General features: G+C 33.6%; 11 protein-coding genes and 1 long non-coding RNA gene across 21 annotated transcripts; 4 read left to right on the top strand and 8 right to left on the bottom strand.

Moving 5' to 3' along the window:
- Nucleotides 1–8,644: 8,644 nt before the first annotated feature.
- On the top strand, nucleotides 8,645–11,464 carry LOC145632526 (polyubiquitin 11-like). The gene is made up of 2 exons (XM_081684894.1): nucleotides 8,645–8,728; nucleotides 10,607–11,464. The coding sequence occupies exons 1-2, from the start codon at nucleotides 8,645–8,647 to the stop codon at nucleotides 11,462–11,464; spliced, it is 942 nt and encodes a 313-aa protein (XP_081541020.1).
- An 11,332-nt stretch (nucleotides 11,465–22,796) lies between these two features.
- On the bottom strand, nucleotides 22,797–24,436 carry LOC145630303 (albumin-2-like). The gene is made up of 2 exons (XM_081682554.1): nucleotides 24,331–24,436; nucleotides 22,797–24,057 (listed from the first exon to the last, which is right to left on the bottom strand). The coding sequence occupies exon 2, from the start codon at nucleotides 24,054–24,056 to the stop codon at nucleotides 23,043–23,045; it is 1,014 nt and encodes a 337-aa protein (XP_081538680.1). The 5' UTR covers nucleotide 24,057; nucleotides 24,331–24,436; the 3' UTR covers nucleotides 22,797–23,042.
- A 7,234-nt stretch (nucleotides 24,437–31,670) lies between these two features.
- LOC145632524 (CRIB domain-containing protein RIC6-like) lies at nucleotides 31,671–32,809 on the bottom strand. Its single transcript, XM_081684893.1, has 4 exons — nucleotides 32,752–32,809; nucleotides 32,537–32,637; nucleotides 32,386–32,440; nucleotides 31,671–32,279 (listed from the first exon to the last, which is right to left on the bottom strand). The coding sequence occupies exons 1-4, from the start codon at nucleotides 32,807–32,809 to the stop codon at nucleotides 31,723–31,725; spliced, it is 771 nt and encodes a 256-aa protein (XP_081541019.1). The 3' UTR covers nucleotides 31,671–31,722.
- Nucleotides 32,810–34,835: 2,026 nt separating this feature from the next.
- On the bottom strand, nucleotides 34,836–48,334 carry LOC145631767 (putative helicase MAGATAMA 3). Its single transcript, XM_081683941.1, has 20 exons — nucleotides 48,184–48,334; nucleotides 47,550–47,688; nucleotides 47,313–47,455; nucleotides 46,956–47,150; nucleotides 45,902–46,093; nucleotides 45,699–45,734; nucleotides 44,326–44,411; nucleotides 44,156–44,206; nucleotides 43,271–43,382; nucleotides 43,098–43,203; nucleotides 42,355–42,452; nucleotides 39,826–39,936; nucleotides 39,664–39,756; nucleotides 38,916–38,969; nucleotides 38,397–38,455; nucleotides 38,212–38,296; nucleotides 37,550–37,918; nucleotides 37,225–37,347; nucleotides 37,067–37,153; nucleotides 34,836–35,604 (listed from the first exon to the last, which is right to left on the bottom strand). The coding sequence occupies exons 1-20, from the start codon at nucleotides 48,283–48,285 to the stop codon at nucleotides 35,425–35,427; spliced, it is 2,421 nt and encodes an 806-aa protein (XP_081540067.1). The 5' UTR covers nucleotides 48,286–48,334; the 3' UTR covers nucleotides 34,836–35,424.
- Nucleotides 48,335–65,777: 17,443 nt separating this feature from the next.
- On the bottom strand, nucleotides 65,778–71,445 carry LOC145630302 (glycolipid transfer protein 1-like). Of its 3 annotated transcripts, none has more exons than XM_081682550.1 (7): nucleotides 71,296–71,445; nucleotides 69,812–69,949; nucleotides 69,015–69,070; nucleotides 68,482–68,612; nucleotides 67,971–68,106; nucleotides 67,473–67,601; nucleotides 65,778–66,062 (listed from the first exon to the last, which is right to left on the bottom strand). In XM_081682550.1, exons 2-7 carry the CDS (start codon nucleotides 69,936–69,938, stop codon nucleotides 66,027–66,029), a joined length of 615 nt encoding a protein of 204 aa, XP_081538676.1. In that variant the 5' UTR covers nucleotides 69,939–69,949; nucleotides 71,296–71,445; the 3' UTR covers nucleotides 65,778–66,026. The 3 variants fall into 3 exon arrangements, with proteins under 3 accessions (XP_081538676.1, XP_081538679.1, XP_081538677.1); XM_081682553.1 differs by lacking the exon at nucleotides 71,296–71,445 and adding an exon at nucleotides 71,036–71,173; XM_081682551.1 differs by lacking the exon at nucleotides 71,296–71,445 and adding an exon at nucleotides 70,921–71,045.
- A 522-nt stretch (nucleotides 71,446–71,967) lies between these two features.
- Nucleotides 71,968–73,990, bottom strand: LOC145630301 (uncharacterized). Its single transcript, XM_081682549.1, has 3 exons — nucleotides 73,789–73,990; nucleotides 73,514–73,626; nucleotides 71,968–72,472 (listed from the first exon to the last, which is right to left on the bottom strand). The coding sequence occupies exons 1-3, from the start codon at nucleotides 73,844–73,846 to the stop codon at nucleotides 72,248–72,250; spliced, it is 396 nt and encodes a 131-aa protein (XP_081538675.1). The 5' UTR covers nucleotides 73,847–73,990; the 3' UTR covers nucleotides 71,968–72,247.
- Nucleotides 73,991–81,951: 7,961 nt separating this feature from the next.
- LOC145631765 (large ribosomal subunit protein eL14y-like) lies at nucleotides 81,952–83,749 on the top strand. The gene is made up of 5 exons (XM_081683940.1): nucleotides 81,952–82,104; nucleotides 82,204–82,305; nucleotides 83,079–83,208; nucleotides 83,292–83,404; nucleotides 83,504–83,749. Exons 1-5 carry the CDS (start codon nucleotides 82,102–82,104, stop codon nucleotides 83,555–83,557), a joined length of 402 nt encoding a protein of 133 aa, XP_081540066.1. The 5' UTR covers nucleotides 81,952–82,101; the 3' UTR covers nucleotides 83,558–83,749.
- Nucleotides 83,750–83,830: 81 nt separating this feature from the next.
- LOC145632523 (putative protein phosphatase 2C-like protein 44) lies at nucleotides 83,831–87,955 on the top strand. The gene is made up of 6 exons (XM_081684892.1): nucleotides 83,831–83,919; nucleotides 84,008–84,092; nucleotides 86,570–86,872; nucleotides 87,089–87,338; nucleotides 87,469–87,623; nucleotides 87,732–87,955. Exons 1-6 carry the CDS (start codon nucleotides 83,831–83,833, stop codon nucleotides 87,867–87,869), a joined length of 1,020 nt encoding a protein of 339 aa, XP_081541018.1. The 3' UTR covers nucleotides 87,870–87,955.
- Nucleotides 87,956–88,210: 255 nt separating this feature from the next.
- Nucleotides 88,211–97,292, bottom strand: LOC145631764 (COP1-interacting protein 7-like). 3 transcript variants are annotated; one of them, XM_081683939.1, is made up of 14 exons: nucleotides 97,115–97,292; nucleotides 96,705–96,766; nucleotides 95,547–95,726; nucleotides 95,296–95,416; nucleotides 95,141–95,180; nucleotides 94,871–94,923; nucleotides 94,722–94,774; nucleotides 94,487–94,639; nucleotides 94,133–94,350; nucleotides 91,274–92,790; nucleotides 89,879–90,871; nucleotides 89,193–89,562; nucleotides 88,646–88,711; nucleotides 88,211–88,557 (listed from the first exon to the last, which is right to left on the bottom strand). In XM_081683939.1, the coding sequence occupies exons 2-14, from the start codon at nucleotides 96,761–96,763 to the stop codon at nucleotides 88,490–88,492; spliced, it is 3,891 nt and encodes a 1,296-aa protein (XP_081540065.1). In that variant the 5' UTR covers nucleotides 96,764–96,766; nucleotides 97,115–97,292; the 3' UTR covers nucleotides 88,211–88,489. The 3 variants fall into 3 exon arrangements, with proteins under 3 accessions (XP_081540065.1, XP_081540063.1, XP_081540064.1); XM_081683937.1 differs by having other exon boundaries at nucleotides 96,705–97,292; XM_081683938.1 differs by having other exon boundaries at nucleotides 91,274–92,787; nucleotides 96,705–97,292.
- Nucleotides 97,293–102,939: 5,647 nt separating this feature from the next.
- Nucleotides 102,940–105,568, bottom strand: LOC145632522 (epsin-3-like). Its single transcript, XM_081684891.1, has 4 exons — nucleotides 105,474–105,568; nucleotides 104,682–104,804; nucleotides 104,011–104,172; nucleotides 102,940–103,471 (listed from the first exon to the last, which is right to left on the bottom strand). Exons 1-4 carry the CDS (start codon nucleotides 105,566–105,568, stop codon nucleotides 102,940–102,942), a joined length of 912 nt encoding a protein of 303 aa, XP_081541017.1.
- Nucleotides 105,569–109,097: 3,529 nt separating this feature from the next.
- LOC145631763 (uncharacterized) lies at nucleotides 109,098–126,745 on the top strand. 5 transcript variants are annotated; one of them, XR_014112421.1, is made up of 8 exons: nucleotides 109,098–109,295; nucleotides 109,735–109,811; nucleotides 109,947–110,031; nucleotides 113,014–113,100; nucleotides 115,438–115,825; nucleotides 116,055–116,320; nucleotides 120,624–120,723; nucleotides 125,760–126,745. It is a non-coding gene; the product is annotated as an uncharacterized LOC145631763 (long non-coding RNA). The 5 variants fall into 5 exon arrangements; XR_014112418.1 differs by lacking the exon at nucleotides 115,438–115,825; XR_014112419.1 differs by lacking the exon at nucleotides 115,438–115,825 and having other exon boundaries at nucleotides 120,619–120,723.
- Nucleotides 126,746–131,529: 4,784 nt separating this feature from the next.
- Nucleotides 131,530–138,733, bottom strand: LOC145631762 (casein kinase 1-like protein 10). 2 transcript variants are annotated; one of them, XM_081683935.1, is made up of 14 exons: nucleotides 137,959–138,733; nucleotides 137,824–137,864; nucleotides 137,157–137,226; nucleotides 136,908–137,056; nucleotides 136,733–136,828; nucleotides 134,923–134,993; nucleotides 133,803–133,864; nucleotides 133,605–133,668; nucleotides 133,429–133,513; nucleotides 133,161–133,287; nucleotides 132,962–133,035; nucleotides 132,818–132,878; nucleotides 132,566–132,693; nucleotides 131,530–132,226 (listed from the first exon to the last, which is right to left on the bottom strand). In XM_081683935.1, the coding sequence occupies exons 1-14, from the start codon at nucleotides 138,032–138,034 to the stop codon at nucleotides 131,948–131,950; spliced, it is 1,383 nt and encodes a 460-aa protein (XP_081540061.1). In that variant the 5' UTR covers nucleotides 138,035–138,733; the 3' UTR covers nucleotides 131,530–131,947. The 2 variants fall into 2 exon arrangements, with proteins under 2 accessions (XP_081540061.1, XP_081540062.1); XM_081683936.1 differs by having other exon boundaries at nucleotides 132,566–132,690.
- Nucleotides 138,734–144,179: the final 5,446 nt, after the last annotated feature.

Here is a 144,179-nt window from a genome sequence, read left to right as displayed (position 1 = left end):
TAGAATACATGTATATACAAAACAGAAGCATGATATGTCCTAATTATAAGGAAACAACTAGCAATAGTAGTATGTATTTAGCCTAAATATAAGGGGTTGAATATTGGCTTTCCTAATTTATAAATACAAAAATATATTTACTATATTTAACAATTTGTCATTGTATTCTTTCCAAAAAAAAAAAAGGTTTGCCATGTAATTGCTCACCTCCACATTTTTTTTCATTTGGTTATTATATGGGATTCGTCCAATATTAGGATATGACATTACTTATATATTTAGAATTGGTCTCAATCTCCTTAATTATTGTAAAATTATAATAATAATCGAAGACGGTTCATTATTTAAATTAATATCAAACTAGTATCCAAGTAATCCAACCATTGGGTCACACGATAGATAAGAAGATAATCATCTAATTTGACAATTAGGTTGTCATTAGAATAGCTCTAAAGGTGGTTTGATTGAGAGTTAAAATTTTGAGGAATATGCATACAGAAATCAAACCACAATAGCTGATATATAAGTGATCATTGATACCAAACTTGGTATATGTAAATTGTGACTTGGCTAGTGAATGAGGATTGAGGACCACGATCCTATTTGCTATCAATTAAGAAAAATATTAGGATACTAATGCATGCACAGTATGAACTAATTATTAACAATGTCCAAAATAACGTATGGTCGTAGACCAAATAAACAATAATATTGCGTTTTATAGGTAATGTCCTATTAGCATTTGGGTTAATACCTTATATGCAAACAGAATCGAAAACTATATTTTTTTTTTCCGGATCAAACAAGTATTCCAAAACAAAAATCGTTGTCTTCTCCAATTAGCTCACAAACCCAGATTTCGAAAAATTGTTTATTTTTTATTTTTTATTTTCGCATACATATAATGACCGATTTTTCATCCCTTTTTTGCGATTATCCAATTAACACTTATTATTTTAGGATTAAATACATTCCCAGATTCATACATGAATCCAAAATTCGAATGAACTCTTCACATATAATATGTAAATCGGTGCATATTTTCAATTTTCATTGATGTGCGAGTGTATTTACGGGACAAATTAAAGATTACCATAATGGTAGTTAATCTCATCCATGGATAAACAAACTTGAAGAACAATGATGAATAATGAAGAACATTGATGAACAATTTTTTTATTTTGATTATTTTAATTTAATGTTTTTTTTATTTAATTAAAAACTGATTTTAATAAATAAATTTTGAAAATCATAAAATAATTTTCAGAAATTCAATAATTATATTTTGGAAAATAAAAATTGAATTAAAAAAGGAAAATACTAAAAATAGTGTTTGACCAAGATTAAATAAAAAATTAAAAATTCGACCAATGATAATTAAGTATAGTGATGGTCCAAATAAAGTGGACCATAGTAGAAACAATCTAAGTTGGACTAGTTTTGGCGGGTTTACCCTACGTTAATAATTTCACAAACTACTAATAGGTATGGTATTACAAATTTATACCAGTTTAGGGGGCGTTTGGTTTGAAAAGTGAAAACGGAGTGGAAAGGAAACAAATAAGAGGGGGAAAATGAATCATTTAGCTATTACCTTTTCATTTGTTTGGTTTAACCATAAAAAGGGTATTTGTTAAGAGGAGGGTAAGGGTATTTGTTACCACAAGTTTTTGAGAGGTAACAAATAAAGGGTAATCATTACCCTTAGGTAATGGTAATTGTTACCATGCCTTCAAACCAAACACATGGTAACAGTATTGGTTTAATCGAATCCGTTTCCAATTCAAAAAATACACCAACCAAACGCCCCCTTAATATAGTTGGTAATTGTTAGTTGACTCGAATGAACAATACAAGAGGGGGCGGGGGGGTGAATTGCATTGTAGAGGAACTAGGGTAATATTTGCGGAATTAATAAAGGAACTCAAACAAAAACTAAAAGTGCAAAAAGAGATTTTACGTGGAAAACATCTTGGCCCTAATCAAGAAGAAAAACCACGACAACAAGGGATTTTAAACTCAACTCTTAATAATAATAAGGCAAACGACCTATTACAAATTAAGACTCTAAACTCAAATTCCTCAACGAACTCAAGCGCCCTTCAACTAATCCCTCAATCAGTTGATCACTCTAACTATCTCTTTCTCCTTGATTCACTCAAAGGAATAAACACTCTTAGAGTTTCCCCAAACTCTATTCCAATACAACTCAAGATTAAACTCTAAATGCTAAGTACTAAGACACTCAAGGACTAAAGTGGATTATGACTCTTTTGAAAGCTAAAATATTGTAATGCTCAAATGTGTTTCACTACAAGAATCAGGTCAAATAACGACGGACCTGAAAATCCGTCGGAAAAATCGATATTTCCGACGGATTTATTTTCCGTTGGATAATTCCGACGAATTTAAAAATTCCGTCGGAAATTTCCGACGGAAAATAAATCCGTCTGAATAATTGGACGTCCGTCGCAAAAAGTCATTTCCGACGGAAAAATATTCCGTCGAAAATTTTCGACGGAAAAATATTCCGTCGAAAATTTTCGACGGAAAAATCCGTCGGAACATTTAATTAAAAAAAAAGGAAAAAAAATATATAAATTTACTGCCTAACTCTAATCCTTTCTATCCGCCCCTTTTCTTTTTCCCTCACTTCTCTTTCTCTCTCCTCATCCCCCCTCCTTCCCGTTCTTCTCTTTCTCTCTCCTCCGTCCGCCCCTTCTCTCCTCCTTTCCTCTCTTTCCTCTTCTTTCTCTCTCCTTAACCCTCCTCCTTTCCTTTCTTCTCTTTTAATTTCTCTCTCCTCATCCCCTCCGTGACTCCATCCGGGCTTCTCTTTCCTCCTTCTTTCCTCTCCTCTTTCACCCCTACCACTACCACCAACAACAACACCATAAACACCAAGCAACAACAACGAAGACTACAACAATACCGGCGACCACAACAACACCGGCGACCACAACAACAACGGCGACCAAAACAAGAACGACGACCACGTACATGCGCATAGATCTAGTTATTTTTTTATGAAATTGTAATGTTAATTTATAAATTTTATTAGATGATTTTATAATTATATATTTCCTTTAATTTTTGTGGTTTAATTATCGTTTTTTTTTTTTAATTTTCTTTATGAAATTCTTGCTAAATTTGTAGATCTATTAGTTTTGATTTATTTGTGTGGTGTTTTTCGATTTTATTGTCTCAATTTTCGTATTTTTGGGTTGATTTTCGATTATGGGTTATTTTCGGTTTTTTTTTTTTTGCTAAGTTTTGTGTTTTTGGGGGTTTATTTTTGGAGTGGTGGTGTTTAAAGGTGGGAAGGGGCTAGGGTGGGTGTCGGTGGCGGTGTTTGAAGGTGGATTAGTGGCTGGTGTGGGTGTCGGTGGTGTCGATGGTGGTGGGAAAGGGGCTGTTGTGGGTGTTGGTAGTGATGTTTGAAGGTCGGAAAGGGGCTGTTGTGGGTGTCAGTTGGTGTCGGTGTGCAGTGGGGTCTGGTGGTGCGGGGTGGTTGTTGGTGATGTGGGCTGGTGATGGGGTGGTGGGAGGATTTTTTTTTGTTTTTTTAAAATAGTTTTCCGACGTAATTTCCGTCGCAACATACCGACAGAACTCAGTCCGTCGGAAACTTGCAACGGACTTTCTCGGGCCTGAAAATATTTTCCGGCGGACTGAATTCCGTCGGAATAGTGTTTCCGAGGGAAATTTTGTCGGAAAAAGCCCATTTTCCTTCAAAATGTTTTTCGACAACTAGTTCCGACGGAATTCCGTCGGAAACACGATTTCCGACGGAAACCAGGGTGTTTCCGACAGAATTTTTCCTTCGTTATTTAGTTGTTTTCTAGTAGTGTTTTTTCCAACAGAAAACCAAGTCTTTTTATAGAGGAAGAAGGAGGTTAAAAATTGTCGTTTTCCTTAACCTCCACTAATCCATAACTTCCATAAAACTAGGAAGTGCAGTTCGTGGGAGCTTGGGCAGCAAGCTAAACGAAATACTAGGAAGTGGTTTTACTAGCTTCCTAATTTTTCTCAACCTCTTTTAACACACGTTGAAGAAGATAATTTTCCAAATCAGATTTTCCAAAGAATAAGATAAAATCAAAACAGAAAATCTTTTTAACAAGAAAAGATATTTTAACACAAAGATATTTTCGAGAATAATTGAGTTAAAATATGGAAAATAAAATCTTTACTAAATAAAATTAAATCCACTTAAATCCTATCAATTATCATAGTACTTAACATAAATACAAGAAGCCTAAAATAAAGATAAAATACATTAGACTCCTTTAAACTCTGAGAAGCTTCGACTCTGGAGCTTCAGTTCCTCACTCAAGGAACTCGTCGTCTTGAAGCTTCAAATCTGGAGCTTCAGTTCCTCCCTAAAGGAACATGTCTTCTGATTGTCTTCTTTTATCCTCCCATAGCTGACCCAGACCTTGTTCCATGCTCCATTCTTACTCCAGAATTTCGTTGCATAAACCTGTCATTAATCAAAGCTAAAAACGAAAGTTAAACTTATATGGGTTTGCTTAGGTTCCTTGAGTCATCATCATCAAATCTTAAGGTCAACAGTAGTGAATGTTAATAAAAGCGCACGTACGTATTGCGAATGTTGCTTACAGAAAATTCGGGTTTTACATGCAATAAGCGAAAAATAAGACTTGGCTAAGAAGATTTTTTTTGTTCTATTTACTTCCAATCAAAGAATACAACTATCAATCTGTTGCAACTTGCAAGGAATAGAGGAGATTCTAAACCAAAGTTTTCCATCTATATACTTTCATGATAGATGCAACGTTTTAATTACTTAGTTCATTATTAATTTTTTTAACTTTGACTACTAGTCTACACTTTTTACATATATTTAAAAAATAAATATTTATGTAAAAATTGTTGGATTATCTATGTTTATTTTCATAATATAATTTTTTTTTAACTAATGTATATAAAAATTAATTATTAATGTAATGTATTTGTGCTTGATGAGAATCGAGAGGCGGCCTCTAGCCTACTGATTCAAAAAGTCTTTATCCAAAATGTTACATCTATTGTGAAGCAAAGGTACGTATTAGTATAAAATGTTCTTAATTTTGGTTTGGGAGTTAGATATTTGACCATTAAAGGGCCCTTTGGTTGGGGTTAATCATCAAATTAAAGGGAATGAGAATCAACTACCCTCATTCCCTTGTTATTTGTTAGACCATTTTTCCCATTTCCTTTACGCTCTTCATTACCCCAAATCCCTCTAAGTTCATTCCCCAACCCCCTAGACTTTTCCATTCCCATTCCCTAGCCACCACCACATCACCACCTTCCTACCTACGGATACCACCGAGAAATCCAACCACCACACTACCCATGCTTCGCCGCCTCTCCGACGACCCTGCCGCGTCTCCGATGACCCTCGCCGCCTCTCCCCCTCCTCGTAAAACTCTATCCTCCTCCAGCAAAAACATCCCCAACTCCGTATAACCCTAGAAATCCCTCCTTATCCCCGCAAAACCGTCGTCCGTCCATCCCTTCACCGTCGAAACCCGCTAGGGTTTCGAGAGTGGGGGAGGGTCGGACGGCGGGTTTTTCGGGGAGTGAAGGATGTTTTTCGGGGGAGGGATGTTTCTTGGGTTTTCGGGGCGGATTTTCGGGGAAGGGAGAGATGCGTAGGGGCTGACGAAGGGAGGAGAAGGTGCGACGAAGGGGCGGCTGGTGGTTTGGTGGACGGATGGTGGCTAGAAAAGGTGGAAAGTGAATGAATTAGGTGGTTGTATGGTGGTTGTGGGGGGGTTGTGTGGTGGTGGGTTGATGAGATTGTTTCCCTTTGTTTTTAAAACAAATAACATAGAGAATATTAGGCATTTTCATTCCATTCTCTTCCATTCCCTTTGCTCATTCCATTTCGTTTACCCCGGATGAACCAAACGGCCCCTAAGTGTGATTTATCTTGGGTTTGACCCTTTTTTTGGCATCTTATTAGACAATATTTTATAGCTCTATGTGATTTGCATATCCATTTTTTCCTTGTTTTGTTGATATCTTACCATTTATAGTGAGAAACTTGATTGGATGAACTGTCATTAAAGTTGGACTTGATTTCTTACCTTAATGGTTAGGGAGAACAATAATTTATTTTATTTTTTTTTTAAATGAGAACTAAGGCCCCGTTCACTTCACCTTATTTTTGCTGAACTGAAATTATTTTTACTGAATCAAAATTATATTTTCTGAACTTAAATTATTTTTACTAAACTTAAATTAATTTTACTGAACTGAAATTATTTTTGCTGAACTGAAATTATTTTTACTGTTTTTCTATTATAATTATTCTTTAAGTAAACTGAATTTTACTGAATTGAAATTATTTTTACTGAACTGAAATGAATTTTACTGAACTGAACTTATTTTTACTCAACTGAAATAATTTTTACTTAAAGTTGTTTTTTTAAGGTGAAGTGAACAGGGCCTAAGACCGTACTTATTAGATTATATTAGATTAGAAAAATTACTTCACAACACAATTTATTAGTTTATGTGCAACTTTTTATTGCTAAATATCTTTAGTTTCATAATGAAAAAACTTATGAAATTTACACAACTAAATCAACACATTAATTCAAATCTTAAAAAAAAAAATCATTTGATATAATTTTTACTTATGTATTGGCATAAGGTTAAATTTTAGTTATCAAATCAGACAATTAGATCAGAAAAAAAAATTCAATAGTATTATGAAGTATATTTTTCTAGGCCAAATTCTCTTTGATATAATCGACATTCGTATAAGATTAGTAAATTAAAGACCATATATAAAATATGTATTTGGTTATATAAAATTAGACCAATATAACTTAGAATTAACTTGGGCATATGTGTAAAATTAGGGTTTCATGTATAATTTTTTTTTATTTATTAGCCTAGCTCCAAAGCATAATAAATAACAACAACAACGAATCACAACCGCCTTTTAGTTAAATTTAATAACAAGAATTCATAATTAGAAAAAAAAGTAATGAGTAAAATAAACGTATGGAAGATTTAGATCGAAGCCTTCAATTATCAGATGTTCTAAGGGTAGAATGGATGTGTAGTGTCATTTGATCTCACTTGACTCTCTAGAGATCCATTAAAAACTTCTCTATATACAGTCCGGCCTTTTGAACTGATACCGCTTTTATGTGCCTTAATGTATACTAATTTGAGTTTGAATTATTGACACGTAAATTGATAGAAGTTCTAGCTCCACGTACAACCTTTAGTACTGCCGTACCATTAATGGTTGTGCATGTAATATTGCAATGTTTGTTCTTGTGTCACGAATTAATTTTCCGCGGTTGTATTAGAGTATTAATAAGTGTATATATACAATTTAACAAGAGATTAGGGCTAAACACAAGGGCCCAATAGCTATACACTAAATAAGGCTTAACATCTTATAATATTGTTAATCAAAATATAATCTCAGCTCGTGTATAATTATGTTTAAGAGTTTGTGCTTTAACTTTGATCATGCATACGGTTCAATTCCTGATAATATATAATCTTTCTTTAATTAATTATATGATCAATTATACAGGTACATTTTATGATCTAACGTAGTAGGCCAGTAGCTACTAATTATATATGTCTATGTAAATAAATAAATTACTGTGTTCGCTTATTGCACTTGTTATTTCTATGCATACATGTATTTAATTAAATGATTTCTTGTTTAAAATAAATAAATAAATAAATGATTTCTTACTTACGTGTTTTCTTATTAATTAACTTATTTAAATTAGCTAAATAAAATAAGTACATTATTATTACATATTATTCCTCGAATTTCCTAAAGCTTGTAATAATAATTATTAAACAATGCAAGTTAAGCTAGTTTGTAATAAACATAATTGAGATTTCTTCTCACTAAACCTCATAATTGAGATTTCTTCTTATCGAATTGTCTCTATACCGCGCATAAGTTTGTAATAAACACAATTGAGATTTCTTCTCATCGATTTTTCTCTATATATATATTTACTATAATGTTTGCATTATACGGAGTAAATAATTTAAGCAAGTTGACACTAAAACTACTACGTACGTACGTAGTAGCTATAGTCCGTACTTTCACCCATACTATATATGTAAAAATAATTAAATTAACAAACGTAAATATATATAGAGTATTACTCCGTAATAAAATAAATTAATGGTTCATAATCCGACTAATATACACTCCATACAATCATACAAACAAGATTATATAATCATCGGAAAATCAGAAACAAGCAAATCGGAGATGATATCGGACCAAAATGGATCATTCGAGGAGTCCAGGCCCAAATATCATAGAAGATTGCATGAGATTATCCTACAATAATTGGTCTTAATTAATTAAATTAATTAAATTTGTGAAAAAAGGTAATTAATAAATTTCAAAAAACTGGATAGAATTAATACTAATGGCGCCTTGCCACTCAAAAAAAAACGTGGAGTCACACTAAACATCAGTCTTAGGCTGTTTTCATTTCACTATAAATACCCTAAACCCTACTCCTATAATTTCACACCACCTCTCTTGTCTTTTCTCTAATTAAAAATAGTTTTTTTTTTTAAATTGTGTTTGTTCTTACAGCCGCCACCGGCCACCACCACCACCACCGTCACCATGGCTGATCGTCGTGAAGCTCGTGCCTCGCGTCCCGGTTATGCTATCTCTGCCTCCTCTTCTAATGAGACTGATGGCGATGAGGTTTATTTCTTGTTTCATTTAAACACTCATCATGTTGTTTATGTGTTTATCTTTGTGTGTTTTATTTCTTTTTGTTTTGTCAAATGATGTTTTTTTTTACATGTTTTTGGATTGGTAAGTTGACTTTTATGCGAAAAAAATTGGAATTGATTTGACCGTTTGTTGATTGATGTCATTTTCTCTTGATTTTTTAAAAATTTTATTATTTATTTAATTTTGGGTGAAGAATTAAAAATTAAAAATTAAATAAATAATTAAATTAAAAAAAATTAAAAGAAAATGACTTAAAGATTTAATTTTTATAGTTGTGATGATGAAATGAAGGATGAAGAATTATTTTCCATGAATTTTTGTGCTATAACATTTGTTTTAATAGTCATTTTTATAGATCTATAATTGAATTGATCAAAAGTTAAGGTTTGTTGATTAATCAACAAATTAAAATTATATATCATCAACATAAAACTGATTTTCACACATGTTTTTTCCCTCTATATGAATCTTTGGATGTTTAATTTTAATTTTAGGGGTTTTTGGTTATTATAAGATTTTGGTCTTTTCTTATATAAATCAAATGTAAAAATCAAAATTTCATGGATTTTTGAGTTTTGAAATATATAATTGTCAATTTTTTCCATGGAAGGAGTTTGATCTTGTTTTGAAACACCAACTTGCAATTTGTGATTGATCTTTTAAAATCCAAAGGCTTAGATCGATCTAGGATATATTAGTAGAATGGATTGTTGATCACTAATTTGAGAATCAAGAAGTGCTTCAAATTGATTTCTATTGGCTTGACTACATACGAATTTGATGAGGGCTTGTTTGACATTTTAGGATGCATAGAGACTTAGATCTGACCCTCATTAGAGCGATCCAATAGATCTAGCCTTTCTCATGGAGATCAATAGTCGATCTTTGTTTGTGAATGCATCTAGCTTATTCCTTTGATTTCTCTCCTTCGATTGGGGGGGGGGGGGGGGGGGAGGGCGAGGGATTTTGGGAAGGGTGAGGGAGGGAACGAAGGGGATTTTTGAAACCATCTAGCTTATTCCTTTAATTTCTCTCCTTCAATTTGGTGTTGGGGGAGGGGGGGATGGTGAGGGATTTTGGGAAGGGTGAGGGAAGGAACGAAGAGGATAAAATATTTAAATTGTGTACATTAATCTAATTTACTTAAATATTTAAGTGTTTTTGAGAACCCAAATCATCTTTTTTTGAGGACCCAAATTGATCATCTAGTAATTAAGATTGATTTTAATTTGATTGCGAAACATTTCAAGCCTTCTTTTTAGTGTATTAGAGAGTTTAATTTCACATTTTATTCACCCTTTTCCTTTCATTGAGATTGTTAGAGAATTGTTCATTTGAAGGGGAGTGTAATAGATCAAAATATTTTGAGAGGTTTGGAACCCTACCTCCTACCATTATCCCATAAAATTAATTGAAAATATCAATTATATACTACATGCTTGCTTGCTTGTGTGTCAATTGTTAGCTTCGATCCCTAAAATTTTCAATTATTAACGACGCATAAAATTACATGATAAATCTAAGCTATGTAATTCACGAGATTTCTAGATGATTAAATGTTTGATGTAGGTTTTTCTACTACATACGTGCACAATTCTACTTATTTATGAATTCACTTTAATAAATAGCGAGATTATATTATGTTATTAACCGCCGTATTTCTTAGTTATTAAGATATGTTATCTTTTTCTCCCATCGGTAATTTTTATTAATAGATTATTAATTACATAATATTATTAAGATCCGTTAAATTTTCCTAATGTACTCCGTATATTGCATGATTTATGATTTGTCGCCGTGTATTATACATATTTATATTTTTATTCCGTTGGTATTTTTTTGAAGGTTAAAAGCACTGCTGCGTTCAAAGAGAAGAAATCTGACAAAACCAAGAAGCTGAAACAGGTTTGCAATGAGGAAGGTGTTGGTGAGAACCCCATTGAGTTGCCCCATCAAGATGAATCTCAGAGTGTAGATCAGCCACTCGCCGACGACAACGTATCCTATCTCATTAGGAAATTGTTCATCAAAGTCCCCACCAACCCTCAGCTAGACATGGTGGTTATTGCGAATGTCAATGACACCGCGACTTCTATCAAATACATGATAGCCAACAAGCTGGGATGCAACCCACACAGCTACGATCTCATGTACGAGGGAAGACTACTTCTTCCTCGAGCATCTCTTGGTATCCTCGACATCAATACTAATTCGACCCTGCTCTTGGTCGAGATCCCTCGGGATCTGGTGTGGATCTCAGTTTACACCCCGAATAATGGGAAGGTGTACTTTCAGATCAGGAAGCTGCACACAGTTGCATACACCAAGGTTGTGATTGGAAGTATGATAAACTCGAGGGTTGATGGAGCTGGACTTCTTTTGGATGGAAATGCTCTCGAGGATTCGAGGTCATTGGCTTCCTACTGCATTGAAAATCAGACTGTTCTGCAGCTGATCTATCCGTTTCAGGTGTCTCTGAAGATGTACCTGGGTAGTACTATCACTCTGAATGTCCTGGCTTCGGATGATGTGGGTGTTATCCGTCAAAGAGTGTTTGATCAGCACGGAATTATCCTTCCTTTTAATCAAATGTCCTTCCAAGGGAGACGGCTCGTTGCTGGATATAATCTCGAAAGCTATGGTGTCAAGAGGAATTCCATGCTCAGAATGGGGCGTCCTCCAAAGTCCACAGATATGTGTTGATTAGCTTGGTGAGGGTTTAAGTTTTATCGGCGTCTTTGTTTAAGTTTTATGGAGTCAGTGTTGTCGTCGTTGTTAGCAGTTCTTATTGCTATCGTTGTTGTTTTTCTTCTTATTGTGTCGTTGTTGTCTGTTTTAGAGAAACACTAGGCAGATTTTACATGTAACATACCAGAATCTCTTTGTTATTCTGGTAGGTAGTAAGCTGTCTATTGCTTTCTGTTTGTTGTGTCAGTCTATGTTATAAGTTTTTATGTTGAATCAAACTCATCAAGCTTTTTATGGTTTAAGAAATATTGGGGGCTGCCCCAGTTGATCTTCTTGATTGATTTACTATGTCAATCTTTTACTCCATGTCAGCAATTGAAGTAAGAGCATGTTGAGTCAGCTGCTGGAAGGTACACGTAGACAAACGAAATGTTAACGCTCCTTATAGTATGTTGAGGCAGCTGTTCCGTACTCCGTTAGTCAGTGTGTAGGTAGTTGGTGGATATTAATTACAAGTATATGAATTTATTGGTAGGTGGGTTGGAGACCATTCAAAGGTTAGTCATTAGTGGTTGTTAAAAACTAATTAGATACTGTCGTATTGATGCTATTCATTTTCAATATTAGCAGTACTATCAATTTTCAAGGCCAATTTTTCTTTTCAAAAATATAGCAAAATTTATTTTCACAAAATTTTCAGCAACTTAATTGTGTTTAAAAAAACACTATCAACCATTCCACACAAAAAAAAAAAAAAAAAAAAAAAAAAAAAAAAAAAAAAAAAAAAAACTCTATCAATTAAATTTATATTTATAAAGAATTTTTGTCAACTATACCATTGAATTTGAGAAATAGAAAATTAAGCGTAATTTTGTGTAAGAAATTAAGAAAAATAAAGAGATTGGTGTAACACCCTAGAAATTCCTTTCCTTTAAATACCCACTTTACTTTTTAAAATATGATTTAGGAATATCTAAGACATTACTACCACCGTGAAAACGGCTAAGACAACTATTAAAGATACACATCGGAAGACTTAAAATTAAAAACCGTTTAAACAAGTAAACTCAAAAGTCTACCAAACGAAAGTAAAGTTTAAAACCGAAACAAACAAAGTCAAATAAAATCAAACTACAACTTGGAAGTTGGAACCATTATAGGCCCTTATTCAAAACCGTTCCAAAACCAAACCCCTTTGCGTTAGTCCACACAAAATATGTCATAAATAAATAAAGCATAAAACACATCGTAAACTAATGGAAACTAGCATGATTCACTTTTCACTCATGCCCCGTCATGAATATGCTTCAATACCTGAAAAGTTTATCTCTACTTGTCCCCACTACTCTCCATTAAAAATGGGTCATCATAGGGCCAAGATAAAGACATGGCCAAACACACACAATCAGCAAAGCTGAGTACATAAGCGTAATTAAACACACTAACATACTTTCACCTATCAACACAGACTTACCTCAATGCACCTGTTTACAAGCACACCCAAAAATCAACAAGATGCTTTAACTAGACACTAAATAATTCATTTAGCGTTGATTAAGCATCGAAAGGGTTTCCAACTATACCTCCCCCAAATAAATTGAGGTTAATTGACACGGGAGCTAACCATGCCAGCGACAAAACCACTCAAAGGTGGCGGAATTCCTTTGCACAATAATAAATAAAAAGGAATGTACAACGTCCTGTACTCCATTAGAAGTTATGGTTAAATATAAAACTCCATAACTCCCCCAATTGTTCATACTCAAGGTATATACGTTCCAAAAGTTTTGGTGCGTAATCTCTTTCACTTTACGTTATTTACATGTTATTGGACTTGGTGATGACTCTCAAGCATAATAAATCAATCAACAATAATTATTCAATCAACCAAACATACCAATTTAATTCTTGAATAATTAGTGACCACATATTATTTAATGTTGAACCCTTTTTAATTCTACCTCAGTGTCAAAGACACCTTAAACGCATAAAGCGCCAAAAATCCTATCCCTTGGTGTTAAAAACACTTTAAGTGCACAAAGGCACCAACATACAATTTATCCCTTATGTACATAGACACTTATATAGCTTAATCTTCATGTTTAAAGCATCAATAAAAATTATTTGAACCATGATAAAATTCCTTTTCAATATTCCAAACATAATTAAACAAGTAGTTTAATTAATCATGCATTCTAACATGCCATAAATAAAAGTGTGGTTCAAACACAACATGCCCAAAATATAATTTTCAAATCCATAAACTATCACAAATAACTCATTCTTCACAATTCAATCACCAACACCATTAATTCACAATTCCATACATAAACCTTAGCATGATACTACTTGTAATTAACTGAAATCAAGCATAGCATGATTCTACATCATCAAAATATGCTAAGTACGCGAACGTACCTTGAGTACGATTTTAAAATTGCCATGACTAGTAGAAATTGCTTACTTCAAAGTCTCATACACATTAAAATCATAATAGAGTATTAAAATCCACTCTAAACAAATTACGTCAAAGATAGTGGGGTTAATAGTTTATTAATTAAAAAGTAATAAATGTGAGAGGAGAGATATAATAAAAAAAAAAGTAGTATTGGGTTTGGGTGGGGACCATGAGAGGGGAGAGATATAATATTTTAATGTAGCTTTTTACCAAAAAGGAAGTGTAACACTTATTAAAACACGGGCGAATTTGGTAAGTGTAACACTAAAAAAAAACACGGAGGGAGTAATTAATATGAATAAATAGGAAAACCCATGGATGAATTTTTCTCTTATTTATCCGTTAGTGTTTTTTTTTTTAATCAAATTATATAAAAATGTGTAATTTTTTTTAACAATGATAAAGATGTTTTTTGATGATACTAATACGAAGTACTCTCTCCGTTTTTAAATACTTGCTCCACATTCCATTTCCGGCCGTTTTTAAATACTTGCTCCATTTCCTTTTTTGGCAAGCTTTAACAATATTTAATTCATTTCTCACACCTAGTGGATCCAACATTATACTCTCTCTCCTCATATTCTTCAATTACTTTTACTGTTTACAATTTTTTATTCTTCCAATTACCCCACTACCTCTATATTTTATTATTTTCTTCAATTTCTCCTAAAACTCCGCACATGAAGAAATGGAGCAAGTATTTAAAAACGGAGGGAGTATTACATAAGACAGAAAATTGTTATTAATGTTTTTTTTAAAAAAAAAATTTAAAAAATAATGTTATTAATGTATTGTTATACACTTATACTCAAGTATTACCTCTGTTTCTTTTACTTGACATGTTTCTTTTATCACGCTTGCCAATATCAGAATTTAACGATCAATAACTTTAATGCTCAACTAGTTTTGTGCCAGTGCGATGCCCGGGTTGCTTATTGAATTTTAAGATGAATTGTTAATCTATATGTCAAATTTTAAAACATATCATTGATACAAAATTAATTTGGAATTGATATGTTTTTGTGACGATTTAAACTATGTAGTAAGCATGTAATGACTAATAATAATATTGGGGAAAAACATTTCTTAACCCGTAACCTGAAATAATAACTCTGCCCGAAAGGACTCGTGGCCCGACCCGATTGACAGGTCTACGTAGAGTAATAAAATTATATCAGATTGTGAAGTATATATTATTTAAATTGATTAGAATATATTAATGTATAAATAATGGATGTGGCACATTTTGAACTAAGTCCTTCACTTCTAAAAAATATTATGATACAAAAAATAAATTTATATGATAATTTATGAGAGTTATAATCTAATTATTTTTTGACTAAAATTATAAATTAATTTGTACATATGAAATATTAGTACTTGTCTTCAAAAAAAATGAAATATGAGTAATTTATCGAAAATAAAACTTTAAATTAACAATTTTATCCTAAAATTCTATCCAAATTTAATTAAAAATAGAATACTAAACTAACTTTTTTATCCTACAAATTGAGTTCTATATAACTTTATCCTATATGGCGCGACACTTGGCGAAAAGCTGACTCTTCTCCTGACTAAAAGTTTAGCTTTATATATTAGTTACTAGTTTTGTGCCCGTGCGATGTCCGGGTTGTTTATCGAAGTTTAATTTTTTTTATTTTTTTTTTATCTAAAATACATTTGCTAGTTGAATTTTTGTACTCATGGATTAATAATCACATGTCCGTTTATGGTTATTAATGATGTACAAACAAAAAGAATGGTGATCTAAACGCTAAAGTTGTGATCTCTTTTCATTTTCTCCGAATATCTAAGAAAAGGTTGGTTGCATGTTAAGACTTAAGAGAATGTTTATATGTAGAATATTGGTATTTTATTGAAAATAAAATTCTAAACCAAAAGTTTTATTAAAAACAAAACTCTAAAATAACTTTTTTTATCCTATTAATCTATTCAAATTTTATTGAAAATAAAACTCTAAAATAACATCACCATATCTTTAGTGGTATTATTTTATCATCCGATGAGACCACTCTCGTACATATATGTAATTTCATGAATGTCTCTCGTTATGCATTTCTACATGATTAACATTTCTCCATTACTACTTTTCCTACTTCCAACATGTTTTAATAAGTATTACAGTGGGCAATTTAATTGACTTAAACAAAAAAAAAAGGTGAGTGGGGTAACTGGAATATTAAACATTTGTAAAAGAAAGATAATGGGGCTAATAATTTATTGAAAAATAATTATGTGAGATAAAAGAAACAATAAAAAAAAAAAAAGTTGTGAATGGTTTAGGTGGGGAAAATAAGATAATGGGGCTAATAATTAAAATGTAACTTTTTGTCAAATATAAATAAGTATAACACTTATTAAAACACGGTTTTATTTAATAGGTGTAACAATTAATAAAACACAGAGCGAAACATTCCGTCAGAATTTTGGATTTATAATACCTTACTTTATATGACAGTAAATTCTTAATTCCTGATTATACCTTCTTGTATCATGATATGATATGTTGGCCAATCAAAGTACATACTCCCTCCGTGTTTTTTTAAGTGATACATTTTCCATTTCCGACCGTGTTTTTTTAAGTGATATATTTCCGTTTTTGGCAAAACAATACATTAAAATATTATATCTCTCTCCTCTCATGGTCCCCATCCAAATCCACTACTACTTTTTTTATTATATCTTTCCTCTCACATATATGACTAATATGCTTGAAAAATATCTATTTGTACTGGACACAACTGCACAAGATATGACACTTGTACTCAATGAGTTTGGGTATAGTATTAATGGGGGACTTTTAAGAGGAATTTTTGGACTCTAACTGTTAGAGTCAGCACACGTTGGTATTTCACATGATACCAACAACAAATTATATCGATATCAACAAAACAATTTTATGTTCGTTGGTATTATTGAATAAGGTGGTTGGTATCATGATGGTACTATCTAAAGTATAATGAAATACCAACATGTGTTATGACATTATTTTTTTCAAGTACGTTAAATTTGAATGGACGATTATACCCCTTGTTAGGGTCATAAATGACTCTAGCAGTAAGAGTCCTAGAATTTCTCAACTTTTAAAGGGAGGAATGTTATGAATGTATAAATACATAATAATGATTAAAATATTATACTACCTCCGTTACATATTATTTGCAACGATCTTGACATAAAGTAGAGAGGGAAAATGTCTAATCGTTGCAAATAATATCATAATATGTAACGGAAGTAGTATATATATATATATGGTAAAGAGTGAAAAAAGAAGAGAGAGATGCAAAGAAAGAGGTCTATAGGTGGATCCCACCTACTTTTTGGTCAAATGGTCTCATGTGATGGGAGGGTCACAGACTTGATTGTTCCGTCGTAAGCTTATAAAATATTATTGAATATTTAGTGGTATAATTTATAAATAATTTTAGTACAACTGAATGCATATATAATACCACTATATGCATATATAGTATCATCGTATGTTTAATGGTATTATTTGATTATCCGATGATACCACTCTCGTACATATATGTAATTACATGAGTACCCCTTGTTATACATTTCCATTACTACTTTCTCGTGTTAATACACGACTGCTCCTTTAATTTAATTTTTATTGGTTACATTTTGACTTTACATGTCTTTTTTTTTTTTTTTTCCTTAGAAAGATATTTAAGCATTTGCTCACTCTTTTATATGTTGTCAACTTATCAACCTATTTTTTTACCATATTTTTTTATTTTTTATTTTTTATTTTTTCTTACTTACACATATCTCTCTTTTATAAACAAGATTCTAGTTTGTTACCACTAGGCAACAATTGAAGGAGAAAGGATTTCTTTCGCTTTATCAGTTATCACTTCTTTTCTCTGTCAAAAAAAAAAGTTTACACTTCTTTCCTATTTTTCAATATTTTTTTTTCAACTATGTTTTAAAAATAAAAAAAAAATTAAAAAAAATTAAAAAAAAAAAATAAAAACATTATTAACAACCGTATTATTAATTAATACTTAAAATATCTTCAAGAAAAAATTATTAATAAATTTAAAGGCTTAACCATGTGCATAATTATAACTCAATATATGGTTGGTAGCATCATATCAGAACACACGTTGATGCCTCAATCATCTACAAATTTATTAATTTTTACCAAATTGTTTTCAAAAAACATAGCACTAGGAGCAGAATGATGATAATTATAAGCAATGAGCAAAGCTTGAAAAAAATAAATAAAAAACAAACCTTTAAGTCAAACTCTGATCTATTGAGCTTCAAGAGGTAAAGCAACGCGAACAAGTCGTCCGTATCAACATCTGTATCGACCAATATTCGACGTTCCGTAGCCGCCACCGGTTTCGGACTCACTCCGGCAGCTACAATGATCCATAGAAGTAACAATAATACCAATGAGTTATTACTTTGACACATTTTTAATTAATAGCTTGCTTGATAACTACTGTTTTACTTAAATTATCAAACTTTTTGAACAAAAAAATTAGTCATACGTGTAACAAACAAGTTACAAATGTTAGCTTGGAAATGGATGATGACAAATCTAGAAGCGTAAAGTTAGCTGTTGTATTAAGAAAATATGGTAATGGTCAAAGAATCATAAAAGCGAATAATAATAATGTAAGTTGAAATCATTATTTATTGAATAGAAAAAAAGAATATGGCCTTAACCTTAAACCTCTTTGACTGTTGACTTCCACAGCTTCAGTCGAAGGGATCTCCAAAATCCATGTAAGAAAAACAAGAGACTTGCCAACAGTACCAATGCTGCATGCAATGGCTGCTTTGCTTGAATCTCTCAAAATTGTAAATGGCTGCTTTGCTTGAATCTCTCAAAATTGTAAGTTTCTTTTTCTACCATATCTTAATTTGGCTGCTAATACCTAAACCATACGTCTTAATTTTTGTATAGTTGACTTTGGAAGCCAATGACTACATTTATGTATATTAGGTGTGATCACTTGATAAAATTGGGGTGAATATGCCATTAAGATGTTAATTTGTAGATAGAGGGAGTATAACTTGATTCTATTGGGTGGGTGACAGGTTTGAGAAGGTGGGTATATGGGTCAGGGTGGGTGTGTATAGGGTGAATGGCTCTTAATTTATGCTTGGTCCATGGCCAATGGCTGGGTATAGATTTCATGTCCTTTATTTACATCACTAACTTATGAACTCCTGCCCTTAGTGGTCTGCTGTCTCTCCTTCTGTTTCCCTGGTAATATGTGACATTGCAATCTTGCATGAAGTGTGATGGGAGTGTAGAATCAAAGTTTTTCTTTATTTGTGATTTTTGTCATTGAGACAGGGACAAACAAAAGAGTGTTCGAACTGTCAGAAGAGGTAACCTTGCACACAAATCGTAAGATGCACCTAATAAAACAGAAGTAGAGAGACCTCCGGCATTAAAATCAGATGAACCTAACATACTAGCAGTAGAATTTACTTGACTTACTTCTGTACCTGAATCTTCTATTGAGAGGCCTTAAAGTGCATCATATTATGGTATGGGTTCTATGAATCAAAAAATTCTCTCTTGTTTAACATTTATATTCACATTTACTGAAGTGCCTTGTTCTACCTTTGAATAATTATTTAGGTTGGACAGTTGAAGAGTTTTGTGTACAGAAGGATTTAGATCGAGCTAACTGCAATTGTGTGCTTGATAGGTTTTGGATGTTGAGCACGATATATTTAGGTGTCCTCATTTGGAGAATTTGCGGGTTGCACCCCTTGGATCCAAGCATAGTTTCTCAAATAGAACATAGGAAGTTGTATAAATCCTTTTTTGCTACAAACTTGAACTACTACTATTTCTGAGGCAATGTATATAATTAACTTCCTCCTTAAGCTCACTATTTAATTTTTTTTTTCTATTGATCCTAATTATAGATCTTCTCCCTTAAAATTAATGTAATGATCTATGTGTCATACTTAAATTATTGGGCTATTAGATGACCATTTTGCCCTTGAATTATCCATTCATCTCCAAAAGTAAATTTAATTCATTGCCTCTAATAAGAATACTGTCATATATGCAGAAATATATTAATGGAACCTGCTGTATAAATTAAGCGTGTATGCATATGATTGTTGTCATACTCTAATTAGAGCGATCGATACAAGAATTGATTCTCTATTTGCTAATAACATGGATTCACACACAAATAAATGACCCAAAACTTAAAGCGTTAAAGAATAGTACTAAAAAATTAAGATCATATAATTTATAATTGAAGATTGAAGAATTAATACTCATATTATATTATCATAATAGCCCTAATCAATATGGGCACAAATCAAGAGATCACTTCAGAATATTAGGGTGATTAGGGAAATTAGCTTAAGAAAAAAAATTAAGGCAATTATCTCAGGATGTCACAAAAAAAAAAAAAAAAAAAAAAAAAAAAAAAAGGATAGTGATAGAGAAACCACTTATACCAAGATGTTCAAGTACTAATTAAATGATTGCTTACTTAATATAGCTTGATCATGAACTCATTGATTAATTCTTAATTAACATAAACTCGCCTCCTGAACTTGCAATTAGATATGATTAGGATATAAAGAGAGAAAGATCTAAAAGAAACGAGAAAAAGAGTGAGCAAGAAGTGAAAAGTTCAATTTAACAATTATCTTTTGATAAGCTTAGCTTCTTTCACAATATTTATTGATTAATTAATCAGAATTGACAAGTATGAGAAAGTCAAACTAAGGATTGTGCTCGAGAGTGATCAATAAAGAAAAGAAAGATAAATTAGAAAATCAGGGCAATTAGCTTAGAAAAACACAATTAGCTTAGGAAAAAGCTTTCTAAAATGGTAGATAAATAGATAGATAGAGAGAGACAGAGACCACTAAGGAAAACCATTTAAGTAAATCAGGAAATAATAGCTTAGGAAGTGACCTATTAATAGACTTGAGAGATAAAAGCCACTTACAAAAGATCATTGAGATAGACCACTTTTAACATAAAAAAAAAAAAGGAGAGACAACTTAAGAAAGCCACTTTAAAAAGAAATTAATTTAGGAAAAAGAGTTACTAAATGCTAGAGCGACATTGAGAGAGATACCACTTTAGAAAATTTTCAATAAAGAAAAAAGAACACTCAAAAGAAATATCACTTAAGAAAAGAAAGATCAAATAAGAAAATCAAGATACCACTTAAGAAATCACTTTAGATAGTCGGGCAACTAGCTTAGGAGAGGGGCATGATAATCGGGAAAATAAATAGAACGCACTCCATTTTTTTTCCCTTACCAAAAACATTATTATCAATTTTTTTTTAAAACAATAACTATGCTCAATACTACTTTAGACACATATGTAACAAGCCCCCTAACATAAATTTCTTTTCAAACTCATTACATATTTGAAAAAAAGAAAAGAACAACCCCCACATTGCCGCACCTCAAGACAACAATTACACGCTAAAATTCCAACTGGCAACGCGCTCGAAGCGCGCGCAAAACACCCTAGTCACTTAAAAAAATACGGAGGGAGTAGTTAAGTAGGTGTACCATTGATAAACGCTCGAACCTTGGGTGTACCATTGATAAGTTCCCTATTATTTATATCATAATAATTTTGATGAAAATCTAAATTTTTTTTTTTTTTTTTGACAAGAAGAGAAAGGATTTCATTAATGAAAGATAGCCAAACGGCACTTACAAACAATTCCGAGGAAATCTTCATATTTGATCAACGATCGCCTTTATAAAAATCTTCATCTGAAGCAATACAATCTGTGAGTTAGCACTAATTCGGCTTGAGATCCACATATGAATAGTTGTTTGGGTGAAAAAACTCATATGGCCTTCTAGACACTTTTGGAGATTGTGAAACCCTAAATCTTCAAACTTTGACAGACGAACAAACAAATAAATTAAACCTAATAGTAGATCAAACTCCATCATAAAGATGTGATCTTTTATTGAAAGCAATTAAAAAGTTTTTTTGGGGCTTACCACCGGTAAAAATACCTATGGAAGCCCCCTACAAAAATTTACAATTGAGATCAGAAGAAAAGAGATGGAAGAGAAAGAGAGAGAAGGAGAAGATTGAAGGAAAACCTTCAAAAAAAAGAAGAAAAATCTAGCAATGGAGGCTAGAAAAACCCTCCCATTCCCAAGGGAGAAACCCTAGAGAGAACAAAAAAACCCTCCCAAGGAGAAAACCTAGAGGGAACTTGTGTAAGATTATAATCTTGAAATATAAGGAAAATCTAAATTGTAAAAGTACAAATATATTTTTACAAGGTGCATAATTTTTTTTTTTTTATTTTTTTTTTTTTTTTGAAAAAAGATAGCTCGAGCATATTATTAAGTTAATCAATTTCCGCCAAAAAACGTTATGCCTTGGGGAAAAAGACCCATTCAAAAGTACTCCACACACCCACCCTTGTCCTATCTAGCAACCAAATAAGCTACGGTGAAGCCCTCCTTACATGAGAAATCATAAATAGATCACACAAAGAGCTATCTAAGATAATGTCATCATACATTAGATAAGTAGATATATAGGAGAAAAACCCTGGGATCGATTTTTTATGGCGTTGACCACATTCATAGCATCACATTCAAGATTTACATTTGCATATCCAAACATGTTCGCAACATGAAAGCCAAACCTGACAAGTAATATTTGACGAGGTACATAATTATTATATATATTTATCAATTTTTTAATTGTACAAATTATAAAACTAGATTTTATATAAACCGTGTATCGTACGGGTTGTAACCTAGTGAACGAATAAGACAAGGATAATTATTATTTTAGACTAGGATGAGAAAAACCCTTAATTATGAAGGAATAACTAAACATGGATTTTAATGTTATTTAAATATAACACAATCAAAATTAAACTTAAATAATCCTCAAGGTTACATCAAAGATCACTAGTAGTAGCAGCTAACAACCCATTCATGAAGCACTATTGCTACAAGAAGAGAAGCACCTACACTAAATAGAAAGCTAAACAAAAGTATAAAGAACATAGCAAAAGGAACACACTGAAACATATCTGAGCAAAAGAACCCAGAATAGTAACCCTGTAATCACAACAAACCCTCCAAACTCCGATACAACTATACAAGCATTCAATCAACATTAATTGCAAAAGGACCATACTTTTCGAGTATTTCCTCAGAGACATCACCCCCAAGCGGGGCTTTGATGTAACCGTTTGACCACCAAAGTGGGGTCCACGTTCTGGGCTCTGCAGAGTTAAATCCTATATTTTTGTAAGGCACAAAGTCACTTAAAGAAGGCCAGTTGGTGGGAACAACTTCTTCAGGGCCGAAAATTATCTTACTGTCGTCAGCATTGGCAGGGTTGTACTGAATGAGCACATAAGAATTACCTTTGAAAAGGTAAACTTGATTACGCTCATGCGAGGCAAAGGCAGCTTCAATGTCACTTGTGAAGAAGATTTTATGCAAACAAGGAAACAGTTCTGTTATGAGACCAGTGGCAATGAGTTTCTTCTCGGAATAGTTGAATAGGACATACTTTGAGCCGTATAATATGTAAGCTTCATTGGTGACAGCGGATTCAAAAGCAGCAGTGTAAAGAGGATTCCCAAACTTTATCTCTTGTAGACAGGGAAACATCTCTTTGTAGCTTATACTTTCTATAATCACTTCACCAGTAAAGATTATTGGTGAATACTTTATCTTCGTGCACTGAAGACTTGAAAATAAAAATGCTTCATCAACATCATGACAACCAAAAGCAAAGTCTACACCACTTTCACTAAATTGAGTATTGTAAAGCTCCGGGAAGCCGTCGCAAATCATGAGAGGACCACAGACAAGCTGATCCTTTGAAGGTGATTCAGGATCATAACTGATTACAACGTACTCATTTTGAATGAACATAAAGACACGGTTGCTGCACGATGAGCGGAATGCTGAAAATCTATAACAATCCACATTAATTTCCTCATTGAACCGTTCCATAAACTTGTTTGCTGCCATTTGTTCTGTCGGTGAATCTGGATTTTTCATAAATGGAATAACTTCCAACAATTCATAATCATCAGCATGTCTAATATGTTTATTATCATCAACTGGTGCCTGACTCTTCCTCTTCAGCTTAACGTTGTACGGCATCCTACAAGATTAGATATATAAAATAAGAATATAGAGGAACATCAAATTACAAACACAAACAATACAGAGGTGATCCCTGGCATCTCTAGCCTCGGAACTGTTTGGGGTTTTGGCCTTCGTTAAGGTCTTCTGTCTAATTTGTAACCTTGTTTCTCTTTGTTAATAACAAGGACCCTAAATTGACTATGCTGAGAATTGAAATAACAATTACCGTAGAATATGTAGCTGATATCCGATAATTACAAAAAACAAAAAAAAAAAGGCAGCATCTTACCTAACAAGCTGCTTCAATGGAAGATAGAAATTTCAATGGAGATCGTGAAGTGCGCTTCCGCGGAATTGAGAGAGAGAGAGAGAAAAATAGGGCAAATCTATGTTTTTGGGAGGCGTAGCTTTATTATAAAGGTTAACAAAGATACATTATAGCCCACTACCTGATATAGGAGGCCCATGTCGAATAAAATAATATAATAACTAGTTAGTGATCCGGGCGATGTCCCGGTTTATAGATATGGTGATTATAAATATAGTGATATTTCAAACGTTTGGATTTTTTAAATTATTACTCCGTACTACAAAAATTAAGAGAATCAATTCTTGTATATAACTATAAAATTTCATTCCATGATGTTGTGTTGCTAGAATTTTCTACCTAGAACTTGAAATATTTTCTTAAAATTTTAAATAGCATATATATTGAATAGCAAAGAGCAACAATTAAATCTCGTAAATGTAAAAAGAGTCCTGTCTATATGTCTCATTTTTTTCATCTTGTGATGCATCTTTGTTATCTACTAGGAGTTGTTGTTCTTCATCTGCATCTTCTCCTTACATAAGCTTTTCAATTTCCCTGTACAAATTTATATTACGATATCAGTGCTTTTGGGGTTTTTTTGTTCATAATAAACAGACACCCAAATGGAAATATATTCATTATATTTTTAAAATTTGATTTGCGTAATATAAGAAGAGAAAATGAAGTGTCATATGTCAATCATAAAATTTTGTTCCCGTAAAAATCTCAAGATTCTATCAATTCCATATCAATCAAAATATGAGGCACACAGAAAACTTAAACTTATGTTGAAATTTACTATCATTGTATTATAAGCAATTAGGCATACAAATCTAATCACATGATGTAAGATGACAATATAACAATGTAAGATGACAATATAACAACGATCAACTTGTATCTTTTAAAAAAAGTGTAGGTAGGCAACAGCCAATACAGAAATTACCTTTCTTTATTCTGGTTTTCTGAATGTGATCAATGACGTTTAGGGTTTATGGACAATAGTTACGGCCACAAATCAATAAAATATGGATACTTTCATAGTAAAACACATTTGCTTTTTCACACCTTTGCTGCATAATTTGGCTAGTTTTATACTGAAAGGTTAAGTGTTAGTAGTTAGTACTAATGTAACGTATATTAATTCAGCCATCAATGCCACAAATTTAGCCCAATTTAACTGTTATAAGATGAGGCAATTCAATGGTTTTGACAATTTTTTTTTTATTTTTTTTTTTTTTTTTTGAAAGAATGGTTTTGACAATTCTAATTTCTCTTTTAATGATTTTAATACTTTATTGAGTCAAAAATAATATTATAGTCACAAACTTCATAACGATTACTTACTAAATTAATTTATAATCATCTCAATTTTTTCTATTAAATGGTTTAATTACACAATCAAGACAATGAAATGATTTTAATTATTACACAATAAAGACAATTAGAAACGGGGGCTGCCCAGTTAATCTTCATGATTAACAAACCTTGTCAATATTTGTGGCCACGTCAGAATTTGAAGGAAGCACATGTTGATTCAGCAGCCGAGTCAGAAAAACAGTGATACACGTTGGCATATTTGTTATAAACGGCGGTTAACGATGGAAAATGTAAGTTATGATCGCATTAAATGCTGATAGTTGGTGGTTAATATACCAGTCAAAGATAGTAGGTTGACTCATGCATATATCTTCCCTAACAATTCTCATACTTCATCATCTGCAATCAAAATTTCTTTCTTGGAATGCATCCAGTTCATAAATATCAAAGCACCAAAATTTCAAATTAATTGATATTCCACGAGAAGTAATTTTATTATTTTTCATATCCAACTTTATCAAATAGGTGGTATAATTAGATCGTACAAGTGTAGTGAAAATTGATGTGAATGAATCTCGTGGCTCCATTGAATGTTGAGATCATTGCTTATAACAGAGCAACCATTAGAGATTTTTAGGTAGATAGATTTTGTTAAATTTGTAAAATAAATTTTTTTAAAAAAAATAAGAGTTGTATTTAAAGTAATTGTATACAAGAAAAAAAAATCTAATCGAGTGTTTTAATTATGTAAATTCTATTTACTATTATTTTCCATTAATATAATTAACATAAAATTGAATCAATAAAAAAATAGTTAAAATAATATGGACCAATCAAATAGAGTGGTACATGGAATGGGACACAAAAGTGGAATAGAAGATTCAGATCCTTTATAAGTTTGCGCAGAGTTTTAGGAAATACTCAAAATATTAAAATGAAATGTTAGTAAAGGTAGAAAAGTTTAATATTTTATAGAGAATTTAAGAGACAATCCAATAATGTGTGTACCATTGGAAGAGTGACAAATGGTTAATTATGAATGAGTAGGGATCATGATTGGGTACAATATATTAATAAATTATAATACATTTTCAAAAATCGTAGTTTACCTATTTCTAATATATTTAGAGATGTCAATTTGGGTATTCAAGTCGAGTTTGGGTCGGGTCAAATCAGGTCTTGGGTCAAATCAGGATCAGGTTATGTCGGGTCAATCTAGCCTCAAATCAGGTTTAGGTTCATGTCGGGTCAATTTCACTTTAGATTATTTCAGGTCGTTCACCCTTTCGGGTGTAGGTCGAGTTAGATTCAAGTCAAATTCAAATTTGGTTAAATTTCAGGTTCAGGTTTGTTGAGTCGGGATTGGACAGGTTAATAGATAGTACATTCGGGTTTGGGTTAGATCAGATAACTTTTTGGTCGGATAATCTTAAAGTTGGATCATTCTTGGTTTTGGTTCAAGTTCAATTCCATTAAATATCGATGTGGTCAGGTTCTCGAGTCGAGTCCGAATAAGCCTTTAGTAGTTTTGTTTGTCAACCGTAATATCAAATATTCTTAATTGTAAAAAAGAACCCCTTATTTCTAATAATTTTACAATTAACAAAATTTTACCTACATCAAACAGGGTTATAACACAACAATTATGTGTTAAATAGGGGATGTGATGAACTAATTGATTCAATATTGTTTCCACCAAACACAAAAAATATTGTGCACTTGTTGGATAATTATATTTATGATAACTTGAAAAGGCAACTGGCTTTGTACTAAACATACTTATTTTATTAAAGAAGGTATTATGTCAGTCTGGACTTTCGTCGGTCCGAACTGACAGAATGCAGATTTTTAATATCCTCAATTGGCGGGATGATATCCTCTATTGGCTAGATGATATCATCTACTAAATGGATGATATCATTTATTAGTTATATGATATCCTTTATTGGCTGAATCATATTTTTCTACCTGCAAAATATCTTCTATTAGCTGGATGATATCGTCTATTGACTGGATGGTATTTCTACTACCTGGATGATATCCTCTGTTTGTTGGATGATATCCTCTACTAACAGGATGATATCCTTTATTAGTTATGTGATATCCTTTATTGGCTAGATGATATTTATACTACCTGGATGATATCCTCTATTGGTTGGATGATGTCCTCAATTTGCTGGATGATATGCTCAGAATTCAACATAAAATCATATGGGGCAATCAATTTCAACAATTATACATCACATAAAAAAGCCCCAATTTGATTTATGAGTATTTTTTTAAAAAAAAATCGAGAATTAAACTCTCTATCTCTCTCTTTCGCCATGAATGACCTTGCTTCTCTCCTTTGTCATTGATGTCGTCATTGTCATCGTCACCTACAGGGGGAGAAGGAGATCCACCATTGTTGTCATTGTCTTTTAATTTTTTTTTTAACTCTTAAATTAGAAGAAAAAAAATATTAAATAAGCAAAAAAAAAAAAAAAAAAAAAGAAACTACCTTGGGTACACCCGTACACCTACCTCTATGTGAACCTGGGTATATATAAAAACATGATCGATGATTGGGGCATTTGAAACTACACATTTGTTAATCTGCATTTTTTTATATACTCGATTTTTCTAACAAATTGTATTGGTATCATTTTCTTAAAAAATGTTGGACATTGCATCATGTATGTCTGAAATTATGGGAAGAATGTGACTTGTTTTTTTTGTTGCTTAAATTTATAGTGGTTATATTTTTAATTTTTTTTACTGAGCTTCTAATATGTAATTAAATAAAATTAATAAAAAAAAAAAGAATTCTTGTAATATATGACACAAATTCTATATATATATATATATATATATATATATATATATATATATATATATATATATATATATATATATATATATATATATATATATATATATATATATATATATATATATAAATAAATAAAAAATTACTGTATCTACTTATGTTTATATAGCTGACAATAGATTATAGAAATATACACCAAATATTTTATAATCTTTTATATATGTATAAATTTTCAAGAAAGACTTGCGTGGACCTGGTCCACAATAATATTACCCGAGGTCTATACACACGCAACTAACATTATATTGAACATAGTGACCTTTATTTTTAACATAGTAACCTTATTTTTAACATAGTAACCTTTATTAAAACTACTACAACGTTTAATAATATTGTGAATTTGAAATACGACGCTATAACATAGTGTTCTTTATTATTCATATTGATCAGTATATAAAATATTTCATTAAAAAAATAACCACTTAGGCCTATATATTACCAAAATGACTTTTATTTTAACATAGTGACCTTTTTTTAAAATTATAGTGACCCCTTTTTTTTATTAATAAAACAACCATACTTTCTCTAATGTTAGTGGTCCAGTGTGAACCAGGTCCATTTAAGAATTTGTATAAATTTTCTACTCCTATTTTTTTTTTTATGTAACGTATAAGATTATTTTCCATAATAAATTTTCTTTAAAAAAAAATAAAATAAAATAATGACACACCAGAACATGACATGTGTCATTGCTGGTGTGTCTTTTAGTACAACCTCCGTTAATTATTATGTGCAACAAAGGAATATTTTATGTCTCACAAATAATACCCATGTGTTGCACATAATAATTAACGGAGGTTGTATATATATATATATATATATATATTTTTTTTTTTTTTTTTTTTTGAGGAAAACGGCTGGTGCCTTATATTATTAATTTATCCATAAGGGTGTATGGAGCAACCTCACAAGGACTATGGTTCTCCCAAACCTGTTCAACACCAAAAGGTACAATGCGGGCTACATTATGAGCTACAGTATTACCCTCCCGCTTTATTACATGACACCAAGAGATAGAATAGAAATAAGAACGGAGATAGTATATAGTTATTGATGATTCATTTTTCTTTGACTTAATAATTTTCACATTGCCTAGATCGTGTCTAGGCTACCGACCTACGTTTTTATAATAAGTAGAATTTACAACACTATTGTCTCTATGGGCCTCTCACTCCAAGCCCAATACTTATTCTATGTCGGAAGATAAAAATGTTTTAGACTTATTCATTTAGGGCCTATTTTGATTGATTGAAATTAGAAATGAGCTGAACAAAACTGAACTGAATTTATTGGAGCTGAACTGAACTGAACTAATTGGAGCTGAACTACTGACCTTTGAATATTTTATGAGAGAAGAAAATTAAGAATTGAAATGAACTGAACTGAACTGAAAATTAGCTGAAGAGAACAAATCCTTAGTCCTATTGCAATGGGGCTCATTTTATTTAGGTAACTATGACATTCCCTTCCTCTTGATAGTTCCCCGGACCTCTTAAAACAGTAACTGATACTCACTCCATGTTTTTTTTTTAAGTGTTACACTTTGACCGGCACATAGTTTTAGGCGATTTAATTGACTTAAAAAAAATAAGAGGTAAGTGGGGTAGTTAGAGTATTAGAAAATTGTAAAAGAAATATAGTGGAGTTAATAATTTATTAAAAAGTAATGAATGTGAGATGAAATATATAATAAAAAAAGTAGTAGTGGGTTATGGTGGGCACCATCAGAGGAGAGAGATATAATATTTTAATGTAACTTTTTGCCAAAAAGGAAGTGTAACACTTAAAAAACACGGCTGGAAATGAGAAGTGTAACACTTATAAAAAACACGGAGGGAGTAAATAATCAGCTGCCAAAGTGCATATTTCATAATCATTTTTAAGCTAATTTAAAAACGTTGGCTAAAGTGTGTATTTTCTAAGCAACTACTCATGATAAATATATATGAGATTCTGAGGTGGTGGATGCTCTATGCAACTGTTTACCTCAAAAATTTGCTTAGAACGAAAGGTATAAATTGAAGTATCAAAAGACATAATTTATATAGTTATTGCTAACATTCATGTCAAACAAATTAACCCAGAACAATATAAAACATGAGTTAAGAATGTCAAACACTGTTGTTAAAACAATGTCAAAATAATTTAACCCAAAAAAATCATAATGACTTGATACATGGTGATTATCCCTTCGTTGTCGTTAACAAGTGTTAGATGTCAAATATGTAGCTAATACATAATACAAAGGAGAGAGAAAATACTAGGAGAGAGAGTTATGTGTTTTGACAATTTGACCTATGTCAGAAGAAGAGTGAAGAGCAATAAACACTACCTAGCTAACAGCCGTCATATGGCGTTAGATCCTACGGGGCAATTGGTAAACTAACATGGAAGCTTAGTCATTGTAGATTGCCAATTCATCACAAGGAAGTTACCATTACATCCTCAAAGTAAATGGTTGAAGTACCGTAAATGCCCCTAGATTGACAAAATTTGTTAATCATGAAGATCAACAGGGATTTTCCCGAAATATTGTGTTAAAAATGCTGGGTATTCTTATAATTTTAATGTTTGATTATTTTCTGTAGTTTTGTATTGATTGTTAAGTAGTTATGGTAATATGGGTTGTTTGGTTCATGCCATTTTGCTTTGGGAACGAGTTGGATTAGGTCTATTCAGATATATCGTAAATTAGAACATTCTGTTAAATTAAAAGATCAGATCAATTTCATCTTTCTGAACAAATCAAGTCATATTTGGTCTAGTAGTTCATATTCGAGTACAAACTACTTTGAGTTCGATAAATTTTGACAGGTTTGAATAATTTATTAATTTCACAAACTACGAAATAGATATGGTATTATAAATTTATACCAGTTTAACACATTTGGTGATGAGATGTGTTACCGTATCCATTAGGGTATTAAAAGCACACTGCGAATTAAGTAACACTATTGCTAGCTGAAAATTCGGGTTTTACATGCTATAAGCGAAGAATACAACTTGGCTAAGAAGATTTTTTCTTGTTCTATTTACTTCCAATCAAAGAATACAACTATCAATCTGTTGCAACTTGTAAGGAATAGAAGAGATTCTAAACCAAAGTTTGCCAAAAAAAGGGGAGGTAAAAAGATAAAATGTGTACAGAAAAATATACATTACACTTGATGATGAGACTATTTTTACATTGCATGAATTCCTCTAGAAATATCATCCAATGCCTTCTGATCTTCTTGCTCTGTTGCTTTCATAAGTGAACCTTGGCATGTATCTTTGCCTTTCGATCGACGTGGTGGTGTATGATCTGCACTGCCTCCGGCAGTAGCAGTGTTTCTGCTGCTGTTTCCTCCTCCTACACCAGGGTCCGAGAAGTGTGAAAACTCGACGACTGGTGGGGCTGTAGACTTGGACTTGGTTGATGTTCGAGATGAGCTAGTCTTGGTCTTTTTCCGGCGTGAGGAGGTTTTTTGGCTCACTGAGGTTGACTCACCTTCTGCTGTTCGGAGGACCTGCTGCTGCTGTTGTTGCTGTTGTTGTTGCTGCTGCTGAGGCGACTGCTGCTTTGTTAATGACCTTCTGGGGGATTCGACAGCAGCAGAGGGAGTTGAGTTAGCACGCCTCGATCCCCTAGGCTTGTCGGACTTCTTTCGAGAGGGAGACTCAATGGGTGAATCCGAACTTGTAGAGAATCGTTTTTCTTGGACTAGACCCCGTGTTCTAGGTCCATTTTGTTGATCAACTACACAAAAACGAAACATAACACGTGTTTCATATCCAGGTAATTATTATTTCCGGACGAAGAGAGTATTTAGACTTAAAATTACATTTGTCATCTAATTTCTTACCATTCAAAGCTCCTCCTCCACCTCCTCCTCCTTCTCCGTCTTTGAATTGATTAATCTACGGAACACACGAAAGATTCAAATTCAATCATAACTAATCCGATCATACTTTCAACTGATATATATATATATATGAAATAAATTGTTACAATACCCAGCTCGGCGAATTCGCAGTTGGACCATCCCAACCAATATGAGCAACATGCTTTACATCAGTTGGAAACCCAATTTGCATTTCTGTCTCTTGTTCTTCATCTACATTATTACCAATAAATTTGCAAATACTAAGAATTATATTCCACATTAAACCCAAAAAAAAAAAAAAAAAAAAAAAAAAAAAAAAAAAAAAAATCAACAAAAAAAACTTACCAAAAATTGTTGAAATGTATCTAAGACCTTTGAGAAGTCCCTTCATCTTCATTGACATCGTCGATGGATCAAACACGATAGAAAATTTTCGAAACAACGTACGTTCGTTAGCAAATTTCGATACAAGCTAACTGTTCATGTAATAATCTAGCTAATCTGCAAAAGGGGAGGAGAAATTCATGTTCATGTTTTTACATGTACATTTTTTTTTTCCCTCAATAATATTAAAATTAATAAATTAACATCTTATTCCTTCCAACTAACAAGATCTTGTAATAAAACAGAGTTTATCAAATACCGTTGTCAAAAATCTCCAATCATATATTTTGTCAAATATAAATTATTAATTGATTGATTCCTTTTTCTTGGAGTGGAAACCACGAAGACCTTCAACATATTAATTAATTTAAGCATAATACTAAAAAAAATTAGTCTTTTTTCATTAAAACATGGAAAGATTTGAACTTTTCCATTAGAGTTTTTTCCTCCTTGTTTTTATGAGTTGACCTTTTAATTTTTTCAACATATATGAATTCATTACTAACATGTTTCCATGTTTTCATGTTTAATTTCTTGAGCACTTAAAACAAATAAACAAGCATTTATCAATTTTATCTTACATAATGATGCAAAAACAACATGCATTTTTATTTTTTAGATGTTTGTGATTTTTTTTTATTGTATTAACGTATGATTATCCCAATGTATGAGGCCCGTGAATATGTTTTATACTCTATTAGATATTGATAATGTTGCGTAACATGTAAAATTAAGCAAAATACATCAAAATTTTAAAAATGCCAATGGAAAAAATGGCATTCTCACCTTATAATAGAAACAAATTTGCGATATTATTCATCAAATTAGTCATAAAAAGAATTATCCTGAATCCATCTATACATCATAGATTGATGAAATAGGAGATCTTCACAGAACAAATTAAACACTAAGAAGAAATTGGGCAACAATGCAACAAATTTTGCCGAGGTTTTTTCATAAAATTATTTTTTGAATAAATTAAAGGAGGAAGAAAAAAAATCAGAAAGGAAAATTTTAATTCAATCTATTGATGTAAGATGAATGAGAGAATTTTGCCATATGATCTAGAAGCCAAACGTGTTTAGTTGGTTTGGTCCAATTTGGCAATTGCCAGCTAAATTTCAATAATACAACCTGTTATATTTACCCCCTTTTATCTCCTCATTACTTTTCCTAAAGTAAAAGTGATGAAAATAATCTAGCAAAAATACAATCATATAGAGTAATGGACAATGATGGGTACTTGAAAATTAAATACTCGTAACACATTCTATAGTTGAAAATTAAATACTCGTAACACATTCTATAGTTTTCATGGGTACTTGAAAATTAAATACTCGTAACGCTTTATGCTTCAAATTATACTTATGCAACATTTTCATAGTTTTCATATCTTTATAAACCCTAATTAAATAAATTCTCGTATATTGTAAGTGGGGAGTTTCGTCTACATTTACATAGAATGTAAAAGTGAGATGTTTAGATATTCGAAGCATATATCTCAGTCTAATTGGATTTTTTTTTTTTTAATCTATATATTAGAAAAAGGAAATTGCTTTGGTAGGAAATTATAAATTATTAATGAAGTATTGACTTAGGTTAGTAATTTATGTTTTCATATACTACCTCCGTTAACATTTACTTGCAACTTTGGAATATTTTATGTCTCTCAAATAATACCCCAAAGTTGCAAGTAAATGTTAACGGAGGTAGTATACAAATAGTTTGAATGTTTGGTATGTTTAGTTAGCACTGAATTTCTTTTCAGTAAATTCAATAACTTTTACCAAAAAAGCATGTATATACCAAGTTACAATCACCTCATACTTGTTTTCAAATATATATATATATATATATATATATATATATATATATATATATATATACATACATACATATTTTAACAATACATGTTTCAAATTTAATTCTAAGATAAATAGTAATAGACCTATAAATAAAAAATCATTGTAGTAGCATACGACTAAACACTGAGTTGACTATATTCGACACAGAAACAGGTAGTTTGTAGGAATAACAAAAGTATATTTTATCAAATAGAAGCCAGCATGACATCATATTATATACTACTATAATTCAGCAAAATTAGTAACTTCAATTATTAGGAACCATCATGATGGATTTCCTAATTACTATATATTACAGTAAAATAAATAATTTGACTCTACATTTGTTTTTTAAATGATTAAAAAAAAAAAAAAAAAAAAAAAAAAAAAAAAAAAGCGCCATTTACAGCTTTAACAGTAAAGTTTTTATATTTCCCTGATATAAAGTCAGAAAAAAATATATAATTAAAGGATCAATCTTCAAAATTGTATAGAATTCACTATCCCATGAGGCCAACCCTTTAGTCCGGCAGGGGTATACTTTGCCGTCCAAAGCCCTTCTCTTCCGATCCCATGATCTTCAAATTTTCGGGATGATGACATTACCAGTTTTCTGATAAGCCATCTCCTGCAGCTAAGCTGGCAAAAATTATTAGCAGTCATTGTTATGTTATCTGTTTTCTACAGTCATCTTCAACCTGCAAAGTGCAGCCTTGGCAGTATGGTCAGTTTGCCCAATACGAAGCCCGTCTACAATACTTTGTCAGTTTGCCCAATGTGGAATCTGCAACTAATCATCACCGCCTGCATCACCATAACCTTCATCTTCGACATCCATTGCTTGTACAGAGTTGTCCACATCACCATATATAGGTGCATACGTTTCTTCGTCGAAATCATCAGGCTCAACCTCCACTTTCATGGATTTCATGTGTTCATCACTAACGAATGATGCATAAGGCTTGGTTACCTGCCATGATAATATTGATAAGAATGAGAGATGATAACTGGACTCATTATATATTGCGAAAATAAAATCACTCCGTATTATCTTGCACACAACAGAAACAAGGATCTTCACACATGAAAGACAAATTTTATCCTACTCAGAAACCCAGCACTTAATCTTCAATTTTCTATATTTTCACCTTTCAATGACAAGATTTTCAGGATATTAGCATAATGAGTTCTACTACCTTCTCTTATTAATTATAGTCAATTGAAGTAGTAGAATGGAGATGCTGTTTCCTTGTACAGCTTGATTCACGTCTTCCAGCAATATCTATCTTAGTCTTTGTTTAGCATCAAAACCTGATGTACAATTTTGGATACTCTAGTTGCAGGTAGATTAGGTTAAGAAAAGTACAGTATGCAACATTCACCCTAGCTAGTTGTACAAGGGAAAGTCGGAAGACAAGTTTGACTTGTTTATCAATATTATCAATATTAAAAGTGATCTCAACATTCAGCTTGAATAGCTTGTTTAGATACCACATAAATCAATACTTAAGTGACTCATTGAATCTAAAAAGACACGCATATCCCAGAACTTGTTTAACCCTACTCAGCATGTCAACCTCCAACACATACATATTCAATAATTTACAGAAACCCTGAAGCTGTTGAAGACAAAAAACATATACTCCATATTTAAGTCTCACATGTATCCTACACCCTGGTTAGTCCATTACACGGACTATTGAAGGATGCTAGACTAAAATACTACAATGTCCCACTTAGATCAGTGGAAACAGCTTCATCATCAATAAGTATTAGTATTACTTCAAATTATCAGAAACATGCCCGTAAGCTCAACACCAATGACCAGACAAGTGGCATTTACAGTTTGTTTGGGTAATGTTAAGGGAAGGAAAAGAAAGAGAGGGAGGTGAAGGGGAGGGAAGGGAAGGAAGGGGAAGGAAGAAGGATGAGTTTTCCTTCCAAATCTTTCCATTGTTGGAGGGATCATATTCTTAGAATTTAGTCCCTCCATTTCTCTCCCCTCCAATTCCCTTCATCCCTAATTTTTTATCCAAATGAAAGAAACTCCCTCCCTCCATTTCCCTTCCCTTCCCTTCCCTTCCTTACCCTCCATTTCCTTCAATCCAAACACACACTTACGCTTTGTTTGGATAGCAAAGAAGGAAGGAAAAGAAGGGGAGGGAAAATGGAGGAAGGGAAGGGAAAAGAAAGGGAGGGGGAGGTGAGCTCCATTTTCCCTCCAAATCTCTCCAATTTTGGAGAGATTATGGTTATTATAGAGGAAGGGAAAATGGATCCCTCCCTCTCCTTCCCCTTTCTTCCCCCAATCTTTTACCCAAACAAGAGATTTTGTCCCCCTCCATTTCTCTTCTCTTCTTTTCCTTCTATTTCTTCCTATCCAAACAAAGTGTTAAGCTTACAGGTGCATGTGCAGAATAAACCATGATTACCTCAAAAAGAGAATTATTCTTCACAGCAGCTTCTACGAGGTTGCTCCAGTGCTTGTCCCTCTTCAATGTTGATGCAGAACCCACAACCTAGAGACTCCGAAGTTCAGGTGAAAATCATCACAAATTTATGTAAAATATGATTTGTTGATCAGTCTTACCAGGATGGATGAACGAGCTCTGGTGATGCCGACATTCATACGCCTAAAATCAGAAACAAATCCAATACCCCCGTCTTTGCTTGCCCTAACACATGAGAATATTGCAACATCCTTTTCCCGTCCCTGCAATGAGTTCCAGCAATTTATATAGTTTGATTGTCAATACAATTTTCAGTCAGATAGTATGACTATATATCGCATAGTTGATTATTTGGTCACTCTTGCTTTGCATTTCAGGCATCCACGACATCTAAGTTGGCAAAGACATCAAACAATAAAAATTGCACATTTTGAAACCAAGAACAAAACTACGAAGATCACATACCTGAAAACCATCAACAGTGTTTATGTCTACTACTTTTTCTGAATCAGAACCAAATATTTCCCGGAATCGCTGACGGAAGAGCCTAACCTGAAGGCTATAAGGAGAAATAATAGCAAGTTTGGAGCTTGACTTGAGCTCTGGATATTTGGAAATCAATTTCTGATATAAGAGGAGTGCAAACTCAACCTCATCTACATTTACCCAAGATCCACTTCCTTCAGGTTGCGAATCTGACCCATCCTTTACATCAAAGAAGCAAAAGGGGCGAAAACAGCGATAATCATGCCAAACACGCTTTGTTTGTTCTTCAATATCAGCGCCATCTTCCAGTGCATTATCATAAAATTCTTGAGAAGGAAAACTCCGTATCTATTTAAACAACACACTTGTATCATTGACATAAGATGACGATAGTAAACACAAATAGATAAAAGATCAAGTATGAGTTCCCTTAACTTTCATTTCTAAAGCAGAATTGTAAGGGGAATATGGGATCAAAGTTTAGAATTATAATAGTTTGCGTAATACTGAACCAGATATCTTCTCAAGCTTATGAAATCTGTAAGAGTCTAAACCCAATTCAAATCTAGCTTAAGTACCACATATGACTACTTTAAAGACCTGTATGTGCAGAGAATCGAAAATTTGTTACATAAGAGTACCTCAGGATGCATTCGATATTGCGTCTTGAGCATCAATACTGGATATCCAGCTTTCTGGAATCTTTTGAACAAGCTCATTCCGTATCTATAGGGATACATAAGTTAGTAAGAAGCATTTAAATAAGTAATTTATGATGTAGGTTCTAACATGACAAATGACAAATATGTAAGATTAAAATTCTTACCCCAGATTTTGAGCCACAGTAGAAATCACAGTAGCTGGCAATTGAACAGGATCACCAACCTGATAAGACAATGAAATGACAGCTTGTAAACCTGCAGCTGCTGAAGCCCAATTCCAGGACATTTGCACATATGTTTAACTCCTATAACATCAGGTTCTATAGCTCACACTCCTTGTCATACAATATACATGTTATATATACATGGGTTACTGAGAAAAAGCATTTCTGAATTTTTAATTGTATATGCCATTTAAAGTTTAGATACTTGCATATGCTCAATTGATACGGCTTTCACATGTCAAACCTTAATATTTCTGTCAAGTCAATAAAAGCTTTACTTAGGACAAAAGAGGTACAGTTTCATAGACTTTGATTGTGACACAGAACTATAACTTAAATGTGAAGCAGATTATAAAAAAATATCCTCATTATACAACATAAATTATTATCTTCCAACCAGTTTAAGCATGTAATGTACAAGTCTGATCACTAGTAGAAAAAAGGGGATGTAGATATTACCAAAAACACTTGCTTGCATCCAGTTGACAAAGGCACGAGAGTTGCTGGTTCCACCTATTATCCAAAAAAAATTAAAAATTGAAGGCCAAGATCAGACACATAAAACAATCTCATAATGGAAAACTCAGTTAAAGCAGCTACCACATACAAACACTGGGGGAGTCATAAGTGCAAACATTTTTATTTTATTTTTTTTATTTTTTTTTATTTTTTGTGTGTGTGGGGGGGGGGGGGGGTGTTGTTGCGGATCATAAGTCCCTTGACATAAATGATTGACAAACTAGCTAGAAGAGCTGAGTAGCAATTCAAAAGGCCAATATTTATATTCAGCCACAGAGCATTATCATTCAGGTTTTTCAGCTATAGAAAATTTTCAAGTTTGTAATATGTTATACCAAGCTATTCAACAACAAAAGCATCCACAGAGAAAAGTACAGATATAACTTTGTTGGGATTGAAGGAAATGGAGGGAAAGGAAGGGAAAAGAAAATAACAAATGAGGAAGGAAAAGAATTGGAGGGGAGAGAAAAGGAGGGATAGAATTGTACGAAATTGATCCCTCCAACAATGGAGAGACTTAGAAGGAAAACTCATCATCTTCCCTCCTTTCCCTTTCCTGATTTCCTCCCCTTCTTTTCCTTCCTCTTATGAGAAATTTTTCCTTGGTTAAAATATAAATTACAGCTTACTTACTAGCATGAGAAATACAAACAGTAATTCTTAGACAAACAAATGGCCGAATACTTACCGCTTGAGCAGCTTCGTCTATAATAACAATGTCAAAACCACGATTCAATTTAGAAAAAATCGTCGAACCACTGAAGCTGAGAGTAGAGAATACCTACATCCAGAAAAGTATTAGTGAAAAGAGCACCATAAAAATTTCCAGCTAAGGGGAAGAGTTGCATACAATCACAGCTTCATCCAGAATTGATGCACGTATGCTATCTCTATCACTCCCTGGAGCTCCTTGCTTCTGCCTATCCAGATGGCCCTCCAGACCAGCTAGCTTTTGCTCTACCTTCAAAAACAAATCAGTTGTATAAGCACCAGAGAAGCTTAAAGAGTAAAACACAGGCAATTTAGCAGGTTAACCACAATAACACGATTGATAATGCTCAACAACCTCACTGCCATTATTATTTACGTTGAAAGATGCTATAGATCCTCCATATGCCATTATATCATATACCCCCCCTCCCCTCTCCAATCCCACACAAGGCATTACTACTGAGATTTAACAGCCCAAGATACAAAAATTCTATTTTAGTTAGCAAAAGAAAGATTTAACAACCCAAGCTACAAAAATTGTATTTTAGTTAGCACATTCAAAAGTTGAAACAAAAATAGAACTTGAAAGCATTATGTTTTACGAGTCCTTGTAATATATTAACCTAAGGAAGAGCATTATTGGTAATTTAGTAGTATTAGGTTAGAACCTTTAGCCTTAGTATAAATAGAGTGGGAAGGGAAGGGAATAGGTAGGCAGAATTTTGGAGTAGTTCCTTAGGAGAGTTGTGACCTCAAGTCACTCATTTAGAGAGTTGTGAGCTTAATTCACTGTAGAGCTTGATAGGCTAAACCTATCGATTGTGTTAACCGTTATTTATGTTAATTAAACCTCAATCTTTCTTCTCTAATTTACCATTCTATAGCTTTCTTCTCTGTTATTGGTTGTATCTGCTCAGTCCATAACAGTCATGGGATAAGATTACTTTCACACAAATAGAATGGCTTCACATCAGATGAAAAATAATCAATTCCATATATAACAGGCCAGCTCACACTCTAAAGATCATAGCCAATAGATCACTTAATTTGGCCATTGCACTTGCCAGCTACCATGGGTTTTTACTTCGTTTAAAATGGTCCTCCAATAAGCCACAACCTTGAGAAGAAGTTATAGTGATGAGAATGCGGAAGGAGCCAAGCTATGTTGCCAAAATCGCGATCCGGATCGTAGGATCATGCGATCCTACGATTTGATTTTAGCTAAACGATTCGGATCGGATGCAGAATCGGAGAGCAAGCAGGATCGTTGTAGGATCGGTCAGGATCGTGCGATCCTGTTTTTCAATTAAATTATTGGGTTTTTCTCATTTGTACCTTTGTGGTTTTACGTTTTCTCACCTGTACCCAAGTTTTTTGAAATTTCTCATTTGTACCCATGAGGTTACAACAATTTATCACACATAACCAATTTCATTAACTAAAATGATAATCCTCTATTAAGTGATCAATTAAAATAAAATATAACTAACTATGGTTAATTACCATGGTTAATATAATAAAAAAAAACAAATAAAAATAAAAAAAAAAGTTGCAACTGCTGCTGCAGGTGGTTGAGGTCGGGGTGGGGATCGGGTTGGGCGGGGAGGGCTGGGGGATTGGTCGCCAGGGGACGGGGAGTGGCCGGGAAGGGGTGGGGGTTGTCGGATTTGGGTGGAAGGGGGCTAATTTGGGTCGGGTTTAGGGTGGGGGAGGGGTGGAAACGGGTCGGGGAGGGTCAGGGGTTGTCGGTCTGTGGTCGGCGGGCGGTGGGGAGATTCGGGGAGGGGTCGGGTTGGTTTGGGAGGGTCAAATAGGGTGTTTGGTGGTGGTGGTCAGGGTTAGGGTTTAGATTCGTAGGGGGTTTTGGTGGTTGGGGAGGTTGCGACAAGGGGTGGGGGGCGGGGGGAGATCGCCGGAAGCCAACGACCCCGATGGTGGGGTTGGTTGGGGGTGGGGGGAAGTTGTCGGGGAGTGGGGGAGGTGGCTGGTGGTGGGTTTTTTTTTCTGTTTTATTTTTTATGTCCTTTAAAACAATGGTTTTATTTTTAATTAATCACTTAAAAGAGGATTATCATTTTAGTTAATTAAATTGATTATGTGTGATAATTGTTGTAACCTCATGGGTACAAATGAGAAATTTCAAAAAACTTGGGTACAGGTGAGAAAACGTAAAACCACATGAGTACAAATGAGAAAAACCCTAAATTATTTTAGATTGTACAGGATCAGTCAGAATCGAGTAGGATCGGTCAGGATCGTACGATCCTACTTTTTACTTATTAAAATGAGCCTTAAGCAATTAAACTTTTCTCTAAGATAAGTAAATTACTATCCAACTACTAAAACTATGAATTTTACCATTTTTATTGCTTAAAAAATGTTATCTATGTAGCAACTTTTTTTATTACTCCTTTTATCAATTTTGTAGGATCTTACGATTCTACGATCAGATTTTACCGATTTGATCCTACTCCTCTCACCGATCCAAAGTAGGATCCCGATCTTGACAACCTTGGAGCCAAGGATCAAATGAGGATGGATGTGTACCAAAACATACAAAGTCACAATATCATCCCCACCCTAAGGCCACAAGAAAAGGCTAAATAGTTTTTATTTTGGGGGGGGGGGGGGGGGGGGGAACAGTGCAAGGTACATCAGATATTCATACCAAATAATCCATTGAAACTGCCTGTACTGAATGATGAGCCTTAAGACCTATGCGAACAATCTTAGGATTATAAGCACGGTCATTTTCATCACGAACACCTGCAGATAACCGGAATAATATATCATCATATAAGTTAGATCATCACAAGATAAATTCTGAGGCTGCCATATCTGACTATTAGATTACATCAACCAATGGCTTAAAAAGTACAGCAGAAACATAAGAAAGAAACAAAGGAGTAGAGGTCGGAGCACATCCAATAAATTCAATTGCTGAAAACCAGTTAGTACATACAAAAGCACGTTGAAACACCTATATACTCAATGGCACATACTTGAGAAGGATAACTTCGACACTTTATTGATAAAAATCTTCTCATAGTCGATGAAGTTCCTCATCTAGAGGACCCAAAATAGATCTTTCAATGTCTTACATCTGTTTGTCTCTTCTTATAATGTACTCCCCACATCTCATATTAGTTGTCAAATCTTTATTTTCCAGACGTCTCAAATTAGCTGTCTAGTTTCCAAATTATAAACTAAAACATTTACTACGCCATAATACTAAATAGCTTTTGAAAAAAAAAAAAAAAGAGTAATATTGAAAGTTGGAAACGTCACAACAAATAAAGACTTGTCAGAAATCAACGGTAGGGAATGACGCTCCCTGTAATTTTTTTTTTCCATTACATAATTATGACACCTTGGACAGGAAAGGTAGAAAAGATAGACAAAAAAGTATACCTGTATTTAGAACTCGCAACACAATCTCATCAAGTGCAGAATTTGATGGGGCACAAACCAGCACACGAACACGATATTTGCGACTAGAATTTACAACTTCTGGTTTCTGCACCACATTGACTGTTCAGAAGACAATCTAAAGAATACTCATCATAGTAGGAAAATTAGCATACCAATTCATTTCCAGTGGTTGGAAAAAACCCATCATCACCATCAACTGGCATGATCTCATCTCTTGGATTGACCTTAGATATCCACGGAGATGCTAGTCTCCAGTGATTGCACCTGTATCACATAAACATGTTGATATTAGTACCAATGTACCATAACAGATTTGTATACCAATATTCAAATCTATATGCAACAAGAGTCAAAAGATTCTGCTACTTCCCTACAACAATAACTTGATACCTATGTCTGAAAAGAGACACCCTTCCTGGACAAGCGAGAGGAGGGTCAGATGTACATAGCCCGACCCTTGAAATGACAAAAAACTGACCCTTATTCTAAATAATGAGTACTAATTACTTCACAAATACTAAAAATCATAGGCAATCTGATGAGCTATTATACTTTATTATTCTGTTAAAAATACTTCAGAACTACAGCTATGAAGCTCCATTAACACTAGATACAGACTCTGCATCTTTCCTAACTGGCATATAATTTGAATTTTGAAGTGTGCTGTTGCCTTAAACAATAATCAGCTCACTTGGATGCATAGTATTAAGACAAATGATCCACCAATGACACATGAACAAGAATGCCTGGACCTAGATAGATGAAGCTATGGTAGTCGTTAAACAGGAAACAATACTTCCAACCACAAAAAATGCACCAGCAGAAACTCCTTGGAAGGAAGTAGACCAGGAAATTTTTTGAAAGAATGAGTTCCAAGAAGATTAAGCACAAGCAAACTGCAAAAATTTAGGAATATATAGCATACAGCACAGTATTTGTTAAAATATTTTTTAATAAGTATGTTCCAACTAGCACAGCAAGATATTATAAAATCAAAGGCCAAAAAGACACCAAATTGAGCAACAGGCAAAACATACTTCTCCTCCATAGGCAATTCCGGGCCTCGCTTCATGTCACGCAGTTTATCCCTGGAAGAGTAAAGAAATTAAAACCCAGATCAGTGAAATTAAGCCTCCGCAATGAAACAGCATAGGCAGTCTGCTACATGATCACCCAAGAGAAAAAAGTGAGGATAGTTGTAACTCACTTAGCATTCATTCTTGCCGGAACAGAATGCAGAATAGCATTAAGAAGCCCAAGAATGGTTTGTGTCTTTCCAGTCCCTGGAGGACCCTAAAATGAACAAAAAATCAGGTTCCAAGAACCTCATAGATCATAATCAGCATATACAGAAATATTATATAAAGTATAGCAAATAAAGATGATCCAGCTTAAAAAGTTATTGACTCGCCCACCCTCCCTCCCCCATCCCAAAAATAAGGAAGTAAATCAGAAATGTTCAAAGTAAACATGAAACAGGAACCAGAATCATCAAGCCAAAGAAAACCTTTGGCAGAACAAAATAGGGGAATCAAATCAGTGGCCAACTGGCCATTCCAGATCATAACAGCAACCTGAGATTTGATTAATCAGTGCCAGTATTGTGGAAGCTCTCTATCAATTATTTACAAAAACAAACCATGTAAACATAACAATAAACAAGAAGCTAGAATAGAGAGATTTGACTACTTGGTCAAGAATCAAATTGGCTAATGTCTTCTATAGTAAGAATTTGGATCTAAGAAAAATTCCACAGCATCAAAAACATCATATTAGCAACTTCAAAATTCATATTGACTGCTAGGAAATTTCTCCTGAGCCATGGATTTGAAAAAAAAAAATGTTCCCCTAGGATAACTTTTGAACAAGAGGCAATCTCCCTCTTTTTCCAAGAACTTCATAAATATGCAAATTTTCAAGCTTAAAAGGTTAAAATAATTAACTCTACAATAAAATAGTCTATCATGTCATGCTGATATCTTGTAAGATTTTCAGTGCCCAGAAACACAGAAGGCATCACCCAGGTAATTGTCCACTATCAAGACTCAAGAGTGCCTCATGCTAGAAATAAACACATTAATACATAACATCAAACCTCAAGGTGATTCAGCGATGGTTTCATTATTTTATTTTCAAGTCTTCAATCCCTCAAAGGACAGCATTTTATTTGGAAAAAAATTGGCCTGGCACCAACTATAGCTTTAATGCATGGAGCAAAAAACCGAAATTGGGATTAGAACACCAACTGTATTGTTGGATGCGCCTAATGACATATGATCCAACCTAAATCTACCATCCAACCACAAGCATCAGATAACAGCAAATTCTTTTTTTAAGGCATACTTCTTTGAAACTTTAAACATTTCACTAACAAGGTGATTAAAAAATTAAAGCCAGGCAAAACCATTCATATCTTTTTACACCAGACAGCCAAATCAAAGCAAACCTATACACGTTAGCCCAATCCATTCTTATGCCATACAGTTAGTTTCCGAATCAATTAACACATAAATGTGGCCCTAAACATGTTGACATAAAGGAGTAAATTGCTGCTGCTTGAGTTTCAAAGTCAGAAAATACCTGTATCAAGACAAAAGGTTTCCGTGATAGCCCTGCCTGAATAAATCAGTCAGATTCACGTCAGGTTACTGTAAAAATAGAATATACAAGACTTTCTAACTTAGAGTAACTGGATTAGAGAGCTATGCACCTATACAGACTAATTCAGAAGCAAAAAAGAACTAGAAGAAAATGAGAAATCCAAGAGTTTCACAAATACTCACACGTATAGCTTCCAGTTGAGACTCGTTGTGATTACTTTCAATAGATTCCATCAATTTCCCAGGGATCTCCCAAGCAAGAGCAGTTGAATTGGCACTACTGTCAGTAGCCTTCAAAATTACATCCCTGAAGGGAAGAGAGCTAATTGACCGCATGGCAACAAACTCGCGAAAAATAGTAGATAAACTGCAGACCTGTCGTAAGAATCAGTTACTCGAATAAAAAGAAACCTGGCTATATTGAAATTTTGACAAATGAAGATCCTATGATGAGATCACCAAGTAAAATATAATACAGAATTTTAACATTTTTTAGACTCAATACATTATGAGTACAAACAACACTCGCCAAAAATATAGAATGTCTTCTCAGCTGATAAATGTGTGGTCACATTGCAAAAAATTTAACTCATTAATCAGCACATGATTTATAGGTATATTCCCATCAATTTTTAAACAATGTCATTTTCTAAACATACATATTATATGTACCCCCACACCCACCACCAAACTTCAGTAAAGCATTTATTAATCCTTCTTCAGTTAATAATTTTAAATTGAAAACCAGGAGGCAGGAGCTACTCAGATGTAAAAAGTAGTCTGCATGGATTAAACAATCACTCATATGCATCCAGGTTCAATTTACAGAGACTGTACATAGCAAATAGACTAAGTGACTCAATTTTTTATCTTTTCCCTCTTTAACCTACATACAATGCCCTCAATAGGAGAATTTCTCGTAAGCTAGCTCTGCTAATTTTCACTTTGAGTTAGTTTGTGAACCAAAGATAGGTACTTCAGTTACAATGAGACCATTCAAAGGCCACGAAAGATGGAGAACATGACGAACTATGCTGCCATCTCTCAATGGGGGTTCATCTCTAAAATATATGTTTATTTTACTTCTATGGGACCATTTGGTACCCATGACTTGCATTCATTTCTTTTCCATGAACAGATGAGCAAGAGCACATACTATATGAGACACACTGATTAAATAGCGAAATTTCAGAAAATGTAAAAGTAGAACAGATTTCAGTAAATAATGATATATTACCTTCGACATGTGAAGAATAATCTGTTCAACTTTTATACATGAACGCATATTGGCAAGTCTCTTGCTAGACACTGTACGGTTTGTATCAGTTCCCTTAACCTCTCCTTGTAAAAACATTCTGAGTCTAAGAGAATCTATCTGACGATGCTCCACCAACGCAAATGCATATGTCTCAGGAAACCTGTCACCAACAATCTGTAATGTTCAACCACATTAAATTAGCAAGATGGGAGCAAACACACTATCTAATGATAGATATAAGGGATCTTCCATAAAAGAACTAATTCGTAATGCTACTCTTAAATCTTAATTATTAGCTCCCAAACTAGTCATAAACTAGCAAAACAGCTTAATCACCTTCTCTTTTGAAAGTAGCAAAAGATCATTTTGGAAAAAGGAATCTCCCTCCTCCGTCGTGTAAAATACAACCGGGAAATAAAACCCGTCTGAATCACTGCATTCTTTAACCATACAAATCTTCTGCTGGAAAGCCGATGCCCCTGATTGTTAGACAAAACTTTAGTATTTATACAAATAATAATCCGCATATCTGGAACAAAGGTCCAAGATGAAGTGAAAGGAAACAAACTATACCCTCTTCATCTTTGGCTCTGACAATTTGGGATTTCACTTCTTCAAAAAGTAGAGGCTCAAAAGTTGCAAGATAATCATCAACATCTTTAAATGTATCCTTCACCTCCTTTAAACCCTTTTTACTTTGTAAGCTAGGTTTCTGCTTTTCAAGTACACAAATATAAAAAATCACAAAGATCATCAAAATACAATAACAAGAACAAAAAATTTATAAATAAGAAAAAAAAAAATTGAAACATTAAAAATTCTAAAAATAATGCATTATATATGCCAAACTGTTCATCTCAAATAACCCAAATGGGGAAAACAATTCACTCATTGGCAAGAATTTGTCTTTAATTGTTCATCCCAAAAACCCAAATAAATAAAACAATTACAAAGCTCATCACAATAACAATAACAATAAAAACAATAAACTGCAATCATTATCACAAACTGTTCATCTCAACTATACCCAAATAGGAAAATAATTGTTTTTATTTGTTCGTACCAATTACCCAAAAAGAAAAAACAACCAAAAATTGCATATAAATTGTTGAATAATTGATTAAAAAGAAATTAAATTTAAGCCTAAGAAATTAAAGAGATAATAGCATTAAAAAAAAAATTAAAAAAAAGTAAAAATTAAAATTGCCTGAGAAAGTTGAAGAAGACGAAAGTAATCCCAGCTAAGAACAATCTTGTAGAAGCGAATCATGCAAGCTTCCTCCTCCACTTTGATCTTCTCTATTGCCATTTTTTCAGTGGAGAAAGAGAGCAGAGACTTCTCTCGCTGAGGCCAAGGGTTTAAGGGGTTTCTAATGTTATTAATTGCTAAATGTTAATTGGAAAAAAGAAAATAGTAAAAAAAAATTATTTTTGTTTTTGAGTTTTTTTTATTTATTTACAATTTTACGGTAAAAAAGACCTTGACTAAAAAAAAAAGAAATTCAGAAGTAGTATATATTAGGGGTGAGCATGGGACGGGTACCCGTACCATTAGTACTAACGGTTCGGGTACCCGATTACCAATATCACTAAAAGTGATATCCATAAACCGAACTGATAAGTTCGGGTACCCGGACTTCGGGTACCTGGATTTTCGGAACGGTTATCGGGTACCCAATAAAATATCCAATAGTAATCATTAAACTTAATAAATTAGTTATTATGATATATTTTAACACTAATTAACAACAATACCACATGATCTTGACCAAATTATTAATTATATTACTAATCAATGATATTATATAGTGATTATGAAGTAAAGTAAGAGTTTAGATTTTGGAAAAAAATAGATTTAAGTAGGATAAAAAAATAAAAAAATTGCTTATCGGTTCGGAACGGGTAACCGTTAATTTTAAAATGATACCCAATAACCATACCCGATAACAAATTATCGGAACGGGTACCCGAACCATTATGGTTATCGGATCGGGGACCCTAATTTTCGGAACGGTAACGAAACGGGTTTTCGGTTTTTCGGGTAGTTTTGCTCAGCCCTAGTATATATATAGAGTACGAGTTGTAGTAATGGGTTTTGGGTTTTAGGGCAAATATTTACCATGTACATTTTCGAACTTGTATGAATATGGAATACGAGCTTTTTTAAAAATATACTCCATATTTTCTCTGCTTTTTTTTTTTTTTTGTTACAATACTTCTCTTTTCACGCTTGTCGATGCATGTTTTCAATCGTTAATATATTTAGTTACCAATATGTAAAATTATAAACCTTAGGAATTAAAATGTATAAGTCGGGATAAATTTAACAAGATCAAACATGACAATATTTTACTTAAGTATAAATCGTTAAAGCTAGTTAAAGTGAGACGCATGAATAGTGTAAAAGCAAACTGTTGCAACTATAAAAAAAAAACAGATGAAGTATAAAATACGAGTACTATATCATACGAAGGAGGATACTAGAATAGGGAGAGTAGTATAGTATGGTAAGGCATATTTTAATCGGAAGATGGTTTTCCATTCTTGGAAAATTAACTTTTACTCTCTGATTCCGTTAATGTTTGCCTTAATTTTCTATTTAATTTGTCTTTTTAAATTTGTTTTATATTATCGTATGTCTGGATGTTTGTTGGTTGGAGACTATACCTTCACTAAAATAATCATTTTTTTTCAAAAATGTGAATCTTGTGATCACTTAATTTGTTAAAGAGTAAAATTAGGAGTTTTTTTTAAAGAGCTAGCCCTGGTTACTCATTTTGAGCAACAACATTTGTTACTCAAATGGCACAACTGTAAATATTTGCTTCTTCTTATTCTTCCTTCCCATCATTATAGCCACCACAACCACCATCGCCACAGCCACATCTAATCGATCTTCTTCTCCCCTATCAACCTCCAATCTTCTTCTTCTTCCGTCGACCTCCGATTTTCTTTCCCCGTCGACCTCCGATCTCCTTTCCCCCGTCTCCACCTTCATTCCCCGATCTCCATCTTCCCCAATCTTATACTCCACCCATATCTGATCTTCTTTTCTCGGTCTCCATCCACATCCGGCCATCTATCCCCAATCTCCACCCACTCAAGCTTCCCCATATCCACCTTCCTCGATCTCCACCCACCTCTCCCGATCTCCACCTACGTATGAAAAAACGGAAAACTTAGGAATGAAGGGTGAAATTAAGGGCATGGTCAACCCCAAAGGGAAGAGGTGACCATGTCCTCTGATCCATAGAAGCTCCTTCCATTGATGATGGGACGAGTTCAGCGGCGAGTTTGTAGATGGGTCGAGTTCGTACATGAGTTGAGTTTAGCGGCGACGAAGTGATGATGGTGGTGGTGGTGGTTGTGGTGGCTGTGATGGTTGAGGTAGAAGAGGAGTGAGGAGAGATAAAGTTAAATGGTAGATATAAAAAGACAAGAATAACCCTTGAGTAACACATTTTGTCATAATGTCTACTTCTATAAATTAGTTTTTTCATCATTTTTACTAACTGATGGGCGTTAGAACGGTCGCACATTCCACAATCAAACACATTTATAAGCAAACATCCTACAAACCAAGCACAATGATAAGTAAGAGTTTGATCCACAAAGAACGGGATATGGTTACTAAGGATCTTAACACTTAAGCTAATTCAAGTATTTAGTGATTTGAGGGTTCATCAAATAGACAAACAAACTATAAGTTTAATTCAATGGATTAAAGACACTAGGGAGTGGGATTCACTCAACCAAGGTAATTAGGCAAATAAGGAGTAAAATAGACAAGAGATAGTAAGGAATATATGTAAGATCAATCTCATGCAGTTAGGAAACAACTCTCACTACTAAACTTATATTCCTCATTAGTTTAACAATAGAAGATATACATAATCAAATTGCAATAAGTAATGACATACTCAATTCACATTTCCATATCAAACTAAGCATATCATGCTATCAAGCTCCTAAATCAAGGGTAGCTAATCCTATCATAAAGAACTAACAAACATTCCCATACAATCAATTTATTAATTGCAATACAAACATCAATACTTCTCCCACATTTACATAACTAACCAATAGGTTGAGCTTCACCCAACCTCTAGCAAAGAGGATTATCACAACTCATCTTAATCAACATGCAAACAAGGGTTAGGGTTCGTTCTAACTACTTCAATAATTGGGGAAAAGTGATTAACTAATGAATAAAGTATCATCCAACAACAAATTATCAAGAACTAAAGAGATTCAAGTGACATGGAAATACAAAATAAAATCAAAAATTAAATAGATGAAGGTGGAAGAAATTACTAATTGAAGCTTCAAATGTTGAATACAATGTGCCAAATCTTGAGAATAATCCTTGAAACTCACTATTACAATGATTGATTTGATGAAAACTAAACTAAATTATCAAAGTGGATTGTTCAAACTATTAAGAGGAACTACTAAAAACTATGCTATCGATGTCTAACTCTGAAATGAACTAAAGGGGAAGTATTTATATATACTCCCCGAAGACCCGAATTACATAGGTTAATCCGTAAAAATAAGAAGGATTTTCAGCGAGGAGCGCCCACTTCTGAGCCTGGAGCGCCCGCTCCTGCTTGCTTCAGAGAAAGTCAAAATCCAAAACTTTGGGGAGGAGCGTCCGCTCCAAGGGATCTGCACGCCCGCTCCCTTATTCTTCAACATATGGCAGATTCAAGCTTCAAGGGGAAGAGCGCCCGCTCCTCACAGGGTTGGATTTTAGGCAGAATGTTGTGATTTCGATAGAGCGCCCGCTCCTGGAGATGTGCACGCCCGCTCCACCAGGAGCGGGCTCTCCTTTCCTTGTTTTCAAGCCTTGAACATCATTCCACGCTTTGAATGCTTGTCAAATTGAGTCATAATACCTGCAAAACATGGACAAACACAGACAAAGAGGGGGCAAGGCCGAGACACAACTTTTATATACAAAACGGGTTAGAAAGAGGGGAAAGAATAGCAAACCGGGTTAAAATCACCACAATAAGTGGTCAAATAAACCACTTATCACTAACCTCTAATTAAAGATATTCACGGTCAAAGTTGTGTCTTGACAAATGTGCAAATCAAAATCTAGCTTATAAAAATACAAAGGGAGTACATTAATTCAAATGTTTATACTCTTATATCTGAAAATATTGCTCCGAATAATCTCACCTTTGCCTCATCCGCCCAAAATAATCCCACCTTTCGATTATTTTTTAATAATTTGACTTTTATACTTTATCTGGTCACAAGTGACTTGAAACCGGCTAAACAAGTTACCATTTGTGACTTGGGACTATTTGCACACGTGTCACCACTCAATTAGTCTAAAATAAAAAATATTGAAAATAAATAAATAAACCCAACGGCCACCCTTCTTCGGCACCCCACCCACCGAAACCACCTCCTCTACTCATCACACCCACCGAAATTGTCCCTTTCCTGTAGGAATGGCGGCTGTGAGGGGTGTAATTTGCGATTTTAGGGCTGATTTGGGGTATCAAAGCGACTGCTCTAGTTTAATTTGTGATGTGTGCCAGCGGTTATTGGTGTAGTTGTGGTGGGTGGCGACTGATTGTGATGGTGGGTTCGCTTGGTGTTTGTTGCGGGGAGAGTGGTTGTGATGTTGTTGCGGGTTTGTGATCTAGGTGGCGCGTTTGTGAAGGAGTAGTTGTAGCGCTGCTATTTGGTGGTTGGCGGGCTGGTGTCGGGGTCCGGTCGACCGGGAACGGGGAGAAAGAGGAAGATGTGGCCAGAATCGTGAAGGGCAAGGGATTTGGTGGTCGGATTCGGGGGGGGGGGGGGAAGGGAGATGGTGGCCGAAAATGGGTAGGGGATCGGTGGCTATGGCTGCCGGATTCTGGGTTTGGGATTTTTTTTTTCTTTTCTATTTTCAATTTTTTTTTAAAAGTATTTTTTTTTTATCAATCCTAGTCTAACATGTGTCTAGTAACTTGAAATAACATATTAGATGACCAATTGTGACCTGTAATACCCTGTATTTTTGAAACGTATTTCTAATTAATTAATTAGTATATTCTTAAAAAGGGTATTTTAGTAATTTATTTTACTATTTGAATTTAGGAGCCAAAATGATGTTTGAATTTGGCGCTAAAAGAATTTTAAACTTAATTATTATTTTTGGATTTTGGACAAGATTTATTATCCATTTATTTTATTTTAAAAACCGGATTAAACAAAATTATATTTTCTTATTTAATTTTAAAACGGTCGAATTTCCCTAATTAATTAGCTAAGATATTTGGATTTTCTAAGTAGAAATTCTGATTTTTCTTAGTTAAATTAATTAGTGAATAATTGGTATTTTTTTTAATTAATTATATTACACAAAATATATTATTTACACAATTATTTTTAATCCTTAAATCTAGCAAAATAACTTCCTAAATTCTACATAAGGGGTCTGAAATTTTGAGCTATGGAAGCTCAAAATATTCGGTTACCTTGGTTGATTTATGGGTGATTTATTTTGGTAATTTGTATTTTTAATTATTTCCCTTAAATCTATAACTTTCCTTAATTTTTATTTCCCATCTACTAAATATTTGATTATCTTATTTTCCTACCTTATTTCATCTTAGATTATTCCCCAAGTAATCTCTTTTGTCATATTTTTTTCATGACAAACACACTTTCCTAAATTCTATTATTCTTAACCACGTTAATATCAAAAGTTTACATATTTCTTTATTCACTTCTCCAAGTAATTCCTTAATTCTTTTTACCATAATTCTTCCTACATTATCCTACCATAATTCCTCATTCATGAACCTATAAATATCCCTTCATACCTCACATATATTCTTCACGCGAAAAACCCAATTCTCTTCTTCTCTCTTTTATTCTTCTTTTCCCTAAACCCTTTCATACTTTTCTTCTCCTCTTTTTACACAAATCATCACGTTTATAATTGAATCCAGTTTTCGGGTACTTTTGTTCAGTTTTTGGGGTATTGACATTCACACAAGATTGTTTCTCTCAAAAAATCCTTGAGGTTAGGCTCAAGAATCACAAAATTCGGAGTTATATTGAAGGATTTATGGCCCTTGCAAGTTCTGCCTATTCTTTCCAACGAAAATTCAATTCTCTTTAATCCTATTCCTTATTCTTCATGGTTAGTTTTCTAAAATACAAATACCTATTTCAGAGCTATAATTTTATATTAAAGTGTTATTTTAAAAGAGCTTATAGTCCATGCACATTAGATTTGAGTTTATGTTGTGATAACCTTATGGTTATGTTATTTGCAAGGTGTATTCGTTATTGAACTTTGAAAGTGCGAAGTATTGATTGATATTCGGAATCAAGGTTCTTGAGGTTCTTTTTGTGTGGTTTTGCTAGCAAGGATCGAGGTACGTTTAGGTGGCTAGATACATTTGAAAGTGATTGGTTTAAATCATGTTTTATGTGATTTTATTGGTGATTAAATTAAATTGACTTGAATTATGTTGGAGGTATTGATTTTAATATTTGTTTTAATAAAAGTATTTTGAATGATTGGTTTTTTAATTATGTTTTGAATGGTTTGAATTACTTATCATGTTTAAATAAAGGATTTGATTTTAAAGAGTTTGTTAAATTAAATAAAAGTTTTTTCAAGGAAGAGTTATTGATTTTCAAAAGTCATTAATATGAGATTTTATTCTCTTATTTACAAGGTTTGATTTTGAAAGCATGTGGAATTAATTAAAAAAAAATTTGAATTATATTGGAACTATTGGATATTAAAAGGATTTATTGAACCATTGAATTATTATTATTATTATTATTAATGTTTTATAAGCATCATGTTGGTAATCCCACTATGCGAATTTGGTTTATTGATAAGGTCTTGGACTTTGTATGATCGGGTCTTTCCTCGAGAATAGCCTTGTAATATAAGGAGACTAGCTTGGGGGGTGTACACACTTGGGTGAGGAATTTGATTAAAAGGAATTAGTTCTTAATAAAGGAATTGGTTTTATTAACTATTATTTTGAATATTGAATCATTGGAATCGGTTTTGGAATAATGACTTTGAAACTATTGGATTAATTATTGGAATTGATTTTAAAAGCATGTTTGTAAGTAAATTGAGTTTACATTATCTTGAACTTATCGTACATAATATAATTTGTTAATTCGTATTTCTTATTTGTTTTGGTTCGCCCTGTTTACCGTAATGGTAAACAGTGTTGACTATTTTCAGGTGGAGTCATGAATGAGCATATGGGAGTTTTGAGATTTGCTTCACCTAGTTTAGGAATGTTGGTCTTGTCTTTATTTTGAGTACTCACAACAATGTTACAATTTTTATAAGTATAAAAAACAATATACTAAAAAACACACCAGTAATGACACGTGTTATCTCCTGGTGTGTCCTTTTTTTTAAAAAATTATATTAAAGAAACAAATTCTATACAAAATAATTCCCTATTGTTATACAATATAATTTCTAAAAATAAAAAGATTTGACATATCTTTAACACATTTTTTTATATAGTTATAAAAAAATAATTAAAAAAAAAAATACCTAACATATCTTTTGTAATTCAGTACTTTGATCAAAATTTGTCAACTATATTCTAAGATTTTTTTTTTGTATAAAAACCAATTATAATGATAGTTTAATAATTATTATTGAAAATTACCGTGCATGACACGGGAACTAACCTAGTTAATAAAATAAAGTTGAGTTTTCGTTGCCAGTTTGTTATTAAGTTAAGTATTTTGAGTAGCCTTGCGTAATCACGCGGCGGTAATACGCCCAAGTCTATCTTTACGGTATAAATTATACATATTATACTGGTATTTCCATAGAGGAAGATTTGGGGGTGTTACATGACCATTTAAAGCGGATGAGGTATAAAAGTCGGATTATTAAAAAATAATCGATAAGTGGAATTATTTTGGGTGGATGAGGCAAATGATAGATTATTTAGAACAATTTTTCCCTTATATTTTCCAAATCACACATGAAAAAAATTCAAGTGCATTACAATACTGATTTTGTAAATAAGTGTTACAATGATAAAGGAGTACTGTATATCTTTAGTAATTCGTATTTATTAATTGGAAGAACCATTAAATAGCCAATCTAACTAACTCAAATGAAATAAAGCTCCACATAAACGAGCCTTGTGATAATCATGGTTTACAATGGCCTGCAAAAAAATTGGAACATGTGCTTTTTCCACAGCAGTCATAAGAGATTAAGCCGCAACTTCCCCCCACATTTGAGCAATGTTGCTTGGGATCTACAAATAAAGTTTTACGAAGCATATTACATAAGGAGTAAAAGTGTCAAAATCTGACTCGACTCAAAACAATTTTATTAGAACTAAATTATCACAATTCAATAATATCATAGGAAAATAATGACATAGTTTGTCACTTACCTTCTACACATTTCAAACCAGCACCTTTGCTACACCTATATCCATCACAACAATCATCAAAACCAGCACCTAGGAAAGTTTTACATTCTTCTCCGGTAATACCACAATTTTTAGATTTAACAACCATGATTTGCGCTGCAAAAGTTTCACATACATATAGCATCAATTTGTAGGGTTAATAATCTTACAATATATTTGGTATACGTATGCAGTAATAAATCAAGGTAATGAACATAAATTTGTGTTGTAAGTTTATGAGAGATTCAATGTTGACACTAAGGTCCATGGTACGTGATGCATTTTTTTTAGGAACGTTGGGAATTATATTAAGATGGATCAAGTTCTGCTAAAGTCAATAGACTTTGTGAAAATGGACCAAGACAAACAAACTCATCACAGTTTCTAGTATCCCACCTTGCCACGAAGTGAGCTACAGTATTCCAGGACCTTTTGACATGAGAAATAGAAAAACAATTAAACAACAATGAAAGAGCTAAAATATCATCAATCATAAGGAAGAAAGGTGAGCAACCATTTGTCTTCTGCTTCACCCTCGTGACCACATTCAACGCATCACTCTCCTCTTGTACCCTTGCATACCCCATTCTTCTAGCGATCTTCAACCCGAAAACTACAGCTACAGCCTGACCTACCTCCACAAACTAGCCATCTTCACCTTTCCTCACGGCAGCCGCAAGGATGCTCTAGCAACCACCCCAAGTTGAGTTACATCCCTCACATACGCATCACAATTTATTTTAATAATGCCATGGGATGGTTTACGCCAGTAATTAGCACCATATGGGGCATTACGAGCTATTGATGGGTGGACTTTTTCAGCGTAGCTATTATATGGTATGTGATGCTAATTGACCTTAATTTATGATTAAAAAAACATTCATTATGAATTTATGATGCTACTTTATTGTGTGTCAAACTACACCAAATTCATTCTCATTTATTCCACCATCAGTTATCAACTATTATATCAAATAGACCATTAGTGCTTAGATGATAAAGTTTTTCTAATAATATGATCGAAACACCTATAAAAATATAATGGACTAATAAATTGCATCATATGTGATTGCAAACAAATTACTTATATTACCTAGAGCCAAGATGAAAAGAATGGCTACTACAATCTTCTTGGAATTGTAGAAAACCATTTTCCCCTCCATTTCGAGTGATGAATTTTGAAGACTATTAGTATATTTATTACTAATAAATCATTTAGAAATGTTTGTCTTATATATTATGGAGTCTCCCTATTTATATACAATCTTAACTGGTTTGACATTATTCTCCTATGTAGCTATATAATTAGTAATACAACCTAGCAACCAATGATAGATATTGTTTAAATTTGGATTTTTAAATTTGTCTATCCATCAAAATACAAGCATTAATGGATATGTTATTTAGCATTTTAATTAGTGGCTTCTTGAAATTTGTCATGAATACGTTGGAAGAAAATAAAAGTCCATGTATAACACTTGCATCAAAATTTTTAATAAGCGCACATGATAATTCACCAAAACTTAACACCAACTACACCTAAATCAATCTCAAAGTCGTGTATCTAGCTTATGGTGGCCTGGGTTAGTATCACTTGCAAGTTGCGTGCAACTATATATAGTAAGTATACTTATTAGCTTTTAAGTTCGTAGCTTTCGAATTTTTTTTATCTAATCATCCTATTCATTCTACATCAAATTATTATTTACCTAAAATAACAAGTTTTTAAGCCCAAATTATTCCTGATCAAGTTATTATATACTCATATAGTACTAATGATTATTACATTGTGACCTTTATATGTTAATTGTTGACTACTTAAGAGTTTTTTTTTTTTTTTTTTTTTTTTTTTTTTTTTTTTTTTTTTTTAATATTATTTAATTTATAACTGGATCTACTTGTCAACACAATATAATTAAGTACTTTTTATCTTCCATTTCGTTATAAATGTTACACTTTCCATAAACAAGAATGTCACGATACATGCTATGATGATAAGTGTGCATAATACACTTTTTTTTTTCCAAAATTTGCTACTTCTTGGTATCATCATTCATCAAGTTTTTCAAAGCCCTTGGAGCTAGGGGTGTTCAAAAAAACCCGACCCGATTGTCCCGTCCCGATTACCCGATGACCCACAAAAAACCGGACGGGAAATTGACCTTTTTTTCAGTTTTTTTTCGGGTCGGGTACCCGTCCCGCTAAAATAGTAGTTTCGTGGGCCGGGACATGGGACACATTTAGCTAATCTCGGGTACCCGAATTCCTGACAGAATTTTTTTTTAAAAAAAATACCCCCAACTTTCCAAGCAGCCCAGCCCACTTACTCACTTTCACTTAGGGTTTCAGTTTTCCTCATAGTCGTCACTCTTTTTCCCTCTCTACATTCTTTTGCTTCTCTCTCTCCTCATTATCTCTCCTCACTATCTATCCTCTATTCCTCTGTACAATCTCTCTTTTAATCTCTTTCTCCCTCTTTACAAACCACGCAGTTCTGTCAACTTTGACATACATATGGCGAGACGGTGGCATGCGGTCGGCGGCAAATCGATTTTACACGTTATATCTTCAAACAACTCAGTAGCCTATGGTGTCTATTTTTGGCTTATACGAAGTACTTAATTCAAGTTAGCTGTTTGTAAAGTGTAAAATCCAATTGCTATACTTTTTTTTTCCCCTTTTCTTTTTAGTATGTAGTTAGAGTTGTTTAAAGATATAATGTATTAGTAATTCAAAGTTTGGCAGAGACTCTCATCAAATTTGCTAGTCTATGAAGTATTTTCTTTTTTTATTTTTGAAATAATGAAGTTTTTTCCAGTTACTAACAAAGTAATTTTCTTAATTTGCTTTAAATTTTACATATTGGAGTAATTGATTATAAAGATTTTCGGGTAACCTATGACCCGTCCCGAGTAATTCGGGTCCTCGAAACCAGGGTACCCGATTTTCTCGGGTCGGGACATGGGCTGAGGTTTAAACTACCCGAAAATCCGGGTACCCGCTCGGGTACCCGGATTTGAACACCCCTACTTGGAGCCAAAGAGCAAAAAAGAGATGAGTCATTACATTCATTGGATAATACTTGAGTAATAATTACTCAATTATAGTGCCCTGAATCAAGGTCAATTCAAAATATTATGTTTTCTAGTTGGTTAGTAATAACAAATTGTTGATATATTATTCCTCACCAAATAAAAATATTCGATCAAGTACCATACGGAGGTTTTTTTTTGGTGATTAGAGAGTCTTAAAGGCGAGTGATGAGAATCGATCCCTAGATCTCTTGGAATCAGAAAGGAAGCTCTAACCACTTGAGTTTTTCCTCAATCTCGCATGATAGGTTATTCTGAGTTTATGACAAATCTAATGTTGATAGAACTTCTTAAAATGAGAAGGCAAAAATTAAGGGCAAAACCAGTTGATATCTCATATTAACAAAAATTTGTTTATATCACCAATTTTTCTCTCTCCTCCCTTCACATGCACTACAAGAAAATAACCTTTAGTATCGATTGTAATTGCAACAAAAAGCTTTGACATATTAAAGTTTATGATCTTTACAATATTCGAACATGCAACCTCAAACTCTTATATTAAATGTTTCACCAATAAGCTATGACATATTTTATGTATTCTTTTTCAAACAATATTTATATATCTAGTGTTGAAAAGGCTTTTCGTATCGATTTTTAGGATTTAGTGGCGATTGTAAATGATACGATTTCTCAAAATTATATAAATGTGTAAAAATAGTGTGGATATGTATTATTATGCTTTTCGTATCGATTTTAGATGGGAAAACCATGACGATTGTAAAAATGATACGACATCCTTAATTATTTCACAAACATACTTGCATATTGTAGCGAATGAACAATCGCTACGAAATAATCGCTACGAAAAGTGATTTTTCTTGTAGTGATGAACATTATTTCTTTCTCTCTCCTCTATTCCCATGGCCACTATTTCCTTCTTTCTAGCTCCTCCCCTCCTATGGCCATGGCCAAGATCGACCACTTTAGCGGCTTTAAATCTGTCGATTGGCCAAACAAAAGACACCCTAGTAGCAAATTATGAAATTGGGCCCATACTTACCCCGTAGGGAAAGGGATTTGCTTATGCTGGTGGTGCTCATGGTGGTGTGGCAGTTGAATGGTGGTGTTAATGGTCATGCGGTGATTGGCTCGTGGCGCTACTGATTGTGCGGTGGTCAGTTGATGAAGCTAATGGTCGTGTGGTGGTGCGGTAGGTGGTACTAGTGGTTGTGCAGTGGTGATAGAGGGGAGAGAAAAGGAGTGTGGTTGCTAAATTCACACATTTACCCTTGGTATGATTGTTAAATTTACAAAATTAACCTTGATATTAACAAGTTTTGATAACCATATTTTCTTAAAAATTAATATGCAGCTTCTTTTTTCACCTATATTAATGTACACATATTCTAATTTACAGACTAATAAGATTTTTCAATTTTTGTAAAATTCACAAAATAAAAAATAAAATAAAAGACACCATTTTGGTGACAAAAGATAACAAGTCAATAACTTTCCCATAAAATTTTAAGCCTATCTTGTGTCATTGTGTGTGGCTAGCCACACTATGTGACCATTTATAAAATAACAAAGTAATTCATGTAACACTGACCAAGTAACCCTTATATATTGACTGAGTAACTGACAGGGTAAAGTCGTATCCCCTAATAAAAAATAAATACCTAAATCTCTAACTAAAGTAGATAGGGAAGTAGGGTCGATCTCCACAGGGAAACAAATCTTTTTAATTCTAATTAATCATTATAATCTAAATTATCTAAGTAACCAATATTTTTAGATATGAATTCTATACTACGAAGAATAAGTTTAGGGAGAAAAGAATCAATAATAAGGAAACCTAGGGTCACAGGTTCACCAATAATTAATATTCCGAGATAGAACGAAGTAATTAATAATTAACAATGTATAGATAACATGGTTAACAGACTCTCGCAATTTATTAATCAACATAGATCTAACAGGCTCTCGCAATTTACTAGACCTAAGTTCCTATTAAAATTAGTCTTTAATATTAAACCAATATCTGCTCGATTCATCAATTTAATATTGCTAAACATTCACAATCAAATTACATCTGCTCGATTCATAATCTAATTGCAAAGAATTAAAACAATTCAATAGGAAATTACCATGCAATATCAATAATCAATTATAACAAACTATCCCTTCATATTAATTATGGATCCCCATAAACCCTAGAATGGAACTACTCACTAATCATCATAACTAAGCCAATCAAGTAAACCATTAAAAGCATAATCAAGAAAACAATTAAAATAGCTGAAATTAAAAAGGGAAGAAATTGTACCAAAAATAAATCTGGAATTAAAGGAAGTATTAAGAACAAAAGTTTAGAGAGAATTTAAGAGAGAGAAAAATACTAAGTAGAGAGAGAAAGTCTAGGAAAGAAGGTTACTAATAATTCCGTACAAATCGTATTTAAACCTCTCCTAAAAACAAGAATTATAACTAAACTAATCAGCTACTAAGAAAACACGCGCCCGATCGGGCCCGCCTTTTTACAACGCCCATTGCTGGCATGCCGCGCCCGATCGAGCCTACGCTCACCCGATCGGGCCCGGTCTTCTTCTTCGAGGCTTGGACTTCGATTGGGCTAGATTTCTCGGCCCAATCCGGATTTCCTCTCGGGTCTCGAATACTTGGTCCAAATGCCTCGTGATCCCAATTACCGAGCCCTTAATCACCGGCTCTCACCGATCCTGGGCTCCAAAAGTGGTCGTGTCCTTCTAGCTTCCGTCGTCGATCCAATAAAGCCCGGGAAAATGCTCCAAGAGTGCAATTTCCTGTAAAATACAACTAAAACTACGAAAACACTAGAACACACAAATTAGTAATAAAAGTGGCCCGAAAGAGCCAAAAACACTACTAATAACGACCAAGGGACGGGGGTAAAACACTATATAAAATGGACATATCAGTAACCCCTATAACACTAACTGAATAACTCAATAACACTGATGAAGTAACCCCTTTAACACCGATCAAGTAACCCCTATTACGAAATATTTTCCGTGTTGGCATATGCACCATGCTCCGTGCATTCGGTTTTCTTTTAAAAAAAAAAAGGCGGAATGAACATATAGTTGTTCAGTAAATAACATATAGTTGTTTTTGTAAAGAACATATAGCTATTTTATAAAGAACATCACATATGATTGTTTTGTAATGAACATATACTGTGTTACTCGGACACAACATTTTTGCCGTCGTACCAGGGTCGATACGACCCGACACGGATCCGGATTTGTAATACGTTCCGGATACGTCTTTAGCTGTCGGGTACGACAAGAATGTCATGAAAAGGTTTTACATGGTAGGGAGGAAGCAACCATTGAAGAAGCGAAGATATAAAGAGAGGAGAAGAAAGCAACAGTCGAAGCTTTTAAGGAAGATAAATGATTTTTTTTTTACCTTTATTTGAAAATGCTTTGTGGTTTCCCAAGAAGTACAGTAATAATTTTTTGTCTATTCATTTATTTATTTATTTATTTTTTAATAAAAAACTTTGTGGTTTCCCAAGGAAGAAAACTGTTTGTATAGAGCTAAAAAAGGTTTTGTGGTTATCATTCATTTTTGGTTTACTCAGTAATTATTCTTTTGGTTTGGCTTCCCAAACAAGTCTCCCCAATATTTTATACGGAGTACTTAGTTAAAAGATACTACGTTGTTTATCAATTTAGGTAATCAATTTTAATGAATAAGTTTAATTTTGTTGCACAAATTATCTGCATGTTTTTTTCTTAAAAAATTTATATTGTGTATTCGTACCCGAGTCCAAAGTTAAGACGGTGTCCCCGTGATTTAAATTTCTGAAAATGTCGTATCGGACACTCAGATCCGTACCAATATCGGATACCCGTACCCGTGTCAATGTAACATAGATCTGGTTGTTTTATAAAAAACATATAGTAAAAAAACATCATAAAGAACATGTGTAATATTAATAAAGAACATTATAATATAATGTAATGGATATTATTTTTATTCAACAAAAAAAAAAAAAAAGAAAGAACATAATAGTATCTTTTACAGAACATCTAGCTTTTCAATCTTTAAATGAATTATTTGTCCCATAATTGAAGAGTTTTGGTAATTATTTCCCTATCTCAATTTAGAAATTTGTATATTTCTTCATATATTAATTTCACTTGTTCGAATTCTTTAGAAAATCTTAGAGAGAGAAATAGAAAATTTATAGAGAAAAAGAAATTCCACTGATTAAAGACAATGCCTGTGCATGTAGATTGAGTTTGGTAGTGCTTTTGATAATTGTTTTGTTAATGGAGTGATTGCTAATGAAGGTTAATACGTGGATTTGTTGATCAAAGATCGAAGGTAATTTTGAATGAAATATTGTATTTATTTTCCATTAATTGTGTGTTATTTTAGATTTGAATTAGAATATTTTGTAATCATAAATTCATTGTTTATTTTCCTTTTTGAAATTTGATGAATATAGATATTGAATTTGAGAATAATGTGACAAAGCTTGAAGATGATGTTTTTATAAGATAGTGTTATGTTCATCATTATTAATAGCTCTATGTTCTTTTTTTTGGGAAATTATCATTTGTACATCCCAGATTTGGGCTTTTATCAATGATACACCTACTTAAGTTTTAACTATCAGTGGTAAACCACTAAACCTGTACTTTCAACTAATTAGCTATAAATAAGAATTTCGTTAACCATGACTGCAATTTTGAGTTTTTAACCATTTTAACTCTCTTCTTTTTTCCCCTCCTTATTTTCCCTCTTCTTATGTAAAGTAACCTACTCACCTTTGTCATTATATAAACGAAGCCTCCTCATTTGCTCTGATTTATGTAGCTTTCATCTTCTTTTTCTTCTCCATTTATATAGTGACAGAGGTGGATGGATGGGTTACTTTAAATATAGGAGGGAAAAAAAAGGAGGGAGTTAAAATTGATCAAAATTGTACGCCATTAACCTATAATGCTAATGTATAATTAACGGAATGCTTACTGTAGGTAAGTGTTGAAAATATAGGTTTACCACGGATAGTTAAAAGTTAAGCAGGTGTATCATTGATAAAAGCCCAAACTTGGGGTGTACCAATGATAATTCCTTTTTTTTTTTTTTTTTTTTTTAATATCTCTCATGTTCTTTTAAAATAAACGCTAAAAAAATTATCACATTTATTACATTTTAACACTATGTTCTTTTCACTTTAGATATGTGTTCTTTAATAATTACAATTTTATAACATGTTCTTTTCACTTTAACTAAATGTTCTTTCCACTTTAATTAAATGTTCTTTACATCTCTATACAATGTTCTTTCCGTTTTTTTTTTTTTTTTTTTTTTTTTTTTTTTTTTTTTTTTGTGGAACAGATGTACCATGCACATGATACACCCACCTCCACAAACCACTAATTGTCCCTATTACACTACGATGTAACCCCTGCCACACGCCCACACGGTGTGACTAACCACATATAAGACTTTATGTAAAATTTTAATTAAGTGAATATGCTTATTTGATTCTTTTATGTGACACAAGCATAGATTAGAAATTCCAAAAGATGATGACCGAACGATATGTGCATATTTGCGCGCGCGCGCAAAAAAAAAAAAAAAAAAAAAAAAAAAAAAAAACCTACTTGGTATTAACAAATCCGGTATTTAATTAGTTATCTTATCCTTTGAATTAATGCGTACTCCATTTTATAATCACAATGAATCTGTCATGCAGAATAATACTATAACTTCGATTAACTTTAAGGCCCTATTTTTTTGAGCTATTTTGTTATGCTCTACTCCGTCCTGCTGAAATCTGCTCTACTCCGTCCCGCTGAAATCTGCTCTGTTCTACTACTCCCTCCGCTTCGCATTAGTTGCAACAGTAGGCTTGACTTATAGTTTAAGAAACTTATAGACTAAGCTTATAGCTTTATAATATAAAATATTGTTAATAAAAGATAAAAATTATATTAAAAAAAAAGTAGTGTGAGTGGGGTTGGTAGGAAAGAGAAATAATAAAATATTTGTGAAAATGGGGTTAGTGGGAGAGATAGATTATAAAATAATGGTAGATCCTTTTCAAATATAATAGTTTTGCAACAAACATAAAACGGCCGAAAATGAAAAGTGTTGCAACTAATGCGAAACAAAGAGAATAGGGTAGACTTAACTTTTATGTTTTGAGAAGTGAGGTAACTTTCACAAAATTTAGTATCTGGTCACAAAATTGGAGGGGGTTGAAGTTGGGACTACCAGAGCACAATCATGCACTTTCAAGAAGATGCACAGACTAGACTACTATCAAAAACAGGTTCAGAAGACAAGATGCAATGACTTAAACCAGGATTAACAATCTTGATGGGTAACATTACATTGTCAGAAAAACAGGCACTAAGGCTCTGTAACTAATACTTTGTAATTCGTATATTTGAGAACAAGTGTACTCGGTATTATGTCCTCCTAAAAGGATAGACAGATTACAAGGAATTTTAGTATCTGGTCTGCATATTCTCAAAGTGTGCAATTCTAACTTAAAACTCAAATGTAACTTCCTTTGTGCATTAAGAAGCTTTCATGTCATCCAAGCCCACACTAGCCTGAAACACGAGGAGGAAAAACGAGCAACAGAATAAAGAGCATGGTAAGTTGATGCATAAAATCAACAAAACAAGATACAAGATTACAAGCCATATAACTAGTATTCCAAGCATAAGTCGCAAAGGTTACCACATTTAAGTGGAAGACAAAAAACGAAGTACTACGTATGTGTTTCCTGCTACACATTACATTTTCAATCAGAGCTAAAAAAAAATCTAATAGCTTGTGAAGGCAACACCAACCTGTAGCATACTCACCCTGTCCCAAAATTATAAGCCATGGTTGTATTTTTGGACGCCTCAAAAAATGATACCACATTATAAATTTAGGGGTCGTTTGGTTCGCACGGGGTAATCGGAATGGAATGAACAAAGGGAAAGAAAAGAAATTCAATGAAAAACCCCCAAGTTTGTTATGTTGTTTGTTTTGAATAACAAAGGGAAACAAACTACCATTTCCACCACCACACAAGACCTATTATCTACCTTCTCCACCAACCATCCAGCCACCATACCACTCACCGCCCCTCCCCCACCACTCGCCGCCCCTTCCCCGCCACTCGCCTCCTATTGCCGGAGCTCCCCAACCCTCGCCGAAAATCCCCTCCCCCGAAACCGCCCCCCCCCCCCCCCCCCCCCACTCCAGCAAAACCCTAAAAACTCACCCACTTCCCCGTAAAACAGCTGGTCGGCCCTCCTCCCACCCTCGAAACCCTAGATAGGGTTTCGATGGTGGCAGGAGGATCGTTTGGCTGTTTTAAGGGGAAGGGGAGGTGAGTTTTTAGGGTTTTTGAGAGAGTGGGGGAGTTTTTCAGGGGAGGATATCTTCGGCGAGGGACGGGGGAGCTCCGGCGATGGGCGGGGGAGATCCGACGAGGGACAGTGGAGGTGCGGCGATGGTGGCTAGGTGGTGGGGTTAGGGTAGGATGGCGGTGGCTGGGTGTTACGGTGGTTAAGGAAAGGGAATGGAAAAGTCTAGGGGGGTGGAGAATGAAGTTGGAAGGATTTGGGGTAATGGAAAGGGTAAAAAGAATGAAAAAACATGCCAAACAAACAACAACAACAGGAACTAGGGCAATTGATTTCCATTTCCTTTGATTAATACCCCCAACCAAACTCATCCTTAGTAAATTGAAATTTATACTTTTCCATATTTCGTATACCTTAACTGTACCCTCAACTAATTTTATAAATGAAAGACTACTTTGGCATGGTTGGAGAAATAAAATTAATTAAGTGAAGAAAAGTTGTGGGTTTTAAGACTGGGAAGAGGTAAAACTTGGGTACTTCTACTTCTCTATGCAACATTGTTAAATAACATCGATAAAAAAAATGATTAGTGAGAACGACTGGTAAAGACATTCAAAGTTTCACACACATTTATCATTGATTATTTTAAGTTCATCTTACCAAAAACTTGTGGTTTTGCTGAAGCAGGGGATTGAAGGTGGTCAAAAACTGCTCAATGTCGCACTTGACAGCATCGCCCCCAAGCACCTCCATAAACTTGTTCCTATCTGGAGCTAACTTCATTGCAATCTGCAAGAACAGTTCATACTCCGTGAAAATTATACGGAAAACACCTTTGACACTACAGCCTGGGTATCATTACAGCAGATTTTGCGTTATCTATGAGTCAGCAAAGTTCAACAATGGGGTAACTGCCTAAATACTTTGTACATACAATTGGAATGAAGATAGATAGACAATGCCACGCAATGGGTACATGTTAAAGAAGCTTATCAATTGGCTTAATTGAATGGAGTATAAATTATGTATATATTTCACCAAACAATGAACACACTCCATCCAATCAAGAGAAAAACATACTTAGGCAATTTTAGGAATACTCCACATAAAAGGGCAAGGAACTCTATTAACTGGAAGTGGAAAGATTTCTTGACTTACAGAGAAGCTTGAACTGGCAAGCCACCCATGCCATTTCTTCAAGGTCTTGCCATAGGAGTCGGTACAAGCTTGAGACATTGACCAGCCTGGGTGCTCAAGCAAATTGCGGAATAATTCCACCAAGAAATCCATAGCTCTACAAAGTAAATACAAAATGTCATGCACTACCAATTGCAAAAACAGAGAAAATACTTTGATAAAAGGAAGTTTATCCCATTCATGATCACATAACTCCAGTATTCATCACATGCTGGGTCAGACAGAAGGTTATGATATAGAGATTAGGAATCCATAGATCATGATAGGAGTGAGAAAAGTAAAAGGAGAAGGATGCTAATTGTCAATGCCTCTCCACAATACCTCAACACAAAAACTCAAAAGTAACAAGTCGGTCGTAATGATCAACTCTTGTCACTTGGAAGTGGACTACCAAGTAAGTATTAACCTGCCTTCACAATAAGAGGCAACAAATTATACAGAAAGACAAACATGAAATCGTACTATGATCTACCTTGTTAGCCAAAGCAGGCCGTTGGTACAGCTGGATGATCCTTTAGCTGTCTTACTTTCAACCTCCACTTGTACCATACTATACAAATACTTAAATTTTTCTGGATCTGAGTTGTACTTGTTTTCCAATCTCTGCAATAATATTTCTGATCAATGCCAAATTAAGAAAGATATAGAGGCATCCAAAATTTTGTCAATTTCAACTTGGCTTAGAGATCACATGATTCAAATCAGGAAAAGTTTCAATAGGAGGTGTTTCCCTTGTGATCATGCATTTTTCTGTAGAGAAAGGCTTAAAACAAAAATAGAAAAACGAAGATAACCAAAATACAAGTAGGAGACTTTTTCCATAATCCTACTAGAAGGCTCATAGAAGATATCCAAGAAGGAAGCATCACGGGACAGAGTTACAAATGTAGATTCCCACCCCCCCCCCCCCCCCAAACCCACAACCCAATAATAAACCGCAAAATGGGCCAAAAAAAAAAAGAAAAGAGTATGCACATAAGAATTTTGAGAAGGAAAGTAGCTTACCGTAATATTTCCACCAATATCAGATTTTACAAGTGTCATTGCAGCACCAAATTTGTCTGCATCGGGCAAATTATAAAAATAAGAACGCTTATATCAGCCAAACATTGCAGACATGAGGGGAAGAAGAGAGGAAGGGGGGGGGGGGGGGGGATCTTCCCTCACTCTAATTCACTGAGCAGGTAATGTAATCAGAACTCAGAAGTAATAAACAAGGGGGTGGGGGGGGGGGGGGGGGATCTTCCCTCACTCTAATTCACTGAGCAGGTAATGTAATCAGAACTCAGAAGTAATAAACAATGTCTTCCTTAATAGCTAAAACCTTACCCGAGTGATCATAATCAACAAAGAGCAGTCCATAAACTACCAAATAGAAAGCTACTGATAAAGAAGTAACAATTATATCTCATGTCCAAACTAAGTTCATAAACTTCCTAATATTGTGAAGTCATAACCAGAAATGTATGAGGTTGGGACTAAGCGACAGCTACTTCCCCTATAAAATTAGAGGTAATAAAACTATTATCCTGTACACAATATAATTTGAATAAGAGTAATAAAAAATGAGGTGGATATGGCAGGGACTTCCGTTATTTCATACTACAATCAGGAATCACAATATTGACTCTTTATAATAATATACTTAACTTCAAGTTTTAGAATATAATCATTATAAAGACTTTAGGAGTGTCATATAAGTATCTTATATCACCTATTATAGCCCGTGCAAATTGCATGGGCTATTGGGCTTAAAAGCTAGTAGAAAACTACAATAAACACCAGACACTACATTGACGGACCTATGACAGGCAGAATGTGCTTGCATGCATCCAAGAAAGGCCTGGTCAACATTTCTCCATCCTCGGACTTGACCAGCTTAATTCCTTCCAAAGCTGGGGTAAAGACACTTCCTTGAGTTCCTTCCATATTGTCCCTAACTGCACCAAACAATTACATAACACATTATTAAAGATATCAGCATACCAGATATGAATTCTAAAGCACAACGAGGCCACATTAATTAGGCCTGAGACAAGCACTACAGAGAGGTGTAAAGTTAGGTTTGGAGATTTCTCTTCTGAAAAGTACTCTCTTATTTATTCTATTTTTTAGTGTACAAATGCATTTTTACACCAACGAGGCAACGAGTATAATAACAAGCCCAAACTTAGTATTGAAACCAAGAGTCTACACAGCACAATTATGGCCAACACAGCAATGCAACAAGCAAACAACAAGAACTTTGAATTCAAGTGAAGTTTATAACATTGACCTTTGTGGCTCTCTCAACGCCCAAAAAAACCAATGGCTTTTCGTTTATGAAAATGTTCAAATTGATCAACAACTCAGAAAGCAGCAAATTACAGGCAATATTATATTTGTATCGGCATAGATAACCAGCCAATCATAAAAACTTCAACTTTTCCAAGAAATGACTTTAAGCACATTATTGATCAAACGATTTTTTTCAACCAACACATTATTAAACTATCGAAATCTAAAGGTAAAAATTGGCAAAAACTCTGATAAGACTCTCAATAGTCAAAGTTTATAAGTGTCAAACTACAAGAGTATTTCATTAATCATACACAAACCCATTCATATCAATACAAACTCAATCTTATAGCATCAAGATTTGCTACCTATTAATGTCAAATTAGGCCAAAAATGAACCACTTTCGCACATTAATTCTCATTTTTCAGATTGCAATTCGCAGAGATAAGCTAATCAGGTAACACTAATAGACATCATCAATACATCAAACATACTTCAATAAAGCATTTTGCATTCACACATTTATTTACACCATGAAACAATTAAACAATCAAAATGAAGCTTAAACACATAAATTACAAACTTTATAAACAAAATCCAACAAAATGTCATAAAAAAAATAAACAAACATACCACTAACAACAACAATCTGATCAGATCCAACAAAATTTGCAGCAATCAAACTTATAACTAAAGATTTTTTTAAAAAAATTCAAAATTTAGGATAAAGAAAGGAATATAGAAGTACCCTTTTCAGCAGAAAGCGTAGAATTGAAGCAGAGGTGATCTAATTACGTAAAAATAAAATAGAAAGCAAAGAATCGAAGGAAATGAAAAGGGGGTTTTAGAGAATCGGATTCCAAAATCTATGATGATCAATGAAGCATAAATTAATCAAATTGTACCAAGAAATATGAAATTAAAATGCTGGGGATTTGATTTAAATGTTGATCGATCTAAATTTAAGGGAAAGATTTATGTGGGTGATAAAATGAAAAGGGTGATTACCTGTTTATCTCTCTTGTAAGTGCAACTGGTGTTATTTGCCTTCCAATAAGCTAAGCTTTGGAGAAATGGGGGGAAAGAGTCGATCTCAGCATTTTATTTGGGGTACGAGTACTAAATTACGCCCGCTTTTTACCGGATAACGCCCAATTATTTACTATACTACGTATTTTACTTTAGATTTGAATAATACACATACGGAGAATAAAGGATGTCCAATTATTTATTATCCATTGTCTAATTCGGTAATTCCTAATTGTAATACGTTTACAAAACTTATTTTAGGGTCACGCTAGATTCATATTTTTGGCACCTGGTTATCTTTTTTTTTTTTTTTTTTTTTTTTTTAACACAGTACGAGGTTATCTTAGTTTGGTATCAAATAAGCTTTATTTTGGTACTAATAAACAAGTTATCTCATGTTAGACCAAATAATAATACATATTACATACGGAGTACGGAGTGCAAAGTATTGCGAGTAGCAAGAATAAGTTGATTTGATTTTTAGTTGTTGATTCTTACATTTGCTGACCATTGTTAATATTTTCCTTGATTCATAGGGGAAGTATGCACTTGTTTACAACATTTTTATGCAATAAACATTTCTTCCCTGCACACTAAAGCCACACTGTTCTCAAGTATCTCAAAGATTAAAGTAAAATCAAATGCTTTAAATACTCTTCAAACAAGCCCAATCTATTGCATCATGTTCAATTCCATTATATGATACAATTGTTTTCTTTTCCATACTCGATACTTCGACCATCTTTTCAGTCTAAAACTTGTACATTTGAAAACACGATTGAGCAAATATAACTCAAGCTCGACTATAGCAAAAAGAAATTAAACACCAACAAAATTGCTTTATAAAATTGTTGCATTTCCTCAACTATACCATTTGCTCACTTTGGTAGATGTCTTAATTGGTTGATCTGTAACAGAAAATGCAACAGCCTTAAAGCCCATTGACAGGGTATTTAACCGCGTTTTTCACCATTTTCTTCAGAGCAGCATCAGCAAGGTCTATGCCACAGATATCAGACAGTCTGATGAGATATAGCAGCACATCAGATAACTCTTCACCCAGATGCTCCTTGTCTGAGTCCTCCCAATTTGGTAAGCCTTTTGCCACCTCTCCTTTCCATTGGAATATCTCGGACAGCTCTCCGACTTCACCCACCTACAAGTGTAAAGCATATAGACATAAAGATGAGAACGGAAACTAAGAGCATCAACAAACAAATTCCTGATATGAAAAATGTTTATTCTAACATGGTATCTTTAATCAAACGATTTCAAATGACAAGGCATCTTTACAATCTTCATGTTAGAAAATATTCTCATCTGCTAATTCAGGAAGTGTCACCTCAGAATATATCAATTATTCTGAACCCCCACTAGTCACTAATATTTGTACCAACTACTCAACCGGAAAGAATCATGTAAACATCACCATCAATCTAGTCACCTGAAACTTCACCTCATCAAAGCCTTCAAAGGTAATTGTATGACGAGGCATCACAATCAACCACATATACTCGTATAGCATCTAGCTAGCTAGGTCCTGCTTCTAGGTGTCGCGCTATAACAGTGACCTGCACGTACACCATTTGTACCTTAAATTTGTTGTGATGAAAATCTTCCTACACTGTCACCGACATTAGAGGATGAACCTGCTAAAAGGTTCCTTAGGGTAATGAATTATGGATCATAATTAACGAACTATTTCTTATTAGAAGAACGGGAGCTAAACAGTTTAGACAACATAAGGATACCAGAAAAACTCAACCAGCTAAAATTTGAACCTAATAAATCAGCAAGTAAGAGGTGTTGCAAGTAATATCGAAAAAGACTAGTAATACAAATAAAAATTAGAAAACAAAAGAAAGAAAGAATAAGAAAAGATTGATTCTATGAAATTGAACAAGTGTTCAACTTTACATAATTGAAAGCTATGCATTTTAGAAGAGCATCTCTGAAACCACTGACAAAACTAGCCCCTGCATATCATTTGGAAATTTTCTATCTTCCAGAAAATGTATATAAGCTATAAGACTCTTAACAACCTAAATTCTTGGCATCAAATGATAAAGAAAACTTAATCACGATAACATATTAATCTTGTTCTATCACAAACAATTACGATGAAATACATAAACAGAATGAACTAGACAGCTAGTACAAACTTGGCTTATGATAAAAAAAAAAAAAAAAAACTTACCATAGCAAGAAGCAAGTTCCTAGGACTGTGATACTTCTCCCAGTCTCGTGCCTGAGCGAATTCTTCGAGTTTCTTAGAGATATCCTTCAGGCTAATCTCCTTCACAATCTCTCCTGTCATACAAGTTTCACTCATGGTAATGATGCTAACAGCTTCAGTCAACAATACACTTGTTTAAGACTGCAATGCAGAACAATGAAGAGCTACCACAAGATTTAAAGGCAAAGATAGTACTATAAATTTCACAAGTAAAAAAAAAAAGAAAAAGAATATACCAATCTGAATTCTTTTTTGTGAAGAGAGGAGGTTTAGGGCCAAATTATTCTTACACATTGACAGATTCCTCACTAACCGCCCACCATACAAAATAGGCAACTTCCCTACATCAGAATAATTCCCTTAACCAAGGTTTGCAGTTTGCATGATAGTTGTAATTGTTTAATTATAGTTGAAATCGGGCACATATGCCAACTGACTTAGCTACAATTATCTTTGGGTGGTAACCAACTAACCACTAAGCAAAATAAACTATTTATCAAATCCCGCCCACATCATTGTTGTTTGAGAATATGAGTTTTTGCTTATAAGTTGAGACATTCATGTATCATGTAACCATACAACTAACTAATCTTAATTTTTAATGGGCAACAAATGCACAATCATTAATAAAATACTGTAATACTAATGCAATAACCCCATGATGCAAATTAATTCCACTTTAAAGAAGGGGCAGATGAGACTTGAACTCGTGACCTCTATGTCACGTTGACTCCGATACCATATTAAAGGACCAACTCAACCAAAAGTTTAACCTGATGATTGAGCCCCGAGAATATGTTTTATACTCTATCACACACCTCACACTACATATAGACATCAGCAAATAGACTTTTTAATAGACTAGGTCTTAGAGTTGAGGGGATGGATTAATTGTATTCGTGTATCTTTCTTTGAGAAAAAATGTAGCTAGCTAAGCTTCACCTGTTGAAACTATTTGCCTCATGTATCACATTTGAATCATTTTCGATAGTGAGAGGTTGAGTCTTTATCAACACAATAGCATTCAAGCAATATGAGAAGATGATTATCTTTTATCTTGGCCTGATTTTTTGCTAGTGTTGACAATTTGCTTGGTTGCATTTGTAGACAAGGACTTTATATGGTGGTTCACTGGTTCCTTGTCCTAAGTAAGAAATAGGACAAATTCTATCTTTGAGAGAAAATTATCATACAAAAATTAGAGAGAGAACAAATTCCCTTCACCCCTTGGATCTTTGTACAATGAATGATCTAGTTAATTCTTATTCTTAGAGATAAGTATATATATCATTTTTGGGCCTGTTCTCATTGGCTGAACTCAGCTGAATTGAACTGAACTGAACTGAATTGAACTAAGTTGAACTGAACTGAACTGAATATTTTATAAGAGAAGGATATTAGGAGCTGAACTGAATTTCAACGTAAGAGAACAGGCCCTTCATGTAATAGTAAGGGTCTGTTCTAATTTACCGAACTGAACTAAACTAAATTGATTGGAGCTAAACTGAACTGAAATTAAGTCGAAAATAACGGGCCCTAATGACTTTAATATATAGGAAAATTTGCCAAGAATAATATGACCTTTCAGCGGTCTTCTATAAATAGAACGACCTTTGGATTATTTCAAAATGGAACGACCTTTGATACACATTTGCCATAAATAGAACGTGACCTGTTAGTAACCTGTTTAGAAGGTTATCAGTGACACGTGTCACAATGTCATTGGTCAATGTATTTAACAATTTTTTTAAAATTTAAAATAAAAAAATACTTAAAAACTAAATAAGAAAACTGAAATTTAAAAAAATAAATAAATAAATAACCTCCCCCTTGCAGCCACGCAGCAGCCACTCGACCACCATCTTCTCTCCCCCTCTCCACCCCCGGCCGGCGGCCTGATCCCTCTACTCGGCGACGGCGCACCCTTCCTGACCCAGATCTCGAGCCTACACGCCCCTCCCCTCCCCTTAATAAACCACCTTCCCTCCACCTTATAACCCCCTCCCTCCTCTTGAAAACCCACCTCTCCTCACCGCGCGGCCGACCGGCGCCCCAACCCTTTCCCCTTTGCCGGAGAATCCATCACGCCCCTCCGACGCCCATCTCCAATCCATTCCTCCCCTGAACCACCACTCGAAAACCTTAAAATCAAGTGGTGGTATTAGGCTCATTGGATTTTCGGGTGGTGGTTCAAGGGGAGTGGATGAGTGGTTGGAGTCGGGGTCTGGGTCAGGAGGGTACCGCCGACACTAGGTATAGGCTCTGGCCACCGGCGGGTTTAGGGATGGGGATAGCAAGTGGTGGTGGGTGGCTGCCGGGAAAGGGGAGGGATATTTTTTTTCCATTCTTATTTTAAAAAAAAAAAATTTAAAAAATTTAATTTAAGTTTTATTTTTTATATCATATTATTAAAAGAAAAATGTTAAAATAAAATAAATAAAGTTTTAATCAATCACAAATGTGACACGTGTCCAAAGTAACCTGTAAAACAAGTTACAGGTTTTTTGGTCTATTTTTGGCAAATGTGTATCAAAGGTCGTTCCATTTTGAAATAATTCAAAGGTCATTCCATTCTTGGAAGACCGCTGAAAGGTCGTATTATTCTTGGCAAATTTTCCTAATATATATATAATATATGTATATATTTATCTTATTCTTAGAGATAAGTATATACGGAGTATATCATTTCCATGTAATAGTAAGGGTCTGTTCTAATTTACTGAACTGATTGGAACTGAACTAAACTGATTGGAACTAAACTGAACTGAAATTAAGCCGAAGAAAACAAGCCCTAATGAATATATATCTGAATGTCAAACTCAACGTGTTATAAAATTTTACCATAGTTAAATTAGTGGTTGTTCAAAATGATGAGCCACACTATATTGTAGAGTTAGGGTCTGTTCACATTTACTTAATTTCAGTTCAGTTCAACTCAGCTTCTAATTTCCCTCTCTCATAAATATTCATTTCAGCTCAGCTCAGTTCAGTTCAGTTTAATTAAGCTCCAATCAGTTCAATTCAATTCAACTCCAATCAGTTCAGTAAATGTGAACAGGCCCTAAAAGACAGATTTAACACCTTTCATAAGGTGATATGATTTGATTCTAATCATATAAAAAGTTCGAGTAACAATATAGCTTCAAAGTACTTTTTTTTTTTTCTTGGGCTGCCCCTTAGCTTCCTCTCTTATCCTTCCACTAGTAGTTATATTTTCCTATGTTCTTATTATTTTAATTATCATTACAAGTATTCAACACCTAGAGAAACATGCATGAAACTAAGCAAAGCATCATACAAAGTTATTTTTTGATGAACTGATAATATATATTAATGTTAGCCTAGCTTTATTATGCATGCTTTCATGCTAGGCTTTGACAATTATTTAAAAATCTAAATAGTTGAATTTTGAGCGCATGATGAGGCATCTAATCTAATCTTCTGGGTGATTCTTCGTGGACATTGAGGATACGAATCTCTTTACACTAAGCCATGCATTTTAGAAGAGTAGCTAGATTTTCAAGCTAGGATTCTGTCTATTTCGTAATAGTAATAGTAATAGTAATAGTGAAGTTTTAATTTCTTTGTAGCCAACGCAAATTAATTAGATATGGAGTACGGCTCTACAATAATATTACTCTGCATTTTATATTACTCTGTTTTAAAAAAAGTTATATCACATCAATTCACACGTGTTATTGTTAAATTAAGTTATTGTTTCTTGAAATTAAAATTAGATCATTAATGTTATATTTTCCATTCTCAACAAATATCACTACAAAATACACCCATGAAATTTTGATGATCATTTTGATCGCATAAAACTTCATCATAGAATCAAATTACAATATTTCAATTAAATTAAAACAAACTAAAAATTTAGGATAAGACGAACACCAAATACTTCTATCATCAAACATCAAAGACCCATTTTAATTCATGCGTAGCTGTTTCAAGACTTTCAACTGAAAAGGAGGAAAAAAAATCATGCCAAAGACTTTATAAAAAGCATAAAGTAGCCGTCATGTGGGCCTCAAGTCGGAATATGAGAAGCGGCATGGTTAGGGATTTCAATGGGGCAGTTCGGGACAAGGCGGATGTTGGTCTTCCACTAGTAGAATAAACGTAATGGCAAGCGGTTCAAATTAAACCCCCTAATGGCAAACGGTTTTGAACCGCATGGGCTTAGGGGGCTTGCCATTAGCCATTTAAATGGCAAGCGGTTCGAACTGCTTGCCATTACTAGAGAAAGGGCAGCGGTTTTGGCGCCAAACCGCTGCCCATTATGGGTATAAAAAAAAAAAAAAAAAATTTGGGTTTTTTCCACATAAATTGATATATAAACCAAACATATGTAAAAACATTAATATTTTTATTAATTATTTGTTGTAATACTACATTTACATTAAAAAAATTAATTCAACTAATAAAATTAATACAAATAATATTCCTCAAAAAAAAAATTAATACAAATAATAAAAAATTAAAAAGAAAAGTGAAAAACTCATGTTCCAGGACTTCCGGCCACGACCACCAACACCACCGTCCAGCACCACCACCCACCACGACCCCCACGAGCAGGCGAGCAGCCACCACCATCAGAACCCCCAACTGACCCCCATCCACCAAACCCTCACCGAAACCAACATCCCCACCACGACCCCCCACCACCCCTCACCCACCAGAACCACCAACTAACCCCCACCCACCAAAACCCTCACCGAAACCCACCAAAACCCTAGCCCAAACCACAACCCCCGCCCACACAACCAGACCCCCAACCAAACCACGACCAGACCCCACCCAAACCACGACCCCCCACCCACCACGACCGTACCCCCACCGCCATAAATCTAAAATCGAAATTATAAATAAAATAAAAAAAAAAAATCGACCCACCTTAAAAAAAAAAAAAAAACCCATCTAGCCCACCACGACCTCCACCCACCGCCATGAAAACGCCAATTTGGGCTTGAAATTAAGGTTTTAAAGGTCAAATTCGACCATGAAAACTCTTGATAATTCGACCATAAAAACTCTAGATCAAGAGTTTTCATGGTCGAATTTGACCTACAAAACTTGAACACCCAAACGCATGCACGAATTTGCTTGAACTTGTACTCGAAATTTGCTCGAAATTGTCCTCAATCTGCTCGAAAACTTGGAGTTTTGGTTGAATTTGCTCGAAATTTTTTGGTTTTGGTTCGAATTTGTGGAGATGAGAAAGAACAAAGAAAAAAAAGTGAAAGAAGGACGGATTGAAGGAAAGAGAAGAGGAGAGAGAGGGAAAACGGGAGAAATAAAGAGGAGAGAGATAGAGCACCGAATTGAAAATGAAAGAGGAGAGAGAGAGAGAGAGCTAAGTAAAGAAAGAGGAGAGAGAGAAATAAAGGGAGGGGTGGGCACGATTTTAGGGTTTTTTTAAAAATGGCAAGCGGATTGGGGTTGAACCGCTTGCCAATATATGTAATGGCAAGCAGTTCAACCCCAAACCGCTTGTCATTTATATATTGGCAAGCGGTTCGCGCCAAAACCGCTTGCCATTCAATATTAGAGTTTTTTTTAAAAAAAAATTGGGTAAATGGCAAGCGGATTTTTAAAACCGCTTGCCATTTGGGGCTTCCCATCAAGTATTTTCTACTAGTGTTCCCATCCCCACCTAATATTTCCTTCTTCATCCCATCCCATCTCTGCCTGGCAGGTACTATACAATTCCAAAACCATCCCCGCCCTTACCCCACTTGGATATCCACCCAACCTAATTTCCTCCAAAAACCCGTCTAATCCCTACCCAAGACCCACAATCCTAAACAATTACAGTAATATAGATTACATTAAAAAAAAATGAAAAACATTTTTAATATTACACACTTTTTTGTTTAGTAATATAAGGCCATGTTCAGCAAAAATAATTTCAGTTCAGTAAAATTAATTTAAGTTCAGGAAAAATAATTTAAGTATAGCAAATATTATTTTGTTTCATAAAAATAATTTCAATTCAGCAAAAATAAGGTGAAGAGAATAGGACCTAAGTGTATTACGAAATATTATAATTAATATTTTATTTTACATAGTTAATTTATAAAATTGTATAAAAGTATATAATTTTGTCCCCTAAAAAAAGTATATAATTTTTTTTTTGAAAAGATATATAGATGCGGGTATGAGATGAGGATATGGCGGATACGAAGTTGGGCGGGACGGGATGAGATGAGATGAGTACAACCTAAAATTCACCCTCGCTCCATCACCCATGGCAAGTATAGTTTTTGACAAAGTGTGATCTTAGGGGTGATTACTTAAAAAAAATTCTTTAAGAAAATTTTTGTGTGAAACCTCTTTATCAAAGCACTATTTATTTATTTATTTATTTTGAGAAATTTCCTTATAAATATTTTTATTTTATAAGATCACTAGGTTAGAACCCGTGCGATGCACAGTTTATATTAAATTTATTTTTAATTTGTACATTTTAAAAATAAATCGCTATTATAGATGAATATAAATAATAACTATGTATATTTTGTAATTTTAAAATTTTTTATTTTCATCAAAATTATGATATAATATCGGTTCAACGTTGTCTAATTCATAGTTCAATGTAGGAGGTTATTTATTAGTGGGCTATTTAAAATTGTTTCAATTTTAATTCCAACGATAAATTGTTAGGTTTTAGTTGTAATGTAGCTTCAAATATTATTTAATTAAAAAATGTTAAATATGATAACTATAAAAAATGACATCATCACTTAGGCGGGAAAATTTTTATTGAGATAGCGACACGTTGGCAATGAAGGTTGACGTCAACATCATTTGTTTTAGTAATAATCCGTAGTTAATAGATGTAGAAGCTTCCAATATTATTTAAGTTTTTAAAATGTTAAATATGATAGCTCTAAAAAAAAAATATTAACATCATCATTGCACTTAGGCGGGGAAATTTTTAATGAGAGAGCGACATGTGGGAAATGATGATGTCGGTATCTTTTGTTTTAATAATAGTTAATAGATAAATACCTTCGCTCCTACTGGTCCCTAGTGACCTGCAACCGGTTAAGTAGGTAATTTTTTTTAATTAAGTTTAATTTACACACGTGTCATGACGTGATTGGTCAAAAAATAATTTTTTATTTTAATTTTGTTTTAAAAAATGATTATTAATAATTAACATTAATTAATTAATTTTATTTTTTTTTTTACTTAAAAAAAAACTAAAATTAACCCCAAACCCTAGCCCCACCGCGACCTCAGCCACCTCGCCACCCCTACCACCAGCCAGCAGACGAGGCCTAGAGCAGCAAGCTTCGCCGCGCCATTCTCCTACTCGGAGCTTTTCTCCAACCCTCCCCTACCCTTTTACCACCACAACCATTAACGAAATCAAGGTGTGTGAAGAGGAGGAGGGCCAAAATCGCCAAGTTGGAAGGGGATAAGGGTCGAAATCGGAGCGTGGGGAAGGGGAGGTAGCCGGAAAAAGGATTGGGGAAGGGAAGGGGGCTGGGATCGGGACTGAGAAAAGATTTCGAGGGTTGGGGACTGGGTTTCGTGGCGGTGTGGAGGGAGGTTCGTGGGATGGGGAGGGAGGGCGTCGGCGCTGCGAGAGCGCTTCTAGGTGGTCGGCGCTGCGGGAGAGCTTCTTGGGCGGTCGTCGGTGGTGTGGGACAACGGAATCCGGCAGCTGCGCCGGCGGGAACGACGGCGGGGAGGGTGGTTGTGGCTGGTCGGGGTTTTTGAAATAATTAATTAATTTTTTCTTGTTTTTTTTTTAAAAAAAAAAAAACTTTTGTTAATTTTTTATTTTAATTTGTTTGACCAATCGTAGGCCGACACGTGTCAGGGCGACTTGTGATAACAGGTTAGTTGACCGGTTGGGACCATTAGGAGCGAAGTGGATATAAAGGTCGGATTATTTAAAAATAAATCAAAGGTGCGATTATTTTTGGCGGATGGGCCAAAGGTGGGATTATTCCGGGCAATTTTTCCTTTTTTTTTTTTTTTTTTTCTTTTCTTTTTAGCCATTGACTGCTCTAGCAGTCTAGCACCACCAACGTAACGATCTCCGTTCATACTCCCTCTGTCCCTATTTTATTGCCCCATTTGACTGTGCGCAATCTCCAAGACGCGTCTTAAAACGTCTATATTTTTATTTCTATACACGTAAAAATTATATTCATAACTATATTTTATAAATTAATGGTAAATTATAGTAGTCAAAGTTTGACCCAAAAAATTACAATGGGGCAAAAATAAAAGCACGGAGGGAGTACGAAGTAAAAGTAAAAGTAAAAGTAAACTGCTATTCAAAAAAAAAAAAAGTAAAAGTAATCTAATTGACCAATATACCCCTTCAAAAGAAATGACAACAGACCCATTTCGACCTTCCGAACAACCTATCCACCCGACCCAAACCCATACTCCAAAAGTGATGGTTTTGCAATTGTGAAAGTATAAAACCCTAAAAAACCCTAGACCCATAAAACCACTTTCACTTGCCTCCCTTCATCTCTTTCGCTACTCCATTTTCAGAGAAACCCAAAACTCAATCCAAAATGGTACTTTCTCTCTCCTCCTTCCTACTAATTTCCATGGATGTTTAACATTTACCTTGAATTTGTTTATGTATTGACCTGATTTTCTGATGATTTTTACAGCCTTTCAAGAGATACGTTGAGATCGGAAGAGTTGCTCTTGTTAACTACGGAAAAGAATATGGCCGACTTGTCGTCATTGTCGATGTTCTTGACCAGAACAGAGTAATTCCCTTTTTTCCATTTTCCCTTTTTTATTAGGGTTTTTGATTTGCAGTTTATTTGTTGAATTTGGTTTTGGGTTGAGTTTTGATTCTGCAATTGGAAATATTGAATGTTGAATTTTTGTCGTTGTTATAATTTTTTGTTTTGTTAATTATATTAATTTGCTTGTATTTGTGCTTTTTATTGGCTATTTGTTGATTGCAAACATTCCCAAATCTCGTGTTTTTGATAGTTGTTTTAGCAAGACTTTATCTTTTACTGGGTATATTCATGAACTACTTGTATATGACTAATGGAAGTATGTAGGAGTTCATTCCTTTAGCTGCTTTGCTTGTCCATGCTCGAGTATTCAGTGTACTCAATACACTGATATGGAGTGCTGCTGTGAATTGTATGTTTAGTGACTGTATTTTGGCTGCATTGCCCGCTTGAGCTCTATTTAACCTCGGGTATTCGAGTTCTTGGCACATATAACATGGCACGATGTTTCAACTTTCAACTCTACCATAAATAGAATTATAATTGTAGAGTAGCCTAATCTATCCCGTGCACCCGTAAATGATTTAAAATTATATACAATGTTTTTATCCCATGGTCATATGCACCCATAAATGACTGAACATTACATAATGGATTCGATTGGAACCCTCTATGCTCAACTCTTTGCAAAGTATATCTTGTGTGCTGTATATGCTCAATTATGGTTTGGGTTTTGGTTGAGGCCTGAATGGAGTTTTGCTCTAATCTTAACGTGTCTGGGAAATTGCTTATAGGTTCTAGTTGATGCACCTGATATGGTCAGGGGTCAAATGAACTTGAAGAGGCTCTCTTTGACTGATATCAAGGTTGAGATTGAGAAGTCACCAAAGAAGAAAGCCTTGGTTGAAGCTATGGAGGCTGCTGGTAGGGTTTCTTTGGTCTCATTTTGGTGTTTTGCCACTAATGCCTTTCGTGTGCGTTGTGATTTAATTGGATTGATGTTGCAGATGTTAAGAACAAGTGGGAGAACAGTTCATGGGGTAGGAAGTTGATCGTCCAGAAGAGAAGAGCTGGTCTTAACGATTTTGACAGATTCAAGATCATGTTGGCCAAGATTAAGGTTTGTGTTTCTATCCATCCTACAATCCCAATGGTTCCAAGATTAAGGTCTGTGGACTGTGGTTTACTGATTATCTGTCATTCTGTTCTACTTGTGCAGAAAGCTGGCTCAGTTAGGCAGGAGCTTGCAAAGTTGAAGAAAGCAGCTGCATAAAATGTTAGGAATCAAGATTTTGTTATCTCTGGTTCATTGCGTTTTGATATTTAAGATTTAGAAAATTTTGATCGACTTTATATTTTGTGAAGTACCTACTTGATAGCAATGGCATTTCATTTCTTCTGTCTTGGTTTTGTAACGAATCCTTTTTGCCTGAGTAATGAATTTAGAAATCTGCTGTTTGGAAGAGTTTCTAGAATCTCGACTCCATGTTATTTTCTGTTACTTTTTCTGTGGTATCACCTTCATTGGTTTCTCTCTACGTGTTATATGGATCAGACTTATTCAGACATGCAGACTCGTGGCTGTGTTAAGACAACTAGCAGAGTAGCAGAGGAGTGCCTGTGCTCCTGTGCTGAGTGATTTTGGCTTGCATATAGGTTCAGTTCACTAGTTGGTCTTAAGAGAGATTGGCTATTTGACACTGTTTATCTATATGTACCCCAGCAAGTTTGGCATTGCTTTTGGTTGTAAAGCTCAAGAACATGCTGTTGTTAACATTTTCACATTTACCAGGAGGGTTACTCGTCAAGTGCCATTTTAGGTAGGCAAGGCTTGATTCGTTGTGATGTGATTACGTTCAAGTCCTCTTAATCACACTGCCGATTACTTGATTCTTCGTATAAAGTAAACATATGAATATATCTTTCTCCGTGGTTTAGTACCTTCCCTTTTTCAACCTTGGTTAGCTACCAGCCTACCACAATACTATGGATCGTTGCCTATGTACTGAATTTCTAATCTGTATGCTTATATTTTCTAACAAGTTTGCTTCTTGTTGACCCATCTTGTGATTTTATCAAAGATTTCTGATTCTTTTCTTGTTTAAATTAGGGGTAGTTTTTTTTTTACCCTTCTGTCAGAATATGATTTTTTTTTTTTTTTTTTTTTTTTTTTTTTTTTTTTTTTTGTGTTATTATTATTTTTTATCAAGTGAGAAAAGCTAGGTTAGCCCCTTTGATTAAGGATACATAAAATATCCTTTTAGATGACAAGGGAGAGCGATGAAAACGAGATTTGATTTTGGGATTTGATCACCATTTTCAAGACTTAGGGCTTGTGCTGTTCAGCTTAATGTCATCAGGTTCAGCTCCTATTAGCTAAGTTCAGTTCCTAATTTCCTTCTCTCATAATCTAATCAGTTCAGCTCAGTTATTTTTAGTAAATCGGAACAAGCTCTTTCTAGTTAACTCAAATCGAACTCTTTGAATCGTCTTTGGTCTTGAAGATGAGAAAACTCTTCCTTTTTTTTTTTTTTTTTTTTTTTTTGGAAAAAAAAATGTTTTCAATTAAGTTAACATACCTAAAATTAAATGAATCTAAAGTATCACCTAAAAATACCACATTAAAAGCATTTTTCGGCTACTATTTTTCTAACTTTATGCTAACTCTCCAATTTCAACCAAAATTTTAGCTACTACTGTAATTAAATCCTAGCGACTTATAATATTTTCGCCATACTCTATTGACTTATGGAGTATAACGTTTGTCAATATAGCTTTGATTGTTACTAACTTTAAAAACTATAAATACGAAGTTGTTGATATTATAAGACAAAGTTAACAAGATTTCACAAGAACGACCTAATCTAATATATAATATATATATATATATAAAGGGGAGTTTTTTCCCGAGTTTTTAGAGAGCCACATAGAATCTAATTTTCATAGTGTGCCATGTAGGATTATAAATTTTAGTAGTAACCAATTAAATAGGAGATTATTAAAATCTTTTATAATTAAATAATTCAAATGCCACGTAAGCAAAATTGACGAATGAGATTTTCCAATTTAAATTAACTAAATATAAAATATTATCTTTTCATATTAGGAATTTTATCTAAATATATAACAAATTTTAGCACATAAATATATGTATAAAAAAAATTATTTTTAAAAATTCAAACAAACCGTGCATCGCACGGGCTTCATCTAGTTTTTTTATATTAAAAACTGCATAACATATCAAAGGTCAAAGTGAATAATATGAATATCCGCTAAAATCAAAACATAAAAAAGAAGAATTATTGTGAATTTATTGATTTATATCTCCCAAAAATCTAAATCTTCCTGTTTTCGGGTAACAAATTAAAAAAAATAAAACCATGGTTATGAAAGCTGATTCACTGCCCTTTATAGCTTAATTTAAATACAAGCAATAAAAAAAATGAAAATTAAATTAAAGTTGCCTTCATATTTTAAGTTACAAGTAAATGAGTAATTCATTTCAAATGAAAAAGGAAAGAATAGCCTTATTACCCCCTTAAATAAAATTATTATTGTATGATTTCCTGCAATAAACATGCCACATTAAAAGCACTTAAACATTGCTTAAACAATAGGTTATAAAAACATTAGACTTTATTATAAACTTTCACAATTTTCACGTTAACAAGGGAAGTAGAAATCTGCCTAATTCCTAAATCCTCTGTTAATTCATTTTTAAGCTAATTTTTCTCTCTCTTCTCCCACATCAAATGTTCTAGTCTTCTACCCATTTACACAAAGCATTCAAACTCTTCCTAGTTTCTACCATGAAACTCAAAAACATATATTCTAAATTCCAGGTATTTTATTTTTCATTTGTTCATGTTTCCATTAAATTTTCTAATGATTTTTTATTTACTAGAATATATGATTTGATGTGTAATTGTATGCAATAAAAATTATGATTGTCCTGGGTAAGCATTAGTCATTTACGTAATTACATTAATGTTCGGTAAAATTAGTTGTCTGTTGTGTCTCCGTAATTGTTATTATGCAAAAGTCATTCTGAAAAAACTACTCAAACTAGTTATTTCATTTTTAATAATATGTCGACCAAATATTTTTTGGTTGTTTGATCACGTGAAAAAGTCAAATGAAAGTCAATAAGCCGGAAAGTCAAGTATGTAGGGAGATGAGATTAATTGAAAATTTTGTTAATAGAAAAGTTGGTAATTAATTTAACAATGAAATATTTTGCATGAAGATCAATGTTGAATTACACATTTTGGTTAAATTGGTGCAGGTTTTCAGGTGGAAGAGTCTGCTTAAGGGGTCTGATGATGTTGATGGGGGTGCTAATGTTAAAGGGTCTAAGAATGTGAAGAAGCCATCATGGATGACACCAATCTCACACGGGTATCATATTCGCGAGGCTCGGTCGTGGGGAGGAGAAGAGGATGAAGTAGAGAAGCCCGACAATGTAGTTGTGCAAAGAGAAGAAAAGGAGGATCTCGAGTTGTGGTTTTATAGTGTTTCGGATGCTAGTATTGGTGATTGCATCAGTAGGTACTTGCAGTCAAATTTTTTTGACAGGAAATTAAAGGAGGTATGATCATGTATCAATTTTCAGTTATACCTTTGCTATGTGAGACCCTTTTGATTGTGTCATGTGTGTAATGATTTGAGGCGTAGTTTACTGTGTTAGCATGAGAGCATTCGAGGAACTCCTAGTTGATTCCTGATGTTGTTTGTGAGACAAACTTACTTACAGTAGGTACCATGATCAAGTGTTTGACAAGATTATATTGATGTTGAACTATAGTCTATGGTGGTCAAAGCTAGCAAAGACACAATGAGAAAGGCTTACCTTGATGCAAGAGCGAAGCTTGAGAGTGATAAACCGGAGAAGATGGTAAAATCTGCATCTGCAATGATTATCAATGGGGAGAAGATTGTGATGGCGCAGATGGGTGGTTATAGAGCTATTGTGTGCAGAGATGGTATGGCTCATCAGTTGCGGGTTACACATCAGTATACCGGAAAAAGGCATTGGCCTCACCGGCTGATTTCAGGTATGAACTACTTGTCTACTTCAATTCTATCTTCTTGTTTGTATGTGGAACTTGGAAACTATTTTTTTGGTGATGAACAGTTGGAGAAGGTTGATGACATTACTTGTCTACTTCCATGGCTGCATGACAGGGGCAATGCGCATTCCAAGAGTACGCATACAAGCATGTCATACAGGGAGTGAATCAAGCAGAAAACAGACAGATAGTTTAGAATTGATTGCTGCTTCTGAAAGAATAGATTCAGAAACTGAATTTATTATCTTAGCAAGTAATGGTATTTTTGAGGTAACATTATATCATTATACTCTTACATAAATATGACCATAGTGTTTGTGAAATGTAAAACTATTGTCTGCAAAAGTTCTCTGCCTGAAATTTACCCTTGCCTATCAGGTAATGAGGAATCAAGAGGCAGTGGACCTCATCAGGCACATAGATGATCCTCAAGAAGCTGCCGAGTGCTTAGCAAGGGAAGCGTCGATGAGAATGAGCAGGAGCAATATTTCTTGCGTAGTTATTCGTTTTGATTAGTACAGGCCACAGGGTACATATTTAATGCCTTTTGATATACGATCACATCAGGTGATTAACTGTAAGTCTGTAACTAGAGGTAGATTGAAGAGCACATGTATAAACTGTATAAGCAGTGAACCGTGGTTTTTCTCTTAAATCTCATATAATAAGATAAGGAAACCAAGATTTCAATTTGCCATAACAATCATGAACTATTTTGATTAAGAACAGTTTAAAAAAGTAAAACCAATTGAGTGCAAAGCAGGTGAAGAGAACAAGTCCTAAGTACTGTGCCACGAAAGAAAAGATCTAAGCTGTACCCTTCAGAATCAGGGCTTCTTTCACTGGTTCAATATAATTAGGCAAATAATAATATACTTTCCTCTGAAATTACCATGATCAACTAGGTTTGGTTTGTACATTCATATTCAAGATGTATAGTTATCAAGGCTTTACAACAAGATACCTACATGTCGCAATACATTGGGCAAAGGCGCAAAGCAATACATGCAACAGATTGTGAACTTTACAAGCTCGGGCATTAACATTTCCGACAAAGGCCTGTGATTTCTCACGGTGAAGAATCATTAAGTGAACAAAATCATGACTTTCATCCCAAGAATTGATCAACATCCTTTTCATGTGGCCAACTTCTTTTCGCTATTCTTACTTCGGAAATGAGACAGCAACGAGAAGGGCCGAGAAGCTGCAATTGAGAAACCAGAGTTTAACTTCAAGAACATATAATCTAAGTAATAATGAAGGATAAAACTCGATGAAAGACAAGTGCTTACACTTCTTTGGAGTATTACCAGCACTTGAGCTCTCCTCTTGAATCAGAAGATTCTTCACGGTAAAAGCTGCTCACAATAAGAGAATAAAGGTTAGTGGGAACAGGGGATATGTTCACACTGTGGACACCCTGAATAATAATAAGTAGAAGTATAGAGGTCAGGAAGTAAAAATCAAGCAGCAGAAGACGAATTATATAAATGCATGTTTGACATAGGGCTAGACTACATATACTGATGTAGTGACGCGTGCTGCTTCTGTTATTTTTGGTTAATTATGGCCTTATGCCCTTAAGTCAATCCTTGAAAGTATACTACACCAAATGAATATTTCATAACCAAAATATTTCACACACAAAAAAAAAAAAAAAAAAAAAAAAAACAAAATCACCAGCTACTTTCCAATATTCACAATTGATGTTGTAGGCTTGTAGCTATAATACCTAGAGTTTTGCCTATTAATCATTTCAGTGGCAAAGATATGACCGCAAAAGTAAATACAATTATCATCAAGACCACTGCATTCCATCAAGGTAAGACTTGAATATACCTTCACTAGAAGAACCATTCAATGCACTATCATCAGCTGCAGAGCCATCAAGAGTTACTTTATCTGACTCGATATTACGTTCACTTGTGGTCGAGTTCTTCTTTCCAAACATCAACAGCCTTTTAAAACCTTTTGACGATTTCCCTGAATCAGCTTCTGATATAACAAGACCTGGCTTATGAGCATCAGATACATGTACTTTCGTTGTCTGCATGGCTTTCCCTTCCATTTCTATGCTTGTTGGTGGTGCCTTCCCATATATCGACTCAGACATGCAGGGATCCTCCAGGGAGGAGACCCGGGCATAGGGTGGCTGGTATGGTTTTTTGCGAGTGTTAACTTGGGACAAATCTTGTGACACTTTTTCTGTCTGTCAGCAGAGAATGTTAGATATACAAACGAGGCAGCTAACTAAGGATTAACACTCACTTTAAAAAGAGAGAGGAGGAGGGGGGGGGGGGGGGGGGGGGGGGAGGGAGAAGAATTAATATAAAAGAATCTTAAGAATGTCATATCATCTCTTGTAAAGGTGTAAGGAAATCAAAGAACATTGATGTAGGCATGTAAGCGAAAACATTATATTAAATAAGAAAGAGAAAAAAATTCAACGCAACAACAAATGACAATCCAATATTTACTCAGCATGTACAGATCAACATCTTAAAAGGGATTTTCTTTTAAATTACCTCATCCAAGAAGGTATGAGATTGCTCCTTAACAGAACAATTTGATGTTTCTCGGTCAACTTCTTTCACATTAATAGGTGAAGCTGGTAAAGGGACAGCTGCATCTTCCTCTGCTTTACCAACTTGATTGTAGGCATGAGATTGCATTGTTTGGCCGCTCATACCGTCTTCAGGTGCGTGGGAGATGGGTGCAGAAGGTTTCTCACATTCAAGCATTACAACTGTCTTTTCAACTACTGTATTGTCATCATCCCTATGGAGTGGAATTTTGGCACTGTCTCTATTCACCTTAGCACTTGCAAGACCACTAGAATGTGTCTTGTCATTTGACTTCTGGGACATCTCTTTAGCACTTGCAAGACCACTAGAATGTGTTTTGTCATTTGACTTCTGGGACATCTCTTTAGTAGGTTTTCTTTGGGCAGTTACTGTGGATGCTTTGGATGCTCTAACCTTCAATTCTGGACGAGCGGAAGACTTTTCTTTGTCTTCAATGGAAGTGGCAGGCATCTTTTTTTCAGGTGTTTTATATCTAGCAACTACTTCAGCACTTCCAGCCTTTCCTGAGGATATGCGATGGACTGTGACTTTTGGCTCAGATAATCTTCTGATCCTGGATACTGCTGCCTTTGAATCTGGTGTAGCACCAGTACTCTCTGCCTTTCTTGACCTCAGTGATGAAGCTGACCTAGTTAGCCTATTTGTACTGGTACTACTTACATTATTTAATCTCCCTGACTTGGAAGATTTACTGGTATCAGGAGAAACCTTGGATATAAATCTTAATGTGGATCTCTGTAATGGTGAGCTTGACCCAGGCTCCGTGTCACTAAATTTTGAGCCTTTCTGAGAGACAGGAGAAAGCTTGGGCATGTGTTTTTTCACCTGTTGTGATGGCAACGTTGACTGAGCAGTATTGGCGCCACTTTTAGCAGCAATTCTCTTTTGCCTCTCTAACTTTAATGCTTCTAATCTTTTCATTTGTTCTTCTTCCTGAAAATAGATTAAGAGCAAAAAGGTTCTTTTAAAGGCAGCTTTTAGTCCTTTTACTGGTTTCCTTTATCACAAAATAAAGTATTAATGAAACATTACAGAATTATCAACAAGCTAAAGGACTTTGGCACAACGTAAAGAAAATGCCCTAGAAAATCCAGAGAATGCAATATTTTTAGTTCTTTAAAAATAAACATAGAAAGCTATTCTGTTATATTGTCTAAAATAAAGGATTTCACCACAAATCTAGGGAAAACACACACACACACACACACACACACACAGAGACAGAGACAGAGGGGTATTGCAATGAGGATCCTAGACACTGACATGAAACAGTACAAATCAAGGGCAATCGTTTGATCAATAGACAGCTCAGGCCTGCAAGGAGAAAAACTGTACCTTTTCCTTCTTTAGCTTTTGCAGATCAGCCTTATAAGCTCGTAGTTTTTCTGCGCGTGCTCGTGCATCTTCAGCAGGGCTCAACTTAGTAAGTTTTTCTCTTCTTGTACCCACTGAGGTTCTTCTCTCAGCCTTTAACTTTTGATCTTTGACTGCCTTCCTTGACCCTCCTTTGGCATCCATAGCAACTTCCTTCTTACCACTCAGTTTGGCAGCATCTTTAATTTGAGCCTGCATCTCACAGTACATAGCTGGGTCATAACCATTAGGCTGATCCTCCGTCGCACGATTAGGCATTAAATTTAAAACATTTGGCTCGTAAGTGTGGTCATCTGTCTTGTGAAGCACCGAAGGGAGCTCACAATCCATATCCATAGCTGTCCTTCCATCACCTGTAACTTGATCTAGCGAGCCTGCTCTTTGCAAGACCATGAAAGACTCATCCGGCATGCCATGTGATGAGCCCTTATTATTGGTATGAGATGGACCTTGAAACCCATTTCTGATGACAGGATCTAGGGAAGGGTCCCACATAGCTGTCAGCTTTTCTTGTTTATTGAGCACATATTCCAGGTTCGTATCCATAGATCTCCCATGACCACCACTCCGGCCCCCTGATTCCATAAATTGTAGATCTCTTTTGCTATTATGCCTTAAGTTTGGATCTTGACCATAGCTCAGCATTTGATCATCCATAGGTTTCCGCAAGCAGGTTGCATCTCCAGCAATGTCAACACTTTCACCCATATCTACATCATGATTTTTACCGATGTTATGCATTCCAAGAGCAGACGAGTCATCCTTGATAGAAGATTGTTGCTTTCTTCCTTGAACATTACCTTCCATTGCGAACATGCTACTCCTTGCAGAATTATTATTTTCATCAGCATCCGTTAGTAAGAAGTTCTGGAAAGCTTGCCAGTGTCCATCATCTCCTGCCTGTCCAGATACTCTTTCTTTTCGTGGATCATCCGACTTCAAATAGACTCCTTTCTTTTTCAATTTTTTGGTTTCATCAACCTTCATTTGCCCCTCATCATCAGTTCCAGAATCTGAACAAGATTGTGGATCACTACTATCTGAAGAGCCTTGCTTCGTAGAAGTAATATAGTTAAGGTTCCGGATTACAACAGTTTTCTTTCTGGAAGTCTTGCTACCTTTATTCTTGGGTTTTGTACTCGTTAAATCTTCATCATCTGTAACATCATCATGCATTTTTCCGGAAGCATCTATCTCCTGAGTTTCAAATTCAGCACTCATGTCTCGGCCATCCATTGAATGCCTTCTCTGTCTTGTTTTCCGATCAGAATGTAATCTTGAATCATCATGTGGCGAATAAGGTGGCTGGAAATAAGGGCTCTGCCCCATAAAGTTCTGATAGTAAGGCATACCCTGCATGGGATATGGTTGAAAAACTGGCATGCCATTTGCTTGAGGATGCATTTGCCAGGGTGGGTACATAGGATGTGGGAACTGGCCAGGGCTGTACTCATGTGGGTTCAAATGTACTTGATCTGCTAAAATATTAGGTATAAGCGGGCATATTTTAAGAAATCATGGAAAGAGAAACATCTAGGCTACCAAGGAACATGATGAAACTACTTTGAAGAAGAAACTAGCAGTAAGAAACATCCAGACACCTATCACACCAACACAAGTTTCTGCTCCAAAAAAATAAATAGAGTGTAACACTACCATTTACCAACATGGAATATGGCAATGAATAGTGCGCATACTTCAGAAGACATACAAGCTATTCTTACATTCATTCAGCAGCCGGCACGATTTCAGCCCAAAAAGGGTAGGATATTCACAACATATAAAATCAAACATATAATTATATGAAGGCCCATCTAAGGGGTTTTTTGATTGGATCATTTGGAATGGGTTGAAATGGGGTTGGAATCCATTCCATCTATTTTTTTTGTTTGGTTGAGCTTTTTAATTATGGAATCTCATACCCAAGGGGTTCTAACTCTACCCCATACCCATAAAATCCTATAGACACTTTGTCTATAATCCCCATACCCCATACCCATACCCATAAAATCCATTCTATTAATGAAGTATATAAATCATTCCAACAATAAAACCAAACAACTTTAGACTAGTATGGGTTTTAGAATCCATCCTCTCTAGTATGAGATTCCATACTAATCCATTCCAATATAATGAGCCAAACACCCCCTAATTGATTTTAGATGTTTGAATAATAAACCAGATTATTTTTTAAAAAAACAGAGCTTATGTCTGAAACTTGATTGAAAGTGGCTAGGAAATTTGACAGACGAGAACAAGCGGGCTACCAAGGCCCCCGATTAACTTCAAGCAAGTCATCCCAAAAATGAATTGGTATACTTGAACAGTTTGTTTTTCAAGCAACTCAAAGTGTCAGTCCACACTATTTCTATATGAGATTTATCTAAGAACAGCCCAATTATAGACAAAGTTTACCAAGTTATAGAATCTAGGCAGGAATAAGATCCTAAAAGTTCATGTGATCAAACCAAATAAGGTTAAAACCTTGAACCAATAAATTAATAAAACCACAATGAACTATGTGCAGTCTAAATACTTGAACAGTTTATTTTTCAAGCAACTCAAAGTGTCAGTCCACACTATTTCTGTATGAGATTATCTAAGAACAGCCCAATTATAGTATAGACAAAGTTTACCAAGTTATAGAATCTAGACAGGACTAGGATCCTAAAAGTTCATCTGATCAAACCAAATAAGGTTAAAACCTTGAACCAATAAATTAATAAAACCACAATGAACTATGTGCAGTCTAAGTTTGCTGATAGCCTACTATTGAATGATAAATGTTACAAAAATCACAAGGAAGATTTAATAACCCACCTGTATTAGCCACACATGATACTCCCTTCTTTTCCTCACCCTGCGGGCTTGATTCCTTGAATTCCTTCTGTTCGCTTGGGCTCAGAAACACAATACCTGCTGCATTTGTAGAAGGCATGTCTGGCCGGCATGACATTGCATCAGCTGCTTCAACTTCAACCCACTGACCACTTTCATGCTTTGCCTTCCATAAGTCCAAAAACTTTTTGCATGCATCCCTGTGGCATGAAAATCACTCATTAGTAAAACAGTATCCCTAAACGCAAAAGTTGCCAAAGCACATGAAAAAATGATACATGCTTAATCACTACACAGTTTACAGTTTTACACCACACTGTTTGGTTAGAAGCTTACATCATTCGTGATGCCCCAAAACATTCAGCAAAAGCAAGCAGTGCAGCTATGTTATCAATCTCAAAGCCAGCAGCAACAGCACGTGCAAAAGCCATGCCTTGTTCTTTTTGTAGCACAGATTTACGTGTCTCAAGAACTTGTACAAGTTGAACTCTGATAAAGCATTTCAACTATTAGATCTACAAAGCTAATTTTTACACTTATTTAAGCTCAGTAAAACCACAGAAGTGCTTACTTTGAATTCTCCTGTACACTAGATGCATTTTCCTCTGATTGATTGCTGGGGGGCTGCAATACAAAAAGATCAACCATTTTCTTTTTTTAACTCAGTGGCCAGTTTAAATTCTACTTTGTTTATAAAAAAAACACACACGCCAAAGTTACCTGGTAAAGCACAATTGCATTCTCTTCATTACAGCCCGGCGCAGGTTTGGTGCCTGTTCAATGTCAAAAGTCGTTATAAAATCACAGTAGATCTTAAAGCACTTGAAATAGTCCTTAATTTGCAATTAAATGCTCTGTTATAATTACTCTGTATATAGCCATCAGAAAGGAAACAGTAAAAAAACCAAATGCAAATTTTATATTTGAAGCAGATGATAGTTTGTAGTAGAACAAAAAAGAAGATAATTTTTATCAATTTTTTTGAGGTACCTTCAAGCCTTTCCTCAGATTTTGCTGGAAGGCCTTCAACCTGACAAACACAAGATAATTAATAAAATGCAATCACAAAATTTATCTAAGCTAAGTTAGCAGCTGTCACACAAGGTTATCTTTATAGATTGTACATTTGACATGTGTGTACTTACATTGTGCAACCCATTATCATTGCTGTTCTGAAGGGAAATTGCTTTATCAATCTGTAAGATTTCTGATTCTATAGTGTAGACTCGCTCAAGGATCTCTGGACTACTCACAAAACGAACAAACCTATATACAAGGATATAAAATCATATACTTGGAAAAGAAAATGGATAATGAAATAATATTAACTGCCAGGCAAAATAATAAATAAAAGTGACATGGAATCAACAGTAGACAGTTTTAGAATCAACAAAACCTTTCCACTGTTCCCTTCGTAAACCATGCTGCATCACTTCCATTCTTTGGTTCAAGGACAATAGAATATCCTCCCTTCCCTATCTGCTCCTCAGCTGCCTTCAAATGAGCCAAGAAAGGTTTCAGCAAACCAGATGCAATCTTCTCACTTTTCCCGTTAGCATTTATTACTAGGTCACACCTGATGAAAGAGCAGCAATAAGATTGACTTCCTCAGAATATCAGTTGCCAGATTGAATACTTATCGGCCAGAACATCGCATTTGGTATTAACCCAAGAGCAAAACTAGATTTAACTAACTCTCTTCATTAGAAAATTTTAATCGCATTGACTAATTTGGGATGTCCAAATTTATTTATTTTTTTATACATATAGGGATGGCTTATGAAGTTATGATTGAATTTCCAAAAACACCCAACTAAGAGTAAGCAACCGTGTGAGCGTGTGAGGTCCTATTATTGCAGCAATGAAGCCATTTCTAATCCTACCATGAAAGATTGAGACAATGTGTAACAAAATTTGGACTGCCAAAACAACTACTCGGTTTTAACTGCAACTCTAATACATATCTTAATGTCATCCACAAGCATACAATCAATATTTACAATTTCATAGAGACCTATCCACATTCACCTCTTTGCAAATTTGCAAAATACCCAAATTAACATAAATCAACAAGACATTTCAAATACCGGTAGGTAATATTTCTAAGTTATCAAAATTCAAGACTGGAGAATTTGGTAGCACAAGTTTAATCTAACGTATTTGGTATACAATAAATATACTAAATACTTTCACAATAATATACTGAAAATTTTATTTTAATATTTAGTGCCAATTTAGGCAACATGATTATTATTTCCAAAACAAAATAAAGGCAACATAAATTTTCACAATAATTTTGTTGACCCAATTCATACTTCAGAATTATAACAAACGTCATGTAAATATTTTAATACAAATAGAAATTACCCATTTCAACCAATAATTCAACAAAAATTAAAGAATCAAAATTTTAAAAATTAACCCACGAAAAAACTGGGACAAATATAAAATAAGCAAGTTTCCCTATATTCAAGTAAAGCAATGCAAAAACACCCAAAAAAAATTAAATTAAAAACAAGATAATTAGGAAGAAATTGCAAGTGAAAAAATTCACCTGGTTCTAGTGGGTGTGAGCTGGAAGACAATAGAATCAAGGCGAGTACTGGACTTCATTAGCTTCATGAAGAACAATTAATCAATTAAACTAACCCAAAATCTGAAAAGAGAAAATAAAATAATAATTTTTTTAAAAAAAAACCCAATTAAAATTCTCAAAACTCTACTGTAATCATGCTCAAATTAGCATAATTTTTTCCGGGAAAAATTAAAAAAGATCTAATTTCTGGGAAATCCTTAGACTAATAAAAATTTACTTTTTTGACAGCTCAAAAAGATTCCTTTTTTTTTCCTAAGGAAAAGTATGGAGGAAATTAATGGGTAAAAGAAGCATTAAAAGGGGGTTTTAGCAGAGAAAAGTAGAGTTTGCTACTACTTCAATGGAGAGAGAAAATGAGTGAGACCCACCAAATGGGAGAGTAGGAGTTAGTAGAGTAAAAGGTATAACGGCAACAAAGAAATTAAATTAATGAGAGGAAAGAGAAAATTAAACAAGGAAGATCCAAAGATTCCAATTTCAAGGAGCAATATGATGTTGTGTTTTTCCTCTCTTTTCTTTCGCCTTCTTTGTTTCTCCTCGGTAGGAAACTAGGAAGATGTGTTGGTAACTCGGTAGTCGTAGCTCGTATGAGTGTTAATGAGACGAGACATGAAGAGTTTGTTTTCTTCGGCTTATTTTCAGTTCAATTCAACTCAGCTCTAATTAATTCAGTTCAGTTTATTTTAATTCAGTTCAGTTTTTAATTCCCTCTTTTATAAAATATTCAATTCAGTTTAGATCAGCTCATCTCCAATAAGTTCAGTTCAATATAACTCAATTCATTCAATCAGAATAGGCTTGAAGAGCTCGAGCTTAAATTTTTTTTCATTTTTTGGACATCTACTTGGGATCTATTCATATTTACTGAATTGAGCTTAACTGAACTGATTGAATTTACAATAATGAAATTTTGTCCAAAAGATATTAATATATTCACTGTTTTGTGATGAATGACATTATATGTTTAAAGTGGTGAAAAGGGTCCTCATAACTCACTTTTATTGTGAAGAGGGACCTTGACATCTGAAGATGGCCGCTGACTTCACTTTTTGACGTTGACCATCATGTGAAATGCACGTAATGTTTAATAAATGCATTTTCCTTCTTTTTTTCCCATGACTTTAAGTAAAGAGAACAAATTTTGAGAGAAAATTTGGGGATAGAAAGAGAGAGAAAGTGAAAAAACGAAAAAACGAAAACATGGGGAAAAAAACGAAAGGATCTTTTTAAAACAAGACCAATAAAGTAAAGTCAACGGTCATATTTCGACGTCAAGGTCCCTCCTCACAACAAAAGTGACTTATAATGACTTCTGAACATATAAAGGTCCTTCTTCACAAAAAAATAAAACATATAAGTACATTTCCAAAAAAAAAAAAAACCCTTACAATAAACACGGAGTGCATGCTATTAAAGGCGGTAAAATCACATAGTATTTATAAAAGCTTCAGTACGAACTTTTATGTATCTTTTTTTTATAAGGAAAATCTTTCAAAAAAAATTTTAAAAAAATTATTTTTTGCTATATAATCTCTCAAGTAATTTCATAAAGTTTGATCTTTAGACCTAATGAAATGGAAAGCGATGTCACTATTCCATTACCTCGACATCATTAATATCAAGTACTTGTATAATAAACATTTTATTATACTACGTATATGAATTCCACGGCTATATTTTTTTTTATTATTTACATTAGTAATTTTCCTTGTGAAGAAGGCTTCCTAATGTTTAATTTTTCTTACCTCTTCAAAAAAAAAAAAAATGTATTCCATGGTTCTACTAATTCATTTTCATACATCAGAATTAAAGATCATTTTATTTTTTACATTCTTTATAAAATAAAAAACACATTTAAAAAAAAAATAAGAAAAGGAAAAATAAGAACACATTTTATTTCTTTGGTAAGAAAAAAAAAATGTATTCCATGGTTCTATTAATTCATTTTGATACATCAGAATTAAAGATCATTTTACATTCTTTATAAAATAAAAAACACTTTTTTTAAAAAAAAAAGGAAAAATAAGAACACATTTTATTTCTTTGGTAAGAAAAAAGGGTCTCATTTGGGGGGAAATAAAGGAATCTCTTAAATGAGTTTCATGAGATTTGATCCTTAGACCTTAAAAAGATATGAGTACATAGCAATTGCCACTACTCTATAACCTTAACCTCAAATTTAAAAATCTTTTTATATCTTAAGTTGGCAGCCTATTTTTATTAAATGCATATTAGTATAATAAGAATATTGTTCATAATTTTTTTTTTTTTTTTAATTTTAAAACTCGAATCGAGGTACGAAGTAAGAAATTGAAATCTAAAAATGTTTGACCACAGATAAGTCCCATGAACTACTTACATGTTTACTTCCATGGCTTCGAAAATTAATATTGATAAATAAATTATATAGTACTCCATAATTAATAATTGAAGAAATATTAGAAAAAGATCTACATTGTCTGATCAGCCATCTTCTAAGATCACATATTCACATATATACAAATCAAAATTTAAAGGTACAAATTAAAACAATATGCAAGTAGTATATAATATAATTAGTGACATTATTATTGTTGAATATATAATGGGACCACTAGAACATAATATGGTACCTCTGTTAATTGAGATATTAAGATCATGATCTTTATAATGCAACTTCATGCTCAATTCGTATTAAACTGTTTAATTAATTGACAGATCAATCGAAAGATATGTACCAAATTATATATTGCTTAATCGTTATTAATTTTATATTCAACTACTGAACTACACCCTTGACTCATATTATTGGCACTAGTATCATCATACTCGTTTATTACAGTGTAGAAATAAATGCAATGTTTCATTAAACAAAATAAATAAATAGCTTCTATAATTTGTTAGCAAAAATATTACAGTGCTATTTTTTTTTTTTTTTTTTTTTTTTTTGAAAGAAGTCCAGTATTAGTTTATTACAAGTACTTTATTATGTATTTCAATTCCTTGTACGAGTAATAATTAGTACGGAGTAGAATAATTTAATTGATTTGTTGGAATTTTATATCACGGAAAAGAAATTATGTACTTGTAGCATAAACCTACAAGTTAAAAATTTGCATCAAAAAATAAACCTACAATAATTATTGGCATAAAATTAAAAAAAATGAAATGTCCAAAGCTCCACACAACACAATTTGCAAACCTCTAAAGTCTAAACCTAATAAAGAGTGTTTTTTTTTTTTTTTTTTTTGGGTAGGAAAAAATCCTATAAAGAGATTTAAATTAATAAAAATAATAAATTAATTAACTCTAAAGTATTTAAGAATTTGGTCAAGTTATACTCCCTCCGTTTTATGAATAATTGCATCATTGCCTTAGCTTATTTAGCCGTTTTTGAATAAATAATTGCATCAATATATTGGATAGAAATATACCTCTATTGTTCTTTTTATTCATCTTACTAATCCTACGAATATTATTTTCACTTTAATTCACTTGTTTAAAACTTTACACATAAACGTGCACTTATTTTAAAATGAAGACATGATAACTATAATCAAGCTAAGGATGTGAAATGAGGTTGATATTCTTGAATTTAAATTAGCTATATCGTGTGTATATATTCACCAAGTTTTTTGTATAGCCGGCCACACCGTGTGGCTAGGGTTATTTAGTCAGGGGTTACGCGGTCGGTTTAGGATTACTCGATTAGTTAGGGGCTACTCGGTTGATTAGGAGTTAATCAACCATGATGTTGTTATGTGTAAGACTGTCATTCACCCACACAGAAAACGCTTTGGGATATATTTGTATATGGTATTCCTTGCACTCAATGTGTACTTAAAAAAAATAAATAAATAAAATCTTAAAAAGACTATTATTTACATTATCTTATTTTATTTGTCGGCTAGGTAAAAGCAACTACCAACGGCCCTTTTTCCCCTCTAAAAAGAAATCTAACAAGGCAGAAAAACCAAAACATATATCAACCTTAGTGGTGTCAAATTTCAAACCGAAACCGTTTAACTGCCCGAAATCGACCGACCCAAATGAGAACCGAACCGATTAAAAACCGATTTTTTTGAAACCGAAAACCGACCCGAACCGTATTTTAGTAAACCCGAAACCGAATCGACCCGAATAATGTTAAACCGAATAAAAACCGAACCCGTTAACAAACCGAACCAAATATAAACCGAACTGAAAGAAAACCAAACCGAAAAAGAACCGAACCGTATCTAACCCGAAACCGTTTAAACTGGCAAAAAAACCGCTTACACCGAACTGTTAGCAAACTGCTACCTGTTTGCACCGAACCATTTAAAAACCATACTGATTGTAAACCGAACTGGTTATAAACCGAACCGTTTATGAACCAAACCGCTTCTAAATCGAACCATTTACAAACTTTTTTATATAATTAAATGGATTTTTTTTTTTTTTGACGGGAATATAATTAAATCGAATTGTTTACAAACTTTTTTTTTTTTTGACGGGAATATAACTAGTAAGATCAGTATGACTAAACTTGAAACAGAACATAATATGTATTTATAAAATCAATGAGAATTTGTTTATAATATGATGCCTAAATATGAAATGATTCGCGACTTTATATAAAACTTTTGAACGCAAAAGGTTAGCAAGTACTATAAAATTTCAAACCAAAACCATTTAACTGCCCGAATCCAAACAACTCGATAAACAATTTATTTTTTGAAACCGAAAACCGACCCGAACCGTGATTTAGTAAACTTGAAATGGAACCGATATGAATAACGTTAAAGTGGTTAAACACTTAAACCATCGAAGAACCGAACCAGTTATAAACTGAACCAAAAAAGAACCGAACTGTTTCTAACCCGAAACCGTTTCCAACCCGAAACTGTTTGAAGCGGGATAAAAACCGTTTACACCGCACCATTAACAAACCGCAACCCGTCTGCACCGAACCGTTTACTACCCGGACTGTTTACAACCCGAACCGAATTAAAACCGCTTAAGAATAAACCGAAACCGAATCGAACCGATAACTATTTAAACCGAACCAAAACCGACCCGTGAGACAATTAAACCGATTCCAAACCGACCCGATTAAATACCGAACCGATTTCAAACCGAACCGAAACCGAACTGTCAAACCGTTTTGACAGTACTAATCAACCTAGTTTAGGTTCATCTTTCATATGTAATACTCCAAATTTTCCATCACAACTCACCATCATCATACATATAAATAATATTAATGGTCCAATAATAAATTTAGTCCATCTTTTATTTCTCTTCAAATAAGACAACTAACAAGTATGATGAATTTATAATGGTCCATTGTCCCGCATTTACGCTGCACACAAACAAACAATCTTATAGCTACAATTTATTCCATATTTTTGCAGTGGTTCCATGTCTCATATCTCTTTCATTGTCTTTAGTTGTAAGTTTTTAATAATTTTTTTTTTTTTTTGCTATATTCATTGTTAATTTTGAGATTTTCTTTTTACAAATTTGATAAAAACTACAATGATCACGTTAAAAATTAGATGTTGTTGATTTGTTTTAGACTTTTAGCCTTATACTTGATATGTGGTTTGAGTTTTTTGGACAGTGAATTTGAATTGGCACAAATTGAGTTGTTTATTGTCCATCAGTGTGATCCCATAATCAACTTGAATTACGGCCTATTCTCATACGATTATTTTCAGTTCAGTTCAGCTCTAATAAGTTCAGTTCAGCTCCTAATTTCCTTCTCTTATAAAATATTCAGTTCAGTTCAGTTCAATTAAGCTCAATTCAGTCAGTTCAGCTGAGTTCAGTAAATGAGAACAGGCCCCTTAGTGTACAATTTTGGGCTTCTGTATTAGGTAAGGATGCATTTATCTCATGAATTTCATTCATTATTTAATATGTATATCAACCATGTTAATAACACATAAATTTTATTACATACCACGCATGCAAGTACATACTATGTATTATTAAATGACATCATAATGGTAGAAATCATAATGTATCACCCCTCATCATAACTTTCTCATATAGCTAAATTACTACCATTACATATTCAAGCATTGTAACAAATGATTAATTGGTTGAATCTATGATCTAGTAATATATCGATTGATTATCAAGCAAAGTCATTCATTAATTCAATTATTTGACTCTTGAAGAAGTTCTTAGCTAATATCTTCTTAGTGAACAATATATAGTTATCAAGTCAAGTGTTCTTTTTTCGCTCACTTCCCTTCTTCAATGGGCTATAACCAACATGTTTCCCGTAAATTCCTTTGAAGAATCCTACTTTTTTCTTATTTCGATCTTCATAGTCATCATTCAAATCAATTTCAGTGAAAGTTTCTTCGATTGAATTCCAATCCAATATGTCTCTATCATCAATAAGGAAATTTGTAAGCATTTTATGTTGATAGGTATTCTCTTTCGGAGAATTAACTTCTAGCAAGTCTTGTTGTCGATTAAAGGGTTGTCTGTTCACTTCACCATATTTTTGGTAATTTGTAATGTCATCATGCCATAACGTAAGACTTGAAGGAGAACTAGATTCAAATGATGATCGCCATGAGCTTGTTGGGGATGCGGTTGATGAAGGAGATGATGATGAACTTCCAAATCCTTGGATTTCATTTGTAAGCTTTATTGCCTTGGATCGAACTTCTTGAAGTGATGATCCTCCTTGAAGACATTTTAAAATTCTTTCTGTTTTGTTTCTCATGTAATGCCCCCAATTCACCCTACAATGATTACAATATTGAAAACATTAGTGACCTTTTACAATTTTGTACTGTTCTTGTATTTAAAATGTACAATATAATGTGGTTCAATTATATTGTATTATCATCATATCATTATCAATTAGACAATATTCTAAAATTAAAAATATTTATATGACCAAAAAAGATGCATATATCTACATTGACATGCATGAGCTAGATAAATAATAAGAATATGATTTAATATACAAGGTATTATGTAGCCAAGAAAATGATATATAATTAATCAAAACTTTTCAATCCATTCCAATAAGAGAAATCCAAACGGAAAAATGAAAAGTAATATATATATGTATAATGGTTTATAGCTAGACATTAGTAGTCCAATACTAAAAGTGTTGTAATTAGTACAAAATAAATGTATTATGTATATAATGTACGAGTACGTAAGTTATTTTTTATAACCATCCAATCATCTATTGTAATATTGTTCGATAAAAGGGACAAAATATTTTGTAGCATATGGGCAGGAGGGATGGATGTACATATGAGAAAATTACCCCCTTTTGTCTATGTAACGGAATGTTCCCAACTCCTTAATAACGTCAACATCACTTCTAAATTCTATTGCAAAATCCTCAGGACCATGTGTTATTAAAAATTCCAGCAATATCAATGAGTTGTAAGATTGTCTCCATTTCTTCCAATTAACATCACACAACCTGCACATTTAATTTGTATAAGTTAAAATTGCTTTAATATTTCTTAACAAAAAAAAAAAAAAAAAAAATCGCTTTAATATTCTATAAAAATGTTGAGAAAATTTGATATATATATATATACTTTGTACTAGCTATCCTTTAAGTTGTTAATGAGTTTCAACCAATTTTCAAATTCTTGTATGTCCTAATCAGTTAATCAATGTGTGTATTATTGTATAACCTATGTAATTAAGTGTTTTTATTTTTAAAGCTTTTTTAAAAAAATAATATGAAATTTTTATATCATACTATGTGATAAAATAAGATTTAATTTAAAGTTACTTTTATATGTGTAGATCTAAACATAAAATCTTAACTATTCATTTTATTAAAATGCGATTGATATTTATATTGATAAAGACATGTCACATGTTATAAAGCTCATGAAAAGGTAAACAAAAAATGTATATGAATAATATAAAAGTTGTCACTATTTTAAACAATTTAGTTACTAGTAATTATTATCATACCTTTTGTGAAGGAGATCAACAATTTTCCAATAGCCATCAAAATCATAGGTTGCCTCGGCTATTTGAGCCATGGTCTTGGTATCAGGACACCATGGATTATCATCTGTAACTGCTTCTACTAACCTTTTTAAATGTAAATTTAAACATGAAAAATTAATTCACCATCATATATGATTTGTGATTGCATTAACATGGAGTATAAGTTTTCTTGAAGAGAATTGAAAAAGATATACTTCATATTAAGTTAACTAATATATTCAAGCAAATCACTTCCTCGTATCTAAATAAATGTATCAGTTCGACTGCACGTGTGTCAATGCACAGCTTGAAACTCCAATGGTATTGTTCTATTGTAATTTTCCTTTTGAAAAAACTATGCTCTTTCCATTACATAATAATTGACACACCTTTTTTTTTACTATCCATCTAATAACTCTAGCTATAACTTTTTAATACATAAATAACATATTATTAACGTTTTAATAATTTTTATTACTGTCTAATTAAATATATAAGTATGGTCAAACTCATACATTGATATATGCGACAAGTTTGACTAATGTCAATTATTTTAAAATAAATGGGAAAAAAATCTTATATTGTAACTTGAAATTCTCCTAGTAGATTGGAGATCTTGCTTGTTAATTGGAGTGTGTAGCCAACTCAGCGTAGCTGAAACAAGCTACATAATTTTAAAACGTTAGTTATTAATATTGCGGAGTACTATTATTGTTATTATTATTACTGTCATTTTTTTGTAAAATTTAACAAAATTAAAAAATTTATACTTACAATTCAGCTTCAGATATATCAGTTAATGCCAATCTTGCAGCTTTATATTTTTCTTGCAAGAAATTTGATGCTTGCCTCATTAACAATGTTCCCATTATCTAAAATTCTATTTAAATTTGTGAAAGCCTTAAAAATCCCCTCTAGCTATAGTATTATTTATATGTTGTTGGCAATGTTCAACTATTGTTTTTGAAATAATTTAGGTTCAATTGTGTTATATATTACGATGCATGATATATGAGATAAATAAGATGATATGCGATTTGGAAATTAAAGAATACATTTACCCCTAACCATTGAATAAAAACTAGCTAGAATTTGTGGGTGTCCATTGTTTTTCTCTTTATCTAAGAAATTTGATGGGTGAAGATTGTTTGTTATTTACAAATTAAAGGACATATGGCATACTAGCCTTTAAATAACTCCCATGCTTAAAAAATAAAGCATTATCGTAAATAAGGCTTTTAATCAAGACATATGGTGAAGAGATATGAAGATGATGACCCATGAGAATTTTGTTTCAGACTTTTTTTTTTTTTTTTTTTTTTTTTTTTTTTTTTTTTTTTTGTGTCACCAATTAAGGTGATATTATGGTCGCCGTATGATCAAGATGTGAGCCTTATGTACTACAAATCTACAATACCATTCAAGCACTCTAGTACTCTAAGGCTCATGCAATGTTGTCCTACCTAAGTCTTACAAGTATTAGTGCAATTTGCAAAGAGTAAAGTATGCTTGTTGATTGACAATGGATGGCATAAAAAAAAAATTAGAAAAAAAAAAAAGAAGAAGAAAATAATAAAAAAAAATCATTTTTAGAAATTAAATAAATGATTTTGGTTATTACATCTAATTATGCATTTCCTTTAGAATTAGATTATCTAGTTTTTCAATGCTTTTAATAATGTTTGTTATCAAATGGCTGATCATGAAACTATTAGTGAAATACTAGTTGAAATTGATAATATGCTGAAAATGTTAATTTGCTATTTGGTTTCCTACCTACATATGACATCTAATATAAAATTAGTAAATATTTTCCTTGTATATAAAAATAAGATGCCAGTATATATTATTTTTTCCTTGACTATGCATATTTTTTTAACAAATGTGCATAATTTTTGTTTTTGCAGAAAATTTAAAAATTTAAGCAGTTTGAAACAAAATTATGCATATTCAATATAAAAAAAAATGCACATCCTATATATAAAATGAAATGGCCTTTTGGTTGATAAATTTCATTATCCCCAATTACCCCTCTTATTTCTTCTTTCAGCTCGGCTTATGTGCGGCCGGTCACACCGTGTGGCCACTTAAAGTAACCCCTATAACATTGATTAAGTAACCCCTTTAATACCGACCGAGTAACCCTTATAACACTGATCGAGTAACTTTATAACAATGATAAAATAACCCCTTTAACACTGACCAAGTAACCCCCATTATACTAGCGAAATAACCCCTATAGTGGCTGGCCACACGATGTGGCTAGCCACATATAAGACTTTGTGTTCTTCTTTTTTTTATTAAAAAATAACTACCATCACTTTTTTTTTTTTTTTTTTTTTTTTGAAAAGAAGTCATATCCTATTATTTGGCCTTCATGACTTCATCAACATAAATTTATTGATAACATATACTAACTATTTTTTTTTTCTTTATCAACAATTTTTAACTATATATATATATATATAATTTTTTATTTTATTTTAGGAAATTTTGCAAAAAACCATCTTTTATAAGTAGTTTTTTGCAAGAAACCACTTTATATTTTTTTTTGCAATGACACACCTTAATCAATTTTTTTTTTTTTGCAAATCAATACCTTTATGTCGGAAAATGAGGTTTGACCCTATTTTCCGGCGTTGACTACCCCAATCTACCCACGAAACCACCTGTCTCCCCAGCCCCACCCACGAAACCACCTCCCTCCTAAGCCCCACCCACAAAACCACCCTTTCATGGCGTTGACCACCATAAACACACCCCCTTTTCCGGCGTTGACCACCCTAAACACACCCCTTTAACGACGTTGACCACCCTAAACCCTCCTCTATAGCCTTAGCCACCCTTCTCCCCTCCACTGCCAGTTTCGTGGGTGCAAATGGCGTAGTCAACACCGGAAAATAGGGTTTGACTCTATTTTCCGGCATAAAGGTATGGTTTTGCAAAAAAAATTTGATTAAGGTGTGTCTTTGCAAAAAAAATTTATCAAGTGGTTTCTTGCAAAAAAAATGCTTATAAAAGGTGGTTTTTTTTTTTATTTTATTTTATTTTTTTATTTTTTTTTATAAAATTTCTTTTATTTTATTAGAATAAGGAGGATAACATTTTATGGAAAAATAAAATAAAATTGAACATGATAGATTTTATATTGTTTGTGTCTCATAGCTTGTATAAATGTATAATATAAAATATATGCACATTTGTTCCTTCTTATTTTAATATTCTTCTCACTGGATCCCAACCTTGTAATATATATTTTCAAAATAAAAATAAGATATTGCTTACAATTTTTATTTTCCTCTTTTGACGGGATATCACTTAATACACATATTCAATACGTAGAAAATTGATAGAAAATGTGAGAGTGAAGATAATTTAAGTGGTTAGAGCTTTGCTCTTTTTTTTTTTTTTTTAATTTTTTTTATTTTTTATTTTTTATTTTTTTAATTTTAAGGCGCTGTTAATAAATAATTCAACATAATAAAGTTTTACAATATGTACACATGAAAGCACATAAAGATAGGAATTCAATATAATAAAGTTTTACAATTATGTACACCTAAGTGCACATAGTGATAGGAATTCAACATAATAAAGGTTTATTTATTTATTTATTTTTTTTTATATATATTTATTTTTTTTTAACTCCGTATAAGGTTTTGCACCCAATTATGTATAATTTTTTTTTGGAAAATTTGCAAATTGCAGCCATTTTAATTTTTTTTTGCAAATTGAAGCCCAAAAGTTCGTATAAATTGTAAATTGCAGCCCGATTCAATTTTTTCATCGGTTTACATGTTGAAAAATCTTCGGCTAAGGTTTTAGGGGTCATTTTAGTTCTTAGGGACCGAATTGAGCTCAGAATTAGCAAAAAAATAACATAAGTATCTCGTTTTGCGTAACAAAAATGTATCGATTTGTGGGAAACTGTAAATATGAGACACTTACGATATTTTTTTGCTGATTCCGAGCTCAATTCGGGACCCTAAGGACTAAAATGACCCCTAAAACCTTATCCGAAGATTTTTCAACATGTAAACCGATGAAAAAATTGAATCGGGCTGCAATTTACAATTTATACGAACTTTTGGGCTGCAATTTGCAAAAAAAAAATTTAAATGGCTGCAATTTGCAAAATACGAACTTTAAATGACTGCAATTTGCAAATTTTCCTTTTTTTTTTTACTCAGTATTAAATGTTTTAACAATAGACAAAAACTAATAAACGCTTTGGGAGTGTTGGATAATAAGATAATAAAAGTAGAATTATCATATTAAAATGAACAATAATTATATCGTTAGAATTATCATATTAAAATAAAAACTAATAACATCGATCAACGCGTGATATTTACAGGGCATATGTTTTAAACTACTTATCGTGGAGGCGTTCCTTTTAACAATAATCAACTATTTTTTCATAGATGATCATGATTTATTTACTTGTTAAGTACATTACGAAGTAAAATGAATAGATAAATATTGATTTTAAGGCAGATCCTTATATCCTCTTTCTCTCTCTTGTTTCCCAATGAAGAGCACTCTATTTAGGCGATTTCTTACATTTCTATCTTCCATTGAAGCATTACTTTTGAGGTAACACGTTGTTTCCTTTCTTATTATTCATCGAATTTCAATTTCACAATCTAGGGTTCGTCGTTAATTTAATTCTCACTATACTCAATTTAGGGTTTTTTTTTTTCTAAATTCGATTATTGAACCATTTTTTATCAATTACTAAACTCGTCGATTTGTTTCTAAAGAAGAAAATTATGAGCTTAAATTGATAATTGAATAAAATTTTTCGTCAATATTAGGATGGAGCTATGAAATTAAATCCTTTCTTTCTAATTTTATGAGTCTAATTTGATAATTGAATCAAAATTGATTGTTAATGGGTTGCAGAAACCCTTTAATTTTAGAATCAAACTATGAAATTGGCACTTATCTCCCTGCTCCTCCTTCCCTGGATTTGACTACTTTGATTTGTTGAAGGAGACGAAGAATTTCATTAATTCTGTTTTGGATTTTGTAGATACGATCATTTGGGTATTTCTCAAAATCCGTCGCTGGTAATGAATGATCAGAAGATTTGAGTACGACGCGGCGATGGTTGAGCTCCTCTTTCTTTAATGTTTCATTGAACTGAGTTTTTGGGGTGTTTGTTTCCATATATATATATATAAATGTTTTTATTTTTATTTATTAATTTTGGGACTAAGGCTTGGTTGTTGTTCACTTGTTTAGATTTTGCCGTTATTCCGGTTAAGGTAGCAGTCAATGACTTGAGGCCTTGGCTCGAGAGAGGCTTAAGAGGAAGGTTACCGTCAAGGTACAATATTTCAAATTATAATTCCTTTCTGTAATTTCAGTTATTTTTTGTATGAAGTACTATTTTTTTCATGATGAAATCATATACAAATTGTTTTGATCTTCCCGATTTATTGATTTATAAAGTACATGAAATCATATAAAATTGTTTTGAATCTTCCAGATTTATTCTTTTGCTGTAAAGTTGTGTTGCTGTTTGTTTCACTCATTATGAAACTTATGTTTGGAGTGTGATTTAATCATACTTTTCTTGATTCAATGTTGAAATATAGACTACAATCGGAGTTCGTTTGTATTTAATGTTTTGTGTGAATTGTATGCACAACTGTTCTTGTAAATTTGTTTTTGTAAGGAAAAGGTATTAAGTTGATGTCGGAAATATGTTGTGTAATTTCTCTATGATTGGGCAATGGGCATACATTTTGATTGAGTTTTAGTACAGTTTGGAACTAGGGTTTTAAATTTATGACATTACGTGTGCAACTGAAGGTTTATGGAATTTGAGATACTGTAATTCTTTGATGTGGTTAAGACTAACGCGAGGCTTATTGGGGGACCTATATAGTGTATAAGAAGGTATAATTGTTATTGAGGGGTAATTAGAAAAGTTAGTTGTGGTTTCATGGTTTCTATCATATGCTAATCTTTTTCTCCCTTAGATTAATATTAGTGCACACAGTTACTGCAAAATTTTGAATTAGATCAGTGTGTATGTGGTGTGCAGGTTTATCAATCATGAATATCTCTTATTGGGTACTAGTTTGAGCAGCCTGCATTTGGAAAGTTTTTTTAGGCTAATTTGCAATAAATGGAATAATGCTGTCCTCCTTTTCTTGTTTGGACTGACATAAGCACTAATATTGGTTGCCGTTCTATTCTAGACAACCAACATTGAACGAGATCAATCCCCGCCAGCCATCATAAAACTCAAATTTTTGTAACATCAAATCCGTTCTGGACTCGTGGTACTGTAAAATATTTGAGAACCTGAGCTTAAGTTAGTGGAGAATTAGAGAATGTACTAATTTATTGACACTATTAAACCTATTTTTGTTTCATATACTTTAATTTCTATTATTTATAGGCATAGAATTTGTGTATATTTCTTATAAGATTACATGTTTTTTTTTTTGAAAACAACTCATAATGACAGCATATTATGCAATTGTCTCCTTTTGCAATTTTTGCGTAAATATATAACCATAATTCTTACTAATAATGTGGCATCTAGCTAATCACATTGCAAACTAAGTTTCTAAAAGCTAAATTTGGGGAGTGGGTGCTTCTTTTGCGTTCCAACAACTAATTATTACAGCCGACTTTACAATCCTACGTCTAAGCAATCCTCTTTATGTTTGTAAGAACCTTTTTATGTCCAAGGCTCCAAGCTACACATGCTACTTTAGCTGAAGTATAGTCAACAAATTTTATAGAATGTAACATTACACTCACTTTTTTAGGCTTCTAATCCTATTATAATATTATTATTCCCTCCATCTGGAAGTAATAGCTGCATATACTATTTTAAAATGTGAAGAACGGTTTTGTCACATTTTTTAATGTAGGAATGGGCTTATTATGGGACTACTCTTTGACTTAAGGTTGGCATATTGTTTAAAGGAAAATGACTTTTTTTTTTTGGTTTCATTTTCATATTAAATATTTAAAATAAATTGAACAGAACAAAAATAATAAAGATTATCTTAGATTTGTAGTTCAAAGAGGATTTTTTTAGTAAATTATTTTCCTTGAAAGAGAATATTTTAGAAATGATTTAGGCAAAAAAATTAAGGAGAGGTTTCCACATGTCAGCTTTTGTTATTGTTTTAGTAGTAAGTATGGAGTATAAATAATTTCCAAGTTGTTGTTGCTTAAATTAAATTGATCACACTATATAAATGAACCATCATTATGGGTCTTTTTTCAAAAAGTTATGTCATAAACACGGGGTTGATCACAATTTCTTTATTGGCGATAAATTCTCTACAAGCGTATTTGATCGTAATTTTTGAGTAATTAGTTTGTATTCGGGAGTCAAGCTCTTATAGCCTTTACTCTTTGAGCGGAAATTATGACTATGAAAATTTGCTTTAGTCTTTAATGGTTTTATTTGTATTTTTCTTAACAAAATTTGAGGGCTTTGATAGTATTTTACTTGCTTTATGTTCCTGTGCTACCTCCTTAAGTGTGTTTTTCATATTGTCCCTTGCATCTAGCATTTACAAGACAAGCTTTTTTTATGGCCACCATCTCTAAAATGAATGTATAGCATCCATGATGAGAGTTCTGTTAACTAGTTATTGTTTAATTTACCTAGAACACAATTTCAGCAAAAATTGTACCTATAAGTCAGTTAAAGATACTAATAAGCTTCAAGCAATATGGCCCATCATTCGTAAGTCTTCTACTAAAGCAAATGTTGAAACTATAAATATGTGTGATTTTGATGTGTCAATTTTGGCTGATTTCCTTATTCAGATTAATGTAATCATTTATGTTAGTGACTGATACTGTATCACTTTCTTTTTCCTAATACCCTGAAAGTACCATCGTGTTTTTCATTTTAGTTTGAGTAATTAGAATACAATCTTCTACCATTCATAGTTAGTCATGCTCTTGATTTGCAAAGGGAATGATCCTTTCTTTTCTTGTAAACTCCCTAGTGCCTTGATTTGATTGCTTTACTTTTGTAAGATGGACATATCTTTCTTATGCAATGACTAATTTATTTTATGCTTGATACGTTTCTCTAGTCGAACTATTGGGCCGTTTGGGGCTTTTGGGCTGGGTTTGGGCATTCTTCTCTCTTGATTAATGTGTCTGCCACAGTCAAATGCATACATATTTTGTTCTCCATATTCAAATTCTCTGCATGCACCCTTTTCATTTCTGTAACTTAAGCCTTTTCAGTCACTGTTTTTAATGATGTCATCATGTCAGTCTCTGTAATTTTTTTATATTGAAGGGTGTTTTATTATTCTAGGTAGCCGAGGTCCTGAAATGGGCACTAGTGCACTACAAATTACTAAACTCAAGTTTAAATCTGCAATGACATGAAATGTTAAATAAGGTACCTCCCTATTTTGTATCGTTTTGTTTAGTACTGCATATGATAAGGATTTCTATGCTGATGCTAGCTCACCTGTAGCGAACCCTTTCCCCAGCCAAGTGGGTATTAACCTAACTAGTGGTTGTCTTGTGGGCTTGGCCCATCAGATGGCAATATTTGCTAGGCTGACCATTGATTCAGTTTGGCCCCTCCTTATTGCGACTTGCTTGGAAAGAGAAAAATAATGGGATGGAGGGATGTTTTAACTGCTTTAAGGAGAAAATAGATCACAACTAAAGTCGTCAAGTCATTTAATGTTTATATACTGTTACCACTCTAAACTTTTTCAGTGATTGGACGGTCATGCGTAGTTTTCTCTTCTCTGCTTTGCATTTTAGTTTTGTGCCTGTAAAATGGCTTACATTAAATTGAATGTTTAAAATAAGTACAATTTCCAAGAGATTAATTAGATTATTCTTTTAAGTTTTTGATATTGAGAGTTTATTTATTATTGATTACTTATAGCCTTAAGTTTGACAATCTCGTAACGCTTCAAGCAGTTTCTTGTTTCTTTTCTTCTTGAAATTTATGCAAGCACATATGGTTAACATTCTACTCCCTCTATCCCCCTTTATTTGCTCCATTGGGGAATCGTTACTTTTTAAATTTTTTGTTGAAATTTATGAGTTCGAAAAGTGGTAGGGGTTAATAGAGTGGTTGTGAGAGTAAAGATGTCCCTACACCCAAACTTAATATGGGGCAAATTTTAAGGGATGAATTAAAAAAGGAAAAAGGGGCAAACATTAAGGGATATAGGTTGGCACACTTTTTTTTTTGGGAGTGGGAAAAAGGAAGAGGGAGAGGGGTAAAATTATAAAGTTATCCATGTGATGTAAACATAAACTAAAAAATCAAGTGACAAAAGTAAGTGTATATTGGGTATTTGTAGTGAATAGAGATATTTTGTTTCCTACAATGGAAATGTTGCAATATTTGTGAAACTTCCTTAAAAGGCAAGTGGTGCAATAAATAAAAAACGAAGGATTATATATATATATATATATATATATATATATATATATATATATATATATATATATATATATATATATAGTTACCCTACTCATGGTCCCCAATACTACGTTCTTTATTATTTCTCCTATCTCATACACTAGTATTTAATTTCCCAACACATCACACCACATATACACCCTATAAAATTCTCAAAGTCCTTATGGTAGTTACTGTATAAACAAGTGAGGGAGAAACGAATTATTTCAGCTCTTAAACATTTTGACCATTGTATGAGTTTTAGACCTTGTTTGGTGGTAGTGTTTGAGGTATTGGTTAGTGTTTTGACCAAGTTCAAACACTACTTAAAAGGGGTTCGGTAAGGTACTGGTTCTGGTAGCGGTTAGTGGTAGAGGTATCGTTTGGGTAGATTTTCTCAAACGTTAAAATTAGTAGTATTTTAAAGGTAGCGGCGGGTTGAGGTTGTAAAATTTTGGTTACTTTTTTAAACAATATGTACGTTTTTTAATATTTCAACCGCTACTTTTGCCAAGACACTCATACTGTACAACGTTATTTTGACAACTAATCTCTACCCGCTACTAGTGATACCCGCTACTTGACCGCTAGTTTTGCCTAACAAGGCTTTAGAGAAAATAAAACTGTTGGATTTGGGACGTATCTGGCCCTAGCTTTAAAGTATTTTTTTACTTGATAAAAAAATTGGGCGTTTGACAGTGTACTAGTTTGGGACCTTGGGGTTGCTTTTAGTGGTGGAGGTAGCTTTTAAAGGTAATTTAATTTATACCTTTAGGGAAAAAAATTAATTTATATTTGTAACAGTTATTCAACAGCTAGTTTATTGAACATTCATATTAATTATCTCTTAGCAACTAAAACTTACCTCCACAACTATACTTTTGCTAAACACGAATTGACTAATGAATAACTGAATTCATGAAAATTTAAAATAGGTAGATAACACTTTCAATTTGCCATGTCCAGAGACTCAATGACTCTTTGAGTTACACATACGGATAACAAAGTACTAGAAATAGAAACGGCTAATGGGCATCTTCTTCTGTCACCGGAATGACAAGAGAGGATGGGATGTGCATGCAGCCACATCTTAAAAAGATATATGAAAATTAGACAACTACTGAAAAAGAAAATGTTACTGTCACGAGTCTCACCACCTTGGATCCATATGCGTCTTCAGAGTCGCAAAGTGAGATCAAATTGGTCTATATCACCAGTTTGGTCGCTATCAAGATCTATTATTATTGGGATGGGATGGTCAAGCTGATCTATCAAGGGCATTAAATTTGCGTTGCTTGTTTCTTGTAGCGCGATATGCTGCTCTGCTTGGACCAGTTGGGTCTGAACAGGTCTCCATTCTTCAGAACCTGGTGTTCCTCTCTGCATCTGAATTCTGTTGCTTCTAGGAATTCTCCTCGCTGGCTGGGCTGGTGATGGAAGTAGTTGACGGAAGGGATTGAAGAGCAGATTCCTTTCTCTTAGTTGCCGAGTTTGCTCTGTTTGACGTTGGTTGTGGATGTTGTTAATTGTTGCTTCTAACATATGACTGTTAGCATGATGTCTGATTCCCTCAATATCAACTGAGGTGAAGCGACATTGTCTGCAAGAAAATCGGGCTATAAATATTTGTCTTGGTTGAATGGGTCGACCATTGCGAGTCATGATCAACGGGGAAAGATGGGGAAGTTAAGAATGTGTAAGTGATTAGAAAGCTTAGTCTACTACCATACTTAGTGATTTGCTCAATGCATGTGAGCTTTATATAATCCCAGAATTTTTTATTTTTTTTTTATTTTTTTAAAAATGTGTATGAGATAATTGTGCATTTATTATGTCATTTCTTACTCGCTCTATATCTGACCAAATAAAGGAAAAAAATCCACGGTTGAAAACTTGATTTCAGCATTAATTGTCAACTTGTATAGGTCATCTGTGCACCCATTGTCGGGAGGCCTTTAAGGGTGTTTTCTACGTGTTGCAAGAAAGAGGTGCAGGTGGCTATTGAAAAAATTTCTGTTTCATGTGATGTTTTGTGTGTATCCCACATCAACTTAAATGCAGAGAGCAGTGTGGATGGCCATTGCACTAGGAGCCATGATGAACAACCTAGTCAGATGAAACAGATGAAATAGTGCGTTGACCTAGTGGATTAGTTTTTCTTGGCAGTTTTAAAGACGTATCTTGGCAACAGGTAATTAAAGATGATATGGCATTATATTACTTTACAACAGATTGCATTGAAAGATTTTACCTGTTACATATATTGAGGTCATACCTTGAAGAGAAGTACATAATTTTTTATATTGACTGTTGACCAATGCTTCGGTGGATTCTATATTTTGTTGCTATATATATACTTCCTCCGTTACCTAAATATTGCACCATTTACCTTCTAAGGAAAGTTCACAAGTATGGTACCACTTCTATATTAGGCTCTGAATACCCAATGTACCCCTTTCCTCTTAATCCTTGTTACCAGTTTATGCTTGCAATCACATGGGCAACTTTGTATTTTTTCTTCTCTCTTTTTCCTTTCCCACTACCTAAACTATTGTGCACTTCCCAAATTTGGGGAATGGAGGAAGTTCAATATTAATGGAACGAAGGAAGCAAATACATTATGTCAATTGATGAAAGTTTTTTACACTTGCTTTATTTTATTTTTGCCTACCCCATTTACATTACCCAACAATATATTTTTTTCTTTCTTACACCCACCTGCATTATTGCATTCTCTCCAGTTGCCTTAATTTGTGTGCCAACCGTTTTCGTAAAACAATTAGGAACAAAAGAATTACACCTTTTGATTTTTGTTCGAGTACTTATGGTAGATGCATAATTTAATAAAAAATAAAAAAAGTTGAGTGGTGTGATTTGGTCCCCTTTATGAATAATCTTATTCTTAACCTCTCTTTGCATAGTAATGCACAAACACCATTTCGCTCTCTCTCTTTCAACCTCTTTTTTTTTTTTTTTTTTTTTTTTTTTTGTGTGTGTTTTGTTTTGTATGATACTACCTCCGGTTCTTATTACTCGCAACAAAGGAATATTTTATATCTCATAAATAATACTCCTTTGTTGCGAGTAAAAAGAATCGGAGGTAGTATAATTATTCTAACTTTTACACTGTCTACATAAATAAAAATAAATCCACTCCCCTACAACTTATTCCTAAACATCATTATATGTGCCCAAATTTTAGTGAACATTTATTAAGGGTGGCATTGTAGAATTTCATTTCTTCCGTCCAAAAATATATTTGCTCATTAATTTTGACATTCATGCTAAAGGGTTTAGTAGGGTGGGGTAGACTTTGTTATAGATAGTGAGGATATAAGAATAAAATAATTGATTAGTATGGTTTTATGAGGGAATAATGGGAAAAACAATGAGAAAAGAGAAAAATTAAAATGAATGGGAACAATGGAAAAAATCAACGCTAAAAGAAAGTATTTTCCTATACTATTTTTGTTTTTTTTTTTCCCTTAGAAAGAAATACTTTTTTTAGAATATATTCAAATTTCCTCGATATAGTCTTCCTCATCAATATCAATTGGTATACGATAGTTTTGTAGCTAGATTTTGACTATAAAAGCTTTGAACATCAATTCTAAAATTTGATTTTTTTTTTTTTGTTAAGTTTGCAAGATTTGGAATCTCTAAAACTCATTCGAAATTTGAACGAAATTAGGATTTCAATATAGAAAATTGGTTATCAATGTTTTTCATTTGAGAAGACGACTTTTTATTTTTCTTTTTAAATTTTTTTTATGAGGGTACAAAATCCTATTAGCTTTTATAATTTAACCAACCTAAATCATTCTTTCGGATGGTGTAGAAGAACAAATACTTAAAAAAAAAAAAAACAATAAATTATGAAGCTATGGCCACTTGTTTGGTTACAAGTACCTATGAAATTGTCACAATGGTTTTGGCAAATTGGCTAGGGATGTATTTTCTTTTATTGTTCCTTAATCGCAAAGTGCTTTTGAGAAGGGATGACAATTCTTAGATATGGTTCTTGTGGGTAATGGAAGTAGGGTACAAAGGTTTGGTTTTAAAGCTAGATTTTAAGGCATACAATATGGAAAGTTGGTGTTTCTTAGATTTCATGTTGGAGATGATAGGTTTATTGGTGGAGAACCCTTAATTAAGGGGTGCTTGTTAATAGTGAATGAGTCTCTTATAGAGTGGTTTACTTCATCGACATTGAGATCACTTATCTCCTTTCCTCTATATTGTCATTGTCGATGTGTTTTGTAGGATGCTTGAGTGGGGTGTGTTGGAGGGTTTAATCAAGGGTTTCGGAGAGAGGAAGTGCAGGCTTGCCACTTACGTATTATGTAGATGATGCCATTTGTTTTTTTTTTGGTGAAAAAGTGTAAGAAGGTGCTTAGTATCTTGCATATCTTTGGATTGATTTCATGGTTGAAGATTAACCTTTCTAATTGTAGCCTAGCCGGTGTCCGAAAGTACGTAGGGAACATATTTGGTTGGGTTTGAGATTCTTTGTTCAATTATTTGGGTTCGCCTCTTGGAAGCCATCCACGCTTGGAGTGTTGGAAAGTCCTCGATAACCTTTTATCTCTCAAATTTCTACTACATAAGGCTCTGTTTTCTTCGCCTTATTGTTTTGCTAAATGCTCCATCGGTCTCATAATACAATGCCTCTTTTCCTTTTTGGGTAAATCAAAATACAATGCTTCTTTCGATTTAAAGGTTATTGATATTATTACTCATTTATGAGCTGTCATCTTTTTTCGTTTTCTTTTTTGTACTATCAATTTCCAACACTTTCTTACTCTATCTTTTCAATTATTCCCAACTTCTTTTTCTCTCTCTATCTCTCTCTAACCCCACATGCACATATGAACTTTTAATCATTAGTTTTAAGAAATTTACAACTTTCTTTATTCCCGCGTAAAAACCCAAAGAGGCATTGTATTATGAGACGGAGGGAGTAGAATTTATTTTAATAGAACTTAAATTATTTTTAACAAACTTAGATTATTATTATTGGTTAAATTTATTTATTAAATTATTTTTACTGATATTCTATTATATATGTTCTTTATTTTTAATGAACTGAATTATTTTTATTGAATAATATTTAAAAAGGTGAGGAAAATAGGGACATATTGGTATTGTTCATATATAAAAATTTTGTCATCAATAAATATATTGGTACTCACTCCTTTTTTTTAAGTGCCTTTTTTGGACTTGGCGCATATGCTGGTCCAAAACTGTGACCGATAATATATCTAATTACCAATAAGTATAAATTTTAACAATGGAATGTTAATAATTTATTCAGACAATTCCAACTGTATTTTTTTCTTATGTATAATTTATTTGTTCAAAGTAGGTCAAGTGAATAGTGCAAATCGTCCTAATGGGGCACTTTAAAAAAAGATGGAGGGAGCATGACTTTGAAAACTTAAAGTGGGATTTTGAAACAAGTTGAGATTGATAGTTTCTTAGCTTTGCAAGTCAAGTAGTTGCCTTGTGATCTTTGTCAATGGTTTGTACAATTTATTTTTATTTTTAAAAATTGTTTCTTGTCTTGTTTACATCTTTAAAGTGATAACTAGAATTTGAGATTTTTTTAATAGGTTCCAAATAAAAAGTTGAAGCCAAAGCAAAATAATCTACTTCATGAGTTATTTAGACTTGGATGTTGTTTATGTCACTGTAATTGACATTGTGAATAAAATGAGGAATAGAAGAGTAGATTATAAGAGATATATCCATATTCTTGTAGTTTTAGTCTATGATTATAAAATACCAAACTACAAATTATTGAAAAATCTTGGATGTGGTTAATAATAGTAACATGAACTGGTGCATGGAGGCTGGAGTAGATATAGTAGATATCGGACTGCACCAATCAATGGCACAAAATTAGTGTAATTCTTTGTACAGAAGGCCCTTTTTAGTGTTTCTGGCTTGCTGATTTATATTAATTCGTTATTTTATGTTATCAAAAAAACTGTTGATGAATAGGTTTTATTTGGACTATATGACTTCTTTGAGTCTCACAGTTGAAACTTGCGAGAAAATATTAAGAGCAAGATATATGCAAGACACAAATTGAAAGAGAATGCCAGGGCTTCAGCCAAGGAAAAATAGCAAGATATATGCAAGACAATAAGATTCAAATTGAAGTAGGAAACCAAGGGTTTTAGCCAAGAATAAAGAGCAAGATTTATGCATTACCTGCTCTCACAACTCCTTGTCAAAACTTTTGGCTTTCAGACTATGAATCTCTTATGAATCTGACTGTCCTTTCTTATTGTAGTTTTACCTTCATAATTAGTATTTCTATAAGATGACCTTGAGTTTATTATATATATGGCTGTGCAAGCTCTTGGAGTTCAGTATGATTAAGTAGGCTTTATGCGGCATTTTGTTTTTGATACACAATGATAAGTAACGAAAAGTTGGTTTGTTTTGCCTTCAACTAACACGTTTCTCATAATTTTGTGACAGTACAGGTCTGTGGAATTCTTTTTTTTTTTTTTTTCCCCATCCTCTTTCTATGTTATTGAAGAATAAAGATGTGCCTGAAAAAGGCTACCCAAAGCTTAAACTCAGGTAATGTGCATCCCTTACTTTTGAATGTCTGAATATTGTAACTTGTAAGGGTTCATTTGATTGACATGAAAAACATGGGAAGTGAGACTTCTTAGGAATTACTCCCTCCATCCCTATTTTTTGCCCCATTGCAAATATATGAGTCAAACCTATAAAACTTTGACCACGAATTCTCATTTATGTATAAGTGATAATATATTCATGTGGGATCTTGTTAGAATCGTTTCATCGTAAATTTTATTAATATCAAATATTTATAATTTTTATGCATGTAAAATTGAAGATATAAGTGTTTAAACATGAGTGTTGGAGACCGTGTAAAGTCAAATGGGGCAAAAGAATAAGTAACAGAGGGAGTACAAGTAGGTGTGTTGTTTGGCTAACAAAAGTTTGGTGAAGTGGGGGAAGTGAATGTGTGTAACTTTCTAGAAAATTACATTTCCCACAAAATGTAGGAATTTGCCTACTTAATTCCCCCCTAGGTAAGTAGAAATTCCCCTAATAAGTTGCCTCCCTCATTGTTAACCAAACAATTTTGGGAAATTCCCATGAATTTGAATATGAAAATTATTTTCCATTAATTTGAAATTAATGGGAACTTCTACTTTCTATGTGAAGATTGTGAACCAAATTACCACTAAGTTTTCCAAGCCCCATTACTGCCTATTCAGTTGTTGATTTTATTATAAACCTTCTAACATTTTCATTTTTTCCAATGCACAACTTTGACTAATATATTTTTTTAACTATATATTACATTATATGTATGGGGATTAACTCAATGGCAGCTTAGGTTGTGATATTCATATGCTTTCTTTGTTTCTTATAATTTTCAGTACCTCCATTCTCACACTTGCCAATGAATAATTTCAGTCATTAAGTAGTTTAGGTGAAAAACAAAAACTACATCAGCTTATTCACATTTATGCTTTTTTAGTTATTAGGTATAAAAAAATGAAAGGATAATAACAATCTCTAGTCTCATACTCCTTGGAAGGAGATTTAGTTTTTTTTTTAGTTATTAATTCTTGTACATTCTTTTTCATGGATTTGACTTTTCTAATGCGCAATGGAAGTTGCTTCTGCCTAGGGACTTATTGGCAGTGCTTTAATTTGTTCCTTATTAGTTGTTTGATGTTCATGTGTGTCATCTTAATCATTTATTCATTCTCATCAACAAAATAATACAAGTCTACTAAGCCTTAATCCATAAAAAAAAAAAAAACCAAAAAAAAAAAAAAAAAAAAAAAACTCCCAATGATTTGGGGTTGGCTAACATGAATCATGTGCTAAGGTGTTGTCCACAAAATAGGAAACATTATAAGCAAGGTGTTTAAATGAAAGTGGATGAAAAACGAGAAAAACAAAGCCTAAAAGAGGATATAAAAATAAAATTGAAGAAAGTTTTATAGAAGGGTGCAAGGAGAGATAATAAGAGAGGAAAACCCACTGAGTGAAAAACACAAAAAAGCTCTTGAAAATCTTAACAAAGGAAAACATATTAAGTTTTGGTAAAAAAAAAGTACAATCCACTTTGCGTTCCATTGCCATAATGTCCTTCTTGTAAGTTTTTTTCTTCTCTTTTTTTCCCACTACCCCTTACGAACCGAACCTATCACTTTGCCACTCTTAGTTTCCTTACCTAGCACGTTGCCACTCTTTGTTTCCTTACGAACCTCACTTGATCCTGTCGAACATGGCCAAATCACCTTAGGTGATTCTTGCTTGTCTTCTTTTTAATAGCTGTAAACCCCCACTTTTATATTATTTTATTTATTTATTTGAAAACATCTCATTCCCAAATCGGTCCTTTCTTGTATTGGCTCATATCCAACCTTATACATCTCTGCCACACCCCTTATTAACGTGATAATGCTTTACAACCTAGGTAGAATTTCTCCTTCAATTTATGGGGCATGCCAGAATCACATAAGCACTCTTCCCCTTCAACCAACCTACTTTGATTCTATAAACAACATCTCCATCCAATTCCCCCTCCTATTGAATAATAAGTCTTAAATATCATAAGAACTGTTTGTCCCTGGTGCCTTCCTGTTTCTAATTCTGCCTAACTTACATTCCAAATTTGAAGGCATACTTGTATGCAATCTGTCTCCACAATTCCAACTTACTTTTCCACGTTTTCATTCCTCTCATTAAACAACAAAATATCATCAGCAAGCGCATGCACTATGTTATATCATCTTAAATTGAACTCGTCAATTTGTCTATGACTAATTGACTATGGAAAAAAAAAAGGCTAAGTGTAGAACCTTGATGTACTCCAATTGTAGTAGGGAACTCTTCTTTTTCATGATATGATTTTCTTTGTTAAGCCCACCAAATTATCTCCCTTTATACCTTATCTTAGGCCTTTTTCAAAATCATTGGAAAATCATATGCAAATCATTCTTATCCCAATAGCTCTCCATTTGCTGCTCATAAGGTGAATTGCCTCAGGCTTAAAGCCAAATTGGTTCTCCAAGATCTTCACTCTCCTCCTTAACCTTTCTTTGATCACTCACCCACAAAGTTTCAAATTATGACTTGTTGGTTTGATCCTTCGATGTTGCTTTTGTTAGTAGTATCTTATTATTACCCCAAATCTTGTTGAAGAATTTTGTCAACTATTCAAAATTTCTCTCTCCCTCCCTCTCTCAAACACCTTTAACCCTAAACATCATCACGCTCAACTACTTTCTCCATTCCCATCTTTTCAATTGACTTCTTTTTGTTATTCTCCGCCTGATGAATACTTATATCTTCAGTATGTTGGATCCAATCTCCATTGAACAATCTAATAAAATTAGGATCTTCATGGCTCACTCTATCCTTTATCTCTACCTGAACCAGAACTACCTGGTGGTATCTCGTCTTTCTATCTCATATGCATGGAAGACTATTAATGCATTTTACCCATTCTTTCATATACACTGAACCAGAACTACTTGGTGATATCTCTTGTCTTTCTATCTCATATACACGGAAGACTATTAATGCATTTTACCCTTTCTTTCGTATCGAAGCTCGGGTAAAGGTCTTGATTCACCTTCACTTTTGCATCTTGTACAACCTCCTTTTGCTTTTCTTCTAGTCTCTTTTTATACTTCTCAAAATTCTTATCACTCTTACATCTTGTTTGCTCTTTATCACTTGATACTTCTTCATTCCACCAAGCTGATAGCTTGCTCGGTGGCATGCTTCTTTTGCCGCAATGCTGTGCTCCCTTTTGTCCCTGAAGCTATATTTAAATCTGTGATATAAAGACCAATTCTTGCATTTACCATCTTTTGCACAAATTTTTGTTGGTTCTCATTTTAATTTAGGCTCCAATTGTGGTCTTTGTTTCCATTTATATATATATCCTACCACAAAAATCAAGCACCAGTTTCACCTTACAATTAATGTAATTATTTTCCCCAAGCATTTTTACTAAAAAGAAGTCTATTTTACCAAGTCATTAGCTAAGAGTTTTTGTTTTTTTTTACTTAAATCTAGTGTTCATTATACCCAAGTCGTATGCCAATGTGAAATCCAAAGTATCATTTTCAATTTCATTTTTATCTCCGTAACCAAAATCTCCATTGATGCTTTCACAACCATCTCATTTAGAACCACATGTAAGTTGAGATCACCTTACAGTCATAGTGTTCAAAGGGACTAACTTTAAAATCATGTTATACCAATGCAAATTTTAAGCTACCCCAAATTGGCTCACAGTTACCCTATAATGCTATAATAGTTAGATGTACACTTAATAAAGGTATTTGTTCCATGATACCCTAGTGTGTTACTTTTTTCCTACATAAGATCTCTGTCTTAATGTTAGCATAATTATGAATTTAAATTAAGGCTATTCCTTTTTGTGAAAGACCTTCTGTAAGGGATTTTTGATTTGTGTTTCCGCAAAATGCAGTTACATAACATGTGTTTACATCCGTTAGACTGCTCTTTTAATGAATTAGCAGTTACCATATCTTATTAAAATGTTTAAACATATTGAATTTACATATAAGATAAGTCACATGCTTAGTTGCATATCTTATTTTGGGACTGGGGGTAATGGCTTTCATAGGGTGGCACACTAGGGGTGGTAGGAGGAATTTTCATTGCCACAATATGCAGAAAAAGAGGGAAGAACTTTATGGAGCCTACTTAATAGAGTGAGAAAAACTTTATTGAATGAAGTAAAGAATACATTTCAAAACTCTTAAATTACAACGGGGGCTCAAGTAAGGCGGAAGAGAATGATTTCCAAAATGAGGTGGCAAATTTGAGAATTTTTCAAAGTTGTTTTCATTCCAGATGATGTGACAAAAAAAATAAATCATATAAAAAAGTCATTGAAATATATTATTATTATCTGTATGTTGTGGCTTCGCCAAAGATAATTGAGAAGTGACAGTTTGAGACTTATAAGAGGGTCTATCTTTGAGCCTTGAGTAAAACGAAAATAGATGTTAGGTCTATTGGAAATTGATAAAAAATAAATAAAAATAAATAACTTTTCAATCTACAATGTGCTATCCACAAAGCGTGTCTTAGCTCCCTTGAGATGATTTTTGCAGCTTAGCGATTGTTAATGCCATCACAATTCTTATATAACGACTTGTGCTAGATTGGGAATCTAGGAGTCTACTTTTAAAATAAGAAGTGTTCTAAAATTGATTGCTTTACTTGCTTTGTCTTTTATTATTCTCGCCTTTAATAGAATATGTATGCTCTTAACTCAATTAGCAAGGACTTGTATGAAAAAGAAAAATGCAATAGATTCCATTACACTGTGTCGTTACAGGCTTACATTAGGAAGAAAGAATAACCCTCTAGAAAGGCATGTAGACTACATGAAAATCTATTGATTCCTGATTCCTGAACCTGTGTACTACTAAAAAATAAATTTTAAAAGCGAAGGATGTAAAAGAGAGAAGGCAAGAAAATAAAAAGATTCTTTGATAACACAGAACATATCCCTTGACTTAGAGCTTCAATGTCAGATCCAATTTTAGGTGCTCACATGTTTCATCTTCTCCATCCAGATCAATCATCGCTGGTATCGGCTTCTCCAATTGTTTGAGGTACCAAACAGTTCTGCTGTCTGCTAACTGATCATGTCCTTTCTGCCCTCGAATATCTGGGAAAGGCACTCGTGGAGGTGAAGCTTTCTGTGCCGATGGCAGTTGTTGGTGAAGGACAAACTGACTGCCACTTGCAACAGTCCTTCCTGATGTTGAGTTTGGAAATGGAAAGGAAACACCCAAGGTGCCATGATTCACAACAGGGTGCCTTGATTGTACCAAGTTTTGAGTTTGTGTAGCAGGAAAAGGGCGGGTTTGAGCTATTGGTGGCCTTTCATGCTGCAAAGTTCTGAAGGCATTTGGGAAATATGGGTGGTATCGCTGCTGAAAGGTGGATGGTGGAGAGAGGCGGGGTTGGGACGGATTGTTGGTAATGATTCTCTCTCTGTTCTCTCTCTGTCTAACTATCAAGGCAGCCGTTAGATTATTTTGGGCTCTCTGAGCAAACTCATTTTGATGGGACTCATAGTGCTCTATTAGAGAATGGCTGCTGAGGAATACCTTCTCACAAAGTCGGCATTCAAGCACCATAGGACTCATAACATAAGGCCTAGAATGCTCGTTGCCAAAGAGACGGTGGGGGTTTGAGTTCCACCGTGTAGACATTGTGAAAACAAGTTACTTGAGAGAAAAACGAAGGGGAGGGATAGGGGAAGAGAGAAAGGAAGAAGAGACAAGGTACACATTTCGCCGTGGGGGAGCAGAATAATTTATAGCAGAGTTTTTCACCTTTTCTATGGATCAATGGGTAGGATAATGATCTTCTCTATCCTTTTTGGCTTTTGCCATCTAAGAATTTTCTGTTTCATTTATGATTTTTCTTACAATTTTGATAACCTAATGCCTATAATTATTTCTTTAAATCATAAACAAGCCTTTTATTATAGAAGGTTAAGGTAATTGAATGAAAGTCCCCTAATATCAGGATCTCCTGATTTCTTACTTTATTAATTTGAAAATCTGATATGGGCAATAACATTTTCAGAAACTTAGGCTGGCATTAAAAATGTGCATGAATTAATTATTGTGTATCCCCATAGAATTTATATATTTGGTAAGAAAGCAAGGAAGATGATATAAATATTTTTACAGCTTCATATTGACTCAATTAATATCTCTACTTTGCTTCTTTTCCTTTTTTCCTAAGTTATTAAGGTTCAAATGCAGATTTTGCCAGCTAATTATGTAAGCTTTTTAGTTTAATAGAAATTTTCTTGGCTTGATTATTTTCCTATTGTAGTGACCTTTTACATTAATCTTAAGTAATATATCTTTCATGATTTCATTGTGTATCTGTACTTCCAAGAATAATATATTTTTAATCTAATTTCTATAATTATATTATATGTTTCATTGATATGCAGCATCTATTGTGATTTTGTTAATTATTGCCCAACCTAAGAAACAGATGTCTTATCCACTTTCTAGAACGTTCATTTAATCCACACGTGTTAGAACATATTAGTCTGTTAGATATTACCTCTGTTCCAAAAGTTCTTTAACAGTTATTGTTTGCACACAAATTCATGCATTTGAAGATATTGTTAATAGAAGTTCAAAAGGTGAGTAAATGTAAGAAAATTGTTGCTTAATTATGAGTGGATTGAAAAATATGCATCTATTTTATATTATTTGTAATGATAGAGGTTTTCTGTTTACACTTTGTCAGATCATTGCTTATTATATGAAAAAAGATATTACTATTTCCATTTCATAGTAACTGCAACATTAGAGTATGTACAAAGTTTTAGTATGAAAGAGAATCAATATAAGTAGTAATACTAGTGGGGTTTTCCTAAATACAAAAGTTTTACAATTATTATAAAACGAATGTTTAAGGAAAGTGTTTCGATTATTATGAAAAATAGTTTGTTATCAAATCATGAATGATTATGATGTTATTGTAGTGTTCGTGATCATATCATGAACGATTTGTTTGTCAAATCATGAACGATATGTTTATTTATCTAGCCGATTTCATAAATAAGCCTTTTGCATATATAATCTTGAATTTGTGATAAAATAAAATCATGAGCGATTTTTTGTATTAATCTAGCCGATTTCATAAATGAGTATTTTGCATATACAATATGGTTATAAACTAATTTATTTTTTTTTCAAAAATAAAAATTGCATTTTTCACATTTAAATTATCAAAATTATGCTAATTAAAAAATGTTAGTAAGTAAATCAATAACTTTTAAAATTTTAGTGAATAAGTTATTAACTTTCATTAAATGAGCTTTGGGCTTATCTTATAAACGACTTTGTTTATGAACATCAATAAATAAAGGAACTAGTTCTTACATAAACAAGTTTACAAATTTGTAAGAATGAACAAAGGGAAAGAAAGATAATGGAATGGAAATACCTAATATTCTTTATGTTGTTTGTTTTAAAAACAAAGGGAAACAATCTCATCAGCCCACCACCACACAACCACCTAATTCATTCACTTTCCACCTTTTCTAGCCACCATCCGTCCACCAAACCACCAGTCGTACCTTCGCCGCCCTTCACCGCACCTTCGCCGCCCTTCTTTGGCCCTCGTGCAGCTCTCCCTTCCCCGAAAATTAGCCCCGAAAAACCCTAGACACGTCCCTCCCTCGAAAAACATCCTTCACTCCCCTAAAAACCCGTCGTTCGACCCTCCCCCACCCACGAAACCCTAGCGGCTAGGGTTTTGACGGTGAAGGGATAGACGGACGGCGGTTTGGCGAGGCTAGGGAGTGATTTCTAGGGTTATACGGGGCTGGGGATGTTTTTGCGGGAGGAGGGGAGAGTTTTACGGGTAGGGGGAGAGGCGGCGAGGGTCGTCGAAGACGCGGCGAGGTTGTCAGTAGTGCGATGGTTGGGTTTCTCGGTGGTGTGTGTAGGTAGGAAGGTGGTGATGTGGTGGTGCGGTGGTGACTAGGGAATGGGAATGGAAAAGTCTAGGGGGTGGGGAATGAACTTAGAGGGATTTGGGGTAATGAGGAAGGTAAAGGGAATGGGAAAAATGGTCTAACAAACAACAACAAAGGGAATGAGGGCAGTTGATTCTCATTCCCTTTGATGATTAACCCCAACCAAACGGCCCCTAAGTATATTAGACTAATATACAAATTCAAGTTTGATTTGGGTTTGTGTACGTAATTTGGAAACAATTGGTCATGGGTTAGTGCCGATAGGTTTGTATGGACTATAGGAAAAGGAAGTACTTAATGTTCAATTGCAAACCTAAGATCAATTAAATTATTAAATTTTTTGTTGGCGAAACATAATTTTGGGTGATAAGGTTATGTCTGTCAATCGATATTGTAAAAGTTTTGTGTAGAACGGGACTCACTCACATGAGTCCGGTCATACAAAAAGGAAAAAAAAAATCTTAATGATCAGAAATTATATTATAATGGTCAGGTATTAAAACTCTTCCTTCCTCTCTTTCTCTCTCCTAAACAACCGACCATTTCTCTCCTCTTTCTCTGCAGATCATATTTTCTCTCTCCTTCATGAAAATGGCGAGACCTCAATCCCACCACAATAACCATCAAATCGCCATCAAACCAAATCGCAACATACAACTAAAGCACAACCAAATCGAACCATCAACTCCTTCAAATCGAACCATCAAATCGCCATCAAACCAAATCGCAACATACAACTAAAGCACAACCAAATCGAACCATCAACTCCTTCAAATCGAACCATCAAATCGCCATCAAACCAAATCGTAACATACAACTAAAGCACAACCAAATCGAACCATCAACTCCTTCAAATCGAACCATCAAATCGCCATCAAACCAAATCGCAACATACAACTAAAGCACAACCAAATCGAACCATCAACTTCAAATTGAACCATCAAATTGCAACCGTCAAAGCACAACCAAATTGCAGCACGTCGACGTTGGATTTAGCGTTTAGTATTCGATGACAATGGTGTTTAATTGCTGCGATTTGAGGAAGGTGGGTTGTTAATTAATACGTTTCTAGGTTGATGAGGGTGAAGGAGGGCCGATTTGGGTTTGGGCTCTTTTGGGTCGGTGGTGGTGGAGTTGTGGCTATGCTTCATCAATTGACGACTATAGAATCGTGTGTGTTGGGGTTCTTTTGGGTCGGTAATCGGGGAGGGTCGCTAGCACCGGGGGTTTGGAGGGAGAAGATCGCCGGCCGTCGGCAGGGGCTAGGGTGGGTAGGAGATGGGAGTATGCATTATAAATCGGATTCACATGAAACAGACTCACACAAAACCTTCTCATCAATATTTTTATGCTTTGAAATACATAGTAAAACATAAAAGTAGAATATGAAGTATTATTTTCAATTTTATATTCCGTAATACAATCAAGTTTGGTATATCACGTATATGTCAAATTAACATTAGATCATTTATATTATAAAGGCAAATTTGAAAGCTAGAATACATGAATTCAAACTATTTTTGAGATTTTGTGACCAGTGTCGAAAACTAAAGTGACAGTGGTGGAGGCATTCCAAGGTCATATAGCATCGTTTGGAACTATATGCGGTCACTAGTTGGTCACATAAAAGCACGTGATGGTTCTACTTTAATGAAGTGGGTCATGTACATAACCAACTAAATTGACCATTTGGAACTATATACGGTCACTAGTTGGTCACATAAAAGCACGTGATGGCTCTACTTTAATGAAGTGGGTCGTGTACATAATCAGCTAAATTAACCGTTTTAAGGCAAAGTGAATATTTTCAGCCATAAAAATGACATCACGTGGTTTTGTAGGGTCCATGGGAAGCACCTCAACCTATTTCTATTTCAGGCTTGAAAAAGTAAAGAAAGAAGGTTACAATTTATGCCTTTAGACTGATTTCGGAAATATTTTTCAAAATTATAGCAATTATGGGGGATGTTCCAGGGTTCATATAAATATGTTTTGAAGAATAAAAAGGCCTATGAATAGGTCTATAAAGTCCTAATTTAATTATGTAGCTATTTCGGAATTATGTTGAAATAACAATCAGGAGTTGCATGAGAATATGAGATGGTTCTAATCACAAACTCTTTTTTTCTAGAGTCGCATTATAGGTATCGGTAATCATTTCATATTTCCCAAATTAAACTTATACTAATATATATGACAATACTCATTTAAGAGTCGAAAATTATAAATATATTCGGTACGCTTGTTATTCTCCCGGACGAATATATAAACCTTGTCACCAAACCACTCTGCTGGCACCGTGGCATTGCCATTCTCGGCTCTATAAACACCACCCATCGTACTCTAACAGATACGCAAAAGCCCCAATCCTCCTGTACGTATAGGATGTGAACGAGCTAAGAACCAAGCTGAGTACATTACAATTGTTCGAACCAAGTTTGTGGTTTCTTGATGTACTTTTCACATTTTATTTTCTCCTTGTGCCTTTCTTGGTGTCAAGGATGCCTGCTCAAATCTTGCTCCATGTCCACCCTTCCGCCTTTTTACAATCACGGGTTCAAGGCGTCTTCTACGTTCTACCTGAATGGATCCACAGCTAAATGCCTAACTATTCTCATGGCTCTAAAGTGAAAAACCACAAACCACCTTCCCTGACATGAATTTTGCCCATCAAAAACTGACTCGTCACTCTTCCAGCCATTATACAACACATACAGTAAGATGAAAAGCCTATTAGATCGCATACAAACATTTCAAGATAGGATGTACAAACTACGAAAGGAGCAACAGAACATGCATCCAAATAACACCTATACTCGATAAAGTGATAATCATAAATCTGTATTACACAAAAAAGTTATAAAAACATCATCTTGTTCTTTTGCCAAATTGTTTCATCATATAGTACAACAAAATTATTCATTGCAAACATCACTGTCCAAGTCTCAACATATAGACAATTTCCTAGTGCGATCTCCTTTTCTTTTCTTCTTGGGATGGTAGGAAGGAAATGAAGGTTTTACAGCCATTTAATGGTGAAAGGATCTGGGAGAGCACAATCTTTGCAAGGAAATGGAATATCCCGTTAAGCTTTACGAGTGTCAGATTTGGAACTGATCATTTACATTTTGCAGAGAACAACCCAGGTGAAAAACCTTTTAAAAACTAGGCTTGAGATCTTGATTATATCTCCATTTTGTAGCAGGATGCACCCAAAAACAAAGCTCAGCATGTACTTGGTGCTTACTTTCTCCTCCCGGCACCAATAGATAGAAACTCGAAGCTCCTTAGGGTGTCGTCTCGTCCAGGCCTTGCAGCAGAAACACGAGCAAGAGTAGATGTCTTCGACTCAAAACCAGGTTGAATCCTTTGGGTTGTAGACAGACGACCACCAGATGACATCAACCTGCTTGAGCGACCGTCACTGGGCTCACCAGAAGAGCTTGGCCTACTTGATGATGCAACTGCTCTCTTTGAAGTACTCCCATTCCTAGAAATACGACCTCTTTCCCGATCTGCTTGCTGAACATAAATCAGATTATTAGTATTACCTTATTTTCCCCCTAAATTTAGAACAATATCCGCTAAGACGATTAATTAAACAAGATCAGCAAGAAGCCAAATCAGGCTTCCTTTACCAGCACGGCCCAAATTAAAAACTACCTCCGTTACATCTTATTTGCAACAATTAAACATTTTTCCTCTCTACTTTATGTCAAATCGTTGTAAATAATACGTAACGGAGGTAGTATAAAAATAATACTTGTACATGTTTAAGCAACAAAACAGACCCTCGTTTGAAACAGTTTAGTTGCTCATGGTTGGTACTCCTACAAAAAGCAAGCATTTATATATACTTACCACATCCTTTGATGATGGCTCATCTGATGATCTATGACGTGAATCACCTTGCAAACCTGAGCTCGAATTATTTCTTCTAGTAAATGCCTCAACTGTACCAGAAAATCTATCTCGGAGTTCTTGTCCTACTAGGTCACAAAACAAACAGTATTTTAATAGCACTTTCATTGAGAGAAGATTAACTGTTATTTTCTACTTATCCCAATTGATCATTGAGAGAAGATTCACAGCACTTTCAGGAAGGAAAATTACCTGGAGTCCTCTCTGCTCTTTCAGCAGAAGGTCCGGGATTTAAAGCAGGTTTCGCAGTTGGCTGCGAGATAAAGGCATATAGCAATGTGAGATAAATAAAAAAAAAAAAGTTTTGAAGAATAGCTATATAGCCATTATACTAACCCGTGAACGGGAGCTGGAACCAATTTGTGGATACTTCAATATTGTCCAGTCAAATACATAGTCAAATTGGTAACCTGCACCAACAAACAATTTATGACATTACTATTGTAATTTGACAATTCCAGCCAGGGCAATATTATACACAGATATGATTTCTAGAAAACACATAGCTTGTCACTTCAGTAAAAATAATGAATACCTTCTCGAATGAAAAGATCCCGAAATAGTCTTTTAAGATATGAGTAATCAGGCTTGTCATCAAACCGTAATGATCGGCAATAGTGGAAGTATGATGTGAACTCCGAGGGATAATTTTTGCAAAGAACCTGTATTCAGCAATAAGCTTTAAAAGGCTGAAATTCACAGTTACAAAGTATAAAAGAGGAAGGTATAATCTTGTAATACTAGAAATCCAGCCCCTTTAGGTAAGATAATCCAAAAGGCACAGCAGGAGCACATGTCAATACCTCTATGGGCGTAAGCATTTTCTTTTCACTTATTTTGTCATACTTCTGCTTTTTAGTTCCAGCTTTCAAGCCCTGCCATGGAAGGCTGACACATAGAATGCTTCATGAGTAAATCATGTTACATGAAATATAAGGTGTATATAATTAAGACAAAGGGGGAAAAAAATGAATTCTACCTTCCCCTCAAAAAATACATAAGGACATAACCAAGGGACTCTAGATCGTCTCTTCTGCTTTGTTCTAAAAATAAAATTTTAAAAATCAGTTACAAGTTCAAAAAAAGAAAATAGAATAACAGCCAACAATTATATGACTATATAAAGAGTTACTATCAAACAATGGAAAATCAGAGGTGAAAAGGCAATCTCACTTACCAACACCAAGATGAGTATTGACACTAGCATATCGAGCAGTCCCGGTGAGATTCTTGTTTTCTCTGCATAACGTTATTCATGAGAATACAGAGATGACATTAACAACCAAAAAATCATATAATTAGCACTAACAAAAAACATATAATTAGCACTAACAAATATAAATAAGAAATGAAAGACATGATAGCCCTGTTGTGAGTTGAAAATAATTCAGGAAGTTGCCAGTGTTTTGCCACCAAATGATGATTTCATGATGATTTTTGAGTTAGCTGATAGCACTAGCTTTCTATTTAAAAAGTGTAGGTTATATTTATTAATTAGAACTTAAAGCATGTAATATGACATATATGAGCACCAACAATATTTTTTACTCTATTTTTTGTTTTAGCTTTAACACATTTATTTTCACTCTATTCACATACTCTACCTTCTGATATTGTTGTAAGTTTCATAGGAAAAACACAATCACATGAGATCTCGTAAAATTTCAAGATTTGTCTCAATGTGTAAGTGAACTGTTTTAACAAAATGTTCTATGATTTTTATTTTAAATAAATATTGGCACTTTTTATAGCATCACATACTTCCTCCATTTTTTAATTAGATAAATATCTTTCCTTTTTAGTTGATAAATTCCCTCTATCTTTCTCCTATCACATAGCCCTCTTTATTTTTTCTTTCCATACCTCAATACTCAAAAAATTGTCTTGGAGTCCGCAACTACAAAAGTGATGCATCTAATAAAAAACAAAGGATGTATAAATTTAAAATCTAAACCAATTATGCTAAACAAATTAACTTGAAATCTTCTCATTCTACAAGTAATGACAACATTCAGCAAAGTTTCATTTTTCCCTACATTATGTATAGGCTAGCAAAATTCTAAATTTTCCAACCGCATCTGATTTAAATCTTAAAAATTTGAAAACTATTTTGTTCAGTACACTACAAGAGTCCCCACAAACAGATAAAACCTAACAGTTTAAACTTAAGGCACATCCAAGAATTTTACTTTTAACGATGATGTAGGATCAGCGTGGATTAAGAGACCTCGAAAGCCATCATTTCAAAACTTAAGTATTATTCTGCTACAAGTGGGTACACGAGGATGTCAAAGTACCTGTAAGGTATGTGTTTGTGTGTTTGAAGATCACGATACTTTTTTGCAAGGCCAAAATCAATGACATACACCTGCAAGAAGAACAACAAAAATTGGCAGGAAAAGTAAGCATATTTCAATGATCTTGAAATTTATAATAAGTTAATAACCAACCGAAACTCAAAAGGCAAGTGATATTATAATGGTGAAATTGTGAATCATTTAATCCAGTTTACTATTGACATTTCAGTAACACTTTCCTTTGCTTAAAAACAAACCAATAGGGTATGATATTGATGTTAAAATTAACTAATTAATTAATTATATATATATATATATATATATATATATATATATATATATATATATATATATATATATATATATATATATATATATATATACTCGATGAATCAGTAAGAAATTTTCTATGGTATACAATAGACTTTGTGGCACATAAAAAGTAGTTGCACAATGACAGGTTTTGGCACAGATTAAATGACCAAAATTGGTGCATTAACTTTCACAGTTGCAATCTTTAGCTTGCAGGATTAATTTAGAGAGGCACAAAGAAAAAGAACATACTCAAACATCAGACATCAATATTGACCAGTCAACAAACCACCTCAAGCATCTGAAAGGTCAATAATTCTGCAAACTAATAAGATTCAACTACCAAATCCCAATAACAGAGCAAGGACAACAATGAGATAAACAACATTAGAAAAAAATATCATAGCTAACTAGCCACTTCGCCAGCTGCCACTAGGCAGATCACACCTTTAAGCCCCTTAACAGAGATATTCATCCACATGACACCTTTCTGCATAGCCTTCAAGTGATAGGCAATCTGCATTGTCATGTCTTTCAGTTGCGACAACAATCACCCAAACTGAAGCAACCATACCCAATAAAATTCAACTCCTTCACATCCAATATAATAATTCTTCATTTCCCACATCAAGTGAGCCATTTACACATTAGAAAGATACTCTAAAAAGGGAAGGGGTCATAAGACTCGTAATGATTGGCAGCAGGCCTATATATTTAAATAATAAGAAAAGGCAACAATGATAATTATCCAGTTTAAAAGACAAAACTTCAACGCATGATACAAGACAGACCTCAAAAATAAGTGAGATGTTGGCTTAACTATCGTGCCCAAGAAAAGGGGTCACCACTCACCCCTATCACAGTATCAGGTCTGGGATTTCACAAACCAAGAGAAAGAAAAGGCCCTTGCCAGGTATGCGAGACAATGTAGGTATTTCTGATGGTTTCAGTTAGAGAGGAGGAAGTTCCTGATTAGTTTAAACCAAGCAAAAAGCCCATACTAATAAATTTAAAATTACACACGGACAGATCAAGAAATAACAAGAACATATGACTGGGACTCTGGGACAGAGATCAAATATGAACGTGAAGGAGCACAGTATCTGAGCCAGAAATGTGCAACTGTGCAAGGAGGTACAACTTGAAATAATTTGAATCCAGGAATCCAAAGGTCACAAAAATTGCCTTGTAACCACAATGCGGCGAATGCAGTCTCAAAAAAATGTTTCATAGCAATATTACTTTAACTGGCAAACCATCGTAACTAGAAAAATAACATTAATGGGTTCTGAGCAAAGAGTGAATAAAAAAAACATTTATTTATGACATATGCTTACAGGCTACAATAGTTAAAGATCATTATTCTCATCTTGATATCTAGTATTTTCAAACAAAAAGCACTTGGAATCAAACTTTAGTAACATAACCAAATAAACCTAGCAGTCAAATCCTCACAGTGACACAGATGAAGAGAAAATTCTTGATGTTCAAGATGTACCTGATTTGCCTTCCGTCCAAGACCCATTAAAAAGTTGTCAGGTTTAATATCACGATGAAGAAAGCCTCTTGAGTGCATATATTCCACCCTATTGATCTACATAAGAAACCAAGGGAAATTACATTAAGCAAGTGATATCCATCCAATGCAAATTACTGTTTAAAAAGTAGCTTACCATTTGATCAGCAAGCATTAGAACTGTCTTTAGAGAAAACTTGCGGTTGCAATAGTTAAATAAGTCCTCTAGACTTGGGCCAAGAAGATCAATAACCATGACATTGTATTCACCTTCAACTCCAAACCATTTTAGGTGGGGAACACCAGCTGCATTTCAGATGAGAAAATAGACAGATTAGTGTACCCTTCTATAATCAACAAACATTCACAAATCACAGAGAGGTGGAAGGAAAGAGAGGTCACTTACTGCCTCCCTGAAGAAGCATGTACAATTTTGACTCATAATGCAGCTGAGGATGCTTTGTCTTAGCAGGTTCCTATAATAAACAAAATATTTTAGTGTGTGAAATAAGCAGACAGAGAAAAATATTCCGATGGAAAGTGGTTTGTTTCCCATTTACACAAATACAAACCAGAAAAAATTGTTGACACGTACATGAAGAAACACAATGTGTGGAAATAAAAAGGTCTAAATAATGGGACTCTCACTACTCGATGCATTATTCAGAAAGAACTCACAAACTCCATCCTTTAAGCTATTGTCATCATCCAACATTTAAAAAATAGCTGTTCATTTACAATTGAGACAAGTAGTGGAGCATTCATGTATTTTTATATAATTTCTGGTTAAACTAATACCTAAAAGAACTGAAGATTGCAACAGCAGCAGAAAATTTACACATATACAATGATCTGGCTAGAATAAACTACAAATTACTCCATAATTACTCAGCTAACAAGCCTGTAGGTATCAGCACACAACATCATATTAACCTATAAGAAGCATATACTAAGATAAAACATACATATTTAAACACTATATACTGTGAAGTATAAACAAAACATTAAATTCAACCACACCAGTAAACTTTCACCAATTTAAACCATAAAAGAAGAATGATCAGGACACAAACCAGCTTAACGGCGACTTCCTCACCAGTCTGTACATTGATACCTACAACAACAATCAACACAAATTTAGAGCAACATTCCATCAAACATAATATCTTCTTAACAAATACTACCAAAATTTGGCAAAATCGCGGTACCTAAGTAAAGCTCCCCAAATGAACCACTACCAATCTTACGGCCGAGCTTAAACTTCCCACCAATTACATGATCCATGGTAAAGCACTCTCAAACAGCTTAGGCTAACCCAATTTAAAAACTTTGAAGACCCCCAAAAAAAAAAAGGAAAGAAAAACCCTTGCCCCAACTAAAATTTAGAGGAAACTAAAAATTTCTAAAAGATTACTACTTTTATACAAGTAAATAAGAGGGAAAAAAGCTCCCTTAGATCAACCAAACAGATTTTACCAAATAATTCCTACTATTTGTACAAACTACAGTTTAATCAGAAAACTTCAATTTTTTGAAAAATTAAGAGAAACCCAGAAAAAATTTTAGAAAATAAAAAACGCCCTTCTTATCAGATCCAACAGTAATAAAGAGTTGAAAAAAGGGGGCTGCATAACACTATTAACCCAGAAAAAAAAAATGAAAACAAAAAACCCTAGAACTCGAATTCAACGGCGATGATTATTGAAAATACGGAACAACTTTTCGATTATCAAACGGCATTGCCCAAAAATTGGCACAGCGATGATATAATAATGGAGAAAATTAGGGGAAAAAAGAGTCGTTGAAGAAGAGGATTGAAATTAAAGCTAGTTGAGTAGGGAAAATTAAAAATCGAATCTTGAAAAATCGAAAATTCAGGAAATTATAGATCTGCTAAAGAGTTTGGATCTGTGTAAGAGAGAGATTCTCCCGGAAAAAAAAAATGAGGAGAGAGAAAATGAAAGGAGGAAGAAGAAGAGTTTGGCAAAGGGAAGAAACAAAAAGGAAGAGGATAATAAAAGGAAGATGAAGAAAGCAGCAAATTGTGATTATTGTTTGTTATTGGTGTTAATTAATTATTAAAGTGTAATTAGTTAATTTATCATTTTTAATTGAATCTTTTTTTGATAAAAGCATAATTGAATCTTGCTAACAAGCGCTTAAGGCAGTAAAAACAAATTACTCCGTGTTATATTTTCTAAAATGGTATTTTAGGTAAAAATGGATGTCAAACTCAAGTATTGGTTAATGTAATTAATTTAATGTTTTTATTTTTAGTCATTTTAATTAACGTCTTTGGAGTGTTTGTTAGCTTTTGCCTTTTTTATTACTCATGAAAGTAAATTTTAATTTTTTTTTTTTTTTTCATCAAGTAGCATGCGCCATACATTTTGTTGGATGGACGTGTAGGGTGTTTGATGAGAATCGAATTTGATTGAATATTGGGCACTATATGCAATTTACTTATTCATAGTTTTAATCAACTAAACCAATTATTACTTTATTAATTGATGGTCGCAAAATACTACAAAATGTATAAAAGGATTGATTATATGGAAATATTGATTTCATGCAATTATGTTTTTGGTTATGCTCTATATTCGATTTGTCAATCACCACTTCTTAGTTAGCTTGAATTATTGAGACAAATTTTCCAAGAAAAATATAACTATTATTCTACAATTCTTTATTCCTATGCTTAAGTTGGTTGGATGGTGTTTGTAGTTTGTTGGGGAATAAATTCTCTAATTTCATTCAATACATAAATTGTTCATATGAGTCATCACTTCAATTAATTAATTTGATTGAGTTATTATTCTTCTTTTATTCGAAAGTAAATTATATATACTTATCTTTATTTAGTGGTCTATATGAGCACGCGAACATTTCAATAAATCATGGAGTGCACAACGGGAAGGAAAATAAGGTAGATACATTTAGATTAATGTCAAATAATTAAAGTAAAAGGAAAAAATAAACGCATAAAAATAAACAATAGTCATTTTCTTATTTTGTATGCATTTTGCAAATACGGAGTAAGCTATAAAATGGATTCCTAACTTTGGATCTATTGATTAGTAGTCCATCACATGCCTTAAGTCCAACAATAATGAAGCAATAGCTCATTTAGAAGGGTTAAGCTCAAGTATGGTTCGAGTGCAACAACCAAGAATACCTTTAATGTCACTGTAAATAATTAAAGGAGAGATCTCAAGCTACATTCTCATTCATACAATTGTGCACATCAATACCAAGAAAGACAAATGCTTTCATAACCAATAGAAACCTTAGGGAACAAGCATGCTTGGTGGAGTTGGTAGGGAATTCACCTTGTGACTTGGATGTCACAAGTTCAGGTCACAAGTTTGAGCCCCACCAACTACAAATGCTTGGGAGTAGGGAGATTTTCTTACCTCCCCCTCTACTCTCAAGCAATGACCTAAAATAGCTGCCTTAGGGAGATATTCTAAGCAAATATGATGAGAGACTTTTCTATAACAAGCAGAAGTTATTGTCTTTAGAATTTAAGAGATTTAAAAAAACTAATTAATAAGCGAAGAAAAACAAAGAATTTTAAAATACTCGTACCACTAAACCATCTACTAGTATTAGTTATTGTTAATGGTAATATTGCACATACATCAAAATCAATAAGTAATTAGACTCCCTCCACCAGAAGTTCTTTTGGAGACAAGAGAAAGATAAAAACAGCATCCCCCTTATTGCTTGGGATAAGATTTGTAGACCAAAGGATGCAGGTGGGCTAGGTCTCCGGCGAACACTGCCTCTTAACAAGGCATTCATTGCAAAGTTGGGGTGGAAAATTATCTCTGAACCTAATAGTCTATGGGTTAAAATCATTAGAGATAATTATCTATGTAATAAATCCTTCTTTGAATGCACTCCAAATGTTAAAGATTCTCATATTTGGAGGAAAATCCTTGCCCAACGGGAAATTTTAAGAAAAGGAATTCGATGGAAGATTGGAAATGGAATGGATATATACTTTTGGATTGATAATTGGGTAACCAACCAAAGCTTAATTGAACTACTTCGTATGGATCCTAATCAAGTTGAGTTAGACACAAAAGTTTCAGACTTCATTCTCCCCAACAAACAATGGGATAGACAGAAGCTATGCTACTTTCTCCCAGACAATATCGTTTCTCAAATATTAGGAATTCCATTACCTAGCAGCGCGATGCTAGATATGCCGGTGTGGGGTCTTACTTTGTCTGGCACATTTACAGTAAAATCCGCCACATGGCTTGCCCATAATCTTGACCTTGATGATAAATGGGAACATCTTTGGATATGGAAATTAGATATCCCTCCTAAGCTCCAAATCTTCTTGTGGCAAATTCTTCATAATAGTCTAAGCGTTCGTGATACCCTTTACAAAAGAAACGTAATTCCTTTTAGTGATTGTGGTCTATGTAATATTTATAGCGAAACAGTGAACCATCTTTTTCTCACTTGCATTCATTCTAAAGATGTTTGGAACCATACCTTAGTTAAGAATTGGTTGGATTGTAGAGTTCCCTACACTGATTTAGTTGAAGCACTTTTAGGTTTAAAAAAACACAAACTATCTATTAGGAAATTTATCTTCCTTATTTGGAGTATTTGGAAAGAGCGAAATTCTATAATTTTCCGCCAAGAATCCTTTGATATTCCTAGAATTTTCCACCGAGCGCAATTTGCGTTCAATGAGTGGCACTACAGAATTCTCACCGATACCTTTTTTTCATCGGGTTCTCCTATTCGGAGATCCTCATCTTCTCCTTCTCATTCTCCAACAAACACTATCATGGTTTCCTGGGAGGCGCCACCAACAAATTTCTACAAACTCAACTTTGATGGTTCGGTGCTCAACAAATCAGCAGCAGCAGGGATTCTCATCAGAGACAGTAGTGGGGCAGTTTCAGGAGCTCGCGCTTTCAACCTCGGCACCACCAAGGTTTTCATAACAGAGGTCATGGCTCTTCATAAAGGCATTCTTCTTGCTCTTGAGCGTGGGATCAAAAACATCATAATCAAAGGTGATAATCTTTTAGTAATCAACTCCGTTAATGGCATCTGGTCAGCACCATGGCAAATTGATCATATTATTCAAGACATTTGTTCACTTCTTAGCAATTTCGATAACTATAACATTCGTCACATCTTTCGAGAGGCAAATCAAGCAGCGGACTGGATAGCAAATGTTGGTCATTTAGTTAGTGATAGTATGGATATAGTCCCTTGTTTCCCATCCTTTCTTCCGACGCACTAGGAATTCCCCTCGTGAGGAGGGTTTCCTAATGTTTTCTTTTTTTCTTACCTTTGTAAAAAAAAAAAAAAAAAAAAAAAATCAATAAGTAAGAGTACAAAAAAAAAAACAAAAACAAAAAAACCAAAAAAAAAGAGGTTGATATATACAAGTATATGGTAGCACTTCCTTCGGCGTTAGACACCTCAAAAATGTTGCAATCAACTTACGCGTAATTATATGCAAGCGATCCAACCAAGCAAGGCAACATCTTATTGAAATCCTTCTAACAAAGTTACCATAAAAAAATATCAACCTTAACTAAGTTATTGTTTCATTGTAAAAAATAAAAATAATAAAAATAATAAAAAATAAAAAAATTTATTTCTTTGTGTAAGTTTTTCCAAAGGCAAATATGTAGTCTAGTTGCATGATTTTAATACTAATATTGTTAGTAGTGGATAACAAGATTCTGTGACCTAATTAACAAATACCATGCCAAGCAAAAACTCATGTTTAAGAACAATAAGTATGACTTGGTTATATTTGTCTATATTTTAATTCTACACTAATCTTTCTTTTAATTATTTTTTACACTAAGCAGAAATTGATAGGTATCCCAAATGCTTTGATTACGACATGATAATTACACTTACCAATGACATTTCAACAGCTAGCACTACAAAAATTAACTAATAGGGTTTATTTACTAATATAATCTCTAAACTTTTAGCTAATGTGGCAACCAAAAAAGATATACAAAGCTATCTTATAGCAATGCTTTGTACATGTAGACAACAATAATTATAGCGGCTAATTAAGAAAAAGTTTATCTTACTTCGAAATATGTGTTCTTATTCTTCTTATGGATTATACTAATTATATGCCTTATTGCACTTTCAAGTTTTAAAGTAAACAATTTTAGACCCTCGTCAAATTAGATTACTCTCTCGGTCAAATTTTAATAGTGGTATCAAAAATTTGTGATCAAAATCGATTAGTCACTTCACTCACTTGATTAGTACATAGTAACAAATTAAAAAAAAGTAAACATGTTGTGAAGAAAAACGATTGATTTAGTATTGGCAAGGTGGATGACTTACTTTTATCAACTAGGATTTGTGATCAACCTTTTGTCATTTTTATGTTGACGAATGAAAATACTACCAGGTGACAAGGTGACAATTTACAATAGCTTAAAGAACTTGACCAACTATATAAAGCTTGTAATTAAGTTTTTATATATAAATAAAACTTGTGCATGACTTTTATTATGGTTCTTTGAGTTTTTGAATCATAATTTTATGCAATCATGATGTCTCTATTTATGAGGATTCTTTTACCCTTTCAAACTTTGTTGCGTATAATTTAGGAATAATATTAAGTTAGGTAAACTTTCTACAAAGTATGTGTTTTTTCTACTAGGATAACTTCTTAAAAAGACACCGACTTACTAGGATAACTTCTTAATATCGAACGCTTTGTAATGTGCTTCAATTTGGTGGATGCCAGTAAAGTGAATCAAGGTTAACTTAGTTGGTTGAAGACCTTCCTTCTACCTCTGTAAGAGAGATTCGATTCTCACCCCAAGCAAGTGAGATCCTTAAATTTCCCTTTATTTGCAAGGAATTCTAAAAAAAATGTAAAGCGATCATGACATGATGCAATACTTCACATATCAGCGAACACGCATTCTCTTGACACGAAATAATTTGCCTATGTGAACAAAGGTCACACCCCTTAGTAATCAAAGGGGGGAAGACACACAAGGGGCAAGAAATTTTACTTCCTCAACTCTCTTTTGTTGCCCTTCATTTTTGTCTACTTGTTAACAGCACAAAGTGCCAGCTATAATAAAGACTCAATCAGCCCATATTCTCTAATCTACTGCTTTATATTGAAATACATAACATAGCCTTGGATTTTCTGAAATATACTTGTATATATATAGTCACTCCAAAAAATTTCTGGCCCAAACCCTAGCAAAGTAGGCATTAGATGTTCTAAGGTACACTGTTCACAAATCAGTCTAATCATCATTCATCAATATAATTTAAAAAATGAAGGGTCAAAATCAAAATTATATTTGGATAGAAAGAAATTGTGGGTCAAGATATTAATATACTTAATGAATCGTCACTATTCTAAATAAATTATTACACTTGTGAAATTGTACCA

The sequence above is a fragment of the Chenopodium album genome, chromosome 5, assembly GCF_948465745.1.
Source record: "Chenopodium album chromosome 5, dcCheAlbu1.1, whole genome shotgun sequence".
Lineage (NCBI taxonomy): Eukaryota > Viridiplantae > Streptophyta > Magnoliopsida > Caryophyllales > Amaranthaceae > Chenopodium > Chenopodium album.
Note: the sequence above shows the minus strand (reverse complement) of the source record. Positions and strands in the feature narration are given on the sequence as shown.

Coding starts and splice junctions, on each gene's coding strand:
- LOC145632523 (XM_081684892.1), top strand. CDS start 83,831: ATGGATCAGACTTATTCAGACATGCAGACTCGTGGCTGTGTTAAGACA. Junction 86,873..87,088: donor TTGACAGGAAATTAAAGGAG/GTATGATCATGT, acceptor GTTGAACTATAG/TCTATGGTGGTCAAAGCTAG. Junction 87,624..87,731: donor CAAGTAATGGTATTTTTGAG/GTAACATTATAT, acceptor CTTGCCTATCAG/GTAATGAGGAATCAAGAGGC.
- LOC145630302 (XM_081682550.1), bottom strand. CDS start 69,938: ATGGAAGGAACTCAAGGAAGTGTCTTTACCCCAGCTTTGGAAGGAATT. Junction 68,107..68,481: donor GGCCTGCTTTGGCTAACAAG/GTAGATCATAGT, acceptor TTTACTTTGTAG/AGCTATGGATTTCTTGGTGG. Junction 67,602..67,970: donor TTGCCAGTTCAAGCTTCTCT/GTAAGTCAAGAA, acceptor CTGTTCTTGCAG/ATTGCAATGAAGTTAGCTCC.
- LOC145632524 (XM_081684893.1), bottom strand. CDS start 32,809: ATGTCAATGAAGATGAAGGGACTTCTCAAAGGTCTTAGATACATTTCA. Junction 32,638..32,751: donor ATACATTTCAACAATTTTTG/GTAAGTTTTTTT, acceptor GTAATAATGTAG/ATGAAGAACAAGAGACAGAA. Junction 32,280..32,385: donor TGGAGGAGGAGCTTTGAATG/GTAAGAAATTAG, acceptor GTTTTTGTGTAG/TTGATCAACAAAATGGACCT.
- LOC145631765 (XM_081683940.1), top strand. Junction 82,306..83,078: donor ATGTTCTTGACCAGAACAGA/GTAATTCCCTTT, acceptor AATTGCTTATAG/GTTCTAGTTGATGCACCTGA. Junction 83,405..83,503: donor TCATGTTGGCCAAGATTAAG/GTTTGTGTTTCT, acceptor CTACTTGTGCAG/AAAGCTGGCTCAGTTAGGCA.
- LOC145631767 (XM_081683941.1), bottom strand. CDS start 48,285: ATGGCAATAGAGAAGATCAAAGTGGAGGAGGAAGCTTGCATGATTCGC. Junction 47,689..48,183: donor GTCTTCTTCAACTTTCTCAG/GCAATTTTAATT, acceptor CTTGAAAAGCAG/AAACCTAGCTTACAAAGTAA. Junction 39,937..42,354: donor CAGTTTCAATGGATTATTTG/GTATGAATATCT, acceptor TTGTTTTTGAAG/GTAGAGCAAAAGCTAGCTGG.
- LOC145632526 (XM_081684894.1), top strand. CDS start 8,645: ATGGCTGATCGTCGTGAAGCTCGTGCCTCGCGTCCCGGTTATGCTATC. Junction 8,729..10,606: donor ATGAGACTGATGGCGATGAG/GTTTATTTCTTG, acceptor ATTTTTTTGAAG/GTTAAAAGCACTGCTGCGTT.
- LOC145632522 (XM_081684891.1), bottom strand. CDS start 105,568: ATGGGAACATTGTTAATGAGGCAAGCATCAAATTTCTTGCAAGAAAAA. Junction 104,805..105,473: donor GATATATCTGAAGCTGAATT/GTAAGTATAAAT, acceptor ACATTTAAAAAG/GTTAGTAGAAGCAGTTACAG. Junction 104,173..104,681: donor GTTGATCTCCTTCACAAAAG/GTATGATAATAA, acceptor TTAAATGTGCAG/GTTGTGTGATGTTAATTGGA.
- LOC145631762 (XM_081683935.1), bottom strand. CDS start 138,034: ATGGATCATGTAATTGGTGGGAAGTTTAAGCTCGGCCGTAAGATTGGT. Junction 134,994..136,732: donor TTGGACGGAAGGCAAATCAG/GTACATCTTGAA, acceptor TTCTTCTTGCAG/GTGTATGTCATTGATTTTGG. Junction 132,879..132,961: donor GTTCCAGCTCCCGTTCACGG/GTTAGTATAATG, acceptor TTTATCTCGCAG/CCAACTGCGAAACCTGCTTT.
- LOC145631764 (XM_081683937.1), bottom strand. CDS start 96,772: ATGAAGCTAATGAAGTCCAGTACTCGCCTTGATTCTATTGTCTTCCAG. Junction 92,791..94,132: donor ATCATGTGTGGCTAATACAG/GTGGGTTATTAA, acceptor CTAATATTTTAG/CAGATCAAGTACATTTGAAC. Junction 88,558..88,645: donor TGGTAATACTCCAAAGAAGT/GTAAGCACTTGT, acceptor TCTCAATTGCAG/CTTCTCGGCCCTTCTCGTTG.
- LOC145630303 (XM_081682554.1), bottom strand. CDS start 24,056: ATGCCGTACAACGTTAAGCTGAAGAGGAAGAGTCAGGCACCAGTTGAT.
- LOC145630301 (XM_081682549.1), bottom strand. CDS start 73,846: ATGTGTAAGAATAATTTGGCCCTAAACCTCCTCTCTTCACAAAAAAGA. Junction 73,627..73,788: donor ACAAAAAAGAATTCAGATTG/GTATATTCTTTT, acceptor CTTGTATGACAG/GAGAGATTGTGAAGGAGATT. Junction 72,473..73,513: donor GGAACTTGCTTCTTGCTATG/GTAAGTTTTTTT, acceptor TTACACTTGTAG/GTGGGTGAAGTCGGAGAGCT.